The sequence below is a fragment of the Neovison vison genome, chromosome 1 (genome assembly GCF_020171115.1).
Source record: "Neovison vison isolate M4711 chromosome 1, ASM_NN_V1, whole genome shotgun sequence".
NCBI lineage: Eukaryota > Metazoa > Chordata > Mammalia > Carnivora > Mustelidae > Neogale > Neogale vison.
This window is the reverse complement of record NC_058091.1, coordinates 148,497,482-148,641,660: the sequence shown is the minus strand read 5'-3', so window position 1 is coordinate 148,641,660 and position 144,179 is coordinate 148,497,482. Positions and strand designations below refer to the sequence as shown.

Here is a 144,179-nt window from a genome sequence, read left to right as displayed (position 1 = left end):
CAAAGTGTCTTCATTCTCATTGATTTCCATGAATTGTTTAAGTTCTTCTTTGATCTCCTAGTTGATCCAAGCAGTCTTAAGCAAGGTGGTCTTTAGCTTCCAGGTGTTTGAGTTCCTTCCAAACTTTTCCTTGTGATTGAGCTCCAGTTTCAAAGCATTGTGATCTGAGAATAGCAGGGAATCATCTCAGTCTTTTGGTATCGGTTGAGCCCTGATTTTTGACCCAGTATGTGGTTATTCTGGAGAAGGTTCCATGTGCACTTGAGAAGAATGAGTATTTTGTTGTTTTAGGGTGGAATGTTCTGTATATATCTATGAGGTCCACCTGGTCCAATGTGTCATTCAATGCTCTTGTTTCTTTATTGATTTTCTGCTTGGATGATCTGTCTATTACTGAAAGAGGCATGTTAAGATCTCCTACTATTAATGTATTCATATCAATATGACTCTTTATCTTGATTAATAGTTTTCTTTTTAAAATTAATTAATTAATTAATTAATTTTTTCCAATTTATTTATTTTCAGAAAGACATTATTCATTATTTTTTCACCACATCCAGTGCTCCATGCAAGCCGTGCCCTCTATAATACCCACCACCTGGTACCCCAACCTCCCACCCCCTGCCACTTCAAACCCCTCAGACTGTTTTTTTTTTTAATTTTTTTTTTATTTTCAGAAAAACAGTATTCATTATTTTTTCACCACACCCAGTGCTCCATGCAAGCCGTGCCCTCTATAATACCCACCACCTGGTACCCCAACCTCCCACCCCCCGCCACTTCAAACCCCTCAGACTGTTTTTTTTTTTTTATTTTTTTTTTATTTTCAGAAAAACAGTATTCATTATTTTTTCACCACACCCAGTGCTCCATGCAAGCCATGCCCTCTATAATACCCACCACCTGGTACCCCAACCTCCCACCCCCCCGCCACTTCAAACCCCTCAGATTGTTTTTCAGAGTCCATAGTCTCTCATGGTTCACCTCCCCTTCCAATTTACCCAAATTCCCTACTCCTCTCTAACACCCCTTGTAGTCCATGCTATTTGTTATGCTCCACAAATAAGTGAAACCATATGATAATTGACTCTCTCTGCTTGACTTATTTCACTCAGCAGAATCTCTTCCAGTCCCGTCCATGTTGCTACAAAAGTTGGGGATTCATCCTTTCTGATGGAGGCATAATACTCCATAGTGTATATGGACCACATCTTCCTTATCCATTCATCCGTTGAAGGGCATCTTGGTTCTTTCCATAGTTTGGCGACTGTGGCCATTGCTGCTATAAACATTGGGGTACAGATGGCCCTTCTTTTCACGACATCTGTGTCTTTGGGGTAAATACCCAGGAGTGCAATTGCAGGGTCGTCGGGAAGCTCTATTTTTAATTTCTTGAGGAATCTCCACACTGTTCTCCAAAGAGGCTGCACCAACTTGCATTCCCACCAACAGTGTAAGAGGGTTCCCCTTTCTCCACATCCTCTCCAACACATGTTGTTTCCCGTTCTGTTAATTTTGGCCATTCTAACTGGTGTAAGGTGATATCTCAATGTGGTTTTAATTTGAATCTCCCTGAGGGCTAATGATGATGAGCATTTTTTCATGTGTCTGATAGCCATTTGTATTTCTTGATTGGAGAAGTGTCTGTTCATATCTTCTGCCCATTTTTTGATGTGTTTGTCTGTTTCATGTGGGTTGAGTTTGAGGAGTTCATTATAGATCCTGGATATCAACCTTTTGTCTGTACTGTCATTTGCAAATATCTTCTCCCATTCCGTGGGTTGCCTCTTTGTTTTTTGGACTGTTTCCTTTGGTGTGCAGAAGCTTTTGATCTCAATGTGGTTTTAATTTGAATCTCCCTGAGAGCTAATGATGATGAACATTTTTTCATGTGTCTGATAGCCATTTGTATGTCTTGATTGGAGAAGTGTCTGTTCATATCTTCTGCCCATTTTTTGTTGTTTTTGCCTGTTTCATGTGTGTTGAGTTTGAGGAGTTCATTATAGATCCTGGATATCAACCTTTTGTCTGTACTGTCATTTGCAAATATCTTCTCCCATTCCGTGGGTTGCTACTTCCATATTGGGGGCATAAATATTTATAATTGTTAGATCATCTTGGTGGATAGTCCCTTTAAGAATTATGTAGTGTCCTTCTGTATCTCTGACTACAGTCTTTAGTTTAAAATCTAATTTATCTGATAGAAGAATAGCTACCCCTGCCTTTTGAGGTCCATTTCCATGAGAGATGCTTCTCCATCCCTTCACTTTCAGTCTGGGTGTATCCTTAGGTTTGAAATGGGTCTCTTGTAGACAACATATGGATGGGTCCTGTCGTTTTATCCAATCTGCAACCCTGTGTCTTTTTATGGGTGCATTTAGGATATTCATATTGAGAGTGATTATTGATAGATATGTTTTTATTGACATCGTGTTACCTTTGAAGTCTTTTTTTCTGTAGATTGTCTCCATATATTTCTGTTCAATGATATTCTTAGGATTTTTCCTCTTTTATATAACCCCCCTTAATATTTCCTGCACTGTTGACTTGGTGGTTGCATACTCTTTTAAGCCTTGCCGATCTTGGGAACTCTTTATCTCTCCATCCATTTTGAATATCAGTCTTGCTGGATAAAGTATTCTTGGCTGCATGTTCTTCTCCTTTAGTGCCCTAAATACATCTTGCCAGCCCTTTCTGGCTTGCCAGGTTTAAGCACGGTATTTAAATGGTGGTGTTTTTAGATTCTCTCTGAGTGTGTGTTTAGTAGTTTTACTACTCTAAGGAAACTCAAATTCCAAACATGTAGCTATCATAAATACAGTATTTTAGAGACGTAATTCTGACACAATGTTTATATGCAGAATTACTACTGATATTTTGAATGTAATTGAATTATTTGTATATATACATTCTAGTTCTTTTTAAAATTTTTAAAATAAACACATAATGTATTATTAGCCCCAGGGGTACAGGTCTGTGAATCGCCATGTTAGACACTTCACAGTTTACGCACTTCACAACACTCACCATAGCACATATCCTCCCCAATGCCCATAAACCCACCATCCTCTCCCTACCCCCCTCCTCCCGGCCCCCCTCAGTTTGTTTTGTGACATTAAGGGTCTCTTATGGCTTGTCTCCCTCCTGATCTTGTTTCATTTGTTTCATTTATTCTTTTCCTACCCGTGAAACCCCCCACTTTGATTCTCCACTACCTCATATCAGGGTGATCATATGATAGTTGTCTTTCTCAGATTGACTTATTTCAATCAGCATAATACCCTCTACTTCCATCCAGTCATTGCAAATGGCAAGATTTCATTTCTTTTGATGGCTGCATAGTGTTCTGTATATATATATATATATATATATATATATATATATATGCACACACACGTATACTTGTATATATATATATACCACATCTTCTTTATCCATTCATCTGTTGATGGACATCTAGGTTCTTTCCATAGTTTGGCTCTTGTGGACATTGCTTTTTTTTTTTTAAAGATTGTATTTATTTATTTGACAGACAGAGATCACAAGCAGGCAGAGAGGCAGGCAGAGAGAGGAGAAAGCAGGCTCCCCTCAGAGCAGAGAACCTGATGCGGGGGTCAATCCCAGGGCGCTGGGATCATGACCCGAGCCACAGGCAGAGGTTTTAACCCACTGAGCTACCCAGGCACCCCGACATTGCTTTTATAAACATTTGGGTATACATGCCCCTTCGGATCACTACGTTTCTATCTTTAGGGTAAATACCCAGTAGTGCAGTTGCTGTTTCATAGAGTAGCTCTATTTACACCTTTTTGAGGAAACTCCATGCTGTTTTCCTGACTCGTTGCACCAGCTTGCATTCTCAACAGGGTAGGAGATTTCCCCTTTCTCCGCATCCTCGCCAGCATCTGTCATTTCCTGACTTGTTAATTTTAGCTATTCTGACTGGTCTGAGGTGGTATCTCATTGTGGTTTTGATTTGTATTTCCCTGATGCTGAGTGATGTAGAGCACTTTTCACGTACATTCTAGCTTTTAAAAATTCCTATCTCTGAACACATTTTTGAGTATCTTTTGTGTTATATTCCATTGCAGGTGAGGTGTGTACAAATCCAGCTGTGTAAAATACAAGATACATATTTGCAATAACGTCTCTCCCTCTGTCTGCACCTCTTCCAATTCTTTCTGATTGTTCTCCCTCTATTTCCTTCATCCTTATTATCTCTAAAATGTATGTACATACTACAGTCCTTTAAGTCCCATTAAGTCACACCAAAGACCTTTCATACCTATGACTGATGTCAACATGAAGTGCATTATTTCATTTTTCCCATATTACATTTTAAAGATTTACTTTTTGTGATAATGTGGAAGTAAGCTGGTGTAAGTTATGTCAATTTCAATCATTTATTGAAATGGTTACTTTTAGTATGCCATGGCCAGGTCTTACAACATGAGAGATCCACCTCCAGAGGCACCAACTTTTTTTTTTTTCTTTGAAGGTTTCTTTTAAAAGTTGCTAAACACTTGGTCCTGGCAGGAAACATGTGCTAACAGAGGATGGAACAGAAGAATGGCAGTTCTTTCACGGGGTTTATCCTGCTGGGGTTCTCTGACCGGCCTCAACTGGAGCTAGTCCTCTTTGTGGTTCTCCTGATCTTCTACCTGTTCACTCTGCTGGGAAATGCCACCATCATTGCCTTGTCCTACCTCGACCCACATCTACATACTCCCATGTACTTTTTCCTCTCCAACCTAAGCTTTCTGGACCTGTGTTACACGACCAGCAGTGTCCCGCAGCTCCTGGTTCATCTCAGGACAGCAGACAAGTCCATCTCATTTGGTGGCTGTGTAGTTCAGCTGTTTGTCTTCTTGGGGCTGGGATGCACGGAATGCATTCTCTTAGGGGTCATGGCGTTTGACCGCTATGCAGCCATCTGCAAGCCCCTGCAGTACACCGTGATCATGCACCCCCGTCTCTGTGCCCTCATGGCTTCTGCGTCATGGTTCTTTGGTTTTGGCAACTCCTTATTGCAGACAGTGCTCATCTTCCTTTTGCCACTTTGTGGGAGAAATAAAATAGACCACTTCATTTGTGAGATCCCCGCACTACTCAAGCTTGTCTGTGTTGACACCACTGTGAATGAATCTGAGCTTTTCTTTCTTGGTGTGATCATTCTCCTTGTACCTGTGGCATTAATCATCTTCTCCTATTGTCGGATTGTCAGGGCGATCTTAAGAATAAAGTCATCTGCAGGGCAGAGGAAAGCGTTTGGCACATGTGGGTCCCACATCACAGTGGTCTCCCTGTTCTATGGCACGGCCATCTATGCTTACCTCCAGCCCAGCAACAACTACTCCCAGGATCAGGGCAAGTTTGTGTCTCTGTTCTATGCCATCGTCACCCCCACGGTCAACCCCATCATATATACACTGAGGAACAAGGATGTGACAGGAGCAATGAAGAAGGTACTTTGCAGGGGCCATGACTCCAGATGACCGGGCGGGGAAGACCCTTTGATGGAACACATTGAATGCCAGAGTGATTAAGATGTTTGTGACCTACGTGGATCATCTAATATTTCCCGTGATAAGTTTCAAGGGAATTACCTTACTCCACTGTTTTATGTAAATGAGTACTCAAAATCCATATTCAAGGATTCACACAACTTCCAGAGAGGCTGATTTTTGTTCCTAGATCAAATGCACATATATGGATTTATTATTTAATTTGAGAAGGAGAGAGCATGTGCAGCAGGGGTATAGGGAGAGGGAGAAAGAATCTCAAGCGAACTGTACCCTGAGCACAGAGCCTGATGCTGGGATTGGTCCCACAACCCTGAGATCACAACCTGAGCTGAAATCACGTGTCGGGCACTCACCACGTGCACCCACCTGGCTGCCCGAGCTCTTCCTCACATTCGTACTTTAGAGACCTCTACAGGTTTTCATATTTCACTCCCATTTGGGAATCCTATTCCATTTCTAAGTGCAAAAAAAATTAATGCACATGATATGAAGGCATAGGCAAAATAAGAATATGAACCACTAACACGCTGTAAGAAATGTTAACATTTTAGCAGTTTTTGCAACTGTTGGAGGAACGTCACTTATTCTTGCATTTGGATCATGGCTGGATTACCAGGTCCATAGGTTGACCGTATCATTGCTTTTTCACAGAATTAGGTGGGCATCTGTGGGAACAGCATACTTTTAGATGGACGAGAAATTTGGTAACATCACTTCTGATACAGCCATTCAGATATCAGTGCAGGTGTGATGTGAGCAGTGTGACCGTGGTTCTATGCAGCCTGTGTGAGGCGTTCCTGTCGCACAGGGGCAGGGCCTGGTGCGTTGCTGCCGATACGCTGAGCAGCAGTTGCCGAGCCCCGGACAGTGCTTTTGTGTCACGTTGTGCTGCAGGCAGAGGAGCGCCCATGTGAGGTCTGCAAGCCAGCTACGTGGCCTGGGAGCCACCCCCTGCATTCAAAAGGACTTTTAGGACATTATCGTATCTAAAAGTACATAACTCAGTTCCTAGTCAATATTCTATATGTTCTATCTACAATAATGCAGCAAAATTTCAAAGGGGGAAATATTTAGATCTTCTCTTTGTACCGTTTTCTAAATTTTTTGATCCAGGCATCAACTGATCTATGCTTTGTATCTCACATCTGCCCAAGGCCCTAGGCAATTTGAATGCAGAGACACATAAAGTAAGAGAAATGACACTTTCCAGGGAAATCCTATGTTCCATGGAACTTACTCATTTACACCAGGGGAAAACTTAAAGAAAAAAAAAATATACGTGAGCTATTAAAGATCTCTGTGTGTCTAAGCTTTATAGATCGCCATCTCATTATGAAGTTAGTGTCACACAGTTCTGAATTCTGCACACAGCCTAGTGCAGGTAGATGTGTTTGTGTCTTGGGGTGGACACATGCACATAACAACTCTCCTGTTCCCTCTCCTGACAGCTAACAGGCCTCCCCAGGGCCTTGAACCCTGAGCTGGCCATGCTTGTGCCAAGTGATCTTGCTGCAGGGACAGCATGTGGAAGCTGCAGATGACAGCCATGGGAGGTTATGCACATGGTCAGGTTCTCTCTGTATCACTACGAGCATCACAGTATTCTTACTTGAAATCAACATCTAGGATGTATCTTGACACCATAGTGATACTTCATGTGTATCAGTAGGAAAATAGTTCTGACCACTGTTTATCCCGATGGTGACAAATTTCCTGCTTTCTGTTATATTTCAGCCTCATCTTGACAATTATACCCAAATGGGCACTTTAAAGTCCCTCAAGGGAACTGTCTTTGGTGCAAAACTCTCAAGGTCTCATGATGTTACAGACCCTATTGTAGTGGGTAAATAACTCCTTCTCTGCTCTTGAGGACACACAGAACCTGGGGCAAAATATTTATTTCCTTTAAGTGAATGTGTTAATGGCATTTGGATGTTTACAACTCATGGAAATAAGCTATAGAGAACAAAGGTCTCTGGGATCCATGCCAAAATTAAAAAAAAAAAATCAGGTAAGAGACCAAACACAAGTTCTGTGACATTTTTGTAATGTTAGGAATCTGCTCCCCATGGTGTCCATGCCTTATCTGTGACTGACTCCAGGGTTGTGTAAATTGTCACCAATATTATTTGGACCATTTCCTTCTGCGCATTCACCAGCAAGTGTCGCATGGCTGTGCACTTGTACCCAAGGCTTGGCCAAATTAATTTTCCATCTGTGTTTAGCCCCTGGTGGTCAGGACATTCGTGATGCTCTAGAGCAAGTCATGGGTTCTTCCAGCTCTCTGCTTTCTGAGGAACACAGAGCACACACATCATCGGCTCAGGTAGTGACGGCAGAGACCCAGAATGTCTGTCAGACTCACATGAAACACAATTTTTAACAGCAGGTGATTCATTACCAGGTAGCGAAGGATAGCATGTAGCAGGAGTGCGTGCAGGAGGCCCCAGAGCCATCAGACACAGCCTGGCAGACCCCTTCACTGCGACGGAAAGCATTTTTCTTCTCAAATGTGAGGCAGATCTACCGTGGTATGAGTCAGCACTGAGAAGGCCTGGGGGGATTCACACATTATGTGTCCCTACCTTCATCGCCCTGTCCTGGCTTTAGGACTGTCATTTGGTAGCATATCCGCAGTGTGTAGAGTGGAGGGTCTAAACAGACCCTCTGCGTCATGCTGCAGTCTCTACTAGGTCAGAAATCACAGCACAGCCACCCCTGTCAGACCCTCATGTCGCTCAGAGTCTGTGCATTTCAGTTACTGTTTGCCAGAGTTCTGCTCTGTCCAAGCTCAGTGAGGAGGGAGGAACAGGTTATAGGTCCCTGTGAGCCCTTTCCTTCGCAGGTGGCTTCTTTTCAGATGCTTGTCTTGTAATACAGGTGAGAAGTTCTTTCCTGGCTGTGGTATTGCAGCGTATTGCAGACCTGGTCTTGCAGACTCTGGGAACCACTGTGCATGGGAGTGTGGTTTGCTGGGAAGGTGGGCTCTGTGTCAGTGCAGAAACGAGTGCTGCTCAGAGGGTCAGGGATGGGGTCCCTGAGATGGCCTAGGGACTGGACACTTGCTCTGGGGAGGGAGACAGTTCCTTCTTCCTCCCAGGGTTCTTCCACTTGTTTCGGAATTAAATTGTAAGAGTAGAGTAACAGGAGAAAAAATCTGAAGGTTTATTAATTGAACATGGAGGCTCAATGATGAAATTGAGACCCCAAGAAATGACCAAGGCAGGCAGTTTTTATACCTTTTATACAGAGACAAGAAATGTATGTGGAATTGGCAGGATAAAGGAAATACGTGCTTGGGAGCTTTAGTTAGGAAGGAATTGTAATCAGAATTTGGGCTGATGTCCCAATTCCTAAATAAGTAGCAAAGTTTGTGTCTATAGCTTTCTCAACTCCAAGGTCCCTATGTGGATTTAGGATGTCTTTTACTTCTTCATCCTGGTCAGGCACCTTTCATGGGGAGATTTGTTTCCTGTTTCAGGAGGACAGAGTGTGATGTCCTTGCACCTGCTGTTTCTGAAGTAGCTTCCATCAAAGACAGTCAGTATGACCTTGAGGCCCATTTTGGAATCTGCCCTGGGTCTCTACACTTGCCATACACTTGATGCTTTCTAAAAACTTAATTCCATTGATTTACACTGTTGGGTGGATTTATTTTAACCTTTTGGAACTGAGCACTGAGTATGGTACATAAGCAAACACTGAAAAAATAAAATTAAATTTAAAAAAAGGAAAGCCAAATAAAAAAGATATCCATGGGGGTCTTTAAGAAGTATAAGTTCTTCTGATAAGGCAAGATTTCTGAGGACAGTTTTAAGCTCTTTTGAGAGTGATATTTGCTGTTCAGTTCTTGATCTGTGTCTTTCGTCTCAGAGAAGCATCCTGCAGATTTTTGCTCTTCAGGATTTTATTTATTTGTGTGTGTGTGTGAGAGAGAGAGAGAAGGAGAGAGACCACATCACAATTGCAGAGGGAGAAGTGGGGTCCCCGCTGAGCAAGGAGCCTACTGATGGACTTAATCCCAGGTCCCCAGGATTATGACCTGAGCTGAAGGCAGATGTTTAACTGACTGAGCCACCCAGGCATCCCACATCCTGGACATTTTTAATGGTTGGATTATTTGGGATCCTCATGATCAATACGATGTCATTGTATTGGGATGAAAAAAATCTTTTCCCATATTTGGTTGTTATTGTATAGAAAGAGAACAAATTTGTGTATGTTGAGTTTCTATTCTACATCTTTACTAAACTTCTTGGTGAGTTCTCACACTGTGTTTGTGGTGTCTATGGATTTTTCTATATAAGATCATATCATTTCCAAAAAAAGATGATTTCACTTAAAAAAAATTTGGCTGCCATTTATTCCATTTTTCCCAAAGATTGCTGAGGCTGGGACTTCTAGTCTGTGTTCTGTAAGTGTAGTAAAGGTGGCATCTTTCTCTTGTTTCTGATCTTAGAGGAGAAGCTTCCAACCTTCTGCCATTGAGTATGTTAGCCATGGGTTTGTCACATAGGGCCTCTATTACGTTGAGACATATTCCTTCTCCACCTGATTTGTCGAGTGTGTTTACCATGAAAAGACATTGTGTTTTGTTAAATGCTTTTTTTGCCTCTATTGAGATAATCATATGATTTTTCTCTTTCATTCTACTAATGTGGTGCTGCACATCGACAGATTTTGTATGTTGGCTTACCCTGTGTCCTGTTATACATTGCTCTTGATGATGGTGTATGAACCTCTTAATCTGGTGTTGAATTTTGTTTGCTAATATTTTTTTCAGAGGTTTATTTATATATTTGGCAGAGAGAGAGAGAAAGCACAAGCAGGGGGGGGTACTAAAGGGAAAGGGGGAAACAGACTCACTACCAAGCAAGGAGTCCAACACAGAGCTCGATCCCAGGACCCTGGAACCATGACCTGAACCAAAGGCAGCAGCTTAACTGACTGCACCAGGCAGGTGCAGTTCTTAGATGATTGTTCTTAAATGTTCTTCTTCTTCTTTTTTTTTTTTTTTAAAGATTTTATTTATTTATTTGACAGACAGAGATCACAAGTAGGCAGAGGAAGGCAGAGAGAGAGGGGGAAGCAGGCTCCCCACTGAGCAGAGAGCCCAATGCTGGGCTGGATCCAGGACCCTGGGATCATGATCTGAGCTGAAGGCAGAGGCTTAACCCACAGAGCCACCCAGGCGCCCCAGTTCTTAAATGTTCTTAACGATGCTAGTTCTTAAATGATTGGGAGTGAAAAGAGTAGATATGCTTCTATTAGGTAAAATATGGTTCAATCCAAAAAGGGAAGCAAGGGTAAATTAGAGTGGACAACTGAGTCTGCAGGGCAAGTATTGCCTCTGAGGGATATTTTTATGTCACCAGAGTGAAAATCCATGTTTAGGGACTGAAAATGGATGTGTTTTTAGTGTTCCCAGGAGTGTCCCGTCCCATGTAACTCATTAGCCTCAGTTGCAGTATTCAGAGTTTGGCTCCCCGAGACAGCCAAGGAGGAAGGCTCTGGAGAGGGGACATCAACAGCTCGTCAATCTCTGGCTGCCAGATTGATTGGGAGTGAAACGATGTCTCCATTTAACTTCCATTTACCAATCCCATTTAATAGTAGTGGCTGCAGTATTCTTTGCTAGTGCTTAAATTCCTTTTTAAATTTGAGACACATTATTCACATAACATAGTAATAGTTTTAGGCGTACAATGTAACAGTTCCGTGCTGGTGTATGAAGTGGAGTCATCACCCCGGTGAGTCTGGTTAACATCCACTGCTGCACGCAGTCACCCCTTTTCATCTAGAGATGAGAGCGTTTATGACTTATTCTCTTAGCAATTTTCAAATATGCAGTATGGTCTATCAATTCTCCTTTAGTTCTGGGTCAGCATATGGAGCTCAAGGGCAGCGTGAGATAGGACAGCATATAAGGAGTGACTGTAAGGGAATTACCAGGCTATCCACAGCATCATTAAGGACGCCAGTCTTGGTGACTGAGAGGTTGGATGATCCCTTTGTTAGAAGAGAGAGGCCAAGAGGCAATGCTCCTACTTTAGGCTGAACTGTGTCCCAGCAAGAGCTGTGGTCATATCCTAACACCTTGTGCATATGAATGTGACTTGTTTGAAGAGAAAGTCTTTGCGGATGTAATCAAATGAAGAGGAGGTCATATGTGATGAAGGTGGCCTTTAATCCAGAATGGCCAGTGTCATTACGAGAAGCCAGCTCAGAGACACAGACACAGATACAGGGAGAATGCCATGTGACCACAGAGGCAAATTTGGAGAATGAGGAATCTTCAAACCAAGGGAGACCAAGGATTTCTGGCAACAGGAAGCTAAAAGAAAGACATGAAACACATTCTCCTTTAGAACCTTCAGAAAAAGGGTACCCAGGTGGCACCTGATTTTGGACTGGCTTCCAGAACCATGAGGGAAAATGTGTCTTGTTTTAATATTTTCTTAAAAATTTAAATTTTAGGTGGTTAACATACAGTACAATATTGGTTTCTGGAGCAGAATTCAGTGATTCATCACTTACATGAAACACCCAGTGCTCTTCCCAAGAGCCCTCCTTAATACCTTTCGCCCTTTTAACCCCACCCCTACCCATCTCCCTCCATCAATGGTCCGTTTGTGCTCTGTCATGAAGAATCTCCTATGGCTACATTCCCTCTCATCTTTTTCTCTTTTGCCCCTTCTCGGATGTTCGTGTTTCTTCTTTCTTAAAGTCACATATGAATGAGATCATATCGTATTTGTCTTTCCCTGACTGCGTTATTTCACTTAGCGTAACACACTCCAGCTCCATCTACATTTTGCAAATGACAGGACTTCCTTCTTTGTGATGGCCTAGTAGTGTTCCACACCTTCTTTATCCATTCGTCAGTTGATGGACATTTGGGATCTTTCCATAATTCAGCTATTATTGATTTTGCTGCTGTAAACATTGGGGTGCATGTATCCCCTTGACACTGTGTTTTTGTATCATTTGGATAAATTCCTGGGAGTGCAAATGTTGAGTGTGGGATAGCTCATGTTTAATTATTTGAGGAACCTCCATACCATTTTCCAGAGTGGCTGCACCAGCTTGCATTCACAGCAACAGCGAAGGAGGATTCCCCTTTCTCTGCTTCCTCCCCATATCTGATGTTTCCTCTGTTGTTAATTTTAGCCATTATGACAGGGCAACGTGATATCTCATTGTGGTTTTGATATGTATTTCCCTGATGCCAAGTGACAATGAGCTTTTTTTTTTTTTTTTTAAATGTGCCTGTTAGGCATTCAGATGTCTCTTCTCTGTGTAACTGGAACCTCTCTCTGTGTGGCCTGTCTCTTTCAGCTTCTGTCATTTGTCCCTCTGGATTTGTCCTCTCTTTCTCTCCCTTTTTTGGGAGGCATTTCATTTTCCCTTTCCCTACTTAGGCTCTTCATCTGTTTATCCAGTGGTAACCACGGATCCCAGCACAGGGCAGGAGTGCAGGGCGGAGACATGTCACTTAGCAGGAAGGTTGGGCTGTTTCCAATGCTTCCCTCAGAGGGAGGGAGACAAGTAGTGAGGAAGAGGACCGGAGAGCTGGGAAGAGTTCAGAGACAGCCTGTTGGAGAATGTTGAGCTGGTGGCAGTTTAGATCTTTCAGAGGAAAGACTGTCCTCACTGAGGGGCACGTGGGTGGCTCAGTCAGTTAAGCGTCTGCTTTTGGCTCAGGTCATGATCCCAGGGTTCTAGGATCGAGCCCCGCATCTGGCTCCCTGTTTAGCTGGGAGTTTGCTTCTCTCTATCCCTTTGCTCCTTCCCCTGCTTTTCTCTCTGTCTCTCAAATAAATAAATAAAATCTTAAAGAAAAAAGAAGTGAATGGTTATGATATGCCACCCTTGCTAACTAGACCTGGAGAGAACTTCCGCTGGCCTCCACCCAACTGCATACCTTTCTCTCTCCTTTGCTCTTGACTTTGTTATAATCAGCCCTTTGATAACGTTTTTAGTCATGACTTAATTTTGTACTGTAATTATAGCCTTAACCCACATATATGAGTTCATGAACAGCAGTTTGTTTTACCTGTTTTTGAACTTATGCAGGGGGATTATTTACTTTGTAACTTGCATCCTTTTCTCAGTACTTTATGTGAAAAAGATTGTTCCAGTTTGTTTAGTTGGAGTTTTATTCATACTGTTGGAAAGTACTCCTGTGTGAATAGGTCACAGTTTACCAGTTTACTATGCATGGGTCTTTGGATTTGTTCGGGTTTTGGTTAATATCAGTGACAGTGCTGTGGAGTGTCTTATATGTGTGTCTTGGGGCAGGCGGCAGAGTATGGTCCTAGATAATATTGGATCCAGGAATGTCAGCGACTTTAGATAATGCTTCACGAGCGTCAGTGAGTGTCAAAAGTGACTTGAGCGTGTAAGGCTGGCAGTGAGTGGGGCCTGGGACACAAAGGGTTAAGAGCAGGTCCGTGATTCCTTCCCTGGTCAGGACACCCACACTGACGTGCTTGCCAGTTCCCCCCTGACTCTCAGGAGGGGATCTACGTGGTATAGGGATAACTGAGAAAATTCAAATCTGAGAACATTTTTAGCAGGAAGTAGTTAATCTCTTGGTTGAACAGGTTAAATGAACCTGGAACTTACAGATCTAGGTAAACAGCCACAAACCACCCAACTTCCTTCCGTTTTTCTGTAGTGATTATTTTAACTATCCCAGTAAAGTAAAAATTGTTTGGAGCTTAAATGGAAGACTAGTTGAAATTAAATCGTATGTGTTTTGTTAAAAAGAGATGATTTTTTTTAAACTGTTTGAGTATATCACTAAAACCTATCAATATAAACCGAACAGTGTTCTAGATGATTTGCGATTTAGTTTTCTTTTTGCTCTATTAGAAGTTTGGTAGAATTTGGTTGCCTTCCTTTATATTCATGGTAATGATGAGAATGTGCCTAATTAATAGCTCTGTGATTCCATATACATTGATTATGAATGAAATTAAATTAATAATTTATTCACATATTTACATAAAAATTATATAGCTGAATTGTTTATATGTAAATATTTTGTCAGCTGTGAGGATAAAAATCTTAGATGATTTGTAAAACCTGTAGATTATTCACAGATGATAGCCAAGGTGGCTGGGGAGATCAAGGGAGTTATTTCTTCTCTGTGAAATATGTGAAGTAACAAAGGAGACAGATGAACTCTCCTTTGGCTTTGTCCTTGATTGTTGTTCTCCCTGAAGACGGCCATCTCTACATAGCTCAGTGACAGGGGCTCATTAACAGTGTGGGGCGTCTGCTCCCTAGAGATGTCAGCCGGGGAAACACATTTCGTTTTCGGTGCCAGCCCAGTCACAGCTGAGTGTCACAGCACCTCTCCTGTGCTCATAAGGGTCTCCCTGTCATCCAGGCAGGTCACTGCTTTTGGGAAACCATAGTGGAGTTTGCAATTGCCTTCATCTCCTACGTCCTAGAGGCAAAGTGCAGATCTCTGTACCACATGAAGACATGTGAAGTCATCACAGAAAGCATCCTTTTGCTTAGGAAAAACCTATGGATAACCCAGTTTTGGTGTAGTTAGGCTTTGCACTTACTGCATACAACTTAGTGCCAATCTCTAGTGCTGCCTTTAGACATTGACTTGGAATGGAGGTAGGGAAATAGCTTAGAAGCCACAGAGAAGGTGAGCAAAGGTGAGTGAAATGGAACTTGGTCTGTGTGTTGCTTTAGGAATTGGTAAATGGGTTTCTTTTTAGTAGGGAATGTTCTTGAAACAGAAAAGCTGTATTGGTTTGCATAATGGTCCACTGTCTAAAGGAACAGACGGTGGTAGTTCACGAACTCTAAGAACTAAATTTATCTGTTCGTTATAGACTCCACCAAATCATTCCCAGACGTTTCAGTGTACGGCAGTACATTCATCATACCCGTGTATGCACACGTGGAAAACACTTTAAGCATGCGTATATAGTGGTAATAAAATATGCCCTTCAGGAATAGAATTAGACTATACATATGTGTAAAAGTATAAGACTCTATGATTCCATGCTTTCCAATTAGTTTGTATTGTCTGTGAAAATAGACAGTATTTGTTTTCTATGCTGAAAACTCATTGTCAGTGTTTATCATTTCTAAGTGGTTATTTTCTCCCTTACAAGTTACCAACATATCTAATATACATATGGAGTTTTAAAAAAATGTTATGTTGAAGATTACAACAGGAGAATTCCATATTGTGTCAAAGCATTTCTATTTAGATACTGGGTTCCATCCTTCTATCCTTGCACAGCATCGTGAATGGACTCTGTGTGAATGCTGTTAAGGCCCTGCTCAGATGCTCTTTACCTGGCTGCTGCTCCAATCCTAACCCTATGTGGTAGGAATATGGGCTGCTAGGTGCACAACCATTCCCTTCTTCAGAGATTTGCTCTCAGCTGAGAGAGATCTGCTTTGCAAAGCGGTCTCAGGAACAGAGTGTGGGCAACTCTTAACCAGTGACAGACTCTTGGGAGAGACAAAAGGCTGCCAATGTCAAGGCAAGAATAAGTCTGATGCAATGCATGGTCCAGAGCTGTGCTGTCCAATACTGGAGTATGTAGTCACAGAAAGTCATTTAAATTTAAATTAATTCAAATTAAATAGAATACAAAATTCTATTTCTCAGTGAGGCCATTTAAATGCTCAGGTAGTGACATGGGGATAGTGGCTATTGCATTAGACAGCGAGGGCTGAGTATTTCCACCAGCACTGATGCATACTGTATGGGAGACTTGTGTCCAGCTTCTTACGGGATCAGGCTCATGCCATCTTCTACCTGAGACCACATCCTGGCTTAGCAGCATTCTCTGCTCTGTTTTGCTTCCCTCATCCCCTTTATCCTGAGAGCACTCCCTGAACAAACCACATGCAGTGGAAATCCTACCTGATCTCCTTCTCCCATGGAACCTGGTGGAAAGCACCGTCCGTGTTCATGAGACCTGTCATTTCCAGTGTTGTAAAAGCTGCCTTTCCCCTCACTAGCTCATCCCGCATTGCCCATGGAAGCCTGTTGTAGAATATATGGGATCAGCTCAGACCTAGGGGACAGATGCTTTATTAAAGTTATAGATTTTCATTCCTAGCACTGTCAGCACTATTTCAGGATTCATTTGGGGACTGGATAGGGCATGGTTTGTATGTCAATTATGTCGGTGACTATTATATTTTTGAAATATCTTCAATACAGACATTATCTTGATATCTTTGACCTTTAAAATATGCTTTGTATACTGAGTATCTGGTTTTATGGAAACATTTATTATTCCACTAAAATTAGTAGACTTCTACATCAGCATTGAGCACTGACAGTAATGGCTCTATTAGCTTTCATGTGCTGGTACCAAATATTTAACCTCTTCCATTAGATGTCTGTTCTCTTAGTTATTATTGTAAAATTGTATTTTTTTGAGATGTCATTTTCCACTTTATTGTTTTTAGATGGTGATTATTACATAAAATGCCATTGTTTCTGTTTTGTAGAATCTATTTATTTTTATTTCACCTAATAACTCTTTTCTTTCTCAATGTATAACCTGTGCTTTTCTCAAGGATTTATTGTTTTGTATGCAAGATAATAATTTAGTGTGGATTTGTAGGTGGATTTTCTTCTACCATATCACATCATGATAATTGCTAGAGACAGCATTCTGTGCTCCTTACATAAGATGGGTATGTTTACTGTTCCATCCAGGATTATTTACATAGTTTGTCCAAGAGGAATGAATGTCTCTTACTGTATTCAGGCATTTGATACCTACCTATGTAGAGATGATGGTTTTTAGCCTACTCACATGGTCTTTGACATGGTAGGAAGTAGACGAAATGAAGTTTTTCATTTAACCTTAGGCTACACATGTCCTGTCTCCGGGAAGATGTGTTCTTTGGTGGTGCACAGAGATTGGAGAGGGACGAATGCCGAGCGGGGGAGGTAGAAGGGAGGAAAGTGAGCCAGATCAGCAGCACAAGCTGTTGAGATCCGAAGAATGCGTTATGCAGCCTGCTCTTTCTCACATCTAGTGTTGCTCAAGGGGAATAGTTTTCCTAGATGTAATGTGAAAAAAAAAAAGAAAAAAAGACGGTGGACTATGACAAGAGTATTCCTGTTCCCTCCCAGGGTTCTCTCCAGGAAGGCACTGGAAGCAATTGTAACCTCCACAGACAATCCCATTCTTTCTCTTTAGTGGGCATCTCCTTTGCCTGATACTTTATTTTTCAATGGAAAATCATATTCATTTTTGTACCTTTCGGATAGAAGCCATTCAGCATTCTTTTTTTTTCCCAATTTATTTATTTTCAGAAAAACAGTATTCATTATTTTTTCACCACACCCAGTGCTCCATGCAAGCTGTGCCCTCTATAATACCCACCACCTGGTACCCCAACCTCCCACCCCCCCGCCACTTCAAACTCCTCAGACTGTTTTTCAGAGTCCATAGTCTCTCATGGTTCATCTCCCCCTCCAATTTACCCAAAAGCACATACCCTCCCCAATGTCCATAATCTTCCCCCCTTCTCCCAACTCCCCTCCCCCCACAACCCACAGTTTGTTTCGTGAGATTAAGAGTCACTTATGGTTTTTCTCCCTCCCTATCCCATCTTGTTTCATGGATTCTTCTCCTACCCACTTAAGCCCCCATGTTGCATCACCACTCCCTTATATCAGGGAGATCATATGATAGTTGTCTTTCTCCGCTTGACTTATTTCGCTAAGCATGATACGCTCTAGTTCCATCCATGTTGTCGCAGCATTCTTTAGATATATCTATACATACATACACATGCGTATGTAATCCAGAAAAGAAGGAAACCATTTGTGCAAGTTCAGCTCACCACAGTTTTGTCTTCTCTTCCCTTCCTTCTTAGTCCTTATTGATAAGATAATGTTAAAATAGATCACTATGTATTGTGATGGTACAATAAGATATTGGTGTTTTCCTTGGATGAGCTAACATTTCCCTTTTGTCCTCCTTACTTTGGTCAGTAATGCCTTCATTAGACACCTTGAAAATGCCAGCAATTTCTTTCAGATAATTTTTCTGTATTTGTGCGCGTGTGCATGAAACTGAACTGTGGTTTATTTGGTCTTCTGAGCAGGTGTGAGTCTGGGCACATTCCCTGTTTTTGCACATTTACACTGTTTCAGATACCTTTATAACTAATTCCATTAAGAAAGTTTTTGTGGATAGATTTTTTTTTTTGTGTGGATACAACTGAATGTATCTCTGCAGGAAATCCAAGGAAGCATAAAATAATGTGACATACTGTATCCTCTATTCTCAGTCCATAAAACTTATTTTATGCCAGTTTTGTACCAATTTCTTTCACACACTAGTGGGTCTGCCCTGAAACGTGATTCAGATATTTAGTGTCAGAAGAACAAGAAATGAACTGTATGCCTAAGCATTTGAACATGAACAAACTGAAACACTCATTTTCTGAGCCTCTTTGGTTGGTTTATAACTGCTTCTTCAGTACTAAGCAGCTAGAAGTATAGGGTCATCAGACTCACCCGAGCGCTGGTAACGTGTCTGATTCAGCATCATTAACTCTGCAAGACAGCTTCGAGAAGGTACTAACCTAATGTGGACGGGTATCTGAGATTTTAGATAATACCCGAATATCCTTTTCTATGACTTTCTTTGTCATACTCAGAGGCTTCCTTTATAGGTATTTACCTGTCATTGCTTTGAGAATAAATCAGTCTTTATATATTGATCTAGTTGATTACTTCATCATAGAAGTGGTGTAAAGCATTGCACTTTATATGTGGATTATATAGTTGTGTAACTTTTTTTCCCAATTTATTTACTTTCAGAAAAACAGTATTCATTATTTTTTCACCACACCCGGTGCTCCATGCAAACTGTGCCCTCTATAATACCCACCACCTGGTACCCCAACCTCCCACCCCCCCGCCACTTCAAACCCCTCAGATTGTTTTTCAGAGTCCATAGTCTCTCATGGTTCATCTCCCCTTCCAATTTACCCAAAAGCACATACCCTCCCCAATGTCCATAACCCTACCCACCTTCTCCCAACCCCCCTCCCCCCAGCAACCCACCCTTTTAGTATTTTACTTGCTCCTGAAGGATATGAGCATATGAATATACTCTTAGCTGGACAAAATGACAAGGCGGAAAAATTCACAACAAAAAAAAGAACAAGAGGCAGTACCGAAGGCTAGGGACCTAATCAATACAGACATTGGTAATATGTCAGATCTAGACTTCAAAATGACAATTCTCAAGGTTCTAGCCGGGCTTGAAAAAGGCATGGAAGATATTAGAGAAACCCTCTCCAGAGATATAAAAGACCTTTCTGGAGAAATAAAAGAACTAAAATCTAACCAAGTTGAAATCAAAAAAGCTATTAATGAAGTTCAATCAAAAATGGAGGCTCTCACTGCTAGGATAAATGAGGCAGAAGAAAGAATTAGCGATATAGAAGACCAAATGACAGAGAATAAAGAAGCTGAGCAAAAGAGGGACAAACAGCTACTGGACCATGAGGGGAGAATTCGAGAGATAAGTGACACCATAAGACGAAACAACATTAGAATAATTGGGATTCCAGAAGAAGAAGAGAGAGAGAGGGGAGCAGAAGATATACTGGAGAGAATTATTGGGGAGAATTTCCCCAATATGGCAAAGGGAACGAGCATCAAAATTCAGGATGTTCAGAGAACGTCCCTCAAAATCAATAAGAATAGGCCCACACCCCGTCACCTAATAGTAAAATTTACAAGCCTTAGTGACAAATAGTTGTGTAACTTTTTAAAGTATTTATTCTGATTAGAATGTGGATGGTGAATACTCCAACATTTTTCAGGAATTTCATGTGCTCTGGTTGGCAATGTGTGAAACAAAAGTCTGCAGAAGGAAGAGGAAAGTTGTGGCCACTGAATTTTAGGGCTCTGATTCCACTTGAGTATGCCTGACCAAGGTATGTTCAGAGTTTCTGAAAATTAATATAGTAATTTTACATATTTAGGCAAAGTTAAGCACTGTATTTAAATGGTGTTTTCAGGTTCTCTCTGATTGTTTAGTTGTTTTACTACTCTAAGGAAACACAAATTCCAAACATGTAGCTTTCATAAAAATAACATCTTAGAGAGGTAATTCTGATGCAATGTTTACAGGCAGAACTACTACTGATATTTTTAATGCAATTGAATTATTTGTATATGTACATTCTAGCTCTTAAATTCCTATACCTGAACACATTTTTGAGTTTCTTTTTTATTATATTCTATTGCAGTATAATAGTAGTAATAATGTGTATGGGTGTATATATATATACATATATATATTTATTATATTATTTATTATATATGTATATATATATACAATAGTGATTGTGAATCACTACATTTGTATCTTCAGGGTAAATACCCAGTAGTACAATTGCTGTTTCGTAGGGTAGCTCTATTATCAACTTTTTCATCTATTTTCAACTTTTTGAGGAAATTCTATGTTCTTTTCCAGAATGGTTGCACCAGCTTGCATTTCCACCAACAGGGTAGGAGGATTCCCCTTTCTCCGCATCCTCGCCAGCATCTGTCATTTCCTGACTTCTTAATTTTGGCCATTCTGACTGGTGTGAGGTGGTATCGCATTGTGGTTTTGATTTGTATTTCCTGGATGCTGAGTGATGTGAGCACTTTTTCATGTACATTCTAGCTCTTAAATTCCTATATCTGAACACATTTTTTAGTGTCTTTTGTATTATATTCCATTGTAGGTGAGGTGTGTACAAATCCAACTGTGTAAAACACAAGATACATATTTGCAATAACGTCTCTCCCTCTGTCTGCATCTCCTTCTGATTCTTTCTGATTGTTCTCCCTCTATTTCCTTCATCCTTATTATCTCTAAAATGTATGTACATACTACAGTCCTTTAAGTCCCATTAAGTCACACCAAAGACCTTTCATACCTATGACTGATGCCAACACGGAGTCCATTATTTCATTTTTCCCATATTACATTTTAAAGATTTACTTTTTGTGATAATGTGGAAGTAAGCTGGTGTAAGTTATGTCAATTTCAATCATTTATTGAAATGGTTACTTTTAGTATGCCATGGCCAGGTCTTACAACATGAGAGATCCACCTCCAGAGGCACCAACTTTTTTTTTTCTTTGAAGGTTTCTTTTAAAAGTTGCTAAACACTTGGTCCTGGCAGGAAACATGTGCTAACAGAGGATGGAACAGAAGAATGGCAGTTCTTTCATGGGGTTTATCCTGCTGGGGTTCTCTGACCGGCCTCAACTGGAGCTAGTCCTCTTTGTGGTTCTCCTGATCTTCTACCTGTTCACTCTGCTGGGAAATGCCACCATCATTGCCTTGTCCTACCTCGACCCACATCTACATACTCCCATGTACTTTTTCCTCTCCAACCTAAGCTTTCTGGACCTGTGTTACACGACCAGCAGTGTCCCGCAGCTCCTGGTTCATCTCAGGACAGCAGACAAGTCCATCTCAATTGGTGGCTGTGTAGTTCAGCTGTTTGTCTTCTTGGGGCTGGGATGCACGGAATGCATTCTCTTAGGGGTCATGGCGTTTGACCGCTATGCAGCCATCTGCAAGCCCCTGCAGTACACCGTGATCATGCACCCCCGTCTCTGTGCCCTCATGGCTTCTGCGTCATGGTTCTTTGGTTTTGGCAACTCCTTATTGCAGACAGTGCTCATCTTCCTTTTGCCACTTTGTGGGAGAAATAAAATAGACCATTTCCTTTGTGAGGTCCCTGCACTACTCAAGCTTGTCTGTGTTGACACCACTGTGAATCAGTCTGAGCTCTTCTTTGCCAGTGTGATCATTCTCCTTGTACCTGTGGCATTGATCATCTTCTCCTATGGTCAGATCGTCAGGGCGGTCTTAAGAATAAAGTCATCTGCAGGGCAGAGGAAAGCGTTTGGCACATGTGGGTCCCACATCACAGTGGTCTCCCTGTTCTATGGCACGGCCATCTATGCTTACCTCCAGCCCAGCAACAGCTACTCCCAGGATCAGGGCAAGTTTGTTTCTCTGTTCTATGCCATCATCACCCCCACAGTCAACCCTGTCATATATACACTGAGGAACAAGGATGTGACAGGAGCAATGAAGAAGGTACTTTGCAGGGGCCATGACTCCAGATGACTGGGAGGGGAAGACCCTTTGATGGAACACATTGAATGCCAGAGTGATTAAGATGTTTGTGACCTACGTGGATCATCTAAAATTTCCCGTGATAAGTTTCAAGGGAATTTACTTACTCTATTGTTTTATGTAAATGAGTACTCAAAATCCAAATTCAAGGATTCACACAACTTCCAGAGAGGCTGATTTTTGTTCCTAGATCAAATGCACATATATGGATTTATTATTTAATTTGAGAAAGAGAAAGTATGAGCATCAGGGGTATAGGGAGAGGGAGAAAGAATCTCAAGCAAACTGTACCCTGAACACAGAGCCTGATGCTGGGATTGGTCCCACAACCCTGAGATCACAACCTGAGCTGAAATCACGTGTCGGGCACTCACCACGTGCACCCACCTGACTGCCCGAGCTCTTCCTCACATTCGTATTTTAGAGAGCTCCACAGGTTTTCATATTTCACTCCCATTTGGGAATCCTATTCCATTTCTAAGTGCAAAAAAAATTTATGCACATGATATGAAGGCATAGGCAAAATAAGAATATGAGCCACCAACACGCTGTAAGAAATGTTAACATTTTAGCAGTTTTTGCAACTGTTGGAGGAACGTCACTTATTCTTGCATTTGGATCATGGCTGGATTACCAGGTCCATAGGTTGACCGTATCATTGCTTTTTCACAGAATTAGGTGGGCATCTGTGGGAACAGCATACTTTTAGATGGACGAGAAATTTGGTAACATCACTTCTGATACAGCCATTCAGATATCAGTGCAGGTGTGATGTGAGCAGTGTGACCGTGGTTCTATGCAGCCTGTGTGAGGCGTTCCTGTCGCACAGGGGCAGGGCCTGGTGCGTTGCTGCCGATACGCTGAGCAGCAGCTGCCGAGCCCCGTACAGTGCTTTTGTGTTACGTTGTGCTGCAGGCAGAGGAGGGCCTGTGTGAGGTCTGCAAGCCGGCTACGTGGCCTGGGAGCTACCCCCTGCATTCAAAATGACTTTTAGGACATTATCGTATCTGAAAGTACATAACTCAGTTCCTAGTCAATATTCTATATGTTCTATCTACAATAATGCAGCAAAATTTCAAAGGGGAAAACATTTAGATCTTTTCTTCGTACATTTTGTAAATTTTTTGATCCAGGCATCAACTGATCTATGCTTTGTATCTCACATCTGCCCAAGGCCCTAGGCAATTTGAATGCAGAGACACATAAAGTAAGAGAAATGACACTTTCCAGGGAAATCCTATGTTCCATGGAACTTACTCATTTACACCAGGGAAAAACTTAAAGAAGAAATAAAATGCATGTGAGCTATTAAAGATCTCTGTGTGTCTAAGCTTTATAGATCGCCACTCATTATGAAGTCAGTGTCACACAGTTCTGAATTCTGCACACAGCCGAGCGCAGGTAGATGTGTTTGTGTCTTGGGGTGGACACATGCACATAACAACTCTCCTGTTCCCTCTCCTGACAGCTAACGGGCCTCCCCAGGGCCTTGAACCCTGAGCTGGCCATGCTCGTGAAGTGATCTTGCTGCAGGGACAGCATGTGGAGGCTGGAAATGACAGCCAGGGGAGGTTATGCACACGGTCAGGTTCTCTCTGTATCAATAAGAGCATCACAGTATTCTTACTTGAAATCTACACCTGGGATGTATCTTGACTCCATAGTGATGCTTCCTGTATGCCAGCAGGAAAACAGTTCTGTCCATTGTTTATCCTGTGGGTGACAAACTTCCTGCTTTCCCTTATGTCAGCCACATCCTGACAGTTATACCCAAATGGTCACTTTATAGTCCCTCACGTGAACTGTCTTTGTTGCAAAACCCTCAAGGTCTCATGACGTTACAGAGCCTATTGTAGTGGGTGAACAACTCCTTCTCTGCTCTTAAGGACACACAGAACCTGGGGCAAAATATTTATTTCCTTTAAGTGAATGTGTGAATGGCATTTGGATGTTTACAACTCATGGAAATAAGTTATAGAGAACAAAGGACTCTGGGATCCATGCAAAAATAAAAAAGAAATCAGTTAAGAGACCAAACACAAGTTCTGTGACATTTTTCTAATGTTAGGAATCTGCTCCCCATGGTGTCCATGGCTTGTCTGTGACTGACACCAGGGTTGTGTAAATTGTCACCAATATTATTTGGACCGTTTCCTTCTGCGCCTTCACCAGTAAGTGTCGCATGGCTGTGCACTTGTACCCAAGGCTTGGCTAAATTATTTATTCCATCTGTCTTTAGCCCCTGGAGGTCAGGACGATCGTGATGCTCTAGAGCAAGTCATGGATTCTTCCAGCTCTTCTGCCTCCTGGGGAGCACAGGGCACACATCATCGGCTCAGGTAGTGACGGCAGAGACCCAGAATGTCTGTCAGACTCACATGAAACACAATTTTTAACAGCAGGTGGTTCATTACCAGGTAGGGAAGGATACCAAGTAGCAGGATTGCATGCAGGAGGCCCCAGAGCCATCAGATACAGCCTGGCAGACCCCTTCACTGCGACGGAAAACATTTTCCTTCTCAAATGTGAGGCAGAACTAGTGTGGTCTGAGTCAGCACAGAGAAGGCCTGGGGGGATTCTCACATTATGTGTCCCTACCTTCATCGCCCTGTCCTGGCTTTAGGACTGTCATTTGGTAGCATATCCGCAGTGTGTAGAGTGGAGGTTCTAAACAGACCCTCTGCGTCATGCTGCAGTCTCTACTAGGTCAGAAATCACAGCACAGCCACCCCTGTCAGACCCTCATGTCGCTCAGAGTCTGTGCATTTCAGTTACTGTTTGCCAGAGTTCTGCTCTGTCCAGGCTCAGTGAGGAGGGAGGAACAGGTTATAGGTCCCTGTGAGCCCTTTCCTTCGCAGGTGGCTTCTTTTCAGATGCTTGTCTTGTAATACAGGTGAGAAGTTCTTTCCTGGCTGTGGTATTGCAGCGTATTGCAGACCTGGTCTTGCAGACTCTGGGAACCACTGTGCATGGGAGTGTGGTTTGCTGGGAAGGTGGGCTCTGTGTCAGTGCAGACACGAGTGCTGCTCAGAGGGTCAGGGATGGGGTCCCTGAGATGGCCTAGGGACTGGACACTTGCTCTGGGGAGGGAGACAGTTCCTTCTCCCCCCCGCCCAGGGTTTTCCACTTGTTCTGCAATTAAATAGATAAGAGCAGAGTTAACAGGAGAAAAACTGGTGGTTTATTAATTGAACATGGAGGCTCAATGATGAAATTGAGATCCAAAGAAATGACCAAGGCAGGCAGTTTTTACACCTTTTATACAGGGACAAGAAATGCATGCGGAATTGACAGGGAAAGGAAATACATGCTTGGTAGCTTTAGTTAGGAAGGAATTATAATTAGAATTTGGGCTGAGGTAGCCAATTCCTAAAAATGTAGCAAGGTTTGTTTCTAAAAAAAAATTTTTTTTAAAGATTTTATTTGTTTATTTGACAGGCAAAGATCACAAGTAGGCAGAGAGGCAGGCAGAGGGAGAGGAGGAAGCAGGCTCCCCGCTGAGCAGAGAACCCAATGCGGGGCTCGATCCCAGGAGAAGGCAGAGGCTTCAACCCACTGAGCCACCCAGGCGCCCCGCAAGGTGTGTCTATAGCTTTCTCAACTCTAAGGTCAGGATGTCTTTTACTTCTTCATCCTGGTCAGGCACCTGTCATGGGGAGATTTGTTTCCTGTTTCAGGAGGACAGAGGACAGTGTGGTGTCCTTGCACCTGCTGTTTCTGAAGTAGCTTCCATTCAAGACAGTCCGTATGACCTTGAGACCCATTTTGGAATCTGCCCTGGGTCTCTATACTTGCCATACACTTGATGCTTTCTAAAAACGTAATTCCCTTGATTTACACTGCGGGTGGATTTATCTTAACCATTCGTAACTGAGTGCTGGGTATGGTACACATACAATGACTCTTGGAACACTGAAAAAATAAAATTAAATTAAAAAAAAGGAAAGCCAAATAAAAAAGAAATCCATGGGGTCTTTAAGAAGTGTAAGTTCTTATGGAAAGAACCTAGATGTCCATCAACAGATGAATGGATAAAGAAGATGTGGTATATATACACAATGGAATACTATGCAGCCATCAAAAGAAATGAACTCTTGCCATTGGCAACAACGTGGATGGCACTAGAAGGTATCATGCTTAGCGAAATAAGTCAAGCAGAGACAGACAACTATCATATGATCTCCCTGATATGAGGAAGTGGAGATGCAACATGGGGGGTTAAGGGGGTAGGAGAAGAATAAATGAAACAAGATGAGATTGGGAGGGAGACAAACCATAATTGACTCTTAATCTCACAAAACAAACTGAGGGTTGCTGGGGGGAGGGGGGTTGGGAGAAGGGGGTGTGGTTATGGACATTGGGGAAGGTATGTGCTATGGTGAGTTCTGTGAAGTGTGTAAACCTGGCAATTCACAGACCTGTACCCCTGGGAATAAAAATATATTATATGTTTATAAAAAATAAAAAATTAAAAAAAAAGAAGTGTAAGTTCTTCTGATAAGGCAAGATTTCTGAGGACCGTTTTAAGTTCTTTCTTGAATGATGTTTGTTGTTCAGTTCTTGACCTCTGTCCTTTGTCTCAGTGATCATCCTGCACATTTTTGTCCTTAAGGATTTTATTTGTGTCAGAGAGAGAGAGAGAGAACACAGCACAAGCAGCAGACAGAGAAGCAGTCTCCCCACTAAGCAAGGAACATGATGTTGGACTTGATCCCAGTTCCCCAGGATTATGACCTGAGTGGAAGGCAGATGTTTAACTGACTGAGCCACCCAGTGGCAGGGAGGGGCAGTGAGTGAGAGAGAACCTTAAGCAGAGTCTGCCCTGTGCGTGGAGCCTGACTTGGGGTTTGATCTCAGTACCCTGAGAACACAACCTGAGCCCAAAGCAGGAGTCTGAGTCTCAAACAATGCGCCACCCAGGCACCCCCCCATAGGGAGATTTTTGTATGAAATAGCAGGAAAAATCCAACCTTAAGAGAGGAATAAGAAGTGGGATGAAAAAATTGAATGAATCTCTTGTATTTATTTATTTCCCCCCCAGATATACTAAGATAGAACCGACATGTAGCATTGAGCAAATTTTAGGAGTAGAAAATGTGAATATCTACATATAACAAAACTGTTACCGCCCTAGGGTTAGTTAAAGCTCCATCTCATCACGTACTTACACTTTCCTCTTTGTGGTGAGAACGATTGAGATCTACTCTCAGCCACTGTCAAGTGTGTAATACAATCACAGTAACTCCGTGCACCACAGACCATGTGGCGCATTAGCTCCTCAGGACTCTCATGTGATAACTGGTAGTCGGTTCCCTTTGCCCAACATCCATCGTGCATATGGACCACATCTTCCTTATCCACTTCTCCCTCCCTTACCCCTGGTAACCACATTTCTACTCTCTGTACCTACAGGTTGAGCTTTTCTGGATCCCACAGTTGTGTGGGATCACAGAGTGTTTGTCTTGCTCTTCTGACTTGTTCCACCTACCAGTAATGCCCTCAAGGTCCATCCGTGCTGTCACAAATGGCAGGATTTCCTTCCTCCTCCTGGCTGAATAATATTGCTTCAGATACTTATGCCACATCCTCTTTCTCAGTTCATCTATATGGACACTTAGGTTGTCTTCACATTTGGCCATTGTGAGTAGCGCTGCCGTGAATATGGGAGGGCATAAATCTCTTTCACATCCTGATTTCATTTCCTTTGGATGGGTACCTAGATGTTGGTTTCTGGATACAATAGCAGTTCCTTGTTAATTTTTTGAGGAATCTCCTTATTGCTTTCCATGGAGGCTGTATCAGTTTACATTTCCATCAACTGTGCATGAGTTTTCCCTCGCTAACTTTTGTTATCTTTTGTCTTTTTTATGACAGCCTTTCTAACAGGTGTGAGTGATGGTGGTTTAGGTTTGCATTTCCCGACGAATAGTGATTTGGAATACCTTTCATGTATCTATTTGGTGTTTGCTATGTCTTTGGAAAAATATCCATTCAGTACCCCTTTCCTTTTGAAAAAATGGAATTGTTGTTTTTTATGCCACTGAGTTGCATAAGTTTCTTATATATTTTGGATATTAACCCCTTATCAGGTAGAAGATGTGTAAGTATTTCTCCCATTCTATATGTTGACTTTTCATTTTGTTGACTGTTTCTTTCATAGTGCAGAAAGTTTTTGGATTGATGTTTCACTTATTAACGCTTTGCTTTTGTTGCTGGTGCTTTTGATGTCATATTCAGGCTCAGGGTTACAATTGGATCACAAAGAGTCCGTTTGTAGATAGGATGATGCTAGACCAGCCTCATTTGGTAAATGTGAACATGTCCAATGTCATGAATCTTCTCTTCTGTGTTGTCTTCTAGGAGTTCTGTGTTGTCTTCTACAACTTCAGCTCTAGTATTTACATGTCAGTCTACTGTAAGTTAATTTTTGAGGTGTATAATAGAGTGCTACAATTTCAATTCTCTGCATGTACTTACCCATTTTTTGTTTTCAGGAGCATTTTTTAAGAACACTGTGTTTCCCCATGAACATTCTTGACTCTGTTGTCAAATGTTAGTTGTCTGTATGTGCGTGGGTTTATGCCTGAGCTCTTCAGTCAGTTCCTTTGCTGTATGTGTCTTTTTCTTCTGCCAGTACCATACTGTCTTCATCACTAGAGCTTTAACATGTAGTTTGAGTCAGGATGTGTGATGCCTCCTGCTTTGTTCTTCTCAGTCGTGGTGGCTTTGGCAATTGGGAACTTTTGTAGTTCCATAGAGATTTTAGAATTTTTTTTTTCTCTGTGAAAAATGCCAATCAAATGTTGATAGGGATTTCATTGAATCTGTAATGTTTTTAAGTAGTGTGGACATTTTAGCCTTTTGAATTCTTTCAATTCATGAACATTAGATATTTTAATTCTTCCATTTCTTTCATGAATATCTTGTAGTTTGAAGTGTACAGATGTTTTTCCTCCTTGGATTAGTTTATTCTTTAATGGTTTTTTAGTTTATATGCTGTTGTGTATGAGATAAAAAATCCTTTCACCTATTTTGTTGTTATCATATAGAAAGGCAACTCATTTCTGTGTGTTGAATTTCTGTTTTATAACTTTACTAAGCTTGTTGATATGATCTAACAGTCTTTTGGTTGTGTCTAGGATTTTTCTGTATATGAGATTGTATCATTTCCAAGCAAAGATTATTATAATTAAAAAAAATTGGTTGCCATCTTATTTCTTTTTTTTGCCAGATTGCTGAGGCTAGCAGTTCCTGTGTTCTATAAGAGAAGTGAAGGTGGCATCTTTCTCTTGTTTTTGATATAGAAAAAAAGCTTCCAACCTTTTGCCATTGAGTATGTTAGGCTTGGGTTTGTCACATACGGCCTCTATTACATTAAGATATATTCCTTCTAACCCTAATTTGTTGAGCCTATTTACCATGGAAAGATGTTGTGTTTTGTTAAATGCTTTTTTAAATTCTTTTTTTAAAATTTATTTTCAGCATAACAGTATTCATTATTTTTGCATTACACCCAGTGCTCCATGCAATCCATGCCCTCTCTAATACCACTACCTGGTTCCCCCAACCTCCCACCCCCCGCCCCTTCAAACCCCTCAGGTTGTTTTTCAGAGTCCATAGTCTCTCATGGTTCACCTCCCCTTCCAATTTCCCTCAACTCCCTTCTCTCCATCTCCCCTTATCCTCCATGCTATTTGTTATGCTCCACAAATAAGTGAAACCATATAATTAACTCTCTCTGCTTGACTTATTTCACTCAGCAGAATCTCTTCCAGTCCCATCCATGTTGCTACAAAAGTTGGGGATTCATCCTTTCTGATGGAGGCATAATACTCCATCGTGCATATGGACCACATCTTCCTTATCCATTCATCCATTGAAGGGCATCTTGGTTTTTCAACAGTTAGGCGACCATGGCCATTGCTGCTATAAACATTGGGGTACAGATGGCCCTTCTTTTCAGTATATCTGTATCCTTGGGGTAAATACCCAGTAGTGCAATGGCAGGGTCATAGGGAAGCTCTATTTTTAATTTCTTGAGGAATCTCCACAATGTTCTCCAAAGTGGCTGCACCAACTTGCATTCCCACCAACAGTGTAAGAGGATTACCCTTTCTCCACATCCCCTCCAACACATGTTGTTTCCCATCTTGCTAATTTTGGCCATTCTAACTTGTGCAAGGTGGTATCTCAAGATGGCTTTAATTTGAATCTCCCTGAGGCTAGTGATGATGAACATTTTTTCATGTGTCTGATAGCCATTTGTATGTCTTCATTGGGGAAATGTCTGTTCATATATTCTGCCCATTTTTTGATATGATTATCTGTTTTGTGTGTGTTGAGTTTGAAGAGTTCTTTATAGATCCTGGATATCAACCTTTTGTCTGTACTGCCATTTGCAAATATCTTCTCCCATTACGTGGGTTGACTCTTTGTTTTCTTGACTGTTTCCTTTGCTGTGCAGAAGCTTTTGATTTTGATGAAGTCCCAAAAGTTTATTTTTGCTTCATTTGCCTTTGGAGACATATCTTTTTTTTTTTTTTTAAGATTTTATTTATTTATTTGACAGAGAGAGATACAAGTAGGCAGAGAGGCAGGCAGAGAGAGAGGAGGAAGCAGGCTCCCTGCTGAGCAGAGAGCCCGATGTGGGACTCGATCCCAGGACCCTGAGATCATGACCTGAGCCGAAGGCAGCGGTTAATCCACTGAGCCACCCAGGCGCCCCGCCTTTGGAGACATATCTTGAAAGAAGTTGCTGTGGCTGATATTGAAGAGATTACTGCCTATGTTCTCCTCTAGGATTCTGATGGATTCCTGCCTCACATTGAGGTCTTTTATCCATTTTGAGTTTTATCTTTGTGTACGGTGTAAGAGAATGGTTGAGTTTCATTCTTCTACATATAGCTGTCCAGTTTTCCCAGCACCATTTATTGAAGAGACTGTCTTTTTTCCACTGTATATTTTTTCCTGTTTTATTGAAGATTATTTGACCTTAGAGTTGAGGGTCCATATCTGGGCTCTCTACTCTGTTCCACAACAAGGATGCCCACTCTCACCACTCTTGTTCAACATAGTATTAGAAGTCCTAGCAACAGCAATCAATCAGACAAGAAAGAGAAATAAAAGGTATCCAAATTGGCAGTGAAGAAGTCAAACTCTCTCTCTTCGTAGATGACATTATTCTTTATATGGAAAACCCCAAAGACTCCACCCCCAAACTACTAGAACTCATACAGCAATTCAGCAACGTGGCAGGATACAAAGTCAATGTACAGAAATCAGTGGCTTTTTTATACACTAACAATGAAAATACAGAAAGGGAAATTAGAGAATCGATTCCATTTACTATAGCACCAAGAACCATAAGATACCTGGGAATAAACCTAACCGAAGAGGTAAAGGATCTATACTCGAGGAACTACAGAACACTCATGAAAGAAATTGAAGAAGTCACAAAAAGATGGAAGACGATTCCATGCTCTTGGGTTGGAAGAATAAACATTGTTAAAATGTCTATACCGCCTAGAGCAATCTATACTTTTAATGCCATTCCGATCAAAATTCCACCAGTGTTCTTCGAAGAGCTGGAACAAATAATCCAAAAATTTGTATGGAATCAGAATAGACCCCGAATCGCTAAGGAAATGTTGAAAAACAAAAATAAAACTGGGGGCATCACGTTACCTGATTTCAAGCTCTATTACAAAGCTGTGATCACCAAGACGGCATGGTACTGGTATAAAAACTGACACATAGACCAGTGGAACAGAGTAGAGAGCCCAGATATGGACCCTCAACTCTATGGTCAAATAATCTTGGTAAATGCTTTTTTTGTATCTATTGAGATCATCAGAAGGTTTTTCCTTTTCTTAAAAAAATATATTTATTAATTTATTAATTTATATTATTATGTTCAATTACCCAACATATTGTACATCATTGATTTTTTTGCATTTTTTAAATTTATTTTTTATTTTCAGCATAACAGTATTCATTATTTTTGCACCACACCCAGTGCTCCATGCAATCCGTGCCATCATTAATTTTTGATGTAGTGTTCAGAGATTTATTAGTTGTGTGTAACACACAGTGCTCATCAGAACATGTGCCCTCCTTGATACCAATCACCTAATTTCTCCATCCCTGCAACCCCTTCCCTCTGTAACCCTCAGTTTGTTTCCCAGAGTCCAGAGTCTCTCATGGTTTGTTTCCATCTCTGATTTCTTCCCATTCAGTTTTCCCTCCCTCTCCCTAGGGTACTCTGCTTTATTCCTTATGTTCCACATATGAGTGAAACCATGTGATAATTGTTTTTCTTGGCTTGACTTATTTTACTTAGCATAATCTTCTCCAGTTCTATCCATGTTAATGCAAATAGTAGGTATTCATCCTTTCTGATTGCTGAGTAATTGTCCATTGATTATATGAGCCACATCTTCTTTACTCATCCATCTGTGAAGGACATCTCAGCTCCTTCCACAGTTTGTTACTGCAGATGTTGCTGCTATGAACACTGGGGTACATGTACCCCATTGTTTCCTCTACAACTAGTAGTACAATTGCTGGGTCTTAATGTAGCTTTTTTTCAACATCTTGAGGAAACTCCATACTGTTCTCCAGATTGGCTGTACCAGTTTGCATTCCCATTAACAGTGGAAGAGGGTTCCCCTTTCTCCATATCCTTGCCAATTTTTTGTTTTCTGTCTTGTTAATTTTTGCCATTCTGACTGACATAAGGTGGTGTCTCATTATGGTTTTGATTTGTACTCTGATGGCTAGTGATGTTCAACATGTTTTCATATGTCTGTTGGCCATTTGTATGTCTTCTTTGGAGAAGTGTCTGTTCATATCTTCTGCCCATTTCTTGATGAGATTATTTGTTTTTTGGGTGTTGAATTTGCGAAGTTCTTTATAGATGTTGGATACCAGCCCTCGATCTGTAATGTCATTTGCAAATATCTTCTCCCATTCCGTGGGTTGTCTCTTAGTTTTGTTGACTGTTTCCATTGCTATGCAGAAGATTTTTATCTTGATGAAATCCCTACATTTCATGTTTGTTTCCCTTGCCTGTATTTTAACTTTTTAAAAGATTTTATTTATTTATTTAGCAGAGAGAGAAAGAGAGAGAGAGAGAGCACAAGCAGGGGGAGCAGCAGTCAGAGGGAGAAGCAGGCTGCCTTCTGATCAAGGAGCCTGATGGGGGACTTGATGCCAGGACCCTGGGATCATGGGTCATGACCTGAACCAAAGGCAGATGCTTAACTAACTGAGCCATCCAGACATCCCTTCCCTTGCCTTTAGAGACGTGACTTGCAAGAAGTTGCTGTGGTCCATGTTGAAGAGTTTACTGCCTATGTTCTTCTCTAGGATTTTGATAGATTCCTGTCTCACATGGAGGTCTTTCATCCAGTTTGAATTTATCTCTGTGTGTGGTGTAAGGTTGTGGTTCAGTTTCATTCTTCTGCATGTGGCTGTCAGTTTTCCCATTTACTGAAGACACTGTCTTTATTTAAATTATATATATATATATATATATATATATATATATTTATTTATTTATTTTATTTTTTTAAAATTTATTTTTAATTTATTTTCAGCATAACAGTATTCATTGTTTTTGTACCACACCCAGTGCTCCATGCAATCTGTGCCCTCTCTAATACCCACCACCTGGTTCCCCCAACCTCCCACCCTCCCACCACTTAAAACCCCTCAGATTGTTTTTCAGAGTCCATAGTCTCTCATGGTTCACCTCCCCTTCCAATTTCCCCCAACTCCCTTCTCCTAACTCCCCATGTCCACCATGCTATTTGTTCTGCTCCACAAATAAGTTTTTTAATTTATTTTATTTTTTTTTATAAACATGTAATGTATTATTAGCCTCAGGGGTACAGGTCTGTGAATTGCCAAGTTTACACACTTCACAGCACTGACCATAGCACATACCCTTTTCAATGTCCATAACCCAACCACCCTCTCCCTACCCACCTCCCACCAGCAACCCTCAGTTTGTTTCGTGACATTAAGTCTCTTATGGTTTGTCTCCCTCCCGATCCCATCTTGTTTCATTTATTCTTTTCCCACCCCTAAAACCCACATGTTACATCTCCACTTCCTCATATCAGGGAGGGCATATGATAATTATCTTTCTCTGATCGACTTATTTTGCTCAGCTTAATACCCTCTCTATCTATCCATGTCGTTGCAAATGTCAAGATTTTATTTCTTTTGATGGCTGCTTAGTATTCTGTTATATATATACCACATCTTCTTTATCCATTCATCTGTTGTTGGACATCTAGGTTCTTTCCATAGTTTGGCTATTGTGAACATTGCTGCTATAAACATTCGGGTGCACGTGCCCCTTTGGGTCACTACATTTGTATCTTTAGGGAAATACCCAGTAGTGCAATTGCTGGGTTGAAGGGTAGCTTTACTTTCAACTTTTTGAGGAACCTCCATGCTGTTTTCCAGACTGGTTGCACCAGCTTGCGTTCCCACCAGCAGTGTAGGAGCGTTCCCCTTTCTCCGCATCCTCACCAGTGTCTGTCATTTCCTGACTTATTAATTTCAGTCATTCTGACTGGAGTGAGGTGGAATCTTATTGTGGTTTTGATTTGTATTTCCCTGATGCCCAGTGATGTGGAGCACTTTTTCATGTGTCTGTTGGCCATCTGGATGTCTTCTTTGCAGAAATGTCTGTTCATGTCCTCTCTCCATTTTTTGATTGGGTTTATTGTTCTGTGGGTGTTGAATTTGCTAAGCTCTTTATAGATTTTGGATACTAGCTAGCCCTATATCTGATATGTCATTTGCAAATATCTTCTCCCATTCTGTCAGTTGTCTTTTGGATTTTTTTAACTGTTTCCTTTGCTGTGCAAAAGCCTTTGATCTTGATGAGGGAGGACCAAAATTATTAAGCAAATGGTAACATATAGAAAGGGAGAAATAGATAATGACATAATAATGGTAGGGACTTCATTATTCTAATTGTAATAATGGATAAATCATTCTGACAAAATATGAACATGAACATATTGGATTTGAGCCAAACTTTCAAGTAAAAATGTTAACAGATATGTATGGAACATACCATCCAACAGCAGCAGAATACACATTCTTGTAAAGCACTCCAGGAACATTGATCAGGATAGATGAGAAGGGAATTACAAAATAAGACTCAGGAAATTGAAGAAGACTGAAGCAATGCAAGTAATTCATTTTTAAATCCTAGAGTTATGAAACAAAAAATCAAGAACCAAAGGAAAGATGGAAAATGTACACATTTGTGGAAATTAAAAACCACACTCCCCCCACACCAATGGGGGAAAGAAGACATCAAAGGGAAATCAAGACATATTTTGAAAAAATATAAATATCAACACTACTTATGAAAATATGAGATGCTAGAAAAGCAATTCTACAAGGAAAGTTTACTGCATGCAATAAAAGCCTACACTAGGAAAGAAAAAATAACCCACTTTTACTCTTCACGGAACTGAAAAGACCAAACTAAGCTTAAAGTGAGCAGAAGGAAAGAAATAACAAAGCTCCGAGCAGAGATAAGTGAAATAGAGCCCAGAAAAACAATAGCAAAATCAACCTGGAATGAAGAAGAGATGAGAACTCAGGGTCCAAGTGGTCTTTGATTGAGGTCATCAGAGGGAAGTTGGGTAAGGTTCATTCTAGTTGGTAAATATTATGAGTGTCAAAACCAGGGACACCTGGGTGCTCAGTTAGTTAAGTGTCTGACTTCTGGTTTCAGTTGCAGGCTTGACCGCAGGGTCATGAGTTCCGGTCCCGAGTTGGGCTCTTGGCTGGGCCTGAAGACTACTAAAAAGAACTGTTCAGGGGTAGCTAAGATGGTGACAGAGGAAGAAAACCGTAAGCTGGTGGTGTCTGAGGAACACAACAAGATGACTATCTAATCATCCTAAATACTCCCCAAATCTGCCTGAGGACTGATAGAACAAACTCCAAACTACAGGGAGAGAAGAGTCTCTTGGAAGAGGTTAGGAATGGTGGAGATACGGTGTGTGGAGAAGGGGATCATGACTGCCTTGGAGGAGAGGAAACCAAGGTTGTGGAAGAGAGAGAGCAAGAGAGAGAGAGAGAGAGAGAGAGAGAGAGAGAAGCACACAGGGGAATGCACGAAGAGAACATTTTCCCAAAGCCATTTGCTTGGAAAAAGGAAAAAGGGAGGGCCAATCAATTATTGTGAGTGTTTGCAGCCAGCGGGGCCTTAAGCCTGGAGTTTGAAAGGTTGGTGGGCTTGGTGGCCTAGAGCCCTGAGGGTGCTGTCCTGCTCCTGGAGAGAAGACAGGTAAACCCCTGGGGGGCAGAGGGCACGGGAACAGCCATCTGGAGAAAGCCTGCAGCTCATGGAGGGGAGATGATTGGCCCCGCTAGAAGGAATCACAGGGAGGTGGTATTGCTGGAGAGGCCTTTCTGTGCACCCTGGTGCCCTCTGGGGCCATTTGTCTCCCAGCCCTGCAGCAGAAACATGGATCCATCAGCAGGAGGCAGCACTGGGCTAGCACAGGTTGCCTCACTTGTTTCCACCAACCCTCCTTCCCTGAAGTCTGGTGAGACGGTCCTTTTAGGTCAAGTTTGCCTCAGTCCCAGTAAGGTGAGACCTTCCCCCAGAAGACCAGCCACGGCCCCTGCCCATATCATATTCCTAAAGCCTGCAGTTTCAGAAGTCAGCCAACTTCACTGGGATAGAACCCAGAGGGTTCGGGGCAGATCCTCACGAGGAGGCAGGTAAACAACCTGGGGGCAGATGGTGTGGAAACAGAGATCTGGAAAAGGTCTGTGGGAACCTGGGTAGCTTAGGCGGTCGAGCATCTGACTCTTGGTTTCAGCTCCTGGTCTCTCTCAGGGTCGTGAGAACAAGCCCTGCATTGGGTTCTATGCTCAGTGGAGTTTGTTTAAGACTCCCCCTCTTCCACTGCCCTTCGACCCATGCATGCTTTCTCTCTCTCTCTCAAATGAGTAAAACTTAAAAAAAAAAAAAAAAAAGAAGAAGCCTGGGACACCTAGGGGTGGAATTATTTCCTCTTCTCAGAGTGCTTTCCTGAGAGGCAGGGACATGGAGTCTGCTCTCTGGGGACAAAGGAGGTGTCATTTTCCTACCTTGCCCATCAGTACCAACAGAGACGCCTGCAGTGAGCAGCAAAGCCAGAACATGCGCTGCCTGACCTGCTTACACCATGTGCCACGTCCTGCACTCTGGCGGTGCTGCCCTTCTTAGTGAGGCTCCCCTCAGTCCCAGTGTGGCAGGCCCCTTCCCCAGAAGACAAACAGAAATCCCCATGCACAACACATCCCCTGACCAGAGAGTTCTTTGGGGCTTCAGATCTAGTGGAAGTAGTGTCAGGTCTCATTTCACAAGCAGAACAGAGCAGAGCAGATCACAGCTTGTTAAAACTCACTGCATTCAGGCCGGGGACTAAACACTATTCACAACAGGCCAGGAGAGCTTCTGCAGATGATCCCCCCTGAAGGCTAGAGCAGCCAAACCACAGCAGCAGAGAGCGTGCAGCTACCCCCCCCCCATCCTCCCTCAAGTGCCAGACAGGGCACTACATACCCTTCTCTTCACACAGCCATTTCTCTCCAAAGTGGGAAACAAATGGACCTTTCTAGGACCCAGAAGAAGGCAGAGACTTAGACAAAATGCTCACAGGGAGGAAACCATCCCCAATGAAAGAATAAGGGGAAATCACAGCCAGATAGCTAAGCAAGACGGATAAAAGAAACATGCTTGATGGAAAATGTAAAGCAAAAATCCTAAGGATACTCACTGCAATTAAGAATGGAGGACTTCAGGGAAGCCTTTACTGTAGACATAAAAGTATTAAAAAAATCAGTCAGAAGGGAAAAATACAGTAATTGAGATTGGAAGTGTCTTGATGCAATGAACTTGAGGATGGAAGAAGGAGATCTCTCCATAGACACTTGGCAAGCCAGAAGGAGTGGCCTGATCTCTTCCATGTGCTGAATGGGAAAGAACTACAGCCAAGAAAACTCTATCCAGGAAGGGCACCATTCCGAATAGAGTGAGAGATCAAGAGTTTCCCCTACAAATAATAACTAAAGGAATTCTGGAAGAAATAGTAAAGGGGTCTCTTTGAGTGGAGAGGACATTATAGATCAGGGACTGGTATGCAACATCTACAAAGAACTTTGCAAACTCAACACCCCTAAAACAAATAATCCAGTCAAGAAATGGGCAGAAGACATGAACAGACAGTTCTGCAACGATGACATACAAATGGCCAATAGACACTTGAAAAAATGTTGAACATCACTAGCCATCAGGGAAATACACATCTAAACCATAATGAGATGCCACCTCACATCTAAACCATAATGAGATGCCACCTCACACAAGTTGGAAAGATGAAAATGAAGAAGGCAGGAACTAAAAAATGTTGGCAAGACTGTGGTGAAAGGGGAGCCCTATTCCACTGTTGGTGGGGACGCAAGCTGGTAGAGCCACTCTGGAAAACAGTATGGGGGTTCCTCAAGATGTTAAAAATAGAGGTACCTCATGAGCCAGCAATTGCACCACTAGGTTTTTACCCCAAGACACAGATGTAGTGAAAAGTAAGGGCATGTGCACCCCAATGTTCATAGCAGCAATGGCCACAGTAGCCACACTGTGGAAGGAGCTGAGCTGTCCTTCAACAGATGAATGGATAAAGAAGGTGTGGTTCATACAATGGAATACTACTCAGCCATCAGAAAGGATGAATACCTATCATTTGCCTATGGATGGAACTGGAGGGGATTATGCTGAGGGAAATAAGTCAGGCAGAGAAAGACAGTTATCATATACTTTCACTCATATGTGGAACATAAGAAATAAAGCGGAGGACCATAGGGGAAGGGAGGAAAAACTGAATGGGAAGAAATCAGAGAGGCAGACGAACCATGAGAGACTCTGGACTCCAGGAAACAAACTGAGGGTGTAGAAGGGAGGGGGTGGAGGGGAGGGGTAGCCGGATGATGGGTATTAAGGAGCCCTCCTGTTGTGATGAGCACTGGGTATTACATGCAACTAATGAATCACTTAACGCTACATCAAAAAGTAATGATATGTTGGCTAACTGATCATAATAAAAATTTTTAAAAAATAGAGAGAGTGTGGGTGAGCAGAGGGTGGGGCAGAGGGAGATAGAGAGGGGAAGCAGACTCTCCTCTGGGCAGGAGGTGGATGCCTAAATTTGGCTCCATTCCAACACCCTAGGATCATGTCCTGAGCTGAAACTGAGTGTGAAGCATAAGGGACTAAATCACCTGGGACCCCACATATTTATACTTAAAGTTAACTAACCTTGTCGGTGCCCGCGCGGCTTGTGGCGCATGCGCGGTGGGTTGTACCGTATGCAGGGCCAGCGCGGAGCTGGAGCAGCCGGGGTGATGCTTCTGGGCTCCCCCGTGCCCGCTCGTTGGCCTGGCCACCCGCCGCTGCCTCAAGCCGTGGCCGCCGCCGGGTGGCGGCCGGATGCGAGCCAGTAGGCGGAATTTAGGATTTTGTTATGTGGCTGCAAGTGATTGGTTGTGCAACCTGGGTATATATAGACATGCACGAATGGGGGAGGGAGATCCCAACAGCTACGCAGAAATAAAGCTTGCTTGGCTGAGGTCTCCTGGTCGTTCTTGCTGGCGAGAGCGACATAACCTAATGGATTCCTTTTTAAAAATTAACATATAATGTATTATTTGTTTCAGGAGTGCAGGTACTGAATGGTTCTTAATTATATATGTAAATATTTTGGATAATTGTTTTGAAAAGTCTTACGTGTTTTGTAAAACATGTAGGTCATTCACAGATGAGAACCAAAGGAATGATTTGTCCTCTGTGAGATAATGTGAAATAATTAGAGACAGATGAGGTCTCCTCTGGCGTGATCCTTGATCATCATTCTCCCTGAGGACAGCCACCTCTGGACAGCTCAGTGACAAGGGCTCATTAACAGTGTGGGGCATCTGCTCCCCAGGGACATCAGCCAGGGAAACACATTCGGTTCTCATTGCCAGCCCAGTCACAGCTCAGTGTCACCGCACCTCCTCCTGTGCTCGTAAGGGTCGCCCTGTCATACAGGCAGGTCATTGCTTTCAGGAAACCATAGTGAAAGTTTGCAATTGCCTTCATTTCCTATCTCCTAGAGGCAAAGTGCAATTCTCTCATCGTGAGCAAGTGTCCCTTGCTTAGGAAAAGTTTATGGATAAGCCAGTGCTGCTATAGTCAACTTTCACATTTACCACACACAACTGATTCTGCATGTCCAGGCGCCAATCCGTGATACCGTCTTTAGGCAGTGACTTGGAAAGGAGGTAGGGAAATAGCTTTGAACCCACAGAGAGGGTGAGCAAAGGTGAGTGGAATGGAACTCAGTGTCTGTGTTGCTTTAGGAATTGGCAAGTTAATTTGGTGCAATTGTTCTTGAAACAAAAGAGCTGTTGCTTCTGTGTTCCACTGCCTAAAGGAACAGCCTATGGCAATTCACCAAATATAAGAAGTAAATTTAGTTGTTCATTATAGACTCCACCAAGTCATTCTTAGACATTTCTTTCTACTGCGATACATTTATTATCCCTGCTTATATAAGCAAATGTGGAAAATACTTAAATATGCATATATAGTGGTAGTAAAATATGACCTTCAGTAATAGAAGAAGAGAATATGCAGAAGTGTAAAAATAGTAGACCATATACCTCCATGCTCTCTTTATGGTTATTACTGTTTGTGAAATTAAACAGTATTTATTCTGTATGCATAAAGCTCATTGTCATTATTTATAGTTCCTAAATGGTCATTTTCTCCCTTCAGAGTTTCTAAAATGTCTAAAATATGTACGGAGTTTTAAGAATGATATATTGAAGATCACAACAGGGGAGTTGCATTTTGTGAATATTGTGTCAATGCAGTTCTATTCGGACACTGGGTTCCATCTTTCTATCCTTGCGCAGGATCATGAACGGAGTCTTGTGTGAGTGGGGCCCTGCTCAGATGCTCTTTACCTGGCTGCTGCTCCAATCCTTACCCTATGTGTTAGGAATATGGGCTGCCAAGTGCATAGTCTTTCCTTTCTTCAGAGATTTGCCCTCAGCTGAGAGGGGTCTGCTTTGCCAGGGGGTCTCAAGAACAGAGTGTGGGCAACTCTTAACCAGTGACAGCCTCATGGGAGAGGCAAAAGACTGCCAACGCCAGGGCAAGACTAAATCTGATGCAATTCATGCTCCAGAGCTGTGCTGTCCAATACTGGAGTATGTACCCACAGGAAGTCATTTAAATTTAAATTTAAATTAATTCAAATTAAATAGAATACAAAATTCTATTTCTCAGTGAGGCCATTTAAATGCTCAGGTAATGACATGTGGATAATGGCTATTGCATTAGGCCATGAGGGCTGAGTATTTCTCTTAGCACAGATGCATACTTGTATGGGAGACTTGTCCACTTTCTTGGAGGGTCAGGCTCATTTCGTATTCCATTTAAGACCACGTCTTTCCTTATCCATATTCTCTGCTCTGTTTTGCTTCCCTCATCCCCTTTATCCTGAGAGCACTCCCTGAACAAACCATGTGCCGTGGAAATCCTACCTGATCCCCTTCTCCCATGGAACCTGGTGGAAAGCACCGTCCGTGTTCATGAGACCTGTCATTTCCAGTGTTGTGAAAGCAGACTTCCCCCTCACTAGCTCATCCCACATTGACCTTGGAGGCCTGTTGTAGAATATGTGGGGTCAGCTCAGACCTATGGAACAGAAGCTTTATTAAAGTAATAGTGATTTATTCTATTACTGTCAACACTACTTCAGGATTCATTCAGGAACTGCATAGGTCAGAGTTTGTATGTCAGTTATGCCAGTGACTGTTATATGCTTGGAATACCTTCAATACAGACATTTTTCATGAGATTTTTGGTCTTTAAAATGTGTAGTTTGCATGCTGAGTATGTGATTTTCAAGAAATATGGATTCTTCCACTTAAACTTTTAGACCTTTGTTTCAGCATAGAACATGTTTAATGGCTCTATCAGCTTTGATGTCCTGGTACAAAACATTTAACCTCTTCCGTTTAATGCCCTTTTTCTTAATTGTTATTGTACAATTGTATTTTCTGAGAGGTCATTTCCCACTTTATTGTTTTTAGATGGTGATTATTACATAAGATGCCATTGTTTCTGTTTGTAGAATCTATTTATTTTTATTTCACCTAATAACTCTTTTCTCTCTCAACGTAAAACCTGTGCTTTTCTCAAGGATGTATGGTTTTGTATGCAAGACAATAATTTTTTTTAAATTTATTTTCAGCATAACAGTATTCATTGTTTTTGCACCACACTCAGTGCTCCTAGCAATCCGTGCCCTCTCTAATATCCACCACCTGGTTCCCGCAGCCTCCCACCCCCCACCCCTTCAAACCCCTCAGATTGTTTTTCAGAGTACACAGTCTCTCATGGTTCACCTCCCCTTCCAATTTCCCCCAACTCCCTTCTCCTCTGTAACTCCCCTTGTCCTCCATGCTATTTGTTATGCTCCACAAATAAGTGAAACCATATGATAATTGACTCTCTCTGCTTGACTTATTTCACTCAGCAGAATCTCTTCCAGTCCCATCCATGTTGCTACAAAAGTTGGGGATTCATCCTTTCTGTTGGAGGCATAATACTCCATTGTGTATATGGACCAAATCTTCCTTATCCATTTATCTGTTGAAGGGCATCTTGGTTCTTTCCACAGCTTGGCGACTGTGGCCATTGCTGCTATAAACATCAGGGTACAGATGGCCCTTCTTTTCAGTACATCTCTATCTTTGGGGTAAATACCCAGGAGAGCAATTGCAGGGTCATAGGGAAGCTCTATTTTTAATTTCTTGAGGAATCTCCACACTGTTCTCCAAAGTGGCTGACCCAACTTGCATTCCCACCAACAGTGTAAGAGGGTTCCCCTTTCTCCACATCCCCTCCAACACATGTTGTTTCCTGTCTTGCTAATTTTGGCCATTCTAACTGGTTTTAGGTGGTATCTCAAGATGGTTTTAATTTGAATCTCCCTGATGGCTAGTGATGATGAACATTTTTTCATGTGTCTGATAGCCATTTGTATGTCTTCATTGGAGAAGTGTCTGTTCAAATTTTCTGCCCATTTTTTGATATGATTGTATGTTTTGTGTGTGTTGAGTTTGAAGAGTTCTTTATAGATCCTGGATATCAACCTTTTGTCTGTACTGTCATTTGCAAATATCTTCTCCCATTCCGTGGGTTGCCTCTTTGTTTTCTTGACTGTTTCCTTTGCTGTGCAGAAGCTTTTGATTTTGATGAAGTCCCAAAAGTTTATTTTTGCTTTTGTTTCCTTTGCCTTTGGAGACATATCTTGAAAGAAGTTGCTGTGGCTGATATTGAAGAGATTACTGCCTATGAACAGAATCCTCTAGGATTCTGATGGATTCCTGTCTCATGTTGAGGTCTTATATCCATTTCGAGTTTATCTTTGTGTACGGTGTAAGAGAATGGTCAAGTTTCATTCTTCTACATATAGCTGCCCAGTTTCCCCAGCACCATTTATTGAGGAGACTGTCTTTTATTCACTGTATATTTTTTCCTGTTTTGTTGAAGATTATTTGACCATAGAGTTGAGGGTCCATATTTGGGCTCTCTCCTCTGTTCCACTGGTCTATGTGTCTGTTTTTATGCCAGTACTAAGCTGTCTTGGTGATCAGAGCTTTGTAGTAAAGCTTGAAATCAGGTAACAAATTAATAAAATTATGAATGAAAAGAGAGAGATCACAACTAACACCAAGGAAATAGAAACAATCATCACAAGTTATTATCAACAATTATATGCCAATAAGCTAAGCAACCTAGATGAAATGGATGCTTTCCTGGAAAACTATAAACTCCCAAAATTGAACCAGGAAGAAATTGACAACCTGAATGGACCGATATCTAGTAACGAGATTGAAGCAGTGATCAAAAACCTCCCAAAAAACAAGAACCCAGGACCTGATGGATTCCCTTGAAAATTCTACCAAACTTTCAAAGAAGAAATAACACCTATTCTCCTGAAGCTGTTTCAAAAAATTGAAGCAGAAGGAAAACTTCCAGACTCTTTCTATGAAGCCAGCATTACCCTGATCCCCAAAGCAGGCAAAGACCCTACCTAAAAGGAGAATTTCAGACCAATATCACTGATGAATATGGATGCTAAGATTCTCAACAAGATCCTAGCAAGCAGGATCCAATAGCACATTAAAAAGATTATCCACGATGACCAGGTGGGCTTCATCCCTGGGTTACAAGGATGGTTCAACATTCGCAAATCAATCAATGTGATAGAACAAATTAATATGAGAAGAGAGAAGAACCACATGGTCCTCTCAATTGATGCAGAAAAAGCATTTGACAAAATCCAGCATCCGTTCCTGATTAAAACGCTTCAAAGTGTAGGGATAGAGGGAACATTCCTGAACTTCATCAAATCTGTCTATGAAAGACCTACAGCAAATATCATCCTCAATAGGAAAAAACTTGCAGCCTTCCCGTTGAGAACAGGAACACGACAAGGATGCTCACTCTCACCACTCTTGTTCAACATAGTATTAGAAGTCCTAGCAACAGCAATCAGACAACAAAGAGAAATAAAAGGTATCAAAATAGGCAATGAAGAAGTCAAACTCTATCTCTTCACAGATGACATGATTCTTTATATGGAAAACCCAAAAGACTCCATCCCCAAACTACTAGAACTCATACAGCAATTCAGCAACGTGGCAGGATACAAAGTCAATGTGCAGAAATCAGTGGCTTTCTTATACACTAACAATGAAAATACAGAAAGGGAAATTAGAGAATCGATTCCATTACTATAGCACCAAGAACCATAAGATACCTGGGAATAAACCTAACCAAAGAGGTAAAGGATCTATACTCGAGGACCTATAGAACACTCATGAAAGAAATTGAAGAAGACACAAAAAGATGGAATACCATTCCATGCTCTTGGAGTGGAAGAATAAACATTGTTAAAATGTCTATACTGCCTAGAGCAATCTATACTTTTAATGCCATTCTGATCAAAATTCCACCAGTATTTTTCAAAGAGCTGGAGCAAATAATCCAAAAATTTGTATAGAATCAGAATAGACCCTGAATCGCTAAGGAAATGTTGAAATACAAAAATAAAACTGGGGGAAAAATTACAATTTATGTGTGGATTTATAGCTGGAGTTGCCTCTACCGTATCATATCATGATAATTGCTAGAAACGGCGTTTTGTGCTCCTTACATAGGATGGGTGTGCTTACTTTTCCAGCCAGGATTATTTACTTAGTTTGTCCAAGAGGAATGAATGTCTCTTAATTCATTCAGGCATTTGATACCTACCTCCATAGAGATGATAGTTTTTAGTGTACTCACACGGGTCTTTAACGTGGTAAGAAGTAGATGAAATGAAGTTGTTCATTTAACCTTAGGCTACACATGTCCTTTCTCTGGGAAGATGTGTTCTTTGGTGGTGCACAGAGATTGGAGAGGGACAGATGCTGAGCGGGGGAGGTGGAAGGGAGGAAAGTGAGCCAGATCAGCAGCTCAAGCTGTTGAGATCTGAAGAATGCACTGAAAAACAATCTGAGGGGTTTGAAGTTGCGGGGGGGGGGTGGTGGGAGGTTGGGGTACCAGGTGGTGGGTATTATAGAGGGCATGGCTTGCATGGAGCACTGGGTGTGGTGAAAAAATAATGAATACTGTTTTTCTGAAAATAGATAAATTGAAAAAAAAAGAATGCATTATGCAGGCTGCTCTTTCTCACGTCTAGTGCGGCTCAAGGGGAATAGTTTTCCTAGATGTAATGTGAGGGGAAAAAAAAAAAAGAAAAAAAGATGGTGAACTATGACAAGAGTATTCCTGTTCCCTCCCAGGGTTCTCTCCAGGAAGGCACTAGAAGCAATTGTAAACTCCACAGACAATCCCATTCTTTCTGTCTCTTTTAGTGGGCATCTCCTTTGCCTGATGCTTTATTTTTCAACTGAAAACCATAATCCTTTTTGTACCCATCAGTTAGAAGTCATTCAGCATTTAGATATATGTATATATACATACACATATATATATATAATTTAGAAAAGAAGGAAACGATTTGTACAAGTTCAGGTCACCAGAGTTTTGTCTTCTCTTTCCTTCCTTCTTAGTTCTTATTGATAGGATAACATTAAAATATGTCACTATTTATTGTGACGGTACAATATGATATTGGTGTTTTCCTTGGATGAGTTAACATTTTTCTTTTGTCCTCCTTACTTTGGTGAGTAATGCCTTCATTAGACACCTTGAAAATGCCAGCAATTTCTTTCAGATAATTTTTCTGTATTTGTGCCTGTGTACATGAAACTGAACTGTGGTTTATTTGGTCTTCTGAGCAGGTGTGAGTCTGGGCACATTCCCTGTTGTTGCACATTTACACCGTCTCAGATATTTTTATAACTAATTCCATTAAGAAAGTTTTTATGGATAGATTTTCTTTTCTGTGGATACAACTCAATGCATTTCTACAGGAAATCCAAGGAAGTATAAAATAATGTGACATACTATATCCTCTATTCTGATTCCATAAATCTTATTTAATGCCAGTTTTGTACCAATTTCTTTCACACACTAGTGGGTCTGCCCTGAAACCTGATTCAGATATTTAGTCTTAGAAGAAGAAGAAAAGAACTGTATGCCTAAGCATTTGAACATGAAAGAACTGAAACACTCATTTTCTGATGGCTCTCTGGATGGTTTATAACTGCTTCTTCAGTACTAAGCAGCTGGAAGTATAGGGTCATTAGACTCACCTGAGCACTGGTAATGTGTCTGATTCAGCATCATTAACTCTGCAAGACAGCTTCAAGAAGGTACTAACCTAATGTGGACAGATATCTGAGATTTTATATAGTACCCTTTTCTATGACTTTCTGTGTAGTACTCAAACGTTTCCATTATAGGTATTTACCTGTCATTGCTTTGAGAATAAATCGGTCTTTATTTGTATATATTTATCTAGTTGATTACTTCATCATAGAAGTGGTGTAAAGCATTGCACTTTATTTGTGGATTATACAGTTTTGTAACTTTTTAAAGTATTTATTCTGATTAGAATGTGGATGGTGAATAGTCCAAACTTTTTCAGGAATTTCATGTGGTCTGGTTGGCAATGTGTGAAACACAAATGTGCAGAAGGAAGAGGAAAGTTGTGGGCACTGAATTTTAGGGCTCTGATTCCACCTGACGATGCATGACTAAGGTATTTTCAGAGTTCCTGAAAATTGATACAGTAATTTTAGGCATCTTTAGGGAAAGTTAAACACTGTATTTAAATGGTGGTGTTTTCAGGTTCTCTCTGGTTGTGTGTTTAGTTGTTTTACTACTCTAAGGAAACACAAATTCCAAACATGTAGCTTTCATAAGTATAGTATCTTAGGTAATTCTGACACAATGTTTATACGTAGAACTACTATAGATATATAATTGAATTATTTGTATATGTACATTCTAACTCTTAAATTTGTATATCTGAACACATTTTTTAGTTTCTTTTGTATTATATTCTATTGCAGGTGAGGTGTGTACAAATCCAGATGTGTAAAACACAAGATACATATTTACAATAATGTCCTCCCTCTGTCTGCATCTCCTTCTGATTCTTTCTCATTGTTCTCCCTCTATTTCCTTCATCCTTATTATCTCTAAAATGTATGTACATACTTAGTGTCCTTTAAGTCCCATTAAGTTCAGACCAAAAGACCTTTCATACCTATAACCGATGCCAACACGGAGTCCATTATTTCATTTTTCCTATTTTACATATTAAAGATTTACTTTTTTGGATAATGTGGGTATAAGTTATGCCGATTTCAATTATTTAATGAAATAGTTACTTTTTGTATCCCGTGGCCATGTTTTATAACATGAGAGATCCACCTCACCGGGCACCAATTTTTTTTTTTTTATTTGAAGGTTTCTTTTAAAAGTTGCTAAATGCTTGCTCCTGACAGGAAACATGTGCTAACAGAGGATGGAACAGAAGAATGGCAGTTCTTTCACGGGGTTTATCCTGCTGGGGTTCTCTGACCGACCTCAACTGGAGCTAGTCCTCTTTGTGGTTCTCCTGATCTTCTACCTGTTCACTCTGCTGGGAAACACCACCATCATTGCCTTGTCCTACCTTGACCCACATCTACATACTCCCATGTACTTTTTCCTCTCCAACCTAAGCTTTCTGGACCTGTGTTACACGACCAGCACTGTCCCGCAGCTCCTGGTTCATCTCAGGACAGCAGACAAGTCCATCTCGTTTAGTGGCTGTGTAGTTCAACTGTTTGTCTTTTTAGGGCTGGGATGCACGGAATGCATTCTCTTAGGGGTCATGGCGTTTGACCGCTATGCAGCCATCTGCAAGCCCCTGCAGTACACCATGATCATGCACCCCCGTCTCTGTGCCCTCATGGCTTCTGCATCATGGTTCATTGGTTTTGGCAACACCTCATTGCAAACAATGCTCATCTTCATTGTACCACTTTGTGGGAGAAATAAAATAGACCATTTCCTTTGTGAGATCCCCGCACTGCTCAAGCTTGCCTGTGTTGATACTACTGTGTATGAGTCAGAGATGTTCTTTGCCAGTGTGATCATTCTCCTCGTACCTGTGACGTTAATCATCTTCTGCTATGGTCAGATCATCAGTGCGGTCTTAAGAATAAAGTCATCTGGAGGGCAGAGGAAAGCATTTGGTACATGTGGGTCCCACATCACAGTGGTCTCCCTGTTCTATGGCACGGCCATCTATGCTTACCTCCAGCCCAGCAACAACTACTCCCAGGATCAAGGCAAGTTCATTTCTCTGTTCTACACCATCGTCACCCCCATGGTCAACCCTGTTGTATATACGCTGAGGAACAAGAATGTTATGGGGGCAATGAAGAAGGTGCTTTGGATGGGCCAGGACTCCCGGTGACTGGGTGGGAAAGTCCCATATATGGAACACATTGAATGCCAGAGTGATTAAGATGTTTGTGACCTACGTGGATCATCTAAAATTTCCTGTGAGAAGTTTCAAGGGAATTTACTTACTTCATTCTTTTATGCAAATGAGTGCTCAAAACCCAAGTTCATTCATTCACACAACTTCCTGAGATGCTGATTTTTGTTACCAGATCATATGCATATATATGTATGTATGTATATATATATATAGATAGATAGATAGATATAGATTTATTATTTAAATTGAGAAAGAGAGAGCATGAGCAGCAGGGATATAGGGAGAGGGAGAAAGAATCTCAAGCAAACTGTACCCTGAGCGCAGAGCCTGATGCTGGGATTGGTCCCACAACCCTGAGATCACAACCTAAGCTGAAATCACGTGTCGGGCACTCACCACGTGCACCCACCTGGCTGCCCGAGCTCTTCCTCACATTCGTATTTTAGAGAGCTCTACAGGGTTTCTTATTTCACTCCCATTTGGGAATCCTATTCCATTTCTAAGTGCAAAAGGACATTTATGCACAAAATATGAAGGCATAGGCAAAATAAGAATAGGAGCCACTAACATGCTATAAAAAATGTAAAAAATGTTAACATTTTAGCATTTCATAACAACTGCTGGAGGAACCTCACTTATTCTTGCATTTGGATCATGGCCGGATTACCAGGTCTATAGGTTGACCGTATCATTGCTTTTTCACATAATTAGGTGGGCATCTGTGGGAACAGCATACTTTTTTTTTTTTTTAAGATTTTATTTTATTTATTTGAGAGAGAGAGACAGTGAGAGAGAGCATGAGCGAGGAGAAGGTCAGAGGGAGAAGCAGACTCCCCATGGAGCTGGGAGCCTGATGTGGGACTCGATCCCGGGACTCCAGGATCACGCCCTGAGCCGGAGGCAGTCGTTTAACCAACTGCGCCACCCAGGCGTCCCGGGAACAGCATACTTTTAGATGGACGAGAAGTTTGGTAACATCACTTCTGATACAGCCATTCAGATATCAGTGCAGGTGTGATGTGAGCAGTGTGACCGTGGTTCTATGCAGCCTGTGTGAGGCGTTCCTGTCACACAGGGGCAGGGCCTGGTGTGTTGCTGCCGATATGCTGAGCAGCAGCTGCGGAGCCCTAGACAGTGCCTACGTGTCATGTTGTGCTGCAGGCAGAGGAGCGCCCATGTGAGGTCTGCAAGCCAGCTACGTGGCCTGGGAGCCAGCCCCTGCATTCAAAATGACTTTTAGGACATTATCGTATCTGAAAGTACATAACTCAGTTCCTAGTCAATATTCTATATGTTCTATCTACAATAATGCAGCAAAATTTCAAACGGGGAAACATTTAGATCTTCTCTTTGTACCATTTTGTAAATTTTTTGATCCAGGCATCAACTGATCTATGCTTTGTATCTCACATCTGCCCAAGGCCCTAGGCAATTTGAATGCAGAGACACATAAAGTAAGAGAAATGACCTCTGTTTCCCTGGAAATCCCATGTTCTGTGGAGCTTACTCATTTTTACCAGGAGAAAACTTAAAGAAGAAATAAAATGCATGTGAGCTATTAAAGATCTCTGTGTGTCTAAGCTTTACAGATAGCCATCTTATTATGAAGTCAGTGTCACACAGATCTGAATTCTGCACACAGCCCAGTGCAAGTAGATGTGTTTGGTCTTGGGGTGGACACGTGCACACAACAACTCTTCTGTTCCCTATCCTGACAGCTAACGGGCCTCCCCAGGGCCTTGAAGGTGGCATCTTTCTCTTGTTTCTGATCTTAGAGGAAAAGCTTCCAACTTTCTGCCATTGAGTATGTTAGCCATGGGTTTTTCATATATGGCTACTATTACATTAAGACATATACTTTCTACACCTAATTTGTTGAATAAATGAATAATGTATTTCTGAAAATAAATAAATTGGAAAAAATAGTAGTGGCTATAGTATTCTTTGCTCGTGTTTAAATTCCTTTTTATTTTTTATTTTTTTTCCAATTTATTTATTTTCAGAAAAACAGTATTCATTATTTTTTCACCACACCCAGTGCTCCATGCAAGCTGTGCCCTCTATAATACCCACCACCTGGTACCCCAACCTCCCACCCCCCCGTCACTTCAAACCCCTCAGATTGTTTTTCAGAATCCATAGTCTCTCATGGTTCACCTCCCCTTCCAATTTACCCAAAAGCATATACCCTCCCCAATGTCCATAACCCTAACCCCCTTCTCCCAACACCCCTCCCCCCAGCAACCCACAGTTTGTTTCGTGAGATTAAGAGTCACTTATGGTTTGTCTCCCTCCCTATCCCATCTTGTTTCATGGATTCTTCTCCTACCCACTTAAGCCCCCATGTTGCATCACCACTTCCTCATATCAGGGAGATCATATGATATTTGTCTTTCTCCGCTTGACTTATTTCGCTAAGCATGATACGCTCTAGTTCCATCCATGTTGTTGCAAATGGCAAGATTTCGTTTCTTTTGATGGCTGCATAGTATTCCGTTGTGTATATATACCACATCTTCTTGATCCATTCATCTGTTGATGGACATCTAGGTTCTTTCCATAGTTTGGCTATTGTGGACATTGCTGCTATAAACATTCGGGTGCATGTGCCCCTTTGGATCACTACGTTTGTATCTTTAGGGTAAATTCCCAGTAGTGCAAGTGCTGGGTCATAGGGCAGTTCTATTTTCAACATTTTGAGGAACCTCCATGCTGTTTTCCAGAGTGGTTGTACCAGCTTGCATTCCCACCAACAGTGTAGGAGGGTTCCCCTTTCTCCGCATCCTCGCCAGCATCTGTCATTTCCTGACTTGTTGATTTTAGCCATTCTGACTGGTGTGAGGTGATATGTCATTGTGGTTTTGATTTGTATTTCCCTGATGCCGAGTGATATGGAGCACTTTTTCATGTGTCTGTTGGCCATCTGGATGTCTTCTTTGCAGAAACGTCTGTTCATGTCCTCTGCCCATTTCTTGATTGGATTATTTGTTCTTTGGGTGTTGAGTTTGTTAAGTTCTTTATAGATTTTGGACACTAGTCCTTTATCTGACATGTCGTTTGCAAATATCTTCTCCCATTCTGTCAGTTGTCTTTTGATTTTGTTAACTGTTTCCTTTGCTGTGCAAAAGCTTTTGATCTTGATGAAATCCCAATAGTTCATTTTTGCCTTTGCTTCCCTTGCCTTTGGCGATGTTCCTAGGAAGATGTTGCTGTGGTTGAGGTCGAAGAGGTTGCTGCCTGTGTTCTCCTCAAGGATTTTGATGGATTCCTTTCTCACATTGAGGTCCTTAATCCATTTTGAATCTATTTTTGTGTGTGGTGTAAGGAAATGGTCCAATTTCATTTTTCTGCATGTGGCTGTCCAATTTTCCCAACACCATTTATTGAAGAGGCTGTCTTTTTTCCATTGGACATTCTTTCCTGCTTTGTCAAAGATTAGTTGACCATAGAGTTGAGGGTCTATTTCTGGGCTCTCTATTCTGTTCCATTGGTCTATGTGTCTGTTTTTGTGCCAGTACCATGCTGTCTTGATGATGACAGCTTTGTAATAGAACTTGAAGTCGGAATTGTGAGGCCACCAACTTTGGCTTTCTTTTTCAATAACCCTTTGGCTATTCGAGGTCTTTTCTGGTTCCATATAAATTTTAGGATTATTTGTTCCATTTCTTTGAAAAAGATGGATGGTACTTTGATAGGAATTGCATTAAATGTGTAGATTGCTTTAGGTAGCATAGACATTTTCACAATATTTATTCTTCCAATCCAGGAGCATGGAACATTTTTCCATTTCTTTGTGTCTTCCTCAATTTCTTTCATGAGTACTTTATAGTTTTCTGAGTATAGGTTCTTTGCCTCTTTGGTTAGGTTTATTCCTAGGTATCTTATGGTTTTAGGTGCAATTGTAAATGGGATGGACTCCTTAATTTCTCTTTCTTCTGTCTTGTTGTTGATGTAGGGAAATGCAACTGATTTCGGTGCATTGATTTTATATCCTGACACTTTACTGAATTCCTGTAGAACTTCTAGCAGTTTTGGAGTGGAGTCTTTTGGGTTTTCCACATAGAGTATCATATCATCTGCGAAGAGTGATAGTTTGCCTTCTTCTTTGCTGATTTGGATGCCTTTAATTTCCTTTTGTTGTCTGATTGCTGAGGCTAGGACTTCTAGTACTATGTTGAATAACAGTGGTGATAATGGACATCCCTGCCATGTTCCTGACCTTAGTGGAAAAGCTTTCAGTTTTTCTCCATTGAGAATGATATTTGCAGTGAGTTTTTCTTAGATGGCTTTGATGATATTGAGGTATGTGCCCTCTATCCCTACACTTTGAAGAGTTTTGATCAGGAAGGGATGCTGTACTTTGTCAAATGCTTTTTCAGCATCTATTGAGAGTATCATATGGTTCTTGTTCTTTCTTTTATTGATGTGTTGTATCACATTGACTGATTTGCGGATGTTGAACCAACCTTGCAGCCCTGGAACAAATCCCACTTGGTCGTGGTGAATAATCCTTTTAATGTACTGTTGAATCCCATTGGCTAGTATTTTGGTGAGAATTTTTGCATCTGTGTTCATCAAGGATATTGGTCTATAGCTCTCTTTTTTGATGGGATCCTTGACTGGTTTTGGGATCAAGGTGATGCTGGCCTCATAAAATGAGTTTGGAAGTTTTCCTTCCATTTCTATTTTTTGGAACAGTTTCAGGAGAATAGGAATTAGTTCTTCTTTAAATGTTTGGTAGAATTCCCCCGGGAAGCCGTCTGGCCCTGGGCTTTTGTTTGTTTGGAGATTTTTAATGACTGTTTCAATCTCCTTACTGGTTATGGGTCTGTTCAGGCTTTCCATTTCTTCCTGGTTCAATTTTGGTAGTTTATATGTTTCTAGGAATGCATCCATTTCTTCCAGATTGTCAAATTTGTTGGCGTAGAGTTGCTCATAGTATGTTCTTATAATAGTTTGTATTTCTTTGGTGTTAGTTGTGATCTCTCCTCTTTCATTCATGATTTTATTTATTTGGGTCCTTTCTCTTTTCTTTTTGATAAGTCTGGCCAGGGGTTTATCAATTTTATTAATTCTTTCAAAGAACCAGCTCCTAGTTTAGTTGATTTGTTCTATTGTTTTTTTGGTTTCTATTTCATTGATTTCTGCTCTGATCTTTATGATTTCTCTTCTCCTGCTGGGCTTAGGGTTTCTTTCTTGTTCTTTCTCCAGCTCCTTTAGGTGTAGGGTTAGGTTGTGTACCTGAGACCTTTCTTGTTTCTTGAGAAAAGCTTGTACTGCTATGTATTTTCCTCTCAGGACTGCCTTTGTTTTGTCTCACAGATTTTGAACTGTTGTATTTTCATTATCATTTGTTTCCCTGATTTTTTTCAATTCTTCTTTAATTTCCCGGTTGACCCATTCATTCTTTAGAAGGATGCTGTTTAGTCCCCATGTATTTGGGTTCTTTCCAAACTTCCTCTGGTGGTTGAGTTCTAGCTTCAGAGCATTGTGGTCTGAAAATATGCAGGGAATGATCCCAATCTTTTGATACCGGTTGAGTCCTGATTTAGGACCGAGGATGTGATCTATTCTGGAGAATGTTCCATGTGCACTAGAGAAGAATGTGTATTCTGTTGCTTTAGGATAAATGTTCTGAATATATCTGTGATGTCCATCTCATCCAGTGTATCATTTAAGGCCTTTATTTCCCTGTTGATCTTTTGCTTGGATGATCTGTCCATTTCAGTGAGGGGAGTATTAAATCCCCTACTATTATTGTATTATTGTTGATGTGTTTCTTTGATTTTGTTATTAATTTGTTTATATAGTTGGCTGCTCCCACATTGGGGGCATAGATATTTAAAATTGTTAGATCTTCTTGTTGGACAGACCCTTTGAGTATAATATAGTGTCCTTCCTCATCTCTTATTATAGTTTTTGGCTTAAAATCTAATTGATCTGATATAAGGATTGCCACTCCTGTTTTTTTCTGACGTACCACTTGTAGGCTCTCTCTTTGCTTAGAGGACCCCTTTCAGTATTTCCTGTAGAGTTGGTTTGGTGTTTGCAAATTCTTTCAGTTTTTGTTTGTCCTGGAAGCTTTTAATCTCTCCTTCTATTTTCAATGATAGCCTAGCTGGATATAGTATTCGTTGCTGCATGTTTTTCTCGTTTAGTGCTCTGAAAATATCATGCCAGCTCTTTCTGGCCTGCCAGGTCTCTGTGGATAAGTCAGCTGCCAATCTAATACTTTTACCATTGTATGTTACAGACTTCTTTTCCCGGGCTGCTTTCAGGATTTTCTCTTTGTCACTAAGGCTTGTAAATTCTACTATTAGGTGACGGGTTGTGGGCCTATTCTTATTGATTTTGAGGGACGTTCTCTGAACAACCTGAATTTTGATGCTCGTTCCCTTTGCCATATTGGGGAAATTCTCCCCAATAATTCTCTCCAGTATACCTTCTGCTCCCCTCTCTCTTTCTTCTTCTTCTGGAATCCCAATTATTCTAATGTTGTTTCGTCTTATGGTGTCACTTATCTCTCGAATTCTCCCCTCATGGTCCAGTAGCTGTTTGTCCCTCTTTTGCTCAGCTTCTTTATTCTCTGTCATTTGGTCTTCTATATCGCTAATTCTTTCTTCTGCCTCATTTATCCTAGCAGTGAGAGCCTCCATTTTTTATTGAACCTCACTAATAGCTTTTTTGATTTCAACTTGGTTAGATTTTAGTTCTTTTATTTCTCCAGAAAGGTCTTTTATATCTCTGGAGAGGGTTTCTCTAATATCTTCCATGCCTTTTTCAAGCCCGGCTAGAACCTTGAGAATTGTCATTTTGAAGTCTAGATCTGACATATTACCAATGTCTGTATTGATTAGGTCCCTAGCCTTCGGTACTGCCTCTTGTTCTTTTTTTTGTTGTGAATTTTTCCGCCTTGTCATTTTGTCCAGCTAAGAGTATATGAAGGAGCAAGTAAAATACTAAAAGGGTGGCAACAATCCCAGGAAAATATGCTTTAACCAAATCAGAAGAGATTCCAAATCTCCCCCCACTCACGATTGCGTGAGGGATCTCCTCTGATTGGGATCTCTTCTGATTGGGATCTCCCAATCTCTTCTGATTGGGATCTCTTCTGATTTGGGGATAAAAAGAGGTTCAAAAAGAAAGAAAGAAAAAAAAGAATTAAAAAAAAGAGATTGAATTAAAAATTCAATCAAGATTTAAAAAAAGAATTAAAAAAAGAGATTGAAGAGATTGGGATCTCTTCTGATTTGGGGATAAAAAGAGTTTCAAAAATAAAGAAAGAAAAAAAAGAATTAAAAAAAAGAAAACGAATAAAGAAAAGTATAAAATAGAAAAAATATATATATATTAGATAAACTAGTTAAAAAACGTTAAAAAAGAAAAGGGTCAAAGTTAAAAAAATTTTTAGCAGAAGAAGAGAGAAAAAAATTTGAAAAAGAAAAAAAATTAAATTAACTGCAAGACTAAAAAATCACAGGGAGAAAGCCATGAGTTCCGTGCTTTGCTTTCTCCTCCTCTGGAATTCTGCTGCTCTCCTTGGTATTGAAACTGCACTCCTTGGTAGGTGAACTTGGTCTTGCCTGGATTTCTTGTTGATCTTCTGGCGGAGGGGCCTGGTGTAGTGATTCTCAAGTGTCTTTGCCCCAGGCGGAATTGCACCGCCCTTACCAGGGGCCGGGCTGAGTGATCCGCTCGGCTTTGCTTTCAGGAGCTTTTGTTCCCTGAGCGCTTTCCGTAGAGTTCCGGAGGACGGGAACACAAATGGCGGCCTCCTGGTCTCTGGCCCGGAGGAGCTGAGAGCCCGGGGCCCCGCTTCCCAGTGCACCCTCAGAGAACAGCACCCAGTAACTCCCGTCTGCCTGACCTCCGGCCGCGCTCCGAGCTCACTGAGCCTGCGACTGGTTCAAGGCAACACCGAGCTGCGAGCTTACTGTCGGCTCTGTCTCTGCAGCCGGCTTTCCCGTTCCAATACCCGCAAGCTCTGCGGCACTCAGACACCCCTGATCCTTCTGTGACCCTGCGAGACCAGAGGCCACGCTGACCCCGTGTGGGCTTCGCCCCGGTTTAGCCTCTGGAGCGATGTCCCTCAGCGGAACAGACATTTAAAAGTCCTGATTTTGTGTTCCATTGCTCCACCGCTTGCCGGGAGCCGGCCCCTCCCCCTGGGGTCTATCTTCCCGTCGCTTTGGATTCACTTCTCCGCCAGTCCTACCTTTCAGAAAGTGGTTGTTTTTCTGTTTCTAGAATTGCTGTTCTTCTTCTCTTTGACCTGCTGATGGATTTGCAGGTGTTTGCAATCTTTAGATAAGCTATCTAGCTGATCTCCTGCTAGCTGAAGTAGTCTCAGCCTGCTAATTCTCCGCCATCTTGACTCCTCCTCCTAAATTCCTTTTTAAATTTGAGACACATTATTCACATAACATTGTAATAGTTTTAGGTGTACAATGTAACAGTTCCGTGCTGGTGTATGAAGTGGAGTCATCACCCAGGTGAGTCTGGTTAACATCCACTGCTGCACGCAGTCACCCCTTTTCATCTAGAGATGAGAGCGTTTATGACTTATTCTCTTAGCAATTTTCAAATATGCAGTATGGTCTATCAATTCTCCTTTAATTCTGGGTCAGCATATGGAGCTCGAGGGCAGCGTGAGATAGGACAGCATATAAGGAGTGACTGTAAGGGAATTATCAGGCTTTCCACAGCATCATTAAGGACACTAGTTTGGTGACTGAGAGGTTGGATGATCCCTTTGTTAGAAGAGAGAGGCCAAGAGGCAATGCTCCTACTTTGGGCTGAACTGTGTCCCAGCAAGAGCTGTGGTCATATCCTAACACCTTGTGCATATGAATGTGACCTGTTTGAAGAGAAAGTCTTTGCGGATGTAATCAAATGAAGAGGAGGTCATATGTGATGAAGGTGGCCTTTAATCCAGAATGGCCAGTGTCCTTACGAGAAGCTAGCTCAGAGACACAGACACAGATACAGGGAGAATGCCATGTGACCACAGAGGCAAATTTGGAGAATGAGGAATCCTCAAACCAAGGAAGACCAAGGATTTCTGGCAACAGGAAGCTAAAAGAAAGACATGAAACACATTCTCCTTTAGAACCTTCAGAAAAAGGGTACCCAGGTGGCACCTGATTTTGGACTGGCTTCCAGAACCATGAGGGAAAATGTGTCTTGTTTTAATATTTTCTTAAAAATTTAAATTTTAGGTGGTTAACATACAGTACAATATTGGTTTCTGGAGCAGAATTCAGTGATTCATCACTTACATGAAACACCCAGTGCTCTTCCCAAGAGCCCTCCTTAATACATTTTGCCCATTTAACCCCACCCCTACCCATCTCCCTCCATCAATGGTCCGTTTGTGCTCTGTCATGAAGAATCTCCTATGGCTACATTCCCTCTCTTCTTTTTCTCTTTTCCCCCTTCTCGGATGTTCGTGTTTCTTCTTTCTTAAAGTCACATATGAATGAGATCATATCGTATTTGTCTTTCCCTGACTGTGTTATGTCACTTAGCCCAACACACTCCAGCTCCATCTACATGGTTGCAAATGGCAAGACTTCCTTCTTTGTGATGGCCGTAGTGTTCCACACCTTCTTTATCCATTCTTCAGTCGATGGACATTTGTGATCTTTTCATAATTTCATAATGATCTTTTCATTATCAATTCATGTTGATAATGCTGCTGTAAACATTGGGGTGCATGTATACCCTTGACACTGTTTTTTTGTATCCTCTGAATAAATTCCTGGTAGTGAAAATGTTGAGTGTAGGATAGCTCATGTTTAATTATTTGAGGAACCTCCATACCATTTTCCAGAGTGGCTGCACCAGCTTGCATTCCCCCCAACAGTGTGGGAGGGTTCCCCTTTCTCTGCTTCCTCCCCCATATCTGATGTTTCCTCTGTTGTTTATTTTAGCCCTTTTGACACGTGCAACATGATATCTCATTGTGGTTTTGATATGTATTTACCTGATGCCGAGTGACATTGAGCATTTTTCTTTTTAAACCTGCCTGTTAGGCATTTGGATGTCTCTTCTCTGTGTAACTGGAACCTCTTGGTGTGTGTGGCCTGTCTCAGCTTCTGTCATTTGTCCCTCTGGATTTGTCTTCTCTTTCTCTCCCTTTTTTGGGAGGCATTTCATTTTCCCTTTCCCTACTGAGGCTTTTCATCTGTTTATCCAGTGGTAACCACGGATCCCAGCACAGGGCAGCAGTGCAGGGCGGTGACATCTCACTTAGCAGGAAGGTTGGGCTGTTTCAGAGGGAGGACAAATAGTGAGGAAGAGGACTGGAGAGCTGGGAAGAGTTCAGAGACAGCCTATTGGAGAATGTACTGAGCTGGTGGCAATTTAGATCTTACAGAGGAAAGATTGTCCTCACTGAGGGGCACGTGAGTGGCTCAGTCAGTTAAGTGTCTGCTTTTGGCTCAGGTCATGATCCCAGGGTTCTAGGATGGAGCCCGGCATCTGGCTTCCTGCTTAGCTGGAAGTCTGCTTCTCTTTTGCTCCTTCCCCTGCTTTTTTCTCTGTCTCTCAAATAAATAAATAAAATCTTAAAGAAAAAAAGAAGTGAATGGTTATGATATGCCTCCCTTGCTAACTAGACCTGGAGAGAACTTCCGCTGGCCTCCACCCAACTGCATACCTTTCTCTCTCCTTTGCTCTTGACTTTGTTATAATCAGCCCTTTGATAACGTTTTTAGTCGTGACTTAATTTTGTACTGTAATTATAGCCTTAACCCACATATATGAGTTCATGAACAGCAGTTTGTTTTACCTGTTTTTGAACTTATGCAGGGGGATTGTTTACTTTGTAACTTGCATCCTTTTCTCAGCACTTTATGTGAAAAAGAGTGTTCCAGTTTGTTTAGTTGGAGTTTTATTCATACTGTTGGAAAGTACTCCTGTGTGAATATGTCACAGTTTACCAGTTTACTGTGCATGGGTCTTTGGATTTGTTCGGGTTTTGGTTAATACCAATGACACTGCTATGGAGTGTCTTATATGTGTGTCTTGGGCCAGGCGATGGAGCACGGTCCTAGATAATATTGGATCCAGGAATGTGAGTGTGGGTCAGTGTCTCTAGATAATGCCTCATGATTGTCAAAGTGACTTGAGCGAGTAAGGCTGGCAGTGAGTGGGGCCTGGGACCCAAGGGTTAACAACAGGTCTGTGATTCCTTCCCTGGTCAGGACACGCACACTGACGTGCCTGCCAGTTCCCCTCTGACTCTCAGGAGGGGATCTACGTGGTATAGGGATAACTGAGAAAATTTAAACCTGAAAACGTTTTTAGCAGGAAGTAGTTAATCTCTTGGTTGAACAGGGTAAATGAACCTGGAACATATGGATCCAGGAGAAATAGCCACAAACCACCGAACTTCTCTCATTTTTCTGTAACGACTATTTTAACTATCCCAGTAAAGCAAAAATCATTTGGAACTTAAATGCAAGACTAGTTGAAAATAAATCATGTGTGTTTTGTTAAAAGGAGGTGATCTTCTTAAACTGTTTGAGTACATCACTAAAACCTATCAATATAAACTGAACATTGTTATAGATGATTTGAGATTTAGTTTTCCCTTTGCTCTTTTAGAAGTTTGGTAGAATTTGGTTGCCTTCCTTTATATTCGTGGTAATGATAAGAATGTGCCTAAACATTAGCTATGTGGTTCCATATACATTGGTTATGAATGTTATTAAATTGGTTATGAATGGTTACGAAGTGGTTATGAATGATATTAAATTAATTTATTCACATATTTACATAAAAATTATATAGCTGAATTGTTTATATGTAAATATTTGGTCAGCTGTGAGGATAAAAATCTTAGGTGATTTGTAAAACCTATAGATTATTCATAGATGAGAACCAAGGTGGTTGGGGAGATCAAGGGAGTTATTTGTCCTCTGTGAAATAAACAAAATAACAAAGGAGACAGATGAGGTCTCCTCTGACATTGTCCTTGATCATCATTCTCCCTGAGGACGGCCATCTCTGGACAGCTCAGTGACAGGGGCTCATTAATAGTGTGGGGCATCTGCTCCCCAGAGACGTCAGCCAGGGAAACACATTCGGTTCTCAGTGCCAGCCCAGCCACAGCTGAGTGTCACAGCACCTCTCCTGTGCTCATAAGGGACTCCCTGTCATACGGCCATGTCACTGCTTTTGGGAAACCAAGGTGGAGTTTGCAATTGCCTTCATCTCCTACGTCCTAGAGGCAAAGTGCAGATCTCTGTACCTCATGAAGGCACGTGAAGTCACCACAGAAAGCATCCTTTTGCTTAGGAAAAACCTATGGATAACCCAGTATTGGTATAGTCAGGCTTTGCACAACTAAGTGCCAATCTCCAGAACTGTCTTTAGACAATGACTTGGAACAGAGGTAGGGAAAGAGCTTAGAAGCCACAGAGAAGGTGAGCAAAGGTGAGTGAAATGGAACTTGGTCTGTGTGTTGCTTTAGGAATGGTAAATGGGTTTCTTTTTAGTAGGGAATGTTCTTGAAACAGAAAAGCTGTATTGGTTTGCATAATGGTCCATTGTCTAGAGGAACAGATGGTGGTAGTTCACGAACTCTAAAAACTAAATTTATCTGTTCGTTATAGACTCCACCAAATCATTCCCAGACGTTTCAGTGTACGGCAGTACATTCATTATACCTGTTTATGCATAGGTGGAAAACACTTTAAGTATGCGTATATAGTGGTAATAAAATATGCCCTTCAGGAATAGAATTAGAGTATGCATATGTGTCAAAGTATTAGACTCTGATTCCATGCTTTCCAATTGGTTTGTATTGTCTGTGAAAATAGACAGTATTTGTTTTCTATGCTGAAAACTCATTGTCAGTGTTTATCATTTCTAAATGATCATTTTCCCCCTTATGAGTTTTCAACATATCTAAAATACATATGGAGTTTTAAAAAATGCTATGTTGAAGATTACAACAGGGGAGTTCCAAAGCATTTCTATTTGGACACCAGGTTCCATCCTTCTATCCTTGCGCAGGATCATGAATGGACTCTGTGTGAATGCTGTTGGGGCCCTGCTCAGACACTCTTTACCTGGTTGCTGCTCCAATCCTAACTCTATGTGTTAGGAATATGGGCTGCCAGGTGCACAGCCATTCCCTTCTTCAGAGATTTGCCCCTAGCGGAGAGGGAGCCACTTTGCCAGGGGGTCTTAGGAACACATTTGGGGTAGCTCATAGCCAGGAACAGACTCACGGGAGAGACAAGGGCTGCCAATGTCAAAGCAAGACTAAGTCTGATGCAATGCATGGTCCAGAGCTGTGCTGTCCAATACTGGAGTATGTACTCACAGGAAGTCATTTAAATTTAAATTAATTAAAATTAAAAACAGTCTGAGGGGGTTGAAGTGGTGGGGGGGTGGGAGGTTGGGGTACCAGGTGGTGGGTATTATAGAGGGCATGGCTTGCATGGAGCACTGGGTGTGGTGAAAAAATGATGAATACTGTTTTTCTGAAAGTAAATAAATTGGAAAAAAAAAGTGAATCTAAAAAAAAAAGAAAATTATTAAGTAATCAAAAAAAATAAATTAATTAAAATTAAATAGAATACAAAATTTGGTTTCTCAACTAGCCTATTATTTTTTAATTTTTTAAAAAAAATTTCATTTACCAGAATTTATTGTTTATGTACCACACCCATTGCTCCATGCAATATGTGCCTTCCATAATACCCACCACCAGGTTCAACAACCTCCCACCCCCCGCCCCTTCAAAACCCTTAGATTGTTTTTCAGAGTCCATAGTCTCTCATGGTTTGTCCTTCCCTCCAATTTCCCCCAAGTCCCTTCTCCTCTCTATCTCCCCATGTCCTCCATGTTATTTCTTATGCTCCACAAATAAGTGAAACCATACGATAATTGACTCTCTCTGCTTGACTTATTTCACTCAGCATAATCTCTTCCAGTCCCATCCATGTTGATATAAAAGTTGCATATTAATCCTTTCTGATAGAAGCATAATACTCCACAGTATATATGGACCACATCTTCCTTATCCATTCATTCATTGAAGGGCATCTTGGTTCTTTCCACAGTTTGGTGACCGTGGCCATTGCTGCTATGAACTTTGGGGTACAAATCACCCTTCTTTTCAGTACGTCTGTATCTTTGGGCAAATACCCGGTAGTGCAATTGCAGGGTCATAGAGAAGCTCTATGTTTAATTTATTTTTTTATTTATTATTATTTATTTACTTTTAAATTTCTTTTCAGCATAACAGAATTCAATGTTTATGCACCACACCCAGTGCTCCATGCAATACCTGTCCTCCATAATACTCACCACATGGCTCCCCCAACCTCCCACCCCCTCCGCCCCTTCAAAACCCTCAGGGTGTTTTTCAGAGTCCATAGTCTCTCATGGTTCACCTCCCCCTCCAATTTCCCTCAACTCCCTTCTCCTCTCCATCTCCCCATGTCCTCCATGTTATTTCTTATGCTCCACAAATAAGTGAAACCATATGATAATTGACTCTCTCTGCTTGACTTATTTCACTCAGCAGAATCTCTTCCAGTCCCATCCATGTTGCTACAAAAGTTGGGGATTCATCCTTTCTGATGGAGACATAATACTTCATAGGGTATATGGACCACATCTTCCTTATCCATTCGTCTGTTGAAGGGCTTCTTGGTTCTTTCCACAGTTTGGTGACCGTGGCCATTGCTGCTATAAACATTGGGGTACAGATGGCCCTTCTTTTCAGTACATCTGTGTCTTTGGGGTAAATACCCAGGAGTGCAATTGCAGGGTCATAGGGAAGCTCTATTTTTAATTTCTTGAGGAATCTCCACACTGTTCTCCAAAGTGGCTGACCCAACTTGCATTCCCACCAACAGTGTAAGAGGGTTCCCCTTTCTCCACATCCCCTTCAACACATGTTGTTTCCTGTCTTGCTAATTTTGGCCATTCTAACTGGTGTAAGGTGGTATCTCAAGATGGTTTTAATTTGAATCTCCCTGATGGCTAGTGATGATGAACATTTTTTCATGTGTCTGATAGCCATTTGTATGACTTCATTGGAGAAGTGTCTGTTCATGTCTTCTGCCCATTTTTTGATGTGTTTGCCTGTTTCATGTGTGTTGAGTTTGAGGAGTTCATTATAGATCCTGGATATCAACCTTTTGTCTGTACTGTCATTTGCAAATATCTTCTCCCATTCTGTGGGTTGCCTCTTTGTTTTTTTTGACTGTTTCCTTTGCTGTGCAGAAGCTTTTGATTTTGATGAAGTCCCAAAAGTTTATTTTCGCTTTTGTTTCCTTTGCCTTTGGAGACATATCTTGAAAGAAGTTGCTGTGGCTGATATCAAAGAGATTACTGCCTATGTTCTCCTCTAGGATTCTGATGGATTCCTGTCTCACGTTGAGGTCTTTTATCCATTTTGAGTTTATCTTTGTGTACGGTGTAAGAGAATGGTCGAGTTTCATTCTTCTACATATAGCTGTCCAGTTTTCCCAGCACCATTTATTAAAGAGACTGTCTTTTTTCCACTGTATATTTTTATAGATCCTGGATATCAGCCTTTTGTCTGTACTGCCATTTGCAAATATCTTCTCCCATTCCGTGAGTTGCCTCTTTGTTTTGTTTCCTTTGCTGTGCAGAAGCTTTTGATCTTGATGAAATCCCAAAAATTCATTTTTGCTTTTGTTTCCTTTGCCTTTGGAGACATATCTTGAAAGAAGTTGTTGTGGCTGATATCAAAGATGTTACTGCCTATGATCTCCTCTATGATTCTGATGGATTCCTGCCTCACATTGAGGTCTTTTACCCAGTTCAATTTTATCTTTGTGTATGGTGTAAGAGAGTGGTCAAGTTTCATTCTTCTACATATAGCTATCCAATTTCCTCAGCACCATTTACTGAAGAGACTTTTTTCCACTGTATATTTTTTCCTTCTTTGTTGGAATCATTTGGCCATAGAGTTGATGGTCCATATCTGGGCTCTCTATTCTGTTCCACTGATCTATGTGTCTGTTTTTATGCCATTACAATGCTGTCTTGGCAACCACAGCTTTGTAATAAAGCTTAAAATCAAGCATCGTGATGCCCCCAGTTTTTTTTTCTTTTTCAACATTTCCTTAGCAATTTGGGCTCTCTTCTGATTCCATACAAATTTTAGGATTGTTTGCTCTAGCTCTTTGGAAAATGCTGGCAGAATTTTGACTGGAATGGCATTGAAAGTATAGATTGCTCTAGGCAGTATAGACATTTTAGCAATGTTTATTTTTCTGATTCAACTAGGCTATTTTAAATGCTCAGGTAGTGACATGTGGATAGTGGCTATTGTATTAGACAGGGAGAGCTGAATATTTCTACCAGCACAGATGGATACTTTATGGGAGACTTGTGTCCAGCTTCTTACGGAATTAGGTGCATGCCATCTTCCACTTGAGACCACATCCTTGCTTAGCAGCATTCTCTGCTCTGTTTTGCCTCCTTCATCCCCTTTATCCTGAGAGCACTCCCTGAACAAACCATATGCTGTGGAAATCCTACTTGATCCTCTTCTCCCATGGAACCTGGTGGAAAGCACCATCCATGTACATGAGACCTGTCATTTCCAGTGTTGTGATAGCTCATTCTGTATTGCCCTTGGGGGCCTGTTCTAGTTTATGTAAGGTCAGCTCAGACCTAGGGGACAGAAGCTTTATTAAAGTTAAAGATTTCCATTCCTACCACTGCCAACACCATTTCAGGTTTATTCAGGAACTGGATAGGGCAGGGTTTGTATGTCAATTATGTCAGTGACTGTTATATTTTTTCAATATCTTCCATACAGACATTATCTTGATATCTTTGGCCTTTAAAGTGTGTACTTTGCTTACTGAGTATCTGGTTTTATGGAAACATTTATTGTTCCACTCAAATTAGTAGACTTCTTTGTCAGCATTGAACACTGACAGTAATGGCTCTATCAGCTTTTGTATTTTGGTACCAAATATTTAACCTCTTCCATCAGATGTCTGTTAATTTTTATTGTAGAATTGTATTATTTTGAGATATCATTTCCCACTTTATTGGTTTTTAGATGGTGATTATTATGTAAAATGCCATTGTTTCTGTTTTGTAGAATGTATTTATTTTTATTTCACCTAGTAACTCTTCTCTCTCAACATATAACCTGTGCTTTTCTCAAGGATTTATTGTTTTGTATGCAAGATAATGATTTATGTGTGGATTTGTAGCTGAATTTTCCTCTACCGTCTCACATCATGATAATTGCTAGAGATGGCTTTTTGTGCTCCTTACATAGGATGGGTGTGTTTACTGTTCCAGCCAGGATTATTTACATAGTTTGTCCAAGAGGAATGAATGTCTCTTACTGCATTTGGGCATTTGATACCTACCTACATAGAGTGATGGTTTTTAGTCTACTCACACGGTCTTTACATGGTAAGAAGTAGATAAAATGAAGTTTTTCATTTAACCTTAGGCTACACATGTCCTTTCTCTGGGAAGATGTGTTCTGTGGTGGTGCACAGAGATTGGCGAGGGATGGATGCTGAGCGGGGGAGGTGGAAGGGAGGAAAGTGAGCCAGATCAGCAGCATAAGCTGTTGGGATCTGAAGAATGCATTATGCAGTCTGCTCTTTCTCACGTCCAGTGCTGCTCAAGGGGAATAGTTTTCCTAGATGTAATGTGAAAAAAAAAAAAAAAAAAAAGAAATAAGATGGTGGACTATGACAAGAGTATTCCTGTTCCCTCCCAGGGTTCTCTCCAGGAAGGCACTGGAAGCAATTGTAACCTCCACAGACAATCCCATTCTTTCTGTCTCTTTTAGTGGGCATCTCCTTTGCCTGATACTTTATTTTTCAATGGAAAATCATATTCATTTTTGTACCTTTCGGATAGAAGCCATTCAGCATTCTTTAGATATATGTATAAACATATACACATACATATATAATCTGGAAAGGAAGGAAACCTTTTGTACAAGTTCAGCTCACCAGAGTTATGTCTTCTCTTTCCTCCCTTCTTAGTCTTTATTGATAGGATAATGTTAAAATAGATCACTATGTATTGTGACGGTACAATATGATATTGGTGTTTTCCTTGGATGAGTTAACATTTCCCTTTTGTCCTCTTTACTTTGGTGAGTAATGCCTTCATTAGACACCTTGAAAACGCCAGCAATTTCTTTCAGATAATTTATCTGTATTTGTACGTGTGTGCATGAAACTGATCTGTGGTTTATTTGCTCTTCTGAGCAGGTGTGAGTCTGGGCACATTCCCTGTTGTTGTATGTTTACACTGTCTCAGATACCTTTATAACTAATTCCATTAAGAAAGGTTTTGTGGAGAGGTTTTTCTTTTTGTTGTTGTTGCTTTTGTTGTTGTTGTTGTTTGTTTGTTTGTGTTGGTGGATACAACTGAATGCATCTCTACAGGAAATCCAAGGAACTATAAAATAATGTGAAATACTGTATCCTCTATTCTGAGTCCATAAATACTTATTTAATGCCACTTTTGTACCAGTTCCTTTCACACACTAGTGGGTTGCCCTGAAACGTGATTCAAATTTTTAGTCTTAGAAGAACAGAAAATGAACTGTATGCCTAAGCATTTGAACATGATAGAACCAAAATACTCATTTTCTGATGCCTCTTTGGTTGGTTTATAACTGCTTCTTCAGTACTAGACAGCTGGATGAATAGGGTCATCAGACTCACCTGAGCACTGGTAACATGTCTGATTCCACATCATTAAGTCTGTAAGACAGCTTCGAGAAGGTACTAACCTAATGTTGATGGATATCTGAGATTTTAGATAATACCCGAATATCCTGTTCTATGACCTTCTGTGTTGTACTTAAAGGTTTCCATTATAGGCATTTACTTGTCATTGCTTTGAGAATATATTTGTCCTTATCTCTATATATTTATCTATTTAAATATTTTAGCATAGGTATTTTACCATAGGGAGTGAAGCAGAACATTACACTTTGTACGTAGATTACACAGTTGGGTAAATTTTTTAAGTGTTTAAAAATTTAAAATGTTTATTCTGAGTAGACTGTTGGTAGTGGATAATCCCATGTTTTTTAGGATTTCATGTGCTCTACTTGGTACTGTTCGGAGCAGAAATCTACAGAAGGAAGAGGAACATCATGGCCAGTGGATTTTAGAGTTCTGATTCCCCCTGACTATGCAGGGCCAAGGAATTTTCAGGGTTCTGGTTATACTGTTACCATGATTTTAAGCATCTTTAGAACAAAAGTTAAGCAGTGTAATTGAATGGTGGTGGTGTTTTCAGGTTTTCTCTGATTTGAGTATTTAGTTGTTTTACTAACATACAAAAAAAAAATCCAAACAAACCTGTAGCTTTCATAAATATAATATCTTAGAGAGGTAACTCTGATATAATGTTCATATGCAGAGCCTTTAATGATATTTTGAATGTAATTGAATTACTTGTATATGTATATTCCAGTTACTAAATTCTTATATCTGAAAGTATTTTTGTGATTATGTTGTATTTTATTGCATGTGAGGTATGTAGAAATCCAGTGTGTACAATCATGAGATATGTATTTACAGTAAGGCCTCTCTTTCTTTCTTTCTTTCTTTCTGATTCTTCCTGATTGCTCTCCATCTTTTTCCCTCATCCCCATTCTTTCTAAAATATATGTATAAACTTAACAGTACTTTGTGTCTTTAAGCTCAGACTGAAAGACTTTTAATATTTATGACTGATGGCAAACAAGGTCCATTATTTCATTTTCTTAAAGTACATATTAATGATTTACTTTTCTTGATAATGTGGAACTAAATTGGTATAAGCTAAGTCAATCTCAATCATTTATTTAAAAACTACCTTTAATATTCTATGGCTGTGTCTTACGACAGATGCACCTCCTCTGCCACCAAATTTGTTTTTTTTTAAGATTTCTTTTAAAGGTTCTTAAATGCTTGGTCCTCAGAGGAAACATGTGCTAACAGAGGATGGAACAGAAGAATGGCAGTTCTTTCATGGGGTTTATCCTGCTAGGGTTCTCTGACCGGCCTCAACTGGAGCTAGTACTCTTTGTGGTTCTCCTGATCTTCTACCTGTTCACTCTGCTGGGAAACACCACCATCATTGCCTTGTCCCACCTCGACCCACATCTTCAGACTCCCATGTACTTTTTCCTCTCCAACCTAAGCTTCCTGGACCTGTGTTACACGACCAGCACTGTCCCGCAGCTCCTGGTTCATCTCAGGACAGCAGACAAGTCTATCTCGTTTGGTGGCTGTGTGGCTCAGCTCTTCATCTCTCTAGGGCTGGGATGCACGGAATGCATTCTGTTAGGGGTCATGGCGTTTGACCGCTATGCAGCCATCTGCAAGCCCCTGCAGTACACTGTGATCATGCACCCCCGTCTCTGTGCCCTCATGGCTTCTGCATCATGGTTCTTTGGTTTTGGCAACTCCTTATTGCAGACAGTGCTCATCTTCCTTTTGCCACTTTGTGGGAGAAATAAAATAGACCATTTCCTTTGTGAGATTCCTGCACTGCTCAAGCTTGCCTATGTAGACACTACTGTGAATGAGTCTGAGCTCTTCTTTGCCAGTGTGATCATTCTCCTCATACCTGTGGCATTAATCATCTTCTCCTATGGTCAGATCGTCAGGGCGGTCTTAAGAATAAAGTCATCTGCAGGGCAGAGGAAAGCGTTTGGCACATGTGGGTCCCACATCACAGTGGTCTCCCTGTTCTATGGCACGGCCATCTATGCTTACCTCCAGCCCAGCAACAACTACTCCCAGGATCAGGGCAAGTTAACTTCTCTCTTCTACACGATCGTCACGCCCATGGTCAACCCCGTCATATATACACTGCGGAACAAGGATGTGACGGGAGCAATGAAGAAAGTGCTTTGCAGGGGCCATGATTCCAGATGATTGGGCGGGGAAGACCCTTTGATGGAACACATTGAATGCCAGGGCATATAAGATGTTTGTGTCCTTCCTGTATCACTCAGAATTCTCTCTGACATCTTTCAAGGGAATCTTTACCTGATGCTTTTATGAAAGTCCATGTTCAAAATCTAAGCTCACGGATTCATGCAGCCTCCACAGATCCAACCTAGTGTCCTAGAGCACATTCATCATATTGTTATTTTAAAATTTCAGAGGTTTTTCATATTCCCCCCTCATTTGGGAACACTCTTTCATTCCTTGTTGCAAGAAGACACACATCATAAAGTCATGGGGAAATAAGAATACAAATGACTAAAACATAATAAGAAATACTAATATTTTAGCATTTTTCTAGCAAATTGTTGGAGACATATCACTTTTTCTTACATTGTGACCATGGCTCTATTACGAGGTCCACTGGCTGACTGTATCACAGCTTTTTCATAGAAATAGTTGGGCAACTCTGGGAAAAACAGACTTTCAGCTCAGATAAAAGCCTATTAACATCAGTCCTGATAAATCCACTCAGATATCGGGCCCTAGTGTGACAACACCAGTGTGACAGTGATTTTAGGTAACCTTCCTGTCCCGGACATTGAAGACCTGATGCAGAGCTGCCAGTGACAGTGGGAGCATCGATGGCCACAAGCAGGTGGTGCTGACAAGCGAGTTTGGGCATAGCCAGACGAGCACCAACGTGAGGCCTACGAGTTGTTGTTTGTGTCCGTGGGCCAGCCTGTTCGTTACAAATGACTCTTGAGCACAGTATCGTATCTGAACAGAACATGACAGAAGCCCTGTTTTATAGTCTCTTTTACCTACAATAGCGCAGCAAAAGTTCCATAGGGTAAAAGACATTTAGACCCTCTCTTCATACTATTTTGTAAATTCTTCGATCCAGGCATCAACTGATCAATGCTTTTATATTTCACATCCACCAAAAGCCCCATATATTTCAATACTATAAAAATATAGGAAGTGCCCTCTATTTCACAAGAAATGCCATGTCTGTGGAGCTTACTTAGATTCACCACGAGGAAATGTAAAGAATAAATACAATGTATATTAATTATTAAACATCTCCATATGTCTCTACTTTACAATAGCCATCTCATTATGAACTGTCATACAATTCTGAATTAGGAGTAATAGAAATAAACATCCCCAAACAACTGAATCTGACACTGTTGCCCTTCGATCTTAACTCCAGCTCAGTTTGCACGTAAATGTGTTTTGGGGTATGGATCTGGGTTTCTGTATATATGTGTTGTCACAAATAGTGTATTTTCCCATGGAGGCTGGAGCTTTGACAATGCCATCTTCACAGAAATGTTTCTGGTTTTGGAAGGTTTTCCCAAGGCGTAACCCAGTGTTGGTAAATGTGTTTGTGTCTTGGACTGGACACATATGCATAAGAACTTTACTGTTCCCTCTCCTGACAGCTAACCGGCATCCCCAGGGTCTTGAACCCTGAGCTGGCCATGCTCATGCCAAGTGATCTTGCTGCAGGGACAGCATGTGGAGGCTGGAAATGACAGCCAGGGGAGATCATGCACACGGTCAGGTTTTCTCTGTATCACTATAAGCATCACAGTATTCTTACTTGAAATCAATACCTGGGATGTATCTTGACACCATAGTGATGCTTCATGTATGCCAGTAGGAAAAGAGTTCTGTCCACTGTTTATCTCTGACGGTGACAAATTTCCCACATTCCATTATGTTTCAACCACATCCTGACAATTATATCCAATTGGTCACCTTAAAGTCCTTTAAATGAACTTTCTTTGGTGCAAAACCTGTCAAGGTCTCATGAAACCACATGGCCTATTGTTGGGTGAGCAACTACTACTCTGCTCTTAAGGACACACAGAACCCTGGGGCAAAACATTTTCATTTCCTTTAAGTGAATGCTTGAATGACATTTGGATATTGATTTTACATGGGAATAAATCTTAGAGAACAAAGTTTACCTGGGATCCAAAATAAAAAAGAAATTATTTGAAAGTCCAAACACAAGTTGAGAATTGTTCCATAACATTTTTCTAATGTTAAGAATCTGACTCCCACACTCTCCATGCTTTGTCTACAACAGACTCCAGGGTTGTATAAATTGTCACCAATATCATTTGGACTATTTCCTTTTTTTTTTTTTTAAGATTTTATTTATTTGACAGAGAGAAAGAGAGAAATTACAAGTAGGCAGAGAGAGAGGCAGAAAGAGAAGGGAAAGCAGGCTCCCCACAGAGCAGAGAGCCCAATGTGGAGCTCAATCCCAGGACCCTGAGATCCTGACCTGAGTTGAAGGCAGAGGATTAACCCATTGAGCCACCCAGGTGCCCTGGACTGTTTCCTTTTGTATGTTCACTAATAACTGTGGCATGGCTGTGGACTTGAACCCAAGGCTTGACTAAATTATTTTATTCCATCTGTCCTTTAGCACCTGGAGGTGAGGATGATGATTATGTTTTAGAGCAACTCATGGATTCTTCGAGATCTTTACCTTTCAGAAGAACATGGGTGCACACCATCAGCTCAGGTAATGCATGTTTGCTGAGACTCAAAATGTCCAACTTGCATGAAACACAAGTTCTATTTTTGTTTTGATAGTTTTTGTTGGTTTGAAATTACTTCATATTTTCTTATTTCATTTTTTTTCCATTTATTTTTTTAAATTTATTTTCAGCATAACAGTATTCATTATTTTTGCACCACACCCAGTGCTCCATGCAATCTGTGCCCTCTATAATACCCACCACATGGTACCCCAACCTCCCACCCCCACCGCCACTTCAAACCCCTCAGATTGTTTTTCAGAGTCCATAGTTTCTCATGATTCACCTCCCCTTCCAATTTCCCCCAACTCCCTTCTCCTAACTCTCCATGTCCTCCATGCTATTTGTTATGCTCCACAAATAAGTGAAACCATATGATAATTGACTCTCTCTGCTTGACTTATTTCACTCAATAGAATCTCTTCCAGTCCCATCCATGTTGCTACAAAAGTTGGGGATTCATCCTTTCTGATGGAGGCATAATACTCCATAGTGTATATGCACCACATCTTTCTTATCCATTCATCCGTTGAAGGGCATCTTGGTTCTTTCCACAGTTTGGCGACTGTGGCCATTGCTGCTATAAACATTGGGGTACAGATGGCCTTATTTTCAGTACATCTCTATCTTTGGGGTAAATACCCAGGGGTGCAATTGCAGGGTCATAGGGAAATTCTATTTTTAATTTCTTGAGGAATCTCCACACTGTTCTCCAAAGAGGCTGCACCAACTTGCATTCCCACCAACAGTGTAAGAGGGTTCCCCTTTCTCCACATCCCCTCCAGCACATGTTGTTTCCTGTCTTGCTAATTTTGGCCATTCTAACTGGTGTGAAGTGATATCTCAATGTGGTTTTAATTTGAATCTCCCTGAGGGTTGGGGATGATGACGATTTTTTCATGTGTCTGATAGCCATTTGTATGTCTTCATTGGAGAAGTGTCTATTCATATCTTCTGCCCATTTTTTGATATAATTATCTGTTTTGTGTGTATTGAGTTTGAGGAGTTATTTCATTTTTTTAATTAAGTTTTTATTTCCATTAAAGTATAGTTAATATACAGTATATTATTAATTTAAGGTGTACAGTATAATATCTCAACAATTCAATACAACTCCCAGTGCTCATCACAAGTGCCCTCCTTAGATGTGGTCCATATACACTACGGAGTATTATGCCTCCATCAGAAAGGATGAATACCCAACTTTTGTAGCAACATGGACGGGACTGAAAGAGATTCTGCTGAGTGAAATAAGTCAAGCAGAGAGAGTTAATTATATGGTTTCACTTATTTGTGGAGCATAACAAATAGCATGGAGGATAAGGGGAGATGGAGAGAAGGGAGTTGAGGGAAATTGGAAGGGGAGGTGAACCATGAGAGACTATGGACTCTGAAAAACAATCTGAGGGTTTTGAAGGGGCGGGGGGTGGGAGGTTGGGGGAACCAGGTGGTGGGTGTTAGAGAGGGCACAGATTGCATGGAGCACTGGGTGTGGTGCAAAAACAATGAACACTGTTACGCTGAAAAGAAATAAAAAATTAAAAAACAAAAATACAAAAAACCTTTGAAAAACAGTAACCAAGAGCCTGAATAAATGAACATTATCAAATGCTTTTGTCAAGTCAATAAAACAGTAGAACTAAAAAAAAAAAACCAGAAAAACCCCCCAAAACCCCGAGTGCCCTCCTTAATCTCCATCACTTATTTCGCCCATTTCCCCACTCATGTTCCATCTGGTGATCATCAATCAGTGTGTTGTTCTCCATAGTTGTTCTGTTTCTTGGTTGTCTCTCTCTTTTTTAGCTTTGCTCATTTGTTTTGCTTCTTAAATCCACATACAAATGAAATCATATAGTGTTTGTCTTCCTCTGACCGACTTATTTCACTTAGCATAATACCCTCTAGTTCCATTCAGGACATTCTAAATGGCAAGGTTTCATTCTTATTTATGATTAATATTCATTGTATGTATATATCACATCTTTTTCTAGTCATCTATTGATGCACTTTTGGATTGCTTCCATAGTTTGATTATTATAAATAATGCTGCTATAAACATAGTGGTACATGTATCACTTTGTATGGTCTTTTTTGGATAAATATCCAGTAGTGCCATTACTTGAGGGTAGGTTTGTTCTATATTTAAATTTTTGAGGAATCTCTATACTGTTTTCCACAGTGCATGCACCAGCTTACATTCCAACCAAGAGTTCAGGAGGTTCCTTTTTCTCCACAACCTCACTCGTGTTTTCTTCTCATGCTTGATTTTAGCCATTCTGACAAGTGTGAGGTAATATCTCATTGTGGTTTTGGGTTGCATTTCTCTGAAGAGCCATGATTTGAGCATCTATTCTGTATCTATTGAGATCTGTATGTCTTCTTTGGAGAAATGTCTGTTCATGTCTTCTGTCCATTTTTAAAATTTGACTATCTGGGGTTTTTGCATATTGTATGTATAAGATCTTTACATATTTTGAGTACTAACCCTTTATTAAATATGTCATTTATAAATCTTCTCCTATTCTTTTGGCTTTCTTTTTGTTTTGAGTAACAGTTTTTTTTCCCCTAAAAACTGTTCCAAAGTTATTTTATTATCTTTTAACTTTTTAATTATTTAAAAATTTTAATCCCAGTATAGCTAACATACAGTGTTATACTAGTTTCAGATGTATGATATACTGATTCAACACTTCCATCATCACAAATTTACTCTTTGTTTGCTATCACCGATGTAACCCCCCTACCACCACCACCATCCTTCTTATGGTATGAGTCAGCAGAGAGAGGCTTGGGAGATTCTCATATTATGTGTCCCTACCTTTGTAGCCCAGTTCTGACTTTAGACTGTCATTTGGTAGCATATTTGCAGTCTATAGATGGACCTCATAGATATATACAGAACATTCCACCCTAAAACAGCAGAATACTCATTCTTCTCAAGGGCACACGGAACCTTCTCCAGAATAGACCACGTACTGGGTCACAAATCAGGACTCAGCCGATACCAAAAGACTGAGATTATTCCCTGCATATTCTCAGATCACAATGCTTTGAAACTGGAGCTCAATCACAAGGAAAAGTACCGAAGGAACTCAAACACCTGGAAGCTAAAGACCACCTTGCTTAAGAATGCTTGGATCAACCAGGAGATCAAAGAAGAACTGAAACAATTCATGGAAACCAATGAGAATGAAGACACTTCGGTCCAAAACCTATGGGATACAGCAAAGGCGGTCCTAAGGGGAAAATATATAGCCATCCAAGCCTTGCTCAAAAAAATTGAAAAATCAAGAACACACCAGCTGTCTCTACACCTTAAAGAACTGGAGGATCAACAACAAATCAAACCAACTCCACACATAAGAAGGGGAATCATCAAGATTAGAGCTGAGATCAATGAGGGAGAAACCAGAGATACAGTAGAACGTATCAATGAAACTAGAAGCTGTTTTTTTGAAAGAATCAATAAGATCGATAAGCCACTGGCTACACTAATCCAAAAGAAAAGAGAGAAATCCCAAATTCATAAAATTATGAATGAAAAGGGAGAGATCACAACTAATGCCAAGGAAGTAGAAACAATCATCAGAAGTTATTACGAACAGTTATATGCCAATAAGCTTAGCAACCTAGATGAAATGGATGCATTCCTGGAAAAATATAAACTACCAACATTGAACCAGGAAGAAATCGACAACCTGAATAGACCGATATCTAATAACGAGATTGAAGCAGTGATCAAAAACCTTCCAAAAAACAAGAGCCCAGGACCTGACGGATTCCCTGGGGAATTCTACCAAACCTTCCAAGAAGAAATAACACCTATTCTCCTGAAGCTGTTTCAAAAAATTGAAGCAGAAGGAAAACTTCCAGACTCTTTCTATGAAGCCAGCATTACCCTGATCCCCAAACCAGGCAAGGACCATACCAAAAAGGAGAATTTCAGACCAATATCACTGATGAATATGGATGCTAAGATTCTCAACAAGATCCTAGCCAACAGGATCCAACAACACATTAAAAAGATTATCCACCATGATCAGGTGGGATTCATCCCTGGGCTACAAGGATGGTTCAACATTCGTAAATCAATCAATGTGATACAACAAATTAATATGAGAAGAGAGAAGATCCACATGGTCCTCTCAACTGATGCAGAAAAAGCATTTGACAAAATCCAACATCCGTTCCTGATTAAAACGCTTCAAAGTATAGGGATAGAGGGAACATTCCTGAACCTCATCAAATCTATCTATGAAAGACCCACAGCAAATATCATCCTCAATGGGAAAAAGCTTGCAGCCTTCCCATTGAGATCAGGAACAAGACAAGGATGCCCACTCTCACCACTCTTGTTCAACATAGTATTATAAGTCCTAGCAACAGCAATCAGACAACAGAGAGAAATAAAAGGTATCCAAATTGGTAATGAAGAAGTCAAACTCTCTCTCTTCGCAGATGACATGATTCTTTATATGGAAAACCCAAAAGACTCCACCCCCAAACTACTAGAACTCATACAGCAATTCAGCAGTGTGGCAGGATACAAAGTCAATGTGCAGAAATCAGTGGCTTTCTTATACACTAACAATGAAAATACAGAAAGGGAAATTAGAGAATCGATTCCATTTACTATAGCACCAAGAACCATAAGATACCTGGGAATAAACCTAACTAAAGAGGTAAAGGATCTATACTTGAGGAACTATAGAACACTCATGAAAGAAATTGAAGAAGACACAAATAGATGGAAGACCATTCCATGCTCTTGGATCGGAAGAATAAACATTGTTAAAATGTCTATACTGCCTAGAGCAATCTATACTTTTAATGCCATTGCGATCAAAATTCCACCGGCTTTCTTCAAAGAGCTGGAGCAAATAATCCTAAAATTTGTATGGAATCAGAAGAGACCCCGAATCGCTAAGGAAATGTTGAAAAACAAAAATAAAGCTGGCGGCATCACCTTACCTGATTTCAAGCTTTATTACAAAGCTGTGATCACCAAGACAGCATGGTACTGGCATAAAAACAGACACATAGACCAGTGGAACAGAGTAGAGAGCCCTGATATGGACTCTCAACTCTATGGTCAATTAATCTTCGACAAAACAGGAAAAAATATACAGTGGAAAAAAGACAGTCTCTTCAATAAATGGTGCTGGGAAAACTGGACAGCTATATGTAGAAGAATGAAACTCGATCATTCTCTTACACTGTACACAAAGATCAACTCAAAATGGATAGAGTGTAGGCTCTAAACTGACCCTCTGCATCATGCTGAAATCACTACTAGATCAGTAATCAGAGTATAGCTGCCCCTCTAAAACCCTCATGTATTCTGTAGTCTGTGCATTTCACAGTTACTCTTTGCCAGAGTTCTGCTCTTTCCAGGCTCACTGAGGCAGGAGGAACAGGTTATAAGTCCCTGTGAGCCCTTTCCTTTGTAGGTGACTTCAGATGCTTGTTTTATAATGTAAGTGAAAGCTTCTTTCATTGATGTGCTATTGTAGCTTATTTCAGACCTGGTTGTGCAGACTCTGGGAACCACTGTGCATGGAAATGTGGTTTGCTGGGAAGGTGGGCTCTATGTAAATGCAGAAATGAGAGGATGAATGACTGCTGCTCAGAAGGGTCAGGGGATGGGTTCCCTGAGGTGCCCTTAGAAACTGGATGCTTGCTTTGGGGAGGGAGACATTTCCTTCCCCCTCCCCACAGTGTTCTTCCAACTGTTTTGGAATGAAATGGAGATGATAGGGAGTAACAGGAGAAAAAAACCAAAGCTTAAGTACCTACATATGGAGGTCCAATAATGAAATCGAGACTCAAAGAAGTGATCATGTCAGGCAGGGTTAAAATTCTATAGAAAGATAAGAAATGTACGAGGAATTGGCAGGATAAAGAAAACAGGTGTTTGGGAGCTTTAGTTAGGAGAAATTCTAAATGGAATTCTTTTTGTTATGTCCAGTTAGCCACTATACAACACATCACTGGTTTTTGATGTAGTAAGTGTTCAGTGATTCGTTAACTGTATATAACACCCACTGCTCATCATAACATGTGCCCTCCTTAGTACTAATCACCTGGCAACCCCATCCCCATACCTTCTCCCCTCTGAAACCCTCAGATTATTTCCTGGAGTCCACAGTCTCTTATGATTCATCTCCCTCTCTGATTTCTTCCCCTTCAGTTTTCCCTCCTTTCTCCTGTGATCCTCCAAGCTATTCCTTATGTTACACATAGAGGTGAAACTATGTGATAATTGTCTTTCTCTGCTTGACTTACTCACTTAGCATAATTCCTTCCAGTTACATCCATGTTGCTGCAAATGGTAGTTATTCATCCTTTTTGATGGTTGATAATATTCTACTGTATACATACACCACATCTCCTTTATCCATTCATCTGTTGAAGGGCATCTTGGCTCTTTCTACAGTGTAGCTATTGTGGACATTGCTGCTATGAACATTAGAGTGCACGTGCCCCTTCTTTTCACTACATCTGTTTCTTTGGGGTAAATACCTAGTAGTGCAATTGCTGGGTCTTAGGGTAGCTCTATTTTTAACATCTTGAGGAAACTCCACACTGTTTGCCGAAGTGGCTATACCAGCTTCCATCCCACCAACAGTGGGAGAGTTCCCTTTTCTCCACATCCTCAGAAACATTTGTTGTTTCTTGTCTTGTTAATTTTTGTCATTCAAACTGTGTAAGGTGGTATCTCATTGTGGTTTTGCTTTGTATTTCTCTGATGCCGAGTGATGTTGAACATTTTTTCATGTGTCTGTTAGCCATTTGAATATCTTCTTTGGAGAAGTGTCTGTTGGTGTCTTCTGCCCAGTTTTTGACATGATTATCTGTTTTTTGGAGGTTGAGTTTGAGAAGTTCTTTATAGATCTTGGATATCTGCCTTTTGTCTGTAATGTCTTTTGCAAATACCTTCTCTCTTTCTGTGGGTTGCCTCTTAGTTTTGTTGACTGTTTTCTTTGCTGTAGAAGCCTTTTATCTTGATGAAATCTAAATTCATTTTTGCTTTTGTTTCCCTTGCCTTTAGAGATGTGTCTTGCAAGAAGCTTCTATGGCCCATGGCAAAGAGTTTACTGCCTATGTTCTCCTCTAGGATTTTGGTAGGTTCCTGTTTCACATTAAGATCTTTCATCCAGGGTCGCCTGGGTGGCTCAGTGGGTTGAGCCTCTGCCTTTGGCTCAGGTCATGATCTCAGGGTCCTGGAACCGAGCCCCACATCGGTCTCTCTGCCCACCAGGGAGTCTGCTTCCCTCTCTCTCTCTCTCTCTCTCTGCCTGCCTCTCTGCCTACTTGTGATCTCTGTCTGTTAAATAAATAAATAAAATCTTTAAAAAAAGATCTTTGATCCAGTTTGAGTTTATCTTTGTATATGGTATGATAGAATGGTCCAGTTTCATTCTTCTGCATGTGGTTGTCTAATTTTCCCAGCACCATTTATTGAAGAGACCGTTTTTTTCCCCATTGGATATTCTTTCCTGATCTGTCAAAAATTAGTTGACCATTGAGTTGAGGGTCCATTTCTGGGCTCTCTATTCTTTTCCATTGACCCAGGTGTCTGTTTTTTGCTGTCTTGATGATTATAACTTTGTAATAGAGCTTGAAGTCAGACACTTTGGTTTTCTCTTTCAACATTCCCCTGGTGATTCAATTTGGGGTCTTCTCTGGTTCCGTACAAATTTTAGGATTGTTTGTTGCAGCTTCTTGAAAAGTGCCAGTGGTATTTTTGCATTGAAAGTGTAGATTGCTCTGGGAAACATGGACATTTTCACAATGTTTATTCTTCCTATCCATGAGCATGGAATGTTTTTCCACCTCTTTGTGTCTTCCTCAATTTCTTTTATAAGTGTTCTATTGTTTCTTTATCTATCTATATAGATCCTTTATCTCTTTGGGTAAGTAAAGATACCTCTGGGTACCTCATGGTTTTTGGGTGCTATTGTAAATGGAATCGATTCCCTAATTTCTTTTTCTTCTGTCTCATTGTTAGTGTATAGAAATGCATGTTATTTCTGTGCTTTGATTTTTGTATCTTGCCACATTATTGAATTGCTGTATGAGTTCTAGTAATTTTGGGGATTGAGACTATTAGGTTTTCCACATAAAGAATCATGTTATCTGGGAAGAGAGTTTGACTTCTTCTTCGCCAATCTAAGTGTATTTTATTTCTTTTGGTTGTCTGATTGCTGAGGTTAGGACTTCTACTACTATGTTGAACAAAGGTGGTGAGAGTGGGCATCCCTGTTGTGTTCTTAAGAGAAAAGCTCTCAGTTTTTCCCCATTGAGAATGAATGAGTGAAAAGCTGTGTGCTTTTCATAGATGGCTTTTATGAAATTGAGGTATATTCTCTCTATCCCTATATTTTAAAGAGTTTGAGTCAGGGAAGGATGATGTATTTTGTCAAATGCTTTTTCTGCATCAATTGAGAGAATTATATGGTTGTCTCTTTGATAATGTGCTCTATCACATTTTTGATTTGACAATGTTAAACCACCCTTGCTCCCAGGAATAAATCCCACCTAGTTGTGATGGAAAATCCTTTTAGTGTACTATTGGATCCTATTAGCTAGGATCTTATTGGGTATTTTGGCATCCATGTTCATCAGGGATATTGGTCTGTAATTCTCCTTTTTCATGGGGTCTTTGCCTGGTTTTGGGATCAGGGTAATGCTGGCCTCATAGAATGAGTTTGAGAGTTTTCCTTCTATTTTTATTTTTTGAAATAGCTTCAGTAGAATAGATATTATTTTGTATCTGAATGTTTGGTAGAATTCCCCTGGGAAGCCATCAAGCCCTGGACTTTTGTTTTTTGGGAAATTTTGTTTTGTTTTGTTTTTTAACTGTCCCAGTTTCTTTGCTGGTTATTTGTCAGTTCAGATTGTCTATTTCTTCCTGTTTCAGTCTTGGTAGTTTGTAAGTCCAGGGATGCATCCATTTCTTCCAAATTGTCAAGTTTTTGTCATATAGCTGCTGGTAATAAGTTCTAATAATTGTCTCTATTCCTTTGGTATTGGTCATGATCTCTCCCCTTTCATTCATGATTTTATTAATTTGGGTCCTTTCTCTTTGCTTTTGGATAAGTCTGGCCAGAGGTTTATTGATCTTATTAATTCTTTCACAGAACCAGCTTCTAGTTTTGTTGAGCTGTTCTACTCTTTTTCTGGTTTCTATTTCATTCATTTCTGCTCTAATCTTTATTTTTTTCTCTGCTCCTGCTTGGTTTAGGCTTTATTTGCTGTTCTTTATCTAGGTCCTTTAGGTGCAAGGTGGGCTTGTGCATGTGGGATTTTTCTACCTTTTTGAGAGAGGCTTGGATGGCTATGTATTTCCCCCTTAGGACTGCCTATGCCGTATCCCTTAGGTTTTGGACAGGTATGTTTTGACTCTCATTGGCTTGCATGAATTTTTTAAGTTCTTCTTTAATTTCTTGTTTACCCAATCATTCTTTACCAGGATGTTCTTTACCTTCCAAGTGTTTGTGCTCCTTCCAAATTTTTTCTTGTGGTTGAATTCCAGTTTCAAAGCATTGTGGTTTAATAACATGCAGGGAATAACTTCTGTCTTTTGGTATTGGTTGAGACCTGATTTGTGACCCAGAGAAAGTTCCACGTCCACCTGGGAAGAATGTGTATTCTGTTGTTTTAAGGGATAATGTTCTGTATATATCTAAGAAGTCCACTGGTCCAATGTATCTTTCACAGGTCTTCTTTCTTTGTTCATCTTCTGCTTGATGATCTGTCTACTGCTGAGAGTGGAGTGTTGACATATCCTACTATTAATATATTATTATCAATATCTTTCTTTATTTTAGTTATTAATTGTTTTATATAAATGGCTGCTCCCATACTGGGGGCCTAGATATTTACATTTGTTAGATCTTCTTGTTGGATAGACCCTTTAAGTATAATATAGGGTCCCTCGATGTCTCTTATTACTGTCTGTGTTTAAAGTCTAATTTGTCTGAAATGAGGATTGCTACCCCAGCTTTCTTCTGAGATCTATTAGCAAGGTTCTCCATCTCCTCACTTTCAATCTGGAGGTGTCTTTAGGTTCAAAATGAGTCTCTTGTAGACAACATATGGATGGTTCCTGTTTTTTTACTCCATCTGCTTCCTTGTTTCATTTGCTAGGAGCATTTAACCCATTTACATTTAGAGTGACTATTGAAAGATATGAATTTAGTGCCATTGCATTGCCTGTGAAATCCCTCTTTCCATAGATATTTTGTTTCTTTCTGGTCTGTGTGACTCTTGGGGTTTCTCTTTATTTACAGAATCCCCCTTAATATTTGAGGACTGGCTTGGTGGTCACATATTCTTTCAGTTTCTGCTTGTCCTGGAAGCGCTTTAGCTCTCATCCATTCTGAATGACATCCTAGCTGGATAAAGTATTCTTAGTTGCAAACAGCATCCTTCTAAAGAATGAATGGGTCAACCGGGAAATTAAAGAAGAATTGAAAAAAATCATGGAAACAAATGATAATGAAAATACAACGGTTCAAAATCTGTGGGACACAACAAAGGCAGTCCTGAGAGGAAAATATATAGCGGTACAAGCTTTTCTCAAGAAACAAGAAAGGTCTCAGCTACACAACTTAACCCTACACCTAAAGGAGCTGGAGAAAGAACAAGAAAGAAACCCTAAGCCCAGCAGGAGAAGAGAAATCATAAAGATCAGAGCAGAAATCAATGAAATAGAAACCAAAAAAACAGTAGAACAAATCAACCAAACTAGGAGCTGGTTCTTTGAAAGAATTAATAAAATTGATAAACCCTTGGCCAGACTTATCAAAAAGAAAAGAGAAAGGACCCAAATAAATAAAATCATGAATGAAAGAGGAGAGATCACAACTAACACCAAAGAAATGCAAACTATTATAAGAACATACTATGAGCAACTCTACGCCAACAAATTTGACAATCTGGAAGAAATGGATGCATTCCTAGAAACATATAAACTACCAAAATTGAACCAGGAAGAAATGGAAAGCCTGAACAGACCCATAACCAGTAAGGAGATTGAAACAGTCATTAAAAATCTCCAAACAAACAAAAGCCCAGGGCCAGACGGCTTCCCGGGGGAATTCTACCAAACATTTAAAGAAGAACTAATTCCTATTCTCCTGAAACTGTTCCAAAAAATAGAAACGGAAGGAAAACTCCCAAACTCATTTTATGAGGCCAGCATCACCTTGATCCCAAAACCAGACAAGGATCCCATCAAAAAAGAGAGCTATAGACCAATATCATTAATGAACACAGATGCAAAAATTCTCACCAAAATACTAGCCAATAGGATTCAACAGTACATTAAAAGGATTATTCACCACGACCAAGTGGGATTTATCCCAGGGCTGCAAGGTTGGTTCAACATCCGCAAATCAGTCAATGTGATACAACACATCAATAAAAGAAAGAACAAGAACCATATGATACTCTCAATAGATGCTGAAAAAGCATTTGACAAAGTACAGCATCCCTTCCTGATCAAAACCCTTCAAAGTGTAGGGATAGAGGGCACATACCTCAATATCATGAAAGCCATCTATGAAAAACCCACTGCAAATATCATTCTCAATGGAGAAAAACTGAAAGCTTTTCCACTAAGGTCAGGAACACGGCAGGGATGTCCATTATCACCACTGCTATTCAACATAGTACTAGAAGTCCTAGCCTCAGCAATCAGACAACAAAAGGAAATTAAAGGCATCCAAATCGGCAAAGAAGAAGTCAAATTATCACTCTTCGCAGATGATATGATACTCTATGTGGAAAACCCAAAAGACTCCACTCCAAAACTGCTAGAACTTGTACAGGAATTCAGTAAAGTGTCAGGATATAAGATCAATGCACAGAAATCAGTTGCATTTCTCTACACCAACAACAAGACAGAAGAAAGAGAAATTAAGGAGTCAATCCCATTTACAATTGCACCCCAAACCATAAGATACCTAGGAATAAACCTAAACAAAGAGGCTAAGAATCTATACTCAGAAAACTATAAAGTACTCATGAAAGAAATTGAGGAAGACACAAAGAAATGGAAAAATGTTCCATGCTCCTGGATTGGAAGAATAAATATTGTGAAAATGTCTATGCTACCTAAAGCAATCTACACATTTAATGCAATTCCTATCAAAGTACCATCCATCTTTTTCAAAGAAATGGAACAAATAATCCTAAAATTTATATGGAACCAGAAAAGACCTCGAATAGCCAAAGGGATATTGAAAAACAAAGCCAAAGTTGGTGGCATCACAATTCCGGACTTCAAGCTTTATTACAAAGCTGTCATCATCAAGACAGCATGGTACTGGCACAAAAACAGACACATAGACCAATGGAACAGAATAGAGAGCCCAGAAATAGACCCTCAACTCTATGGTCAACTAATCTTTGACAAAGCAGGAAAGAATGTCCAATGGAAAAAAGACAGCCTCTTCAATAAATGGTGTTGGGAAAATTGGACAGCCACATGCAGAAAAATGAAATTGGACCATTTCCTTACACCACACACAAAAATAGATTCAAAATGGATTAAGGACCTCAATGTGAGAAAGGAATCCATCAAAATCCTTGAGGAGAACACAGGCAGCAACCTCTTCGACCTCAACCACAGCAACATCTTCCTAGGAACATCGCCAAAGGCAAGGGAAGCAAAGGCAAAAATGAACTATTGGGATTTCATCAAGATCAAAAGCTTTTGCACAGCAAAGGAAACAGTTAACAAAATCAAAAGACAACTGACAGAATGGGAGAAGATATTTGCAAACGACATGTCAGATAAAGGACTAGTGTCCAAAATCTATAAAGAACTTAACAAACTCAACACCCAAAGAACAAATAATCCAATCAAGAAATGGGCAGAGGACATGAACAGACGTTTCTGCAAAGAAGACATCCAGATGGCCAACAGACACATGAAAAAGTGCTCCATATCACTCGGCATCAGGGAAATACAAATCAAAACCACAATGACATATCACCTCACACCAGTCAGAATGGCTAAAATCAACAAGTCAGGAAATGACAGATGTTGGCGAGGATGCAGAGAAAGGGGAACCCTCCTACACTGTTGGTGGGAATGCAAGCTGGTGCAACCACTCTGGAAAACAGCATGGAGGTTCCTCAAAATGTTGAAAATAGAACTGCCCTATGACCCAGCAATTGCACTACTGGGAATTTACCCTAAAGATACAAACGTAGTGATCCAAAGGGGCACGTGCACCCGAATGTTTATAGCAGCAATGTCCACAATAGCCAAACTATGGAAAGAACCTAGATGTCCATCAACAGATGAATGGATCAAGAAGATGTGGTATATATACACAACGGAATACTATGCAGCCATCAAAAGAAACGAAATCTTGCCATTTGAGACAACATGGATGGAACTAGAGCGTATCATGCTTAGCGAAATAAGTCAAGCGGAGAAAGACAAATATCATATGATCTCCCTGATATGAGGAAGTGGTGATGCAACATGGGGGCTTAAGTGGGTAGGAGAAGAATACATGAAACAAGATGGGATAGGGAGGGAGACAAACCATAAGAGACTCTTAATCTCACGAAACAAACTGTGGGTTGCTGGGGGGAGGGGTGTTGGGAGAAGAGGGGTAGGGTTATGGACATTGGGGAGGGTATGTGCTTTTGGGTAAATTGGAAGGGGAGATGAACCATGAGAGACTATGGACTCTGAAAAACAATCTGAGGGGTTTGAAGTGGCGGGGGGGGTGGGAGGTTGGGGTACCAGGTTGTGGGTATTATAGAGGGCACAGCTTGCATGGAGCACTGGGTGTGGTGAAAAAATAATGAATACTGTTTTTCTGAAAATAAATAAATTGGAAAAAAAAAAGAACCCCCCCCCAAAAAAAGTATTCTTAGTTGCATATTCATTTCATTTAGTACCCTGAATATATCTTGCCAACACTTTCTGACTCACCAGGTGTCTGTGGATAGATCTAATGTTCTTTTGATGTTACTCCCTGTAGGGACCCTTTTCCCTAGGTGTTCTCAGGATTTTTTCCTTGGTTGTACAATTTTCAAGCCTCACTATTATACGTTCAGGTGTTGAGCTATATTCATTGATTTTGGGAGAGGTTCTCTCAGCCTCTTGGACTCAAGTGCTTTTTTTCCTCCCCCAGAATAGGGAAGTTTTCAGCTATGATTTGCTCAAATATACCTTATAGCACCCTCTTTCTCTCTCTCTCTCTCCACCCCCTTAGGGATCCCAATATTTCTGACATTGGAACTTTTCATGGCACCATTAACCTCTACAATCCTTTTCTCATGTGTTACTAAAAGCTTGTCTCTGTTTTCTTCCACTTTCTTCTATCAGCTTGTCTTCTAGATCACTAATTTTTTTTCTGCCTCATTTACTCTGGCTGTTAGAGTATCCAGTTTAGACTGCAACACATTCATAGCATTTTTAAGTTTGGCCTGATTAGATCTCATTTCTAACCTTAGAAATTCTATATTGTCACTAATGCTTCTTTCAAGTCTAGCTGTTGATGTCATGCTTGCTCTCCAGAGTTCTATCTCTAACATTTTGCTTATATCCATATCCATTAGTTCTGTGGCAGATGACATTGTCTCTGTTTCTTTTCTTTGTTGAGAGTTCCAACTCCTAGTCATTCTCTCAAGGGATCGTTGGTTGAATGATCAGAGTCCAAAATATCAACCAGGACCTAAGCAAGACTCACCCTAGGAAAATCCAGAGTGGTTGGAAACCACCAACAAAAACAAAGCCAAAAGGAAATACATAATAAAATTCATAAAATTAAAAAAAAAATTTAAAGGAGAGGTGAGGGGAAGGTAGGCTATAATCTTTCAGTGTGGACAAAGCAGCATATTTCAGTTGTCTCTGGGTGTATTTTGGTCTGTTTTTTAGAGGACACGACTTCCCAAAACTACAAGGAAAGTAAAACGTGTGTGTGTGTGTGTGTAAAACTGGATAGGGAAAAAAGGACTACAATAAAGCATATATCTGTAAAGAAATATAGGTATGAAAAAGCACAAGTTAAAGAGCTACTATGAAATATAAGTTTATATAATAAACATCTAGTTGAAATGAGAAAAAGGTAAAAGAAAAACAGAGAAAAAGCATTAAAAAAAGAATAAGAAAGAAAGAAAAAGAGAGCTGTGTCTGGAAAAAAAACAAAAAAAAAAGCCTGGAGGCAATGTCTGCAGCTCAGCTGGATCTCAATATACTATTTTTCTCTGGCATTAGAATTTTATAGTCTTATGGGGCCCATAGGGTTGTCATGCCCTTGTTCTTCCAGCATGTCTTCTGGGATAGCGGCCTGCTCTGCTGTTTCTCAGGCAACCCTCGTTGGGGGGAATTGCCCTGGCCCTGTTGGAGTGGCGAGGGGAGATGAATGGGCTCAGTGGAAACAGGTCTTATGTGTGGCTTTTGTCCTCTGGTGGCTTTCCATGCCTCTTCCAAGGGTTAGAGCAAAAATGGCTGCACCCAACCTCTGGTGGATAGAAGAGAAATCACAGTCTGCTCTCTTCACTAAACCCTCCAATACAAACAGTCTCCATTTCTATATGTGCCACAGAAAGCTACAACCTACCACTGTGCATGCCCACAGTAACTCTCTCAGGTTGAACCAGGGGCCTGGGAGTGTCCCTGCCTTTTATGCTTCTAAATCTTCGAGCAGCTGTGGGCTCCTGCATGCACACCTGCAGCTCCTGGATTCTAGCTGGGCACTGCTCTAAAGCCCTTTCCCAGCCACCACCACTCTGTGAGTTTTTGTCCAGTCCCTGCACAGGCTCCTGGTATTTCAGGCTGCCCAAGAGAAGAGATTCTCAACTGGCCTGACTTGCAGTTTATGGCGATCTGAGCTGAGACCCTTCCTGGCGATGCTGACCAGAACCTGCATCCTGGCTCCACTGTTAAGGCATTCTGCTACTCTGGGAAGCACCTTTGGTTCTGAGGCTTCTCAATCACCCCTTTAACTCTGTGACTCCTCATATCCTGAGACCATAATGCTCTACCTAGAATTCTGCCTTTTCATCTCCAGAACCCCTTTCAGAGAGGGATGTTGTTCCCTAGAGCAGATTTCCAAGGTTCTGCTTTTGCACTCTGGTGCTATATCCTTTCCAGGAGTCAGCTTCTGGAGGCTCCCTCCCCCTTCTGTTTATCTTCTGATATTTCCCCGAGGATTCACAACTCTGCATGTCCTCCATTGCAAAAAGAAGTCACTTTTCTAGAGATCCAAATATATATTCTTACATTTCAGGCTGATTACGTGGGTGTTCAGAATGGTTTGGTAGATATTCAGCTAAATTCAGGGACCAGCTGAAATGGGTCCCTTACTCCTCTGTCATCTTTGATTTGAGGGATTTAAAGTAACCATTTGGGTATAACTGTCAGGATGTGGTTGAAACCTAATGGAGAGCAGGAAATTTGTCACCATCAGGGATAAACAGTAATAAAAAGTTATTTTTTTACTGGCATACATGAAGCATCACTATGGTGTCAACATAGATCCCAGGTCTTCATCATTTCTGATGGAATCATAGAACTCCATTGTATAAATGGACCATATCTTCTTTGCCCATTCATCTGTTGAAGGGCATCTTGGCTCTTTCCACAGTTTGACGACTGTGGCCATTGCTGCTTTATACAGATGACCCTTCTTTTCAGTCCATCTGCATCTTTGGGGTAAATACCCCATAGTGCAATTGCAGGGTCATAGGATAGCTCTGTTTTTAATTTCTTAAGGAATCTTTCTTATGGAGATTCCTTAAGATTTTCCAAAGTGTTCATACCACCTTGTATTCCACTAACTTTTGTATCAACATGGATGTGACTGGAGGATATTATGCTGAGTAAAATAAGCCAAGCAGAGAGAGTCAATTGTCTTATGGTTTTCACTTACTTATGGAGCATAAGGAATAACACAGAGGATATTGGGAGAAGGAGAGAAGTGAGTTGGAGGAATTGGAGGGGGAGAAAAACCATGAGAGACTGTGGAATCTGAGAAACAAACTGAGGGTTTTGGGGGGAGGGTTGGTGAGCATGGTCATGGGTATTAAGGAGGGCATGTATTGAATGAAGCAATGGCTGTGGTCCATAAACAATGAATCTTGGAACACTGAAAAAATAAGATAAATTTTTTAAAAAAGATATATCTCAGGTCTTGATTTCAAGTGGGAATATTGCTATTAGCAATACAAAGAGAACCTGACCATGTGCATGACCTCCCCTGGCTGTCATTTCCAGCCTCCACATGCTGTCTCTACAGCAAGATAACTTGTCATGAGCATGACCAGCTCAGGGTTCAAGGCCCTAGGGATGCCGGTTAGCTGTCAGGAGAGGGAACAGTAAAGTTCTTATGCATATGTGTCCAGTCCAAGACACAAACACATTTACCAACACTGGGTTAACGCATTGGGAAAACCTTCCAAAACCAGAAACATTTCTGTGAAGATGGCATTGTCAAAGCTCCAGCCTCCATGGGAAAATACACTATTTGTGACAACACATATATACAGAAACCCAGATCCATACCCCAAAACACATTTACGTGCAAACTGAGCTGGAGTTAAGATCGAAGGGCAACAGTGTCAGATTCAGTTGTTTGGGGATGTTTATTTTTATTACTCCTAATTCAGAATTGTGTGACAGTTCATCATGAGATGGCTATTTGTAAAGTAGGGACGTATGGAGATGTTTAATAACTAATATACATTGTATTTATTCTTTACATTTCCTCGTGGTGAATCTAAGTAAGCTCCACAGATATGGCATTTCTTGTGAAATAGAGGGCACTTCCTATATTTTTATAGTATTGAAATATATGGGGCTTTTGGTGGATGTGAAATATAAAAGCATTGATCAGTTGATGCCTGGATTGAAGAATTTACAAAATAGTATGAAGAGAGGGTCTAATGTCTTTTACCCTATGGAACTTTTGCTGCGTTATTGTAGGTAAAAGAGAATCTAAAGCAGGGCTTTGGTCATGTTCTGTTCATGATACTGTGCTCACGAGCACTGGGTGTGGTGAAAATATAATGAATACTGTTTTTCTGAAAATAAATAAATTGAAAAAAAAGAAATAAATTTAAAAAAAAACAGTAAAAAAATTGAATTAAACAATTAAAAAAAAAAGAGTCATTTGTAACGAACAGGCTGGCCCACGGACACAAACAACAACTTGTAGGCCTCACGTTGGTGCTCGTCTGGCTATGCCCAAACTCGCTTGTCAGCACCACCTGCTTGTGGCCATCGATGCTCCCACTGTCACTGGCAGCTCTGCATCAGGTCTTCAATGTCCGGGACAGGAAGGTTACCTAAAATCACTGTCGCACTGGTGTTGTCACACTAGGGCCCGATATCTGAGTGGATTTATCAGGACTGATGTTAATAGGCTTTTATCTGAGCTGAAAGTCTGTTTTTCCCAGAGTTGCCCAACTACTTCTATGAAAAAGCTGTGATACAGTCAGCCAGTGGACCTCGTAATAGAGCCATGGTCACAATGCAAAAAAAAGTGATATGCCTCCAATGGTTTGCTAGGAAAAAATGCTAGCATTTCTCTAGCAATTGGAGAATTCTCTAGCAATTCTCTAGTGTTGGAGGCATATCACTTATTAGTATTAGTATTTCTTATCATCTTTTAGTCATTTGTATTATTATTTTCCCTATGACTTTATGATATGTGTGTGTCTTCTTGCACAAAGGAATGAAAGAGTGTTCCCAAATGAGGGGGGAATATGAAAAACGTCTGAAGTTTCTTAAAATGAAATATGATGCAGATGCTCTAGGAGAATCTCTGAAGGCTTCATGAACCCATGAACTTGGATTTTGAGCACCCACTTGCATTAAAGCATCAGGTAAGAAAATTCCCTTCAGAGATGTTACAGGAAAATTTTGGATGACATGGGGAGAACACAATCCTCTTAAAATCTCTGACAGTCAAAATCTTCCATCAAAGGGTCTTCCCCGCCCTGTCATCTGGAGTCCTGTCCCCTGCAAAGCACCTTCTTCATTGCTCCTGTCACATCCTTGTTCCTCAGTGTATATACGACAGGGTTGACTGTGGGGGTGACGATGGTGTAGAACAGAGAAACAAACTTGCCCTGATCCTGGGAGTAGTTGTTGCTGGGCTGGAGGTAAGCATAGATGGCCGTGCCATAGAACAGGGAGACCACTGTGATGTGGGACCCACATGTGCCAAATGCTTTCCTCTGCTCTGCAGATGACTTTATTCTTAAGACCGCCCTGACAATCCAACCATAGGAGACTGTGATTAATGTCACAGGTATGAGGAGAATGACCACACCAACAAAGAAGAGCTCAGACTCATTCACAGTGGTGTCTACACAGGCAAGCTTGAGCAGTGGGGGGACCTCACAAAGGAAGTGGTCTATTTTATTTCTCTCACAAAGTGGTAAAAGGAATGTGAGCACTGTCTGCAATAAGGAGTTGCCAAAACCAAAGAACCATGACGCAGAAGCCATGAGGGCACAGAGACGGGGGTGCATGATCACGGCGTACTGCAGGGGCTTGCAGATGGCTGCATAGCGGTCAAACACCATGATGCCTAACAGAATGCATTCCGTGCATCCCAGCCCAAGCGAGATGAAGAGCTGAGCCACACAGCCACCAAACGAGATAGACTTGTCTGCTCTCCTGAGATGAACCAGGAGCTGCGGGACAGTGCTGGTCGTGTAACACAGGTCCAGGAAGCTTAGGTTGGAGAGGAAAAAGTACATGGGAGTCTGAAGATGTGGGTCAAGGTGGGCCAAGGCAATGATGGTGGTGTTTCCCAGCAGAGTGAACCGATAGAAGATCAGAAGAACCACAAAGAGGACTAGCTCCAGGTAAGGCCTGTCAGAGAACCCCAGCAGGATAAACTCCGTGAAAGAACTGCCATTCTTTCTGTTCCATCCTCTGCTAGCACATGTTTCCTGTTAGGACCAAGCATTTAGCAATTTTTAAAGGAAATCTTCAAAAAAGTAAACAGTTGGTGGTGTGGGAGGAGGATCTATTACGTTTTAAAATAAAGGCCATTGGATTTTATGAGTAATAATTTGAAGAAATTATGTACTCATTGAAATTGCATAGCCTATACCAATTTAGTTACACATTATCACAAAAAATCATTTTTACTTAATATAAGAAAAAATACATAATGTCCCCTGTATTTGCATCAATTGTAGGTACAAAATATCTTTTGGTTAGAGATTAATGGCACTTAAAGTACTGTAAATATGTAGGTTCATTAAACATTTTTAAAGTATTTATCGAAATTAAATTTAGTCAACATAAACTCTATTATTAGTTTCAGAGGTAGAATTCAGTGATTCATCAGTTGTGTATAACATCTTGTGCCGATTACATCATATGCCTTCCTTAATGTCCATCATCCACTTACCCAGTTCTCCCACTCACCACCCCTCCAGCAACCCTCAGTTTGTTTCCTATGGTTAGACTTCCTCTCTATTTTCATCTTAATTTATTTTTACTTCCTTTCCCCTAGGTTCATCTGTTTGATTTCTTAAATTCCACATATGAGTGAAATCAGACTTTCTCTGACTTATTTTGCTTAGCATAATACCCTCTAGTTCCATCTTGTCATTGTAAATGACAAGATTTCATTCTTTTTGATAGCTGAGTAATATTCATTTAGATAAAGATAGCTAAAGCTAAAATTATATATATATATATATATATATATATATATATATATATATAAATAGTCTTTATCCATTCATTTGTCAGTGGACACCTGGGCTCTTTTTATATTTTGGCTATTGTGGGCATTGCTGATATAAACATTGGGGTGCAGGTGCCCTTTCAAATAATTATGTTTCTATCCTCTGGATAAATACCTAGTAGTGCAATTACCAGGTTGTAGGGTAACTCTTTTTTCAACCTTTTGAGGAGTTTTCCAGAGTGGCTGCACCAGTTTGCATTCCCACCAACAGTGTAGAGGGTACCCCTTTCTCTGTAACCTTGCCAATATCTGTTGTTTCCTGACTTGTTAATTTTAGCCATTCTGACCAGTGTGAGGTGGTATCTCATTGTGGTTTTGAGATGTATTCCCATGATGCTGAGTGATATTGATCAAATGGGATTACTTTCCATACTCATGGACTGAAAGATTTATATTGTTAAAATGCTTAAACTATCCAAACAATCTATACATTAAATGCACTCCCTATCAAAATACCATTAACACTTTTCACAGAGCTGGAACAATCCTAAAATTTGTATTGCACCAGAAAGACCCACACAGCCAAAATAATGTTGAAAAACAAAACAAAACAAAGCGGGAAGCATCAGAATTCTGGACTTCAAGCTGTGTTACAAAACTGTAATTGTGGAGACATTATGGTACTGCCACAAAAACAGACACATAGAACAATGGAACAGAATAGAGAACCCAGAAATGGATTATCAACTCTATGGCCACCTAGTCTTTGACAAAGCAGGAAAGAATATCCAGTGGAAAAAAGACAGTCTCTTCAGCAAATGATGCTGGGAAAATTGAATAGCCACATGCAGAAGAGTGAAACTGGATCATTTTTTATACCACAAACAAAAATAAACTCAAAATGAAAGAAAGACCTAAATGTGAGACAGGAATACATCAAAATCCTAGAGGAGATCCCAGGCAGCATGCTTTTTGACCTCTGCTGTAGCAACCAGATGTGTCTCCTTGGGCAAGAGAACAAAAGCAAAAATTAACTATTGGGACTTCATCAATATAGAAAGCCTCTGCACAGGGAAGGAAACTCTTAACAAAACAGAAATTCAACCTATGGAATGGGAGAAGACATTTGCAAATGACATATGTGATAGAGGATTAGTATCCAAAATCTATAAAGAACTTGTCAAACTCAGCACCCCAAAAATAAACAATCCAGTTAGAAAAGGGCAGGAGACATTGGACAGATATTTCTCCAAAGACATCCAAATGACTGATTGACACATGAGAAGATGCTCAGTCATCATCAGGGAAGCACAAATCAATACCATGATGAGATATCACCTCACACCTGTCAGAATGGCGAACATGAACAACATAGGAAACACAAGGATGTTGGCAGGGATGTGGAGAAAAGGGAACCCTCTTACCTTGTTGGGAATGCAAGCTGGTCAGCCACTCTGGAAAACAGTATGGAGGGTCCTCAGAACGTTGAAAATAGAGCTCCCATCAATTGCACTACTGGGTATTTACTTCAAATACACAAATATAGTGATCTGAAGGGGCACCTGCACCCCAATGTTTATAGCAGCAGTGTCCACAATAACCAAAGTATGGAAAAAGCCCAGATGTCCATCGACAGATGAATGGATAAAGAAGATGTGGTATATAATAAAGAAGACAATGGAATATTATGCAACCATCAAAAAAGAAATCTTGCCATTTGCAACAATGTGATGGAACTAGAGGGTATTATGCTAAGTGAAATAAGTCAGTCAGAGAAAGACAACTACCATATGATTTCACTCATATACAGAACTTAGGAAACGAAACAGACAAATATAGCGGACAGGAAAAAGAATTTTGGGAAGCAAACTATATGAGTTTCTTAATGACCAGGAACAAACTCAGGGCTGATGCAGAGAGGTGGGTGGGGGATGGGCTAGATGGGTGATGGGTATTAAGAAAGAATTTTGATGAGCATGGGGCGTTATATGTAGGTGATGAATCACTAAATTCTAAATCTGAAACCAAATTTACCATATATGTTAACTAACTAGAATTTAAATGAAAACTTGAAATCAACAAAAGAAAAAAAAAGACAATGAGTATTCCAACTCCATCAAATGGAAACGGTTAGGCACACAGTACATTTTTAATTCTTCTAAGACTTCTCAAAGCTGAATTGGTCTTGGGGCGTAGACACATTGTTGTGTGGGAGAAATTGTTACAATATCCATTAAATGTTCATGAGATCTGAATTGAGAATGTAGCATTTCACACTATTTTATACCACCTTTGATTTCCTATAAAGATGTGATCAGTACCAGCCATGCATATAAATCTATGCAGAAAAACTTTCTTTTTTTTTATTTCTCATTCTCTCTTTTTTTTTCCAATTTATTTATTTTCAGAAAAACATTATTCATTATTTTTTCACCACACCCAGTGCTCCATGCAAGCTGTGCCCTCTATAATATCCACCACCTGGTACCCCAACCTCCCACACCCCCGCCACTTCAAACCCCTCAGACTGTTTTTCAGAGTCCATAGTCTCTCATGGTTCACCTCCCCTTCCAATTTACCCAAATTCCCTACTCCTCTTTAATGCCCCTTGTCCTCCATGCTATTTGTTATGCTCCACAAATAAGTGAAACCATATGATAATTGACTCTCTCTGCTTGACTTATTTCACTCAGCATAATCTCTTCCAGTCCCGTCCATGTTGCTACAAAAGTTGGGGATTCATCCTTTCTGATGGAGGCATAATACTCCATAGTGTATATGGACCACATCTTCCTTATCCATTCATCCATTGAAGGGCATCTTGGTTCTTTCCATAGTTTGGCGACCGTGGCCATTGCTGCTATAAACATTGGGGTACAGATGGCTCTTCTTTTCACGACATCTGTGTCTTTGGGGTAAATACCCAGGAGTGCAATTGCAGGGTCATAGGGAAGTTCTATTTTTAATTTCTTGAGGAATCTCCACACTGTTCTCCAAAGAGGCTGCACCAACTTGCATTCCCACCAACAGTGGAAGAGGGTTCCCCTTTCTCCACATCCTCTCCAACACATGTTGTTTCCGGTTTTGTTAATTTTGGCCTATCTAACTGGTGTAAGGTGATATCTCAATGTGGTTTTAATTTGAATCTCCCTGAGGGCTAGTGATGATGAGCATTTTTTCATGTGTCTGATAGCCATTTGTATGTCTTGATTGGAGAAGTGTCTGTTCATATCTTCTGCCCATTTTTTGATGTGTTTGTCTGTTTCATGTGGGTTGAGTTTGAGGAGTTCATTATAGATCCTGGATATCAACCTTCTGTCTGTACTGTCATTTGCAAATATCTTCTCCCATTCCGTGGGTTGCCTCTTTGTTTTTTTGACTGTTTCCTTTGCTGTGCAGAAGCTTTTGATTTTGATGAAGTCCCAGAAGTTTATTTTCGCTTTTGTTTCCTTTGCCTTTGGAGACGTATCTTGAAAGAAGTTGCGGTGGCTGATATCAAAGAGATTACTGCCTATGTTCTCCTCTAAGATTCTGATGGATTCCTGTCTCACGTTGAGGTCTTTTATCCATTTTGAGTTTATCTTTGTGTACAGTGTAAGAGAATGGTCGAGTTTCATTCTTCTACATATAGCTGTCCAGTTTTCCCAGCACTATTTATTGAAGAGACTGTCTTTTTGCCACTGTATATTTTTTCCTGTTTTGTCAAAGATTAATTGACTATAGAGTTGAGGGTCCATATCTGGACTCTCTACTCTGTTCCACTGGTCTATGTGTCTGTTTTTATGCCAGTACCATGCTGTCTTGGTGATCACAGCTTTGTAATAAAGCTTGAAATCAGGTAAGGTAATGCCGCCAGCTTTATTTTTGTTTTTCAACATTTCCTTAGCGATTCGGGGTCTCTTCTGATTCCATACAAATTTTAGGATTATTTGCTCCAGCTCTTTGAAGAATGCCGGTGGAATTTTGATCGGAATGGCATTAAAAGTATAGATTGCTCTAGGCAGTATAGACATTTTAACAATGTTTATTCTTCCGATCCAAGAGCATGGAATGGTCTTCCATCTATTTGTGCCTTCTTCAATTTCTTTCATGAGTGTTCTGTAGTTCCTCAAGTACAGATTCTTTACCTCTTTAGTTAGGTTTATTCCCAGGTATCTTATGGTTCTTGGTGCTATAGTAAATGGAATCGATTCTCTAATTTCCCTTTCTGTATTTTCATTGTTAGTGTATAAGAAAGCCACTGATTTCTGCACATTGACTTTGTATCCTGCCACACTGCTGAATTGCTGTATGAGTTCTAGTAGTTTGGGGGTGGAGTCTTTTGGGTTTTCCATATAAAGAATCATGTCATCTGCGAAGAGAGAGAGTTTGACTTCTTCATTACCAATTTGGATACCTTTTATTTCTCTCTGTTGTCTGATTGCTGTTGCTAGGACTTATAATACTATGTTGAACAAGAGTGGTGAGAGTGGGCATCCTTGTCTTGTTCCTGATCTCAATGGGAAGGCTGCAAGCTTTTTCCCATTGAGGATGATATTTGCTGTGGGTCTTTCATAGATAGATTTGATGAGGTTCAGGAATGTTCCCTCTATCCCTATACTTTGAAGCGTTTTAATCAGGAACGGATTTTGGAGTTTGTCAAATGCTTTTTCTGCATCAATTGAGAGGACCATGTGGTTCTTCTCTCTTCTCATATTAATTTGTTGTATCACATTGATTGATTTACGAATGTTGAACCATCCTTGTAGCCCAGGGATGAATCCCACCTGATCATGGTGGATAATCTTTTTAATGTGCTGTTGGATCCTGTTGGCTAGGATCTTGTTGAGAATCTTAGCATCCATATTCATCAGTGATATTGGTCTGAAATTCTCCTTTGTGGTAGGGTCCTTGCCTGGTTTGGGGATCAGGGTAATGCTGGCTTCATAGAAAGAGTCTGGAAGTTTTCCTTCTGCTTCAATTTTTTGAAACAGCTTCAGGAGAGTAGGTGTTATTTCTTCTTTGAAAGTTTGGTAGAATTCCCCAGGGAATCCGTCAGGTCCTGGGCTCTTGTTTTTTGGGAGGTTTTTGATCACTGATTCAATCTCGTTATTAGATATCTGTCTATTCAGGTTGTCGATTTCTTCCTGGCTCAATGTTGGTAGTTTATATTATTCCAGGAATGCATCCATTTCATCTAGGTTGCTAAGCTTATTGGCATATAACTGTTCATAATAACTTCTGATGATTGTTTCTACTTCCTTGGCGTTAGTTGTGATCTCTCCCTTTTCATTCATAATTTTATGAATTTGGGATTTCTCTCTTTTCTTTTGGATTAGTGTAGCCAGTGGCTTATCGATCTTATTGATTCTTTCAAAAAACCAGCTTCTAGTTTCACTGATACCTTCTACTGTATCTCTGGTTTCTCCCTCATTGATCTCAGCTCTAATCTTGATGATTCCCCTTCTTATGTGTGGAGTTGGTTTGATTTGTTGTTGATCCTCCAGTTCTTTAAGGTGTAGAGACAGCTGGTGTGTTCTTGATTTTTCAATTTTTTTGAGCAAGGCTTGGATGGCTATATATTTTCCCCTTAGGACCGCCTTTGCTGTATCCCATAGGTTTTGGACCGAAGTGTCTTCATTCTCATTGGTTTCCATGAATTGTTTCAGTTCTTCTTTGATCTCCTGGTTGATCCAAGCATTCTTAAGCAAAGTGGTCTTTAGCTTCCAGGTGTTTGAGTTCCTTTGGAACTTTTCCTTGTGATTGAGCTCCAGTTTCAAAGCATTGTGATCTGAGAATATGCAGGGAATCATCTCAGTCTTTTGGTATCGGTTGAGTCCTGATTTGTGACCCAGTATGTGGTCTATTCTGGAGAAGGTTCCATGTGCACTTGAGAAGAATGAGTATTCTACTGTTTTAGGGTGGAATGTTCTGTATATATCTATGAGGTCCATCTGGTCCAATATGTCATTCAATGCTCTTGTTTCTTTATTGATTTTCTGCTTCGATGATCTGTCTAATTCTGAAAGAGGCGTGTTAAGATCTCCTACGATTAGTGTATTCATATCAATATGACTTTTTATCTTGATTAACAGTTTTCTTAAGTAATTGGCTGCTCCCATATTGGGAGCATAGATATTTACAATTGTTAGATCATCTTGGTGGATAGTCCCTTTAAGGATTATGTAGTGTCCTTCTGTATCTCTGACTACAGTCTTTAGTTTGAAGTCTAATTTATCTGATATGAGAATTGCTACCCCAGCCTTCTTTTTTTTTTCCAATTTATTTATTTTCAGAAAAACAGTATTCATTATTTTTTCACCACACCCAGTGCTCCATGCAAGCTGTGCCCTCTATAATACCCACCACCTGGTACCCCAACCTCCCACCCCCCGCCACTTCAAACCCCTCAGATTGTTTTTCAGAGTCCATAGTCTCTCATGGTTCATCTCCCCTTCCAATTTACCCAAAAGCACATACCCTCCCCAATGTCCATAACCCTACCTCCCTTCTCCCAACCCCCCTCCCCCCAGCAACCCACAGTTTGTTTCGTGAGATTAAGAGTCTCTTATGGTTTGTCTCCCTCCCTATCCCATCTTGTTTCATGGATTCTTCTCCTACCCACTTAAGCCCCCATGTTGCATTACCACTCCCTCATATCAGGGAGATCATATGATAGTTGTCTTTCTCCGCTTGACTTATTTCGCTAAGCATGATACGCTCTAGTTCCATCCATGTTGTCTCAAATGGCAAGATTTCGTTTCTTTTGATGGCTGCATAGTATTCCGTTGTGTATATATACCACATCTTCTTGATCCATTCATCTGTTGATGGACATCTAGGTTCTTTCCATAGTTTGGCTATTGTGGACATTGCTGCTATAAACATTCGGGTGCACGTGCCCCTTTGGATCACTACGTTTGTATCTTTAGGGTAAATTCCCAGTAGTGCAATTGCTGGGTCATAGGGCAGTTCTATTTTCAACATTTTGAGGAACCTCCATGCTGTTTTCCAGAGTGGTTGCACCAGCTTGCATTCCCACCAACAGTGTAGGAGGGTTCCCCTTTCTCTGCATCCTCGCCAACATCTGTCATTTCCTGACTTGTTGATTTTAGCCATTCTGACTGGTGTGAGGTGATATGTCATTGTGGTTTTGATTTGTATTTCCCTGATGCCGAGTGATATGGAGCACTTTTTCATGTGTCTGTTGGCCATCTGGATGTCTTCTTTGCAGAAACGTCTGTTCATGTCCTCTGCCCATTTCTTGATTGGATTATTTGTTCTTTGGGTGTTGAGTTTGTTAAGTTCTTTATAGATTTTGGACACTAGTCCTTTATCTGACATGTCGTTTGCAAATATCTTCTCCCATTCTGTCAGTTGTCTTTTGATTTTGTTAACTGTTTCCTTTGCTGTGCAAAAGCTTTTGATCTTGATGAAATCCCAATAGTTCATTTTTGCCTTTGCTTCCCTTGCCTTTGGCGATGTTCCTAGGAAGATGTTGCTGTGGTTGAGGTCGAAGAGGTTGCTGCCTGTGTTCTCCTCAAGGATTTTGATGGATTCCTTTCTCACATTGAGGTCCTTAATCCATTTTGAATCTATTTTTGTGTGTGGTGTAAGGAAATGGTCCAATTTCATTTTTCTGCATGTGGCTGTCCAATTTTCCCAACACCATTTATTGAAGAGGCTGTCTTTTTTCCATTGGACATTCTTTCCTGCTTTGTCAAAGATTAGTTGACCATAGAGTTGAGGGTCTATTTCTGGGCTCTCTATTCTGTTCCATTGGTCTATGTGTCTGTTTTTGTGCCAGTACCATGCTGTCTTGATGATGACAGCTTTGTAATAAAGCTTGAAGTCCGGAATTGTGATGCCACCAACTTTGGCTTTGTTTTTCAATATCCCTTTGGCTATTCGAGGTCTTTTCTGGTTCCATATAAATTTTAGGATTATTTGTTCCATTTCTTTGAAAAAGATGGATGGTACTTTGATAGGAATTGCATTAAATGTGTAGATTGCTTTAGGTAGCATAGACATTTTCACAATATTTATTCTTCCAATCCAGGAGCATGGAACATTTTTCCATTTCTTTGTGTCTTCCTCAATTTCTTTCATGAGTACTTTATAGTTTTCTGAGTATAGATTCTTAGCCTCTTTGTTTAGGTTTATTCCTAGGTATCTTATGGTTTGGGGTGCAATTGTAAATGGGATTGACTCCTTAATTTCTCTTTCTTCTGTCTTGTTGTTGGTGTAGAGAAATGCAACTGATTTCTGTGCATTGATCTTATATCCTGACACTTTACTGAATTCCTGTACAAGTTCTAGCAGTTTTGGAGTGGAGTCTTTTGGGTTTTCCACATAGAGTATCATATCATCTGCGAAGAGTGATAATTTGACTTCTTCTTTGCCGATTTGGATGCCTTTAATTTCCTTTTGTTGTCTGATTGCTGAGGCTAGGACTTCTAGTACTATGTTGAATAGCAGTGGTGATAATGGACATCCCTGCCGTGTTCCTGACCTTAGTGGAAAAGCTTTCAGTTTTTCTCCATTGAGAATGATATTTGCAGTGGGTTTTTCATAGATGGCTTTCATGATATTGAGGTATGTGCCCTCTATCCCTACACTTTGAAGGGTTTTGATCAGGAAGGGATGCTGTACTTTGTCAAATGCTTTTTCAGCATCTATTGAGAGTATCATATGGTTCTTGTTCTTTCTTTTATTGATGTGTTGTATCACATTGACTGATTTGCGGATGTTGAACCAACCTTGCAGCCCTGGGATAAATCCCACTTGGTCGTGGTGAATAATCCTTTTAATGTACTGTTGAATCCTATTGGCTAGTATTTTGGTGAGAATTTTTGCATCTGTGTTCATTAATGATATTGGTCTATAGCTCTCTTTTTTGATGGGATCCTTGTCTGGTTTTGGGATCAAGGTGATGCTGGCCTCATAAAATGAGTTTGGGAGTTTTCCTTCCGTTTCTATTTTTTGGAACAGTTTCAGGAGAATAGGAATTAGTTCTTCTTTAAATGTTTGGTAGAATTCCCCCGGGAAGCCGTCTGGCCCTGGGCTTTTGTTTGTTTGGAGATTTTTAATGACTGTTTCAATCTCCTTACTGGTTATGGGTCTGTTCAGGCTTTCTATTTCTTCCTGGTTCAATTTTGGTAGTTTATATGTTTCTAGGAATGCATCCATTTCTTCCAGATTGTCAAATTTGTTGGCGTAGAGTTGCTCATAGTATGTTCTTATAATAGTTTGTATTTCTTTGGTGTTAGTTGTGATCTCTCCTCTTTCATTCATGATTTTATTTATTTGGGTCCTTTCTCTTTTCTTTTTGATAAGTCTGGCCAAGGGTTTATCAATTTTATTAATTCTTTCAAAGAACCAGCTCCTAGTTTGGTTGATTTGTTCTACTGTTTTTTTGGTTTCTATTTCATTGATTTCTGCTCTGATCTCTATGATTTCTCTTCTCCTGCTGGGCTTAGGGTTTCTTTCTTGTTCTTTCTCCAGCTCCTTTAGGTGTAGGGTTAAGTTGTGTAGCTGAGACCTTTCTTGTTTCTTGAGAAAAGCTTGTACCGCTATATATTTTCCTCTCAGGACTGCCTTTGTTGTGTCCCACAGATTTTGAACCGTTGTATTTTCATTATCATTTGTTTCCATGATTTTTTTCAATTCTTCTTTAATTTCCCGGTTGACCCATTCATTCTTTAGAAGGATGCTGTTTAGTCTCCATGTATTTCGGTTCTTTCCAAACTTCCTCTGGTGGTTGAGTTCTAGCTTCAGAGCATTGTGGTCTGAAAATATGCAGGGAATGATCCCAATCTTTTGATACTGGTTGAGTCCTGATTTAGGACCGAGGATGTGATCTATTCTGGAGAATGTTCCATGTGCACTAGAGAAGAATGTGTATTCTGTTGCTTTGGGATGAAATGTTCTGAATATATCTGTGATGTCCATCTCATCCAGTGTATCATTTAAGGCCTTTATTTCCCTGTTGATCTTTTGCTTGGATGATCTGTCCATTTCAGTGAGGGGAGTGTTAAAGCCCCCTACTATTATTGTATTATTGTTGATGTGTTTCTTTGATTTTGTTATTAATTGGTTTATATAGTTTGCTGCGCCCACGTTGGGGGCATAGATATTTAAAATTGTTAGATCTTCTTGTTGGACAGACCCTTTGAGTATGATATAGTGTCCTTCCTCATCTCTTATTATAGTCTTTGGCTTAAAATCTAATTGATCTGATATAAGGATTGCCACTCCTGCTTTTTTCTGATGTCCATTAGCATGGTAAATTCTTTTCTACCCCCTCACTTTAAGTCTGGAGGTGTCTTTGGGCTTAAAATGAGTTTCTTGGAGGCAACATATAGATGGGTTTTGTTTTTTTATCCATTCTGATACCCTGTGTCTTTTGATTGGGGCATTTAGCCCATTAACATTCAGGGTAACTATTGAGAGATATGATTTTACTGCCATTGTATTGCCTGTAAGGTGACTGTTACTATATATTGTCTCTGTTCCTTTCTGATCTACCACTTGTAGGCTCTCTCTTTGCTTAGAGGACCCCTTTCAGTATTTCCTGTAGAGCTGGTTTTGTGTTTGCAAATTCTTTCTGTTTTTGTTTGTCCTGGAAGCTTTTAATCTCTCCTTCTATTTTCAATGATAGCCTAGCTGGATATAGTATTCTTGGCTGCATGTTTTTCTCGTTTAGTGCTCTGAATATATCATGCCAGCTCTTTCTGGCCTGCCAGGTCTCTGTGGATAAGTCAGCTGCCAATCTAATACTTTTACCATTGTATGTTACAGACTTCTTTTCCCGGGCTGCTTTCAGGATTTTCTCTTTGTCACTAAGGCTTGTAAATTTTACTATTAGGTGACGGGGTGTGGGCCTATTCTTATTGATTTTGAGGGGCGTTCTCTGAACCTCCTGAATTTTGATGCTCATTCCCTTTGCCATATTGGGGAAATTCTCCCCAATAATTCTCTCCAGTATACCTTCTGCTCCCCTCTCTCTCTCTTCTTCTTCTGGAATCCCAATTATTCTAATGTTGTTTCGTCTTATGGTGTCACTTATCTCTCGAATTCTCCCCTCATGGTCCAGTAGCTGTTTGTCCCTCTTTTGCTCAGCTTCTTTATTCTCTGTCATTTGGTCTTCTATATCGCTAATTCTTTCTTCTGCCTCATTTATCATAGCAGTGAGAGTCTCCATTTTTGATTGAACTTCATTAATAGCTTTTTTGATTTCAACTTTTTTAGATTTTAGTTCTTTTATTTCTCCAGAAAGGGCTTTTATATCTCTGGAGAGGGTTTCTCTAATATCTCCCATGCCTTTTTCAAGCCCGGCTAGAACCTTGAGAACTGTCATTTTGAAGTCTAGATCTGACATATTACCAATGCCTGTATTGATTAGGTCCCTAGCCTTCGGTACCGCCTCTTGTTCTTTTTTTTGTTGTGAATTTTTCCGCCTTGTCATTTTGTCCAGCTAAGAGTATATGAAGGAGGAAGTAAAATACTAAAAGGGTGGCAACAATCCCAGGAAAATATGCTTTAACCAAATCAGAAGAGATCCCAAATCGTGAGGGGGGATTTCTCCCCCCTCACGATTGGGTGAGGGATCTCCCCTGATTGGGATCTCCTTTGATTGGGATCTCCCAATCTCTTCTGATTGGGATCTCTTCTGATTTGGGGATAAAAAGAGGTTCAAAAAGAAAGAAAGAAAAAAGAGAAAAAAAGAATTAAAAAAAAGAGATTGAATTAAAAATTCAATCAAGAATTTAAAAAAGAATTAAGAAAAAAAAAGATTGAAGAGATTAGGATCTCTTCTGATTTGGGGATAAAAAGAGGTTCAAAAAGAAAGAACGAAAAAAAAAGAAAAAAAAGAATTAAAAAAAAGAAAATGAATAAACAAAAGTATAAAAAAGAAAAAAATATATATATTAGATAATCTAGTTAAAAAACGTTAAAAACGAAAAGGGTAAAATTTATAAAAAATTTTAGCAGAAGAAGAGAAAAAAAAATGAAAAAGAAAAAAATTAAATTAACTGCAAGACTAAAAACTCACAGGCAGAAAGCCATGAGTTCCGTGGTTTGTTTTCTCCTCCTCTGGAATTCTGTTGCTCTCTCCTTGGTATTGAAACTGCACTCCTTGGTAGGTGAACTTGGTCTTGCCTGGATTTCTTGTTGATCTTCTGGGGGAGGGGCCTGGTGTAGTGATTCTCAAGTGTCTTTGCCCCAGGTGGAATTACACCCTTACCAGGGGCCGGGCTGAGTGATCTGCTCGGCTTTGCTTTCAGGAGCTTTTGTTCCCTGAGCGCTTTCCGTAGAGTTCCGGAGGATGGGAATACAAATGGCGGCCTCCTGGTCTCCGGCCCGGAGGAGCCGAGAGCCCGGGGCCCCGCTCCCCTGTGTGCCCTCAGCAAACAGCTCCCAGTAACTCGCGTCTGCCTAACCTCCGGCCGCGCTCCGAGCTCACCGAGCCCGCGACCGGTTCAAGGCAACTCCGAGCTGCGAGCTTACTGTTGGCTCTGTCTCTGCAGCCGGCTTTCCCGTTCCAATATCCGCAAGCTCTGCTACACTCAGACACCCCCGATCCTTCTGTGACCCCGCGGGACCTGAGGTCACGCCGACCCCGTGTGGGCTTCGCCCAGGTTTAGCCTCCGGAGCGATGTCCCTCAGCGGAACAGACTTTTAAAAGTCCTGATTTTGTGCTCTGTTGCTCCGCCGCTTGCCGGGAGCCGGCCCCTCCCCCCGGGGTCTATCTTCCCATCGCTTTGGATTCACTTCTCCGCCAGTCCTACCTTTGAGAAAGTGGTTGTTTTTCTGTTTCTAGAATTGCTGTTCTTCTTCTCTTCGATCTGCCGATGGATTTGTAGGTGTTTGCAATCTTTAGATAAGCTCTCTAGCTGATCTCCTGCTAGCTGAGGTAGTCTCAGCCTGCTACTTCTCCGCCATCTTGACTCCTCCCCCTACCCCAGCTTTCTTTTGAGTCCCATTGGCATGAAAGATGCTTCTCCACCCCTTCACTTTCAGTCTGCGTGTATCTTTAGGTTCAAAATGGGTCTCTTGTAGACAGCATATGGATGGGTCCTGTCATTTTATCCAATCTGCAACCCTGTGCCATTTTATGGGTGCATTTAGGCCATTCACATTGAGAGTGATTATTGATAGATACGTTTTTATTGACATCGAGTTACCTTTGAAGTCTTTCTTTCTGTAGACTGTCTCTATATTTCTGTTCAATGCTATTCTTGGGATTTTTCCTCTTTTATAGAACCCCCCTTAATATTTCCTGCAGTGTAGGCTTGGTGGTTGCATAGTCTTTTAAGCCTTGCCGGTCTTGAAAACTCTTTATCTCTCCATCCATTTTGAATGTCAGTCTTGCTGGATAAAGTATTCTTGGCTGCATGTTCTTCTCATTTAGTGCCCTGAATATATCTTGCCAGCCTCTTCTGGCTTGCCAAGTCTCTGTGGACAGGTCTGACGTTATTCTGATGGGCTTCCCTCTGTAAGTAAGGAGCCTCTTTGCCCTGGCGGCTTTCAAGAGATCATACCTACAATTATAATTCCTCAACTTGACTATCAGGTGTCGTGATGTTTTTTTGGAGTGTATAATCTTGGGTGGAGACCGTTCAGCCTCTAGTACATGAACGCTGGTTTCATTCGCGAGATTCAGAAAATTTTCATGAAGGACTTGTTCCACGATATCTTCTAGACTTCTTTCTTTCTCCTCCCCTTCAGGAATTCCAATAATTCTGACATTGGAACGCTTCATGGCATCATTTATTTCCCTGATTCTGCTTTCGTGGGATCTAAGCTTTTTGTTCGAGGCTTCCTCCTGATCCTTTCTCTCTATCTGTTTGTCTTCCAGATCACTAATTCTATCTTCTGCCTCAGTTACCCTAGCTTTGAGAGAGTTTAGATTAGATTGGAACTCATTGAGAGCATTGTGGACCTCCTCCCTGGTAGCTTTAAGCTCCGCCCTAACATTGTGAACATCCTGTCTGGTCGCTTTCAGTTCGGCCCTAATCAATTCTGTTTGGTCATCCATGGCTTTCTCCAACCTAGCTATTGCCTGGATAATTATTAGCCTGAATTCTCTTTCTGACATATTGTCTATGTTGATAGCCGTTAGCTCTGTTGCAGAAGGTCCATCCTCTGTATTTTTCTTCTGTTGGGCATTCCTCCTCCTACTCATTTTGGTGGGAGAAGACTGAACAGATGTAGCTGGATGTATCAACTCTGGTGCAGTCAAGGTGCACCCTGGAACACTTCTGAGCAATCAGGATTCCCCACCCAAATGAGAGACAAAAGAAAAGAAAAAGAAAAAGAAAAAAAGGAAAAGAAGAAAAAGAAAAAGAAAAAAAGAGAGAGAGAGAGAGACAGGAAAGAAAGGGAAGATGAAAGAGAAGGTTCAGCCCAGATGGGCCCCAAGGTAAGATTTATGAAGTAGACAAACAAAAAGAGATAAAAAGACTGATACAATTATATGGCAAGAGAAAGAAAAAAAAAATATATATATGCAAATAAAGAAAGAACCTCGTCAAAAAGAACCACAAGTGTAAAATTTATATGCTATCAGGACAAACTCAAAAAACACAGAAACACTGGTGGAAGAAGATGGGAGAGTTCTTATAAATTCTCAGTGTGTGCGAGGAAGGTTGTTTTGATTCTTCCTGGATGTATCTTGATATCTTTGTTAAAGGACTCAACTTTCCTAAGATAAAGGGGATTAAAAATTGGTTTACCTATAGGGGTAGTATTGATTGGGGAAAGGGGATTACTTTGAAGTTAACTCTATATGAATATTAGAGGATAAAAATAAAAAGGAATATACTAGACTAAACTAAACTAAAATTTTTAAAAAAAGGAATTCAAAAAATAAAAATGCAAAAGAAAAACATAGGTGTATGTATCAAAAAGTTCAGGTTAGAAAGGTATTATGGAATTTGATGTACTGTACAGCTCGCTGTGATGGTAAATAGGTTAAAAAAATTACCTATGTGTAAAAAAAATATATATATATATGAACCGGAATAGTGGAAACGAGTGAATAATACAAGTTTTCCTATGAAGTAGTGGTTGTTCTCTTGTAGTCCTTTTTTTTTTTTCTTTCTTGGTTTGTTTTCTGGGGGAGGGGCCTGCCACGTGGGTTGTCAGTCAATGATGTTTCCTGAGTTGAGTCCCCCCGCCCCCCTCAAGGGGGTGGGCTCTGGGGAAACTGGTTTTTTTCAGGCTTTTGTTCTCTGGTGGTTTTTTTGCTTGTTCACTTTTTTCCCTCTCACCTTGACCGCCTTTGATGGTTTTTGTAGTAGTAGAAGAAATCAAACCGCACCCTGATCTCCGTCTCAGAGAGAAGCCTCAGTCTGGGTGCAGAAGCTGAATAAATTCCCCCTTGGCCGCTGGCAGCGCAGGTTCCAAGTTGCAGGCGCTGGGGGCACAGGATCTTTTGCTCATCCCCAAAGCCAAGGCAGTGGCGGCTGTCTGGGAGCTCCTGACCGCCTGAGAGGTTCCAAGCAGCGATCGCACACTGAGATTTTGCCGCCGGCCCGTGCTGGGAGTGCCCGGCTTATGCGCACCTCTTTTCAGAGGCGGCTGTGGGTCGGGCGCGTGTCTGGGGCACTGAGAACGGGGCGCGGGTCCGTAAGCCGCAGGCTGGGCTTTTGCGCGCCTCTGTCCGGGGAAGAGTTTCGCGGGCGCGCGGCTTAGACTTTGAAACAATGGCGCGGGTCAAGAAGCGCCCGCCGGGCCTCAGTAACCCAGGGGAGCTGGAGGGACGTGCGCGCGCATCTCAAGCTTTGTGGTAGGGCGAGCGCGCGTTCTGCAGACCGGTGCAGCTCCCATCCCCTCACCGGAGCCGGAACCCCCGCGCTCTGGGCCGCGCTGGCGGCTTAGGGACCAGGAGCCGGTTTCTCCGCCGCACTCTCTCTGCCTCCGCGCCGGGGAGGCCGTCTGGGACCGGGGACTTAAGACCCTGTCCCTTGCCGCCCCGATTCCCACAATTTCCCCCCGCGATCCTTTGCTCTTTTGGAGTGCTTTCAACCAGTCTCCGAGTTAATGCTGGTCCCCAGACGCAGGGCACTCTCGCTCGTATCGGGGTATTACTTTCGCACCGGTCGCCTCTGGTGGCTCCCTCCCCCTTTGGTTTATCTTCCGATATCAGTCTGCCGTTCCCGCTCCGCTTTACCTGCTCACTGGTGTCTTCTGCCCCTGTAGAGATCCAGACGTGTATAATTCTGATCTCAGGCTGATTTCATGGGTGATCAGAGTTCTTTGGTAGGTAATCAGCTCACTTTGGGGTACCAACTGAAAAGACGCCTCTTCCTACTACCCCGCCATCTTGTCCCCCCGCAGAAAAACTTTCTTAATGGAATTAATTATAAAGGTATTTGAGAGAGTCTGAATGTGCAACAATAGGGAATGTGCCCTGATTCACACCCGCTCAGAAGAGCAAATAAAACAAACCATGTTTCAATCTCCTGCACACTCACACAAATATAGATAGGTACTTATCTGAAATAAATTGCTGGCAACTTTTTAAATGTGCTTCATAAATGCACTCACCAAAGTAAAGGAGAGTAAACGTAAGATGCTAACTCATCCAAGGGAAACAACAATATAATAATGCACCATTAGAATAAAATAATGGTATATTTTAACATTATCTTAGCCACAAGAACTAAGAAGACAGTTGAGCAAAGATAAAACTCTGGTGAGATAAACTTGTAAATATGATTTGCTGCTTTACAGGATTGTATACATATGTGTGTGTATACATAAAAGAATGCTGAATGACTGGCTATTTAACAGGTATAAAAATGAATATGATTTTAAGGTGAAAAATAAAATGTCAGGCAAAGAAGATGCCCACCAAAAGAGAAAAAGGAATGTGATTGTCTTTCTATGTTAGGATTGCTTCCAGTGCCTTCCTGGACAGCATACTAGGAGAGAACTAGAATATGAATATCATTGTCTATCTTCTTACCTTATCTTTTCCACCTTGCATTTAGGAAAATTATCCTTTAGTAACTCTAGATATGGGAAGATCAGCCTGCATAATCATCTCCCATCAATTCTCAAGAGTACTTTCTGCTGATCTGGGTCACTTTGTTTTCTTCTTTCTCTCCTCCTCAGCATCCATCCATCCATCCATCTTAAAGCTGCGTGCACCACCATAGAAAGAAATCTTTTCAGAGAAAGGTATGTTTAGGCTAAGGTTAAGTAGGAAATTTTGTTTTATTTCCTTCTTACAAAATATAAAGAATTTCTATTTAGACTAAGCACCAATATCTATATAGGTAAGTATCAAATGACCAAATGCAGCAAGAGACATTGATTCCTCTTAGACAAACAATGTAAATAAATACAGATGCCCCTTCTTTTCACTACATCTGTATCTTTGGGGTAAATACCTGGTAGTGCAATTGTAGGGTCATAAGGTAGTCCTATTTTTAATTTTTTAAGGAAACTCCACACAGTTTTTCCAAGTGGCTACATTAGTGTTAAGAGGGTTCCTCTTTCTTCCCTTTCTCCACATCCTCTCCAGAACTTGTTGTTTCCTATGCTGGTAATTTTGGCCATTCTAACTGGTTTAAGGTGGTATCTCAGTGAGGTTTTTTGTTTTTTTAATTATTTTTTATTTATTTTCAGCATAACAGTATTCATTATTTTTTCACCACACCCAGTGCTCCATGCAATCCATGCCCTCTCTAATACCCACCACCTGGTACCCCAACCTTCCACCCCCCTGCCACTTCAAACCCCTCAGATTGTTTTTCAGAGTACACAGTCTCTCATGGTTCACCTCCCCTTCCAATTTCCCCCAACTCCCTTCTCCTCTCTAACTCCCCATGTCCTCCATGCTATTTGTTATGCTCCACTAATAAGTGAAACCATATGATAATTGACTCTCTCTGCTTGACTTATTTCACTCAGCATAATCTCTTCCAGTCCCGTCCATGTTGCTACAAAAGTTGGGTATTCGTCCTTTCTGATGGAGGCATAATACTCCATAGTGTATATGGACCACATCTTCCTTATCCATTCGTCCGTTGAAGGGCATCTTGGTTCTTTCCACAGTTTGGTGACCATGGCCATTGCTGCTATAAACATTGGGGTACAGGTGGCCCTTCTTTTCACGACATCTGTGTCTTTGGGGTAAGGTTTTGATTTGAATTTCCTCGGTGACTAATGATGATGAATATTTTTTTCATGTGTCTGTTAGCCATTTGCATGTCTTCATTGGAGAAATGTTTGTTCATGTCTTCTGCCCATTTTTTGAGATGATTATCTGTTTTGTGTGTGTTGAGTTTGAGAAGTTCTTATAGATCTTGGATATCGGCCCTTTGTCTATAGTGTCAATTGAGAATATCTTCTCCCACTCCGTCGGTTGCCTCTTTGTTTTGTTGACTGTTTCCTTTGCTGTGCAGAAGCTTTTGATCTTGATGACGTCCTAAAAGTTCATTTTCACTTTTGTTTCCTTTGCCTTTTGTCTTAAAAGAAGTTGCTGTGGCCAGTACCGATGAGGTTACTGCTTCTGTTCTCCTCTAGGATTTAGATAGATTCCTGCCTCATGTTGAGGTCTTTCATCCATTTCAAGTTTATCTTTGTGAATGGTGTAAGAGAATGGTCGAGTTTCATTCTTCTATATATAGTGTCCAATTTTCTCAGCATCATTTATTGAAGAGACTGTCTTTTTTCCCACTGGATATTTTTTCCTGCTTTGTCAAAGATTATTTAACCAAAAAGTTGAGGGTCCATATCTGGACTGTCTACTCTGTTCCATTGATCTATGTGTCTGTTTTGTGCCAGTGCCATGCTGTTTTGGTGATCACAGCTTTGGAGTAAAGCTTGAAATTAGGCGTGATGCCCCAGCTTTGTTTTTCTTTTTCAACATTTCCTTAGCGATTTGGAGTCTTTTCTGGTTCCATACAATTTTGGGATTGTTTGTTCCAGCACTTTTAACAATGCTGGTGGAATTTTGATCAAGATGGCATTGAAAGTATAGTTTGCTCTGGGCAGTATAAACATTTTCACAATGTTTATTCTTCCAATCAATGAACATAGAATGTTTATCCATCTCTTTGTGTCTTCCTCAATTTATTTCATATGTGTTCTATAGTTTCTAGTGTATAGATCCTTTACCTCTTTGGTTAAGTTTATTCCCAGGTATCCTGTGGTTTTTGGTGCTATTGTAAATGGAATAGATTCCTTAATTTCTCTTTCCTTAGACTTCTGTCTGTCCAGGACCTGCAGGCATTGGCATAAATTGTTGGCAGGGGGTGTGAACTCAGAGTCCTGCCCCTGGATCACTGCTTGCACCTCATACCCTAGGATAATCCCATTATTTATAACAGCAAATGGCACGGTAGCTATTGGGGACAGTTCAACTTTTCAGTCCTTTCTTTTCCTCTGGGACAGCTGACCTTGGCCCTGCTCATTATAATTTCCATGTTTCACTTAAGAGAATGGTATGAGTTTTGGCACTTAAAAAGACACATGACTTTGAAGAGATGTCTGACTGGCTCAGTTGGTAGATCATCTAGCTCTTAATCCCAGGGTTGTGAGTTTGAGGCTCATGAGAGGTGTGGAGACTACTTAAAAAAAAAAAAAGAAAAGAAAAGAAAGGCACCTGATTTGTATTTCATCTAAAGGAATGAATTAGGGAAAAATAAAAGCTGCTGTAGGAAAAAATAAAAGAAAAAGAAAGAAAAAAGAAATTTCCTTGAGAGATGTCAGCTGAAATTTTCCATGACAAATGCAGGACACAAACATATTAAGAATTCTGGCATTCAAAGTCTTCCATCAAAGGGTCTTCCCTGCCTGGTCATCTAGAGTCATGTGCTCTCAATAGCACCTTTTTTATTGCTCCCATCATATCCTTGTTCCTCAGTGTATATATGATGGGGTTGACCATGGGCGTGATGATGGTGTAGAACAGAGAAACAAACTTGCCCTGATCCTGGGAGTAGTTGTTGCTGGGCTGGAGGTAAGCATAGATGGCCGTGCCATAGAACAGGGAGACCACTGTGATGTGGGACCCACATGTGCCAAATGCTTTTTTCTGCCCTGAGGCTGACTTTATTCTTAAGACTGCCCTAACAATCCAACCATAGGAAAAGGTGATTAATGCCAGAGGTATGATAAGAAAGATCATGCTGGAAAAGAAGATCTCAGACTCATATACAGTAGTATCAACACAGGCAAGCTTGAGCAGTGGGGGGACCTCACAAAAGAAGTGGTCTATTTTATTTCTCCCACAAAGTGGTATGAGGAAGATAAGCACTGTCTCCAATGAGGAGTTGGCAAAAACAATGAACCATGATGCAGAAGCCATGAGGGCACAGAGACGGGGGTGCATGATCATGGTGTACTGCAGGGGCTTGCAGATGGCTGCATAGCGGTCAAACGCCATGACGCCTAACAGAATGCATTCTGTACCTCCTAAACCTAGCGAGAGGAACAGCTGAACTACACAGCCACCAAATGAGATAGACTTGTCTGTTGTCCTGAGATGAACCAGGAGCTGAGGGACAGTGCTGGTCGTGTAACACAGGTCCAGGAAGCTTAGATTGGAGAGGAAAAAGTACATAGGAGTCTGAAGATGTGGGTCAAGGTGGGACAAGGCAATGATGGTGGTGTTTCCCAGCAGAGTGAACAGATAGAAGATCAGGAGAACCACAAAGAGGACTAGCTCCAGTTGAGGTTGGTCAGAGAAACCGAACAGTATAAACCCAGTGAAAGCGCTGCCATTCTTCTGTTCCATCCTCTGTTAGCACATGTTTCCTGTTAGGACCAAGCATTTAGCAATTTTTAAAATATTAAAAAAAAATAAATGGTTGGAGGGTCTATGATGTTGCAAGACATGGCCCTCAGATTTTATCAGTAACTATATGAATAAATAATGTACTCATTTATATTGACATAGGTCATACCAATACAGTTCCACATTATCACAAAGAAAAATGAAAAAATGGACCTTGTGCTTGCATAAGTCAGAGGTATAAAAGGCCTTTTGTTCTGAGCTTGAAAGGATAAATAAGTAAGTATAAACTGTACTTTATAAAGTATAAACATACTGTGAGTATAAACATACATTTTAGCGAGAACAGGGATGAGGGGAAAAGAGGGAGAATCAGAAAGAAACAGAAGGAGATGCGGAGAGAAGGAAAGACGTTATTGTAAATATGTATCTCATGATTCACAGCTGGATTTGCACACAGCTGGATTTGCACACACCTCACATGCAATAGATTATAAGAGAACATAGTCTTGAAAATGCATTCAGATATAGGAGTTTATCACGTAGAATGTACTAATATGAAGAATTCAATCACATCCAAAATATACTAAGGGATCTGAATATAAAAATTGTGTCAGAATTACTTCTGTAAGATATTTATGGAAGCCACTTGTTTGAATTTTTGTTTCCTTATAGTAGTAAAACAACCAAATACTCAAATCAGAGAGAAGTCGAAAACACCACCACTCTATTACAGTCCTTAACTTGTCCTAAAGATGCTTAAAATCACCATACCAGTTTATCAGGAACTCTGAAAATTCCTTGACCCTGAATTGTTAGGTGGAATCAGAGCTCTAAAATCTGGTGGCCACAACTTTCTTCTCCTTCTGAAGATTTCTGTTTCATACATTATCAACTACAGTTCCCAAAACTCCTGAAAGAGGTAGGATTATTTCCTACCAACGTTCTAATCAGAATAACAATTTAAAAAGTCATCCAACTCTGTAATTTACAAAGTGTAATGTTTTATATCACTTTCTGTGATATATAATTACATAGATAAATACATAGAGATATAGTCAGGAACATTCCCAAAGCAAAGACTGGTCAAAGTGCTATAAAGGAAACCTTAACTAGTACAAAGAAAGCCATAAACAAAAGGATAGTTTGGTGTTATACAAAATCTCAGACATCTGTCAACATTAGGTTAATCACCTTTCTGGAAGCTCCCTTGAAAGGTTAGTGACACTGGACTCAATACATTGCCAGCTCTAAGGTTAGTCCAATGACTCCTACCTCTTTCATCTGCTTAGTACTGAAGAAGCATAGTTCTATACCAACCAAAGAGGCATCAGAAAATGAGAATTTCAGTTCTATAATCTACAAAAGGTTACACATACAGTATATTTTTAGTTCTTCTAAGACTTCTAAAATCTGAATCAGGTTTTGGAGTATACCCATTGATGTGTGAAAGAAATTGGTACAAAACTGGTATAAATAAATGTTCATAAAAGTTGAATAGAAGCTATAGCACTTCACATTATTTTATACTTCCTTTGATTTCATCTAAAGATGTATATAGTGGTATCCACACAAAAAATATGCAGAAAAAGTTTCTCAATAAAATTCATTGTAAAGGTATTTGAGACAGTCTAAAATGTGTACAACAGGGAATGTCCTCTAACTCATACCTGCTCAGAAGAGCTAATAAATCAGACCGTGGTTTAGTCTCCTGCACACATTCATAAATACAGATTAACACTTATCTGAAATAAATTGCTGGCAACTTTTTGAATGTGCCTCATAAAGGACACACCAAAGTGAAGGAGGGTAAACGTAAAATGTTAACTCATCCAAGGATAACACCAATGTAATAAAGCACCACTGGAATAAAATAATGATATATTCTAAATTCATCATGTCATTAATAACCAAGAAGGCAGTTTAGAAAGATATGACACTGCTGAGATAAACTTGTAAAATGATTTGCTGCTTTACAGGTTCAGATTTGTAAAGAATGCTGAATGCATCCATGATGATATGAAGAATATAGGAAAATTCATTATAAAAGTCATACATAAATTATTACTTTGTGTACAGAAAATAAATACTTGAAAAAAGCACAGGTTAGGTATATATAGAGAAAAAATTTCATTAAGTAACACAAAAATAAATAAATTCTATAAAACAAAAAAGATGACATTCAGTGTAATAGTTACCATAAAAAAAGAATATAATGGGAAATGACATCTCACAAAAACATAATTTTATGATAATAATTAAGGGAACAGTCATTAAATGAAAAGAGGTTAAATGCTTAGTATTGGCACAAGTCAGCTGATAGAGCCAATACCATAAGTTTTCAATGCTGGCATAGAACAAAAGTTTAAGTGGAAGAATACATCTTTCCACTAACCAGATGCTTAGTATGCCAACTACACATTGTAAAAACCAAAGTGGCAAGATAATGTGTACACATTTTAAAGACCAAAGATAACAAGACAATGTCTATATTTAGGATATTCAAATATGTAACATTCACTAATATTATCTCACATAGGAACTCTGCCCTATCCGATTCCTGAATGACTCTTGAAATAGTGTTGGTAATGGTAGGAATGAATCGCTATTACTTTAATAAAGCTTCTGTCTATGTGGTTCTTCTCTCTTCTCATATTAACTTATTCTATCACACTGATTGATTTGTGAATGTTGAACCATCCTTGTAGCCCAGGGATGAATCCCACCTGGTCATCGTGGATAATCTTTTAAATGTGCTGTTGGATCCTGTTGGCTAGGATCTTGTTGAGAATCTTAGCATCCATATTCATCAGTGATATTGGTCTGAAATTCTCCTTTTTGGTAGGGTCTTTGCCTGCTTTGGGGATCAGTGTCATGCTGGCTTCATAGAAAGAGTCTGGAAGTTTTCCTTCTGCTTCAATTTTTTGAAACAGCTTCAGGAGAATAGGTGTTATTTCTTCTTTGAAAGTTTGGTAGAATTCCCCAGGGAATCTGTCAGGTCCTGGGCTCTTGTTTTTTGGGAGGTTTTTGATCATTGCTTCAATCTCATCACTAGATATCAGTCTATTCAGGTTGTAGATTTCTTCCTGGTTCAATTTTGGGAGTTTATAGTTTTCCAGGAATGCATCCATTTCATCTAGGTTGCTGAGCTTATTGGCATAATAACTGTTGATAATAACTTGTGATGATTATTTCTACTTCCTTGGTGTTAGTTGTGATCTCTCCCTTTTCATTCATAATTTTATGAATTTGGGCTTTCTCTCTTTTTTCTTTTGGATTAGTGTGGCCAATGGTTTATTGATCTTATTGATTCTCTTTCAAAAAACCAGCTTCTAGTTTCACTGATACGTTCTACTGTATCTTTGGTTTCTACCTCATTGATCTCAGCTCTAATCTTGATTACTTCCCTTCTTATGTGTGGAGTTGGTTTGATCTGTTGTTGATTCTCCAGTTCTTTAAGGTGTAGAGACAGCTGGTGTGTTCTGGATTTTTCAGTTTTTTTGAGGGAGGCTTGGATGGCTATGTATTTCCCCCTTAGGACCACCTTTGCTGTATCCCATAGGTTTTGGACTGAAGTGTCTTCATTCTCATTGGTTTCCATGAATTGTTTCAGTTCTTCTTTGATCTCCTGGTTGATCCAAGCATTCTTAAGCAAGGTGGTCTTTAGCTTCCAGGTGTTTGAGTTCCTTCGGAACTTTTCCTTGTGATTGAGCTCCAGTTTCAAAGCATTGTGATCTGAGAATATGCAGGGAATCATCTCAGTCTTTTGGTATCGGTTGAGTCCTGATTTGTGACCCAGTATGTGGTCTATTCTTGAGAAGGTTCCATGTGCACTTGAGAAGAATGAGTATTCTGTTGTTTTAGGGTGGAATGTTCTGTATATATCTATGAGGTCCATCTGGTCCAATGTGTCATTCAATGCTCTTGTTTCTTTATTGATTTTCTGCTTTAATGATCTGTCTATTTCTGAGAGAGGCATGTTAAGATCTCCTACTATTAGTGTATTCATATCAATAAGAGTCTTTATCTTGATTATAGTTTTCTTATGTAATTGGCTGCTCCCATATTGGGGGCATAGATATTTACAATTATTAGATCATCTTGGTGGATAGTCCATTTAAAGATTATGTAGTGTCCTTCAGTATCTCTGACTACAGTCTTTAGTTTAAAATCTAATTTATTTGATATGAGAATTGCTACCCCAGCCTTCTTTTGAGGCCGATTGGCATGAAAAATGCTTCTCCACCCCTTCACTTTCAGTTTGGGTGTATCATCCTCAATGGGAAAAAGCTTGCAGCCTTCCCGTTCAGATCAGGAACAAGACAAGGATGCCCACTCTCACCACTCTTGTTCAACATAGTATTAGAAGTCCTAGCAACAGCAATCAGACAACAGAGAGAAATAAAAGGTATCCAAATTGGTAATGAAGTCAAACTCTCTCTCTTCACAGATGACATGATTCTTTATATGGAAAACCCAAAAGACTCCACCCCCAAACTACTAGAACTCATACAGCAATTCAGCAACGTGGCAGGATACAAAGTCAATGTGCAGAAATCAGTGGCTTTCTTATATACTAACAATGAAAATACAGACAGGGAAATTAGAGAATCGATTCCATTTACTATAGCACCAAGAACCATAAGATACCTGGGAATAAACCTAAAAAAAGAGGTAAAGGATCTGTACTTGAGGTACTATAGAACACTCATGAAAGAAAGTGAATACACAAAAAGATGGAAGACCATTCCACGCTCTTGGATTGGAAGAATAAACATTGTTAAAATGTCTATACTGCCTAGAGCAATCTATACTTTTAATGCCATTCCAATCAAAATTCCACCGGTTATCTTCAAAGAGCTGGAGCAAATAATCCAAAAATTTGTATGGAACCAGAAGAGACCCCGAATCACTAAGGAAATGTTGAAAAACAAAAATAAAACTGGGGGCATCACCTTACCTGATTTCATGCTTTATTACAAAGCTGTGATCACCAAGACAGCATGGTATTGGCATAAAAACAGACACATAGACCAGTGAAACAGAGTAGAGAGCCCAGATATGGACCCTCAACTCTATGGTCAATTAATCTTTGACAAAACAAGAAAAAATATACAGTGGAAAAAAGATAGTCTCTTCAATAAATGGTGCTGGGAAAACTGGACAGCTATGTGTAGAAGAATGAAACTCGACCATTCTCTTACACCGTACACAAAGATAAACTCAAAATGGATAAAAGACCTCAATGTGAGACAGGAATCCATCAGAATCCTAGAGACGAACATAGGCAGTAATCTCTTCGATATCAGCCACAGCAGCTTCTTTCAAGATATGTCTCCAAAGGCAAAGGAAACAAAAGCAAAAATAAACTTTCCAAATGTTTATAGCAGCAATGTCCACAATAGCCAAACTATGGAAAGAACCTAGATGTCCATCCATCAACAGATGAATGGATAAAGAAGAAGTGGTATATATACACAATGGAATACTATGCAGCCATCAAAAGAAATGAAATCTTTCTATTTGCGACAACATGGATGGAACTAGAGTGTATCATGCTTAGTGAAATAAGTCAAGCGGAGAAAGACAACTATCAATGATCTCCCTGATATGAGGAAGTGGTGATGCAACATGGGGGCTTAAGTGGGTAGGAGAAGAATAAATGAAACAAGATGGGATTGGGAGGGAGACAAACCATAAGTGACTCTTAATCTCACAAAACAAACTGAGGGTTGCTGGGGGGAGGGGTGTTGGGAGAAGGGGGATGGCGTTATGGACATTGGGGAGGGTATGTGCTTTGGTGAGTGCTGTGAAGTGTGTAAACCTGGAGATTCAGAGACCTGTACCCCTGGGGATAAAAATATATGTTTATAAAAAATAAAAAAAAAATTAAAAAAAATCCAAAGCTTCTGCACAACAAAGGAAACAGTCAAGAAAACAAAGAGGCAACCCACGGAATGGGAGAAGATATATGCAAATGACAGTACAGACAAAAGGTTGATATCCAGGATCTATAATGAACTCCTCAAACTCAACACACACAAAACAGACAATCATATCAAAAAACAAACACACACAAAACAGACAGTCATGGGCAGAAGATATGAACAGACACTTCTCCAATGAAGACATACAAATGGCTATCAGGCACATGAAAAAATGTTCATCATCACTAGCCATCTGGAGATTCAAATTAAAACCACATTGAGATATCACCTTACACCAGTTAGAATGGCCAAAATTAGCAAGACAGGAAACAACATGTGTTGGAGGGGATGTGGAGAAAGGGGAACCCTCCTCCACTGTTGGTGGGAATGCAAGTTGGTGCAGCCTCTTTGGAGAACAGTGTGGAGATTCCTCAAGAAATTAAAAATAGAACTTCCCTATGACCCTGCAATTGCACTCCTGGGTATTAACCCCAAAGATACAAATGTCGTGAAAAGAAGAGCCATCTGTACCCCAATTTTATAGCAGCAATGGCCATGGTCGCCAAACTGTGGAAAGAATCAAGATGACCTTCAATGGATGAATGGATAAGGAAGATGTGGTCCATATACACGATGGAGTATTATGCCTCCATCAGAAAGGATGAATCCCCAACTTTTGTAGCAACATGGATGGGACTGGAAGAGATTCTGCTGAGTGAAATAAGTCAAGCAGAGAGAGTCAATTATCATATGGTTTCACTTATTTGTGGAGCATAACAAATATCATGGAGGACATGAGGTGATAGAGAGGAGAAGGGAGTTTGGGTAAATTGGAAGGGGAGGTGAACCATGAGAGACTATGGACTCTGAAAAACAATCTGAGGGTTTTGAAGGGGCAGGGGGTGGGAGGTTGGGGTACCAGGTGGTGGGTATTATAGAGGGCATGGATTGCATGGAGCACTGGGTGTGGTGAAAAAATAATGAATACTGTTATGCTGAAAATAAATTTAAAAAATCAATATAAAAAAAATAAAATAAAAAGTTAATGCTTGTGGGGTGCCTGGATGGCTCAGTGGGTTAAAGCCTCTGCCTTTGGCTCAGGTCATGATCCCAGGGTCCTGGGATCGAGCCCCTCATCGAGCTCTCTGCTTGGCAGAGAACCTGCCTCCTCCTCTCTCTCTGCCTGCCTCTCTGCCTACATGTGATCTCTGTCTGTTAAATAAATATATAAAATATTAAAAAAAAATAAAGCTTCTGTCCCCTAGCTCTGAGCTGACTCACCCCCATGTACTAGAACAGGCCCCCAAGGGCAATGAGGGATGAGCTAGTGAGGAGGAAGGCAGCTTTCAGAACACTGGAAATGGCAGGTTTCATGAACATGGACGGTATTTTCCTCCAGGTTTCATGGGAGAAGGGGATCAGGTAGGATTTCCACGGCACATGGTTTGTTCAGGGAGTGCTCTCTGGATAAAGGGGATGAGGGAAGCAAAACAGAGCAGAGAATGCTGCTAAGCAAGGACGTGGTCTCAGGTGGAAGATGGCATGAGCCTGATCCCATAAGAAGCTGGACACAAGTCTCCAGTACAGTATGCATCTGTGCTGGCAGAAATACTCAGCCTTCGCTGTCTAATGCAATAGCCACTATCCCCATGTCACTACCTGAGCATTTAAAATAGCCTAGTTGGGAAACTGAATTTTGTATTTTATTGAATTTAAATTTAAATGACTTCCTGTGACCACTTAACTCCAGTGTTAGCACAGTTCTGGAGCATGAATTGCATCAGATTTAGTCCTGCCTTGACATTGGCAGCCTTTTGTCTCTCCCCTGAGTCTGTACCTGGCTGTGAGCTGCCCCAAGTGTGTTCCTGAGACCCCCTGGCAGAGTGGCTCCCTCTCCGCTGAGAGCAAATCTCTGAAGAAGGGAATGGCTGTGCACCTGGCAGCCCATATTCCTAACACATAGGGTTAGGATTGGAGCAGCAGCCAGGTAAAGAGCATCTGAGCCGGGCCCCAACAGCATTCACACAGAGTCCATTCACGATGCTGTGCAAGGATAGAAGGATGGAACCCAGTGTACCTTATACATCACCTCAGCATAATCATGTGCACACACACACACACACACACACACAACTTGTCATTTGCCTAATTTATTAACTAAACATTCAGGTTTCTTCCTACCTTTTCTTCTTCAGACTGATATTTGTACTCACCTGAAACATCATCAAATCTGATTAACACTGTCAAAATAGAGATGCATTGACACAATATTTACAAAATGGAACATCCCTCTTGTATTTTCAACATAGCATTTATAAAACTCTATACATATTTTAGATATTTTGGTGACTCGTAGGGAGAAAATAACCATTTAGAAACTATAAATACCGGCCATGAGTTTCACGTGTAGAGAACAAATATCTAATTTCACATACAGTAAGATCCGTGGGAAAACATGGACGTATATAGTCTATACTTTTGTCCATATGCATAAAGGGTATATTTTATTACCACTATATATGCATATTTAAATTATTTTCCACATGTGCATATACAGGTATAATGAATGTACTACAGTAGAATGAAATGTCTGGGAACAATTTGGTGGAGCCTATAATGAACAATTAAGTATTAGTTCTTATTTTTGGTGACTTCCCACACAGTCTGATTCTTTAGACAGTGGACGATATGTGCAAACCAGTACAGCTTTTCTGTTTGAAGAACAACTGCAACTGAAAATAAACTAACTTGCCAATTCCTAAAGCAACACAGAGACCGAGTTCCATTTCACTCACCTTTGTTCACCTTCTCTGTGGGTTCTAACCTATTTCCCTACCTCCTTTCCAAGTCACTGCCAAAGATGTACTGGGGATTGGCACTTGAACATTTAGAATCAGTTGTATGCTGTAAATGCAAAGGTTGACTATACCATCACTGGCTTATATATAAATTTTTCCTAAGCAAAATGATGTTTTCCCATGACTTCCATGTCTTCATGTGGTTCAGAGACCTGCACTTTTCCTCTAGGAGGTAGGAGATGAAGGCAATTGCAAACTCTAACTACGGTTTCCTGAAAGCAGTGACCTGCCTGCATGACAGGGAGTCCCTTATGAGCACAGGAAGAGTGTGCTGTGACACTCAGCTGTGGCTGGGCTGACACCGAAAACCAAATGTTTTTCCCTGGCTGACGTCCCTGGGGAGCAGATAGATGCTCCACACTGTTAATGAGCCCCTGTCACTGAGCTGTCCAGAGATGGCCGTCCTCAGGGAGAATGACGATCAAGGACAATGTCAGAGGAGACCTTGTCTGTCTCTCTTGTTATTTCATATATTTGACAGAAGACAATAACTCCTGAGAACTCCCCAGCTACCTTAGTAGTTGGTCAATCTGTGAATGACCCAGATGTGTTACAAAACACTTAAGATTTTTACCTCACAACTGTCCAAATATTTACATACAAATAGATGAGAGTCCCTTCAGTTACTTAATTTTAAACGTAAATATGTGAATAAATTCTTAATTTAATTTCATTCATAACCAATATATATGGGATCGCAGAGCTAATATTTAAGCACATTCTAATATTTTTAAAATTTCAATTCAGTCTAGTTAACATATAGTGTATTATTAGTTTCATCGGTTGCATGTGACACCGAATGCTCTTCACTTCAACGCCCATCACCCAATTACCCCATCCCCTCTGAGCGACCCAACAATTGCACTACCAAATACTTATCCAAACAATAAAAAACATAGTGATTTGAAGGGGCACATACATGCCATTATTTATGGCAGCAATGTTCACAGTAGTCAAACTATGGAAAGAGCCCAGACGTCCAATTGCTGGGTCATAGGATAGTTCTATTTTTAACTTTTTGAGGAACTTCCATACTGTTTTCCAGAATGACTGCACCAGTTTGCATTCCCACCAACAGTGTAAGAGGGCTCCCCTTTCTCCACATCCTCTGAGAATAGCTTTAACCTCTTTTGAGAGTGAAGTTGTTTCATTCTCTGTGTCCTTTTTTTTTTTTTTAAAGATTTATATATCTATTTTAGAGGGGGGTGAGGGAGGGCAAGGGAGAGCAAGAGAGAAAATTAAGCAGACTCTGAGCTGAACACAGAGCCTGAAGTGGGGTTTCATCTCATTACCCTGATATTATCACCTTAGCCAACATCAAGAGTCAGACACTCAACTGACTGTGCCATCCAGGAGCCCCCTCCTTTTAAAGATTTATTTATTATTTAACAAAGAAAGAGAGTTTGAGCACGATCAGGCATAATTGTAGAGGGATCAGGAGAAGCAGGCTCCCCCCTGAGCAGGGGGCCTGACAGGGGGCTTGATCTCTGGACCCCGGGATCATGACCTGAACTGAAGGCAGATGCTTAACTGACTGAACCACCCAGGTGCCTTTATCTATCTACCTATCTATCTATAGAAAGAAGAGAGCATAAAATGTCACTATATATCTATTCTTTATATATATATATATTCTATATACAGTGAAATTATATATATATAATTTATAATAAGTATATATATAATTTATTTATAATAAATAAATATATATAATTTCACTGTATGTGGGATATATATACTATCTTGGCAAAAATTATATATATGTAATTTATAATTAATTAATGTATATATTAATAAATATATAATTTCACTGTTATAGAATATATACACTATGTTGGCAAAACATATATATATATACACATACATATATTTACACATATGTACATACATACATATACATACATACATATATATATAAGTTTTGCCAAGATAGTGTATATGTATATACATACATATATATGTATATATAATTTTTGCCAAGATAGTGTAACTTCATACCTCTATCACATCATATAATTATGATATCTTCTTCATGGTAAGAGCATTTAAAATCTGCTCTCTTAGCAACTCTCAAGTCTATGATACAATTATATGAACTCTACCAAGCTGTACATTAAATCTTCAGGACTTGGGGTGCCTGGGTGGCTCAGTGGGTTAAGCCTCTGCCTTCAGCTCAGGTCATAATCCCAGGGTCCTGGGATCGAGCCCCACATCAGGCTCTCTGCTCAGTGGGGAGCCTGCTTCTTCCTCTCTCTCTGCCTGCCTCTCTGCCTACTTGTGATCTCTCTCTGTCTAATAAATAAACAAAATCTTAAAAAAAAATCTTTGAGACTTAATCGTTTTGCAACTTGTAGTGATACTATTGGCCAACATCTCCCACTTCTCCTCCCCTCAGTCCCTGCTAACCACATTTCTACTCTCTGTACCTATAGGTTCGGCTTTTCTGGATCCCATAGTTACATGAAATCACACAATATTTGTCTTTCTCTTCTGAATTGTTTCACCTAGGATAATGCCCTCAAGGTCCATCCATGTTGTCACAAATGGCAGGATTTCCTTCCTTCTCCTGGATGAATAATATTGCTTTAGATACTTACACCATCGTCTTTCTCTGTTCATCTGTGTGGACACTTAGGTTGTCTCCACATTTGGCCATTGTGAATAGTGCTGCTGTGAATAGGGAAAGGCATATATCGCTTTCATATCCTGGTTTAATTTCCTTTGGATGTGTACCTAGAAGTTGGTTGCTGGATACAATAGCAGTTCCATTGTTAATTTTTTGAGGAACCTCCATATTGCTTTCTATAGAGGCTGTATCAGTTTACATTCCCATCAACTGTGCGTGAGTGTTCCCTCACCACTCTTGTTATCCTTGGACTTTTTGATGATAGATATTCTAACAGGTGTGATGATATCTGTCGTTTTGGTTTGCATTTTTCTGATGACTAGTGATGAGGAGTACTTTTCATGTATCTATTGGCCCTTTGCATGTCTTTGGAAAAATATTCATTCAATACATCTTTCCTTTGAAAAAATATAACTGTTGGTTTTTATGCTCCTGAGTGGCATGAGCTCCTTATATATTTTGGATATTACTCCCTTATCGTGTAGAAGTATACAAACATTTTCTCCCATTCTTAGGTTGATTTTTCATTTTGTTGATTGATTCTTTTTTTAAATTTATTTTTATTTATTTTCAGCATAACAGTATTCATTATTTTTTCACCACACCCAGTGCTCCATGCAATCCATGCCCTCTATAATACCCACCACCTGGTACCCCAACCTCCCACCCCCACCACCACTTCAAACCCCTCAGATTGTTTTTCAGAGTCCATAGTCTCTCATGGATCACCTCCCCTTCCAATTTCCCCAAACTCCCTTCTCCTCTCTATCTCCCCATGTCCTCCATGATATTTGTTATGCTCCACAAATAAGTGAAACCATATGATAATTGACTCTCTCTGCTTGACTTATTTCACTCAGCAGAATCTCTTCCAGTCCCATCCATGTTGCTACAAAAGTTGGGGATTCATCCTTTCTGATGGAGGCATAATACTCCATAGTGTATATGGACCACATCTTCCTTATCCATTCATCCATTGAAGGGCATCTTGGTTCTTTCCACAGTTTGGCGACCATGGCCATTGCTGCTATAAACATTGTGGTACAGATGGCTCTTCTTTTCACTACATCTCTATCTTTTGGGTAAATACCCAGGAGAGCAATTGCAGAGTCATAGGGAAGTTCTATTTTTAATTTCTTGAGGAATCTCCACACTGTTCTCCAAAGAGGCTGCACCAACTTGCATTCCCACCAACAGTGGAGGAGGGTTCCCCTTTCTCCACATCCCCTCCAACACATGTTGTTTCCTGTCTTGCTAATTTTGGCCATTCTAACTGGTGTAAGGTGATATCTCAATGTGGTTTTAATTTGAATCTCCAGATGGCTAGTGATGATGAACATTTTTTCATGTGTCTGATAGCCATTTGTATGTCTTCATTGGAGAAGTGTCTGTTCATATCTTCTGCCCATTTTTTGATGTGTTTGTCTGTTTTGTGTGTGTTGAGTTTGAGGAGTTCTTTATAGATCCTGGATATCAACCTTTTGTCTGTACTGTCATTTGCAAATATCTTCTCCCATTCCGTGGGTTGCCTCTTTGTTTTTTTGACTGTTTCCTTTGCTGTGCAGAAGCTTTTGATTTTGATGAAGTCCCAAAAGTTTATTTTCGCTTTTGTTTCCTTTGCCTTTGGAGACATATCTTGAAAGAAGCTGCTGTGGCTGATATCAAAGAGATTACTGCCTATGTTCTCCTCTAGGATTCTGATGGATTCCTGTCTCACTTGGTCTTTTATCCATTTTGAGTTGATCTTTGTGTACGGTGTAAGAGAATGGTCGAGTTTCATTCTTCTACACATAGCTGTCCAGTTTTCCCAGCACCATTTATTGAAGAGACTGTCTTTTTTCCACTGTATATTTTTTCTTGTTTTGTCAAAGATTAATTGACCATAGAGTTGAGGGTCCATATCTGGGCTCTCTACTCTGTACTCTGTTCCACTGGTCTGTGTGTCTGTTTTTATGCCAATACCATGCTGTCTTGGTAATCACAGCTTTGTAGTAAAGCTTGAAATCAGGTAACGTGATGCCCCCCATTTTATTTTTGTTTTTCAACATTTCCTTAGTGATTCGGGGTCTCTTCTGATTCCATACAAATTTTTGGATTATTTGCTCCAGCTCTTTGAAGATAACCAGTGGAATTTTGATTGGAATGGCATTAAAAGTATAGATTGCTCTAGGCAGTATAGACATTTTAACAATGTTTCTTCTTCCAATCCAAGAGTATGGAATGGTCTTCCATATTTTTGTGTCTTCTTCAATTTCTTTCATGAGTGTTCTATAGTTCCTCGAGTACAGATCCTTTACCTCTTTGGTTAGGTTTCTTCCCAGGTATCTTATGGCTCTTGGTGCTATAGTCAATGGAATCGATTCTCTAATTTCCCTGTCTGTATTTTCATTGTTAGTGTATAAGAAAGCCACTGATTTCTGCACATTGACTTTGTATCCTGCCACGTTGCTGAATTGCTGTATGAGTTCTAGTAGTTTGGGGGTGGAGTCTTTTGGGTATAAGAATCATGTCATCTGCGAAGAGATAGAGTTTGACTTCTTCATTGCCTATTTGGATACCTTTTATTTCTCTTTGTTGTCTGATTGCTGTTGCTAGGACTTCTAATACTATGTTGAACAAGAGTGGTGGGAGTGGGCATCCTTGTTGTGTTCCTGATCTCAATGGGAAGGCTGCAAGCTTTTTCCCATTGAGGATGATATTTGCTGTGGGTCTTTCATAGATAGATTTGATGAAGTTCAGCAATGTTCCCTCTATCCCTGTACTTTGAAGTGTTTTAATCAGGAACGGATGCTGGATTTTGTCAAATGCTTTTTCTGCAGCAATTGAGAGGACCATGTGGTTCTTCTCTCTTCTCTTATTAATTTGTTCTATCACATTGATTGATTTGCGAATGTTTAACAATCCTTGTAGCCCAGGAATGAATCCCACCTGGTCATGGTGGATAATCTTTTTAATGTGCTGTTGGATCCTGTTTTCTAGAATCTTGTTGAGAATCTTAGCATCCATATTCATCAGTGATATTGGTCTGAAGTTCTCCTTTTTGGTAGTGTCTTTGCCTGGTTTGGGGATCAGGGTAATTCTGGCTTCATAGAAAGAGTCTGGAAGTTTTCCTTTCACTTCAATTTTTTGAAACAGCTTCAGGAGAATAGGTGTTATTTCTTCTTTGAAAGTTTGGTAGAATTCCCCAGGGAATCCATCAGGTCCTGGGCTCTTGTTTTCTGGGAGGTTTTTGATCACTGCTTCAATCTCGTTACTAGATATTGGTCTATTCATTTTTTATTGTGCAGAAGCTTTTTAGTTTGTTGTAGTCTTTCTTATTCATTTTTGCTATTGTTGGTAGTACTTTTGATGACATATTTAGGCTCTGGTTAAAATTTGGATCTCATAGAAAGGACTGTGCTTGTGGATAGGATAATGCTAGAACACTCATTTGGTAACTCTCATGTGTCCGTTGTTAAGAATCTTTCATCTATGTTGTGTTCTAGGAGTTTTAAAATTTCAGGTCTTATGTTTACATCTTAATCCATTTCAAGTAAATTTTTGTGATTCGTGTATTATAAATCTCCAATTTCATTTCTCTGCCTATAGTTATCCAACTTTCCTAGGACCATTTATTAAGGAGACTATGTTTGCCCGTGAATAATCTAGATAATTTTGTCAAATATTAGTTGTCTGTACATGGGTGGGTTTATGTCTGTGCTCTTCATTCTTTTCCTTTATTGGATATGTCTATTTCTTCAGCCGTACCATACAGCTTTGAGGCTTTATTAGAGCTTTATAATATAGAATGAATTATGAAGTGGGATGTCACTTGTCTTGTTCTTTGTTGAGGTGGCTTCGGCAGTTGGGGAGTTTGTGGTTCTGTACAGATTTTAGATTGTTTTTTTCTAGATCTTTGAAAAATACCACTCAAATTTTGATAGGGATTGCATTGAATCTATAATGGTTTTGACTAGTGTGGAAATTTTAGCTGTATTAGTTCTTCCGATTCATGAAAACAGGGTATTTTGTTTTATATATTTTTTAAGATTTTATTTTATTTTATTTTTGAGAGAGAGTGTGTGCAAGTGAAGGGGGGGTAGTGGGAGAGGGAGAGAATCTCAAGCAGATGCCACGCTGAACATGGAGCCAGACAAAGGGCTTGATCTTGCAACCCTGAGATCATGACCTGAGGTGAAACCAAGAGTTGGATACCCAACTGACTATGCCACCCAGGAGCCCTGAATATAGGATGCTTTAATTCTTCAATTTCTTTCACAAAAATCTTGTAGTTTCTATATGAGATTTTATCATTTATAAATGAAGATGTTTATGTTTCTTTTTGTTTTGGGATGCCATTTTTAAAATTTTGTTGCCTCATTGCTCAGGCTAGACTTCCAGTCCGTGTTCAATAAGAGTGTGGGCATCCTTGTCTTGTTTTTGGTCTTAGAAGAAAAGCTTCCAACCTTTGCCTTTGCATATGTTAGTCATGGATTTGTCATATATGGCTTTCATTATTTGAGATACATTCCTTTTACACCTAATTTGTCAAGTGTATTTACCATGAAAAAAAATGTGCTTTTGTTAAATTTTTTTCTGCATCTACTGAGATAATCATATGGTTTTTATCTTTCATTCCACTAATGTGCTGTTATCACTGACTTGTGTATCTTGGCTCATCCTGTATCCTTAGTATAATTCCTCTTGATCATGTTTTATGAACATTTAATGTGATGTTGAATTTGGTTTGCTGATCTTTTGTTGAGAAATCTTGCATCTATATTCATTGGGGATATAGGTGGATATGTTTCTTTCTTTCTCTTCGTAGTATTCATCTATGTCTTGTATTATGGTATGGTAACCTTGTAAAATGAATTTGTAGTGTCCTTCCTCTTCAAGTTTTTGAAGAGTTTGAGAAGGACTGGTACTCACTGTTTTCTAAATGTTTGGGAATGAGGGAGGCTTATATTAGACAAAATACTCAAAGCCAAAAATGGTAACAAGAGACAAAAAAACTGTAATTTAAAGGAGTCAATTGACCAAGAAGAAATAATAATAGTAAATATAAAGGGACCCAACGTGGGAGCACCCAAATAAGTTAGGAATATGCTAACAGATATGAAGGGAGAAATAGACAACAATATAAGAATCATAGGAGCTTCAATATTCTAATATTAACAATGGACAAATTATTTCAACAGAAAATCAACAAAGAAATACTGGATTTCAGCCATATATTAGACTGACAAATATAACAGACATATATGGAACTTTCATCCAATGCAGCAAAAAACACATTTTTTATTATGTTCAATTAGTCAATATATAGTACATCATTAGTTTTTGATGTAGTGTACAACAATTCATTTATGCATATAACACCCAGTACTCATCACTACATGTGCCCTCCAAATACCCTTCACCAGGATACCTCACCCTCTCACCTCCCTCCTTTCTGTAATCCTCAGTTTGTTTCCCAGAGACCAGAGTTTCCCATGGTTTGTTTCCCTCTCTTATTTCCTCCTGTTCAGTTTTCCTTCCCTTCCCCTGTGGTCCTCTACTCTATTCCTTATGTTCCACATATAGGTGAGACCATATGATAACTGTCTTTCTCTGCTTGACTTATTTTACTCAGCATAATCCCCTCCAGGTCCCTCCATGTCGATGTAAATGACAGGTATTCATCCTTTTGGTGGCTGAGTAATACTCTACTGTATATATGAACCACATCTTCTTTAACCATTCATCTGTTGAAGAGCATCTTGGCGCCTTCCACAGTGTGGCTATTGTGGACATTGCTGCTATGAACATTGGGGTTCATGTGTTCCTTTTTTTCACTACATCTGTATCTTTGGGGTCAATACCTAGTAGTGCAATTGCTGAATCATAGGGTAGCTTTATTTTTAACATCCTGAGAAACCTCCATATGATTTTCTAAAGTGGCTTTACCAGCTTGCATTCCCACCAATAGTGGAAGAGAGTTCTCCTTTCAATATATCCTTGCCAACATTTGTTGTTTCCTGTCTTCTTAATTTTTGCCATTCTAACTGTGTAAGGTGGTATTCCATTGTGGCTTTGATTTGTATTTCCCTGATGGCTAGTGATACTGAACATTTTTCTATGTGTCTGTTGCCATTTATATGTCTTCTTTGAAGAAATGTCTTTTTGTGTCTTCTGCCCATTTCTTGACTGGATTATTTGTTTTTTGGGTATTGAGTTGAGAAGTTCCTTATAGATCTTAGATATCAGCCCCTTATCTGATATGTCATTTACAACTATCTTCTCCTATTCTGTGGGTTGCCTTTTTGTTTTGTTGACTGTTTCCTTTGCTGTAAAGAAGCTTTTTATCTTGATGAAGTCCCCCAAATTCATTTTTGCTTTTGTTTCACTTGCCTTTGGAGACATGTCTTGAAAAAATTTCCTATGGCCAATGTCAAAAAGATAACTGCCTATGTTCTCCTCTAGGATTTTGATGGTTTCCCATCTCACATTGAGGTCTTTCATCCATTTTGAGTTTATCTTTGAGTAAGGGAATGGTTTACTTTAAAGATACAGATGAAGTGAAAAGAAGGGGCACCCCAGTGCTTATAGCAGCAGTGTCCACAATAGCCAAATGGTGGAAGAAGCCAAGATGCCCTTCAATAGATGAATGGATAAAGAAGATGTGGTATATATATACAATGGGATACTATGCAGCCATCAAAAGAAATGAAATCTTGCCCTTTGCAACTATGTGGATGGAACTAGAGGATATTACACTTAGCAAAATAAATCAACCAGAGAAAGACAATTATCATAAGATTTCCCTGATATGAGGAAGTTGAGAAGTGACATGCGGGGTTTGGGGGGTAGGAAAAGAATAAATGAAACAAGATGGGATTGGGAGGGAGACAAACCGTAAGAGACTCTTAATTTCACAAAACAAACTGAGGGTTGCCAGCAGAAGGGGGGTAGGGAAAGGGTGGTGGGCTTATGGACATTGGAGAGGGTATGTGCTATGGTGAGTGCTGTGAAGTGTGTAAACCTGGCAATTCACAGACCTGTACCCCTGGGGCTAATAATACATTATATGTTAATTAAAAATAAAAAATTTAATAAAAAAAAAGATGTAGTCCATATACTCAATGGAATATTATTCAGCCATCAAAAAGGATGAATACCCACCATTTGCGTTGGCATGGATGTAACTGGAGGGGATTATGTTAAGTAAATCAAGCACAGAAAGACAATTATCATATGGATTCAATCATATGTGGAACATAAGCAATATCATGGAGGACCATAGGGGAACAGAGGGAAATCCAAAGGGAGAGAAATCAGAGAGGGAGATGAACCATGAGAGACTATGACCCCAAGAAACAATCTGGGGGTTTCAGAGGGGAGGAGAGTGGGGGAAGGGGTAACAGGGTGATGGGTATTGTGCACGTGTTGTGACATGAACTTGGTGTTATACTTAACTAATGAATCATTGAACACTACATCAGAATCTAACTATACAGCAGCTAGTGAACATAATTTTAAAAAAATAACAGTAAGAATGTGGCCTTAGGAGAGGAAGAATGAGTGGGATGAAAGAAGTAAATGACATCTCTTGTTTTTATTTATTTTTTCCTCAGATATGCTAAGTATAATTGACATATAACATTGTCAATTAACAAGTTTTAGGGATACAAAATGTGAATATATATATATATATATATATATATATATATATAATGAATTTTTTTTTACATTTAGTGAAACAGTATCTTCAAGTTTTAATGATGTTTGTTTATATATCTTCCAATCTACAAAATGTAATTGTCAATTCTCCCTATCATTATTAGTGCAAATTAGGAAGTGAGTTTCTCCAACCTGTGATTTCTTATTTTTTTTCCAATTTATTTATTTTCAGAAAAACAGTATTCATTATTTTTTCACCACACCCAGTGCACCATGCAAGCCGTGCCCTCTATAATACCCACCACCTGGTACCCCAACCTCCCACCCACCCCCCGCCACTTCAAACCCCTCAGATTGTTTTTCAGAGTCCATAGTCTCTCATGGTTCACCTCCCATTCCAATTTACCCAAAAGCACATACCCTCCCCAATGTCCATAACCCTAACCCCCTTCTCCCAACCCCCCTCCCCCCAGCAACCCACAGTTTGTTTCGTGAGATTAAGAGTCACTTATGGTTTGTCTCCCTCCCTATCCCATCTTGTTTCATGGATTCTTCTCCTATCCTCTTTATATATAATGAATTTATTGCCACTATAGTGTCAGCTAACACCTTCATCACATGACATAATTACAATTTTTTCTTTGTTGTGAGAACATTTAAGATCTGCTCTCTTAGCAACTTCCGAGTCTATAATACAATGATATGAACTCTAACTACTATGCTGTCCACTAGATCCTCAGGACTTATTCATGTTATAACTGGTACTTGGTACCCTTTGACCAACTCTCCCACTTCTCCTCCCCTCAGGCCCTGGTAACCACCTTTCTATTCTCTGTATCTACAGGTTCAGCTTTTCTGGATCCCACAGATATGTGAGATCTCATAGTATCTGTCCTTCTCTTCTGACATGTTTCACTTAGTATAATGCCCTCAAGGTCCATCCATATTGTTCTGAAAGGCAGGATTTCCCTCCTTCTTCTGGCTGAATAATATTCCTTTAGATACTTATGCCACATCCTCTTTATCTGTTCATCTGTGTGGACATTTAGGTTGTTTCCATATCTTGGCCATTGTGAATAGTGCTGTAATGAATATGGAAGACCATGTATTTCTGCATAATCCTGACTTCATTTCTTTTGGATATGTACCTAGAAGTTGGTTGCTGGATACAATAGCAGTTCTACTGTTATATTTTTGAAGAACCTCTGAACTGCTTTCCATGGACGCTGTGTCACTTTACATTCCCACTAACTGTGCACAAGTGTCCCCTCACCAACTCTTGTTATCTTTTGTCTTTTTAAATTAATTAACTAATTAATTATTTTTATTTTATTTATTCTCACCCCCCGCCCCTTCAAGGGGTGAACCACGAGAGGCTATGGACTCTGAAAAACAATCTGAGGGGTTTGAAAGGGCAGGGGGTGAGAGGTTGGGGGAACAAGGTGGTGGGTATTAGAGAGGGCACGGGTTGTATGGAGCACTGGGTGTGGTGCAAAAACAATGAATACTGTTTTTGATGATAGCTGTTCTAACAGGTGTGAGATGATATCTACCTGTGGTTTGGGGTTGTATTTTTCTGATGATTAGTAATGTTGAAAACCTCCGATATATCTATTGGCCATTTATATGTCTTCTCTAGGAAAATACCTATTCAGTTCCTCTGTCCTTTTTAAAAAAAATGGTATATATTTTTTTATGCTCCTGAGTTGCATGAGTTTCTTACAGATTTTGGATATTAACCCCTTATCAGGTAGAAGATGTGTAAATATTTTCTTCCATTCTATAGGCTGACTTTTCATTTTGTTGATTGCTTTTTTGCTGTACAGAAGCTCTTTGTTCAATATAGTCCCACATTATTTTTTTGCTTTCATTGCTAGTGCTTTTGGTGTCATATTCTGGCTCTGGATTGGAATTTGGATCGCAATGAGTAGGCGATGTTTGTAGATAGGATTATGCCAGTACCATCATTTGGTACTATGAAAGTATCTAATGTCATGAATCTTTTCCTCTATGTTGTCTTCTAGGAGTTTTATAATTTCATATATATATATATGTATATATGTGTGTGTGTATATATACATAAATATATATATTTATAATTTCATATATATAAAATTATGCTTACATCTCAATCCATTTCAAAGCAATTTTTTTGAGCCATGTAATATAGAGTTCCAATTTCACTTCTCTGTATTTACTTTCCCAGTTTTCTTGGGATGATGTATTAAAGAGACTATGTTTCCCCATGAATATTCTCTACTTTGTCAAATATTTGTTTATCTGATGAATTATTGTACATCTGAAACTAATGATGTACTGTATGTTGGCTAATTGAATTTAAATAAAAAATGTTAGCTGTATGTGGGTGGGTTTATGTCTGGGCTCTTCATTCACTTCCTTTGGTCTATGTGTCATTTTTTTCCAAGAGTACTATCCTCTTTTCAAAGAGTACTATCAAAGAGTACTAAACTAGAGGTTTGTAATATAGTTTGAATCAGGAAGTGGGATGCTTCCAGTTTTGTTCTTCTTTATCAGAGTGGCTTTCATAATTGGTGACTTTTGTTGTTCCATACAGATTTTAGGTTTGCTTTATCTATGTGAAAAATACCACTCAAATCTGATAGGGATTTCATTGAATCTATAGATGGTTTTGAGTGGTGCAGACATTTTAGCAGAATTAATTCTTTCAGTTCATGAACACAAGAGATCTTAATTCTTCTTCAATTTATTTCATCCAAATCTTGTAGTTTTAAGTGTACAGGTCATTTGCCTCCTTGGTTCAATTTATTCCTAAGTGTTTTATTGTTTATGATGCTATTGTGAATGGGATTTTAAATCTTTTCACATATTTTTTCATATTGTATAGAAAAGGCAACTCATTTCTTTATGTTGTGTTTCTGTTTTGCAACCTTATTAAAAGTTTGTTGATGAGTTCTAATAATTTTCAGTGGTGTCTAGGATCTTCTCTACATGATCATATGTATTATTTCCAAGCAAACACAATTATACTTTTTTTTAATGTTGGATGCTATTTAATTCTTTTCACCCTGATTGCTCAGCCTGGGATTTGCAGTTCTGTGTTCTGTAAGAGAAATGAGTGTGGACATCCTTTTCTTGTTTCTTATCTTCAAGGAAAAGCTTCCAACATTTTGCCATTGAATGTTAGCCCTGGGTTTGTCATACACGGCTTCTATTATGTTGAGGTACATTCCTTCTTCATCTATTTTGTTGAGTATGTTTACCATGAGAAGATGTTTTATTTTGTTAATAGCCTTTCTGCATCTATTTAGATAACCATGTGATTTTTTTCATCTTTCATTGTTCCTGTATCCCTGCTATACATCTCTCTTGATCATGGTGTATGAACCTTTTCATGTGCTCTTCAATTTGGTTTTCTGATACTTAGTTAAGAAATTTCGCACCTATATTCATTAAAAATATAGGTCTATAGATTTCACTCATTCTTTTTTTTTCTTTGTAGTATTTATCTGTGTCAGGTGTCAGGATAATACCAATCTTATAAAATGAGTTTGAGAATGTCCTTATTTTTCTTTTTTTTTTGAAGAATTTGTACTAGTAAAGTACATTTTCATTGACTAATATCATGCATATAAAAAACAGTTTAGATTCTACTAGTTGAGTACACTGGAAAGAAGTCACATAGATCATTTGGAATATAAAGCCAGATCATGTGTGAAAAGCACACAAGTCTTGATGTATTTAGTATCATAGTATATGTTAATAGCTTCATGACTTATTCCAAACATTTTTAAAGTAAATGGTTTGACGCTGTACAGATCTGAAACACAAGCACAGATTGCACGCTTGTAAGACCTAGCACCTAGCGTTCAGTTTGAGCCGGAAGAGAAAGTACTGAGATTCTTTCACTTCACCAGTGAAGGGGTGTTCAGTTAATCTGGAGGTCAGATTTCTCTTCTGTCTGGAACTTACTCTAAGGAAATACCAGACTCAACCACAGACAGTTTTGCAGGTAACACTACCACCATTTTGGGTCTAAGGGATCAGGAGTAAAGAGAACAAACTCATCTCCTCTTAGAAGCATTTGAGTGGGTGTTAGGGTAAGAATATGGCATCTTCTTCCAAGGAAGAATATCAAAGATTACAGATATCCAACTACCTCTTGGAAAAAGCGATGGTCTTTGAAGGATCAGTACACTTCTATGACTCTGAGAGACTGGCGTATTGTTGACAAAGTGAATGTCTGCAGAAGAAAACTCATGACTGCTGGTCCCCATGTATGCTGATGCACTCAGTGATTGCCATGTGGTGTGTGGTCATGGTCATGTGCTTGTGCTCTTTCTCTCAAAAAAATAAAATCTTTTTAAAAATTGGTCTTCCGGGGGAAGCAAGATGGCAGAGGGGTAGGGGACCCCATCTCAACTGGTCCCCTGAATTTACCTGGATATCTACCAAAATATTTTGAACACCCACAAAATCAGATTGAGATGTAAGAATACATATCTAGATCTCTATAAGCAGAAAGATAACTGCTTTTTGCAGGGAGATGTTTGGAGTCGTGAATCTGCAGGGAGATATCAGAAGATAAACAGAAGGGGATTGGAGCCTCCATAAGCCTGGAGAGTGATAACATCAGAAGGCAAAATCAGAACCCTTAGAAATCTGCTCTAGGGGAGACATCCCTCTCTGAAAAGGGCTCTGGAAATGAAAAGGCAGAATTCTACGTAGAGCATTGTGGTCTTGGGATACAAGGAGCCATAGAATGAAAGGGGCTTCCTGAACCAGTAGGGTCATTGAGCAGTGGATCCAGGAAGCAGGTTATGGTCAGAGAGCCCAGGAGAGGACTCTCAGCTCAGATCACCATAAATTGGAAGCAGGGCTGATAGATAACCGCTCTTCTCTTGGGCAGCCTCAGAAAATCTGGAACCTGCACCTGCGACTGGGCAAAAACTCCCAGAGCAGTAGCATCCTGGAAAGGGCTTTAGAGCAGCGCCCAGACAGGATCCAGGAACTTCAAGTGCGTGCCAGAGCCCGTGGCTGCTCCCGGTGTTAGAATCCCAAAGGGCAGTGGCACTCCTGGGCTCCTGAGGCTTCTTCGGAGACAGTCGCTCTGGGCACTCACCAGTGTCAGCAGCACGTACCTAAGTGGAGACTGTTTGTCCTGGAGGGTTTATTAAAGGGCATACTGTGAATTGTCTGCTCTGGGCCAGAAGTTTGGCTGCAGCTGGGTCATGATATTGCCTCCCTTCTTTTTTTTTTTTTTTTTTCAATTTATTTATTTTCAGAAAAACTGTATTCATTATTTTTTCACCATACCCAGTGCTCCATGCAATCCGTGCCCTCTATAATACCCACCACCGGGTACCCCAACCTCCCACCCCCCCCCCCCGCCACTTCAAACCGAGACTATGGCCTCCCTTCTTAATCAGAACCCGGACAGAACCTCGAAAAACCTCTATCCAATGGGCATACCTTTTTCTTTTGATGGGGACTTTGTTACAAGCCACGTTTTGACATCACTTTTATTTGTGACTATAATTTTGTCTGTAACTCTCTCATACCATCCATGTGAGCTCATGAACAGTTTGTTTTCCCTGTTTTTTGTGTTTTTTTTTTTTATTTGATAGAAATACAGCGAGATAGGGAACACAAGCAGGGGAAGCGGGAGAGGGAGAAGTAGGCTTCTGGCGAGGAGGGAGCCCGATGCAGGACTCGATCCCAGCACCCTGAGACCACGACCTGAGCTGAAGGCAGATGCTTAATGGCTGAGCTACCAAGGCGCCCCTGATTTCCCTGTTTTTTGAACTTATGTAGAGGGATTGATTATTTTCTAACTTGCATTTTTTTCCTCAGCACTTTGTGTGGAAAACATTGTTTCAATTTGTTTTTCTACAGTTTTGTTCATATTGTAAAGTACTCTTTTGCATGAGCAGGCAACGGTTTACACATTTTACTGCTGAAGGGCATTTGGATTTGTCCAGGGTTTGGCTAATATGAACGATGCTGCTCTGGAGTGTTCTTACATGCATGACTTGGAGCGCATACTCGAGCACTGTCCTGATAATATTGGATCTAGGACGTGAGTCTGGGTCTGCATCACTAGATAATGCCTCACTATTACCAAAGTGATTTGAGCAAGTAGACTGGTAGCTGTGAGCTTGACCTGGGAGGCAAGGTGTTAATTGCATCAACAATTAATTAACAATTATTTAAGTGCTTGCTTCTCTCTTTAGAACTCACAGAGTGTAGTGTCTTCTCTAGTTGCCCTAAAACTATCAGGATGGCCTATAACTGGTATGGGAATAAATGAGAAAATTCAAATGTAAGAATGCTTTTAGTGGGAAGTAGTTTATCTCTTTGAGCTGAACATGATAAATGAAGATAAAACTTACAGATCCAGGAGAAACAGCCACAAAGCACCCAACAGCTTCCTTCCATTTTTCTGTAGTGATGATTTTAACCAGCCTCATAAAGTCAAAATGATTTGGAACTTAAATGCAAAGACTAATTTTAAAAAGATAATTTTTTATTGTTTGAGTACCTCATGAAAACCTGATGGTTATTAAGGAGGGCACGTGTTGTGATGAGCACTGGGTGTTATATGCAACTAATGGATCATTGAAAACTACACCAAAAAGTAATGGTGTAATGGTTTCACTTATTTGTGGAGCATAACAAATAGCATGGAGGACAAGGGGAGATGGAGAGGAGAAGGGAGTTGGGGGAAATTGGCAGGGGAGGTGAACCATGAGAGACTATGGACTCTGAAATACAGTCTGAGGGGTTTAAAGGGGCAAGGGGTGGGAGGTTGGGGGAACCAGGTGGTGGGTATTAGAGAGGGCACGGATTGCATGGAGCACTGGGTGTGGTGCAAAAAACAATGAACACCATTACGCTGAAAAGAAATAAAAATTTAAAAAAAAGTAATGGTGTACTATATGTTGGCTAATTGAACATAATTAAAAAAAATTAAAAAAAAAACTTATCCATATCAACTGGTCAGTGTTCTAGGCTATATGGGATTTTGTTTTCCCTTAGCTGTATGAGAAGTCTGGTAGAATCTGGTTGCCCTCCTTTATATTCATGGTAAAGATAAGAATATGCCTAATTATTAGCTCTGTGATCCACATGTTGGTTATGAATGAAGTTAAGAATTCATTCACATATTTACATTTAAAATTAAGGACTCTTGTCTATTTACATGTAAAATTTGGACATTCGTGAGGAAAAAAATCTTAGGTGTTTTGTAACACATCTGGGACATTTACAGATGAGACTACAGTAGCTGGGGAGTTCTCAGGAGCTACTTGTCCTCTGTGAAATATATGAAATGACAAAAGGGACAGATGAGGTCTCCTCTGACATTGTCCTTGATCTTCATTCTCCCTGAGGACGGCCATCTCTGGACAGCTCAGTGACAGGGGCTCATTAGCAGTGTGGGGCTTCTGTTCCCCCAGAGACATCGGCCAGGGAAACACATTTGGTTTTCAGTGCCAGCCCAGCCACAGCTGAGTGTCACAGCACCCTCTCCTGTGCTCATAAGGGACTCCCTGTCATACAGGCAGGTCATTGGTTTTGGGAAACCATAGAGAGAGTTTGCAATTGCCTTCGTCTCCTACCTCCTAGAGGCAAAGTGCAGATCTCTGTTCACCTAAAGATACATGAAGTTATCATAAGAAAACATCCTTCTGCTTAGGAAAAGTTTATGGATAAGCCAGTGCTGGTGTAGTCAACCTTTGTGTTTACTCTGTACAAGTGATCCTGCATGTCCAAGTGCCAATGCGTAGTACGGTATTTGGGCAGTAATTTGGAAAGGAGGTCAGGAAATAGCTTTGAACTTATGGAGAGGGTGAACAGAGGTGAGTGAAATGGAACTTGGTCTATGTGTTGCTTTAGGAATTGGAAGTTAGTTTCTTTTCAGTTGCAATTGTAAAAGCTGTATTGGTTTGCATATATGCTCCACTGTCTAAAGAAACAGACTGTGGAGTTTCCCCAAATATAAGAACTAAATTTAATTGGTCATTATAGACTCCACTGAGTCATTCCCAGATATTTCATTCTACTGTAGTACATTCATTACACCTGCATATGTGCATGTGGAAAGTACTTTAAATATGCATATTTAGCATTAATAAAATATGGCCTTCAGTAGCAGAATGAAACCATATGCATATGTGTAAAAGTATTAGACTCTATGCTTCTGTGCTTTCCCATTGGTCCTCATTGTCTGTGAAATTAGATAATGTTTGTTTTCTATGCTTAATACTCATTCTCACTATCATTTCTAAACCTTCATTTTCTCCTTTATGCATTCCCAAACTATCTAAAATATTATGGAATTTTAAATATGCTATGATATAAATCCAACAGGGAGTTCGATTTTGTGGATATTGTGTCAGTGCCTCTCACCTTGGACACCGGGTTCCATCCTTCTATCCTTGCACAGGGTCATGAATGGACTCTGTGTGAATGCTGTTGGGGCCCTGCTCATACGCTCTTTACCTGGCTGCTGCTCCGATCCTTACCCTATCTGTTGGGAATATGGGCTGCCAGGTGCACAGCCATTCCCTTCTTCAGAGATTTGCCCTCAGCTGAGAGGAATCCACTTTGCAGGGGGTCTCAGGAACACACTTGGGGCAGCTCACAGCCAGGGACAGACTCATGGGAGAGACAAAAGGCTGCCAATGTCAAGGCAGGTCTGATGCAATGCATGGTCCAGAGCTGTGCTGTCCAATACTGGAGTACGCAGCCACAGGAAGTCATTTAAATTTAAATTAATTCAAATTAAATAGAATACAAAATTATGTTTCTCAATGAGGCCATTTAAATGCTCAGGTAGTGACATGGGGATAGTGGCTATTGCACTAGACAGCGAGGGCTCAGTATTTCCACCAGCACTGATGCATACTGTACTGGAGACTTGTGTCCAGCTTCTTATGGGATCAGGCTCATGCCATCTTCCACCTGAGACGACATCCTTGCTTAGCAGCATTCTCTGCTCTGTTTTGCTTCCCTCATCCCCTTTATCCTGAGAGCACTCCCTGAACAAACCATGTGCCGTGGAAATCCTACTTGATACCCTTCTCCCATGGAACCTGGTGGAAAGCACTGTCCGTGTTCATGAGGCCTGTCATTTCCAGTGTTGTGAAAGCTGCCTTCCCCCTCACTAGCTCATCCCACATTGCCCTTGGGGGCCTGTTGTAGAATATGTGGGGTCAGCTCAGACCTAGGGGACAGAGTTTTATTAAAGTAATAGTCTGCCATTCCTGCCACTGCCAGCACTGTTTCAAGATTCATTCAGGAAGTGGATAGGGCAGGGTTTGTATGTCAATTATGTTGGTGACTGTTATATATTTGAAATATCTTCCATACAGACATTATCTTGAGATCTTTGGTCTTTCAAATGTGTAGTTTACATACTGAGTATGTTGTTTTATGGAAACTTGTGTTATTCACTAAAATTAAGAGACTTACATGTCAGCATTGAATACTTACAGTAATGGCTCTATCAGCTCCTGTGTGCCGGTACTAAATATTTAACCTCTTTAATTTTTATCTGTTCTCTTAATTATTGTTGTAAAATTGTATTTTTATGAGATGTCACTTCCCAATAAATTCTTTTTTTAGGGTAATTATTACATAGAAGTCCATATTTTTTGTGGAATATATTTATTTTTTATTTTACCTAACAACATTTTTTCTCTATATATATATATAACCTGTGCTTTTTTCGAGTATTAATTTTGTATGCAAATTCTGTATCCAACGTAATAAGTTATGTGTGATTTATGTGTGGATTTGTAACTGGATTTTCTCTAATACATCATATCATAATAATTAGTAGGCACAGCATTCTTTGCTCCCATACGTAGGATGGATGTTTCCTTATTCTATTAAGAATTATTATTATTCCTTAATTATTCCTATTTTCTAGTCAGTGTAATTTCATGGTTTGTCTAAGAGGAATCAGTGTCTCTTGCTACATTCAGTTATTTGATGCTTACCTAATATAGACGTTCTTAGTCTAATTACAAAATTCTCAGAAGGAGATTAAATGAAAAGTCTCATTAATCTTAGTCAAAACATATCCTTTCTCTTGGAAGATTGCGTGTACACAGCTTTCAGATGGGTGGGTGCCCAGGATGGGAGGATGAAGGGGACAAGGTGACCCAGGAGAACATGTTCTTAAAAATTGTTGGTAGAATAAAATGCACTGCCTGATATTTCCTATATCCATTATTATTAGAGAATAATAATTTTCATAGATATAATGAGAAAAAAAATAAAAGTAAGACGGTGGACTATGACATGAGTATTCTAGTTCCCTCCCAGCACACTCTCCAGCAAGGCACTAGAAGCAATTGTAACATTCAGAGACAGTCACATTCCTTTTTGTCTTTTGGTGGGTGTCTGTTTTGCTTGAAATTTTATTTTTCAACTTAAAATCATATTCATTTTTGTACTGGTGAGATAGGTAGTCATTCAGCATTCCTATATATAAT

At 40.2% G+C, this 144,179-nt stretch overlaps 5 protein-coding genes and 1 pseudogene across 6 annotated transcripts; 4 read left to right on the top strand and 2 right to left on the bottom strand.

The window, feature by feature from the left end:
* Nucleotides 1–4,541: 4,541 nt before the first annotated feature.
* LOC122900356 lies at nucleotides 4,542–5,495 on the top strand (annotated as a pseudogene).
* Nucleotides 5,496–21,754: 16,259 nt separating this feature from the next.
* LOC122900348 (putative olfactory receptor 2B8) lies at nucleotides 21,755–22,693 on the top strand. Its single transcript, XM_044238951.1, has one exon. It carries the CDS (start codon nucleotides 21,755–21,757, stop codon nucleotides 22,691–22,693), a length of 939 nt encoding a protein of 312 aa, XP_044094886.1.
* Nucleotides 22,694–40,248: 17,555 nt separating this feature from the next.
* On the top strand, nucleotides 40,249–49,707 carry LOC122900342 (putative olfactory receptor 2B8). Its single transcript, XM_044238939.1, has 2 exons — nucleotides 40,249–40,260; nucleotides 48,766–49,707. The coding sequence occupies exons 1-2, from the start codon at nucleotides 40,249–40,251 to the stop codon at nucleotides 49,705–49,707; spliced, it is 954 nt and encodes a 317-aa protein (XP_044094874.1).
* Nucleotides 49,708–69,701: 19,994 nt separating this feature from the next.
* On the top strand, nucleotides 69,702–70,655 carry LOC122900332 (putative olfactory receptor 2B8). Its single transcript, XM_044238929.1, has one exon. It carries the CDS (start codon nucleotides 69,717–69,719, stop codon nucleotides 70,653–70,655), a length of 939 nt encoding a protein of 312 aa, XP_044094864.1. The 5' UTR covers nucleotides 69,702–69,716.
* Nucleotides 70,656–92,206: 21,551 nt separating this feature from the next.
* LOC122900320 (putative olfactory receptor 2B8) lies at nucleotides 92,207–95,419 on the bottom strand. Of its 2 annotated transcripts, XM_044238908.1 has the most exons (2): nucleotides 95,400–95,419; nucleotides 92,207–93,125 (listed from the first exon to the last, which is right to left on the bottom strand). In XM_044238908.1, exons 1-2 carry the CDS (start codon nucleotides 95,417–95,419, stop codon nucleotides 92,207–92,209), a joined length of 939 nt encoding a protein of 312 aa, XP_044094843.1. The 2 variants fall into 2 exon arrangements, with proteins under 2 accessions (XP_044094843.1, XP_044094851.1); XM_044238916.1 differs by lacking the exon at nucleotides 95,400–95,419 and having other exon boundaries at nucleotides 92,207–93,136.
* An 18,227-nt stretch (nucleotides 95,420–113,646) lies between these two features.
* LOC122900314 (putative olfactory receptor 2B8) lies at nucleotides 113,647–114,649 on the bottom strand. The gene has a single exon (XM_044238894.1). It carries the CDS (start codon nucleotides 114,647–114,649, stop codon nucleotides 113,711–113,713), a length of 939 nt encoding a protein of 312 aa, XP_044094829.1. The 3' UTR covers nucleotides 113,647–113,710.
* Nucleotides 114,650–144,179: the final 29,530 nt, after the last annotated feature.

Coding starts and splice junctions, on each gene's coding strand:
- LOC122900348 (XM_044238951.1), top strand. CDS start 21,755: ATGGAACAGAAGAATGGCAGTTCTTTCATGGGGTTTATCCTGCTGGGG.
- LOC122900332 (XM_044238929.1), top strand. CDS start 69,717: ATGGAACAGAAGAATGGCAGTTCTTTCATGGGGTTTATCCTGCTAGGG.
- LOC122900320 (XM_044238908.1), bottom strand. CDS start 95,419: ATGGGAGCTCTATTTTCAAC. Junction 93,126..95,399: donor ATGGGAGCTCTATTTTCAAC/GTTCTGAGGACC, acceptor AAAGAATGGCAG/TTCTTTCACGGAGTTTATCC.
- LOC122900314 (XM_044238894.1), bottom strand. CDS start 114,649: ATGGAACAGAAGAATGGCAGCGCTTTCACTGGGTTTATACTGTTCGGT.